General features: G+C 27.1%; 1 protein-coding gene across 1 annotated transcript; it reads left to right on the top strand.

The window, feature by feature from the left end:
* Positions 1-83,694: 83,694 nt before the first annotated feature.
* LOC129962848 (uncharacterized) lies at positions 83,695-140,836 on the top strand. Its single transcript, XM_056076847.1, has 6 exons — positions 83,695-83,781; positions 84,459-84,644; positions 84,753-85,013; positions 85,310-85,532; positions 139,272-139,408; positions 140,729-140,836. The coding sequence occupies exons 1-6, from the start codon at positions 83,695-83,697 to the stop codon at positions 140,834-140,836; spliced, it is 1,002 nt and encodes a 333-aa protein (XP_055932822.1).
* The last annotated feature ends 3,343 nt before the right edge of the window (positions 140,837-144,179 follow it).

Genomic DNA, 144,179 nt, shown 5'->3' with positions numbered 1-144,179 from the left:
TTATAGAAAGCTTCTGTAAATAGAATAATAAATGCAACTGCATTATTTGATGCATGGGATAAATTGGTCGAAGGTGTACTAATATTCGAAAATCTGAATGCGATAAAAAATAATTTTTAAGATGAATAGAAGCACGCAAATCTCAATGATTTTAAAAAAAGATTAATAATTATAAAAATATATTTGATTTATATTGCATTAATGAAAATTGTAATCAGTACATTATTAAAATTGTAATTAAATGGAAAGTTTCATTATTAAATGCTCTTAAATCTCATACATCTCATTAATATATGTTTAATTGATCCTTGAAATATATTATATTAATTATTTCACATCTCCTCCTTTTCTAATAGTTAATAAAATTCCTTTTTCTTTTCATTTCTATTTTGCAAATATGCGAATATTAGAGAGGATTTCAATTCCCATTCTGTCTGAAAGGATGCGTACTTAATGTGTCCCGAATTGTTTCCATTCTAGCATGTTATAAAATATACATAAACCCGAAACTACTACCCCCCCCCTTTTTAATATGTCTATGAATTCCGGTAGACACTCTCAAATGTAATTACAACTGCTCTTTGAAATTTGAATGAAAAGAACGAGTTCAGGATGGTATTTTCTCTAAATGCCATTAAGAATTTTGCATGATAATGAATTGGTTAATAAGTCTGTTTATACACTAATGCAGGTTTAACACTTTTGCTTTATTTCAAATGAATATTTATGGAGTTGTGAAAGAGTTGAATGTTAATTAAATTCAACAGAAATTTCTAAATTTGCTGGAACAAAATCTGGTTGAAATTTCAAATTCTAATCGTACATTCTATTGAATCTTATTCTCATATATATATATATATATATGATATTAAAATATTAATTTTTTGAAATACTTTCATTAATATTAATAAGGATTTATATAGTAATAAGTTTATACAAAATTTCATGTTCATATATTCAACACATAAATTTGTCTTTTTTTATTGGTTTGTTTTGTCAGAGATATTTTTTGTTAATGTTTCTCATCTGGTTTTAAATTCGATTAAAATATATTATGAAAATAAGTTTTACCTTTTATGATAATATGTACGATACAATGTGCATCAGTTTTATACATGTAATAGTTAGCGAACATTAAAAATTATATATGAAAACTTAATAGCTTCTAAGTTGTGCTTTATTACGTGAAAACAAAAGAAACTTGTGGTTTAAAATATCTCTTATGAGCGTGATGCGTTAAGCAAAAGCCAAGCAAAAAATGGTGGCCCATAACTACGATAACAATTATAAACTTCAGATCTAAAATTTTTATCGTTTAATGATAACTTTAAAACATGATTACATGATGAAACAACAGTTTTAAAAACTGATTTAAAATTGAAAACGCTATCGTAAATGCAAAGATGCAAATATGCAAACTAATAGTATCTTTTTATATAATTATCTTTATTATATAAATATATTAATTCTTAAATGAATTTTTCAAAGATTTATTGAATGAAACGGTAACTTCTATGTGCAATTTAGAAAATGTTTTCGTTATTTCGATTTTAAACTTTTTTTCTGAATTTTATTAATTTAATTTTTTCCAATTTTATTTATTTATTCACTATACATATTCTGCATAGAGATGAGTTATCAATGAAATCCTATTCTTTTAATCTGAAAATTTCTTGGAATTCCTTTTGTTTTACTTTATAACTTGCTAAGGCTTAGTTTGTTTCCTTTTTATAAAATGTAAATATATCATAAAAATATTTTTTCAGCCAAATTTTATGAAATTTAATTAGCTATTCTTTACTAACAAGAAAGTGTATCTCATTTCGTATAACTGAAAGCATTCTAAAGCCTTCTCAAATGGGAATCTTATTTCTTATTAACACTGTATATTTTAAATCCTATTGATCACTTTTTGCGATGGTTGGATGTCGTTCTTGTTTTTCTCAAAATTTGCCCTACAGTAGTTTATCTACAACAAAATTCTCAGTCACTTCTAAATATTATAAATATTTTTATTATCTTTCTTTATATCATTGGTTTTACTTAATGTTTTTAAAAGAAAACCGAAGAATGCCATTAAGAGTTTAAATAAAAATAATCGATATATCTTCAAGTGCCATCTTTTATAAAGATTCATATGCATTAGATTGCAATTCTTTTAACTGTTGAAAGTTTTTTTAAGAGAAAAATTACAAGCAAAATAAAGAAATAATAATTACGAATCATTTTAACATGCATTTACATTACTTATATGGACACATTTTTATTGTATTCTGAAAAAATGTTCTTTTTCCATAAAAAAAAAAAAATAGTTTTTTCTTCAACATAGATGGAAAATTAAGAAAAAATCTATCACCTTTCCTTTTTAGTAAAATTAATGCGTAAGTATTTCAAGTAATAAAAAATGCATGGAGATGATAATTTGTCTAATTATTGCAATATCAACACTTGCAATTTTAACCTAATTTTGCAATGTTTAATAAATTCAAAAAATCCATTGTGTGAAATATCCAAGATGCCATAGGATCTAAAACTTATATTTCTTAAACATTTAAAATTTTATTTATAAATATGATATTCCAATAATTCCATAAATGTATAGAATTAAATCAGAAAAGACCATCAGGTTAAACAAGAATTAAATCAGGTTTGCCAATCGGAAAGTTCCTAAAATGAGAATATTCCCATTCCAAAGGAACTGAGAGTAAAAGAACTTTTTTCACTGTTAGAACATTGTTTATCAGTCTGATATTATTCGTGAACAAAGTTACGCTGTTTCTGAAAATATGTGTGAAAAAGAAGATGTAGATATGTAGGACACCAAAAAAATCTCAGAAGTAAAAATAATAGAACAGAATGGATGAGAAGCAGATAGTGTTGTAATCAAGAAAATGACGGGATGTTGTTTTATTTTTTCCTTCTTTTTGCCGGATAAGTGATTTTATATAAGCAAAAATCAGAAGAGAAATATAAAAAAAAGAAATAAAGGAAAGCTTTCTCTATAAGAGTTTAGAGTATTAGAACTAAACAAAATAAAATAATTTAAGCATCTTGTAAATATTTAACTTACTGAAACATTCCCAGAATTGGATTTCATTTAGGCGCCTTCTAAAAGAGACTAAAAATTTAGAATTCTGTTAAAAAAGACTTAAGTTGTATTTGTTGCCCTTATTATTTTCTCTGTCGAATAATGAATCTATAAGAATCTCCGTGACTGTTTTTCATATCATTTTTCAGTTTCTCAATTGTACTCTTAAGAATATATTTGATAGAATAATCTTAAAGATATTAAAAATTATGTGTCAAAGTGTCCAAATAAATCGTGAATTAAAAATTTTATTTGAGAATTGAAATTTGATCCATCCTTAACTAAAGCATTTATATGTATTTCAATCAATGTGTGATCTCGAGATTGCGAAAAATGCTTAGAATCACTGGATATTTTATCTGAAATCTTTTCTCAGATTTGACAGGAATAGTAAACGCTCTGGGAAACCGATATTTGGTAATGACAATATGACGTGAGTTGCACCAAGGCTAGTCTCTATTCAAGTTGACACCAAATTTATAAAATTTTCACGTCTACGCAGTAATATGCGTATTCAGAACGACCCTGTAACTTGTATATAAATATTATATTCAGCGATGATTTAGATTGCAAAATGGTTCGCTATATACGATGATTTATGAGGCGCATTTACATTCGCATATATAAAATATAATATAGACCATGAAGCGAAAGTAGAAATCAATATAATAAAAACCCAGAAAGATTTTTAATGAATTGATTTTTTTAAATTAATTTGACTTTAGTATATTTGTAGCATTACGTTGAACAGCTGCAAAGACTTCTATATTTTTGTGGAGGATTGAATGATAAGGAATGGAATATTCTTGTTTATTCGAGCTGTTGGGCCTGAAAGTATTATTATGAGGTTAGACATAATAATATTCCTCTATAACTGTATAATGCTTATTATAACTATATGACTGTATGATTCATTATTATGTAACTGTATACTGCATTTTTATGTAACTGTATACTGCATTTTTATGTAACTGTATACTGCATTTTTATGTAACTGCATAATGCATTATTATGTAACTGTATAACTATATAATGTATTTTTATGTCACTGTATAACTGTATAATGTATTTTTATGTAACTGTATAATGTATTTTCATGTAACTGTATAATGCATTATTATAATTGTATAATGCATTATTATAATTGTATAATGCATTATTATGCAACTGTATAACTTTATAATGCCTTATTATGTAACTGTATAACTTTATAATACATTATTATGTGACTGTAAAACTTTATTATACATTCTTATAACTGTATAATGTGTTAGGCATAAAAATATACCATAATATAGTTCTGTATAATGCATTCTCTCAAGGGGAGGATTCTAACTTTTCTCACTTTAACCCTTTCTAGAGAAATAGGAAGTATACTTCCCACCATATTTATCCGTCTTTGATTGAAATTAGATAAGGTGCCACAAATTTTAAGAAATTTCTCTATAAAACAGAAATTAGATGCTTCAGTTCTTTATCTCGCACAAAATGGTGTGTTTTAATTTGTTATTTAGATATCAACGAACCAAATTAATTAATTAATCAAATTCAATTTGCCTAATAAACTAAACAAATCTCTTTTCTTAAGCAAAACTCAACCCTAAAAATATTTTAATATATCATGATTAGAAAAAAAGGTATTTTAAAGAGTAATTTAAAATATACGCGTATGGAATATATATTTTTGGATGGCGAACATGGATGATTTCACCACCCACCGTATCGGTTCCAAGACACATACACCTGTGGTAGTATCCGTTCCAGACATCCATTTTAGATACACCCACGAAACGGATATCCCCCATGGTAGTATCCGTTCCAAAACACGACTGTGATATTTGTAAAATGCTTGTGTTAACTTCATCAGTATCATCAACGAAAACTTTTAAGTTGAAAGTATGATTAATAGATATCACATTTATACATAAGTGTAAAATTAAAACTAAAATTAATCACTTTTGAAATTTGCATGTCAAATTTTTTATTGTTATAATAAAAATCAAAATTGTATGTTAATAATTTAATCACATTTAGTTGTGCAGCTGAAAGTCTCTAATAACGTTTATTTACAATAAAATTTTAGAATTCCTTCTGTATTTAAATAAGCAGCAACTATTTTTAGATACGAGAATATAAACAACATAAAATCTTCTTTTGCTCTATTAGTATGGAAATAAGAAATCTGTTCTCTAAATTTGAATATTCAACAAGGTTATCTTTAAGGTATCCGACTACGTTAAAAACACTGGTTTTTGACTACATTGGCGAAATCTTCTTTTATTATTATTTCTTGTAGCTCAGGCTTTCCTCTTTCCAAAATAGTATTTATCTATCATCCAGGATAATTTTAAACAATTTTTTAGCTAAAATGTTTCTTTAATTTCAATTTTCTCAAAATTTAATTTTTATAAAAATTATCCACCGTTAACATGATATCTCAAAAACTAATAGAGTTATTTACATAAAAATTTCAGCGTGTGTTTTAAATACTGTGGGCAATGAAATGAACCAAAAGTTTTATTCTTGGTGAAATACTTTTTCATTTATAGGTGTTTTTAGAAAAATCAAGTTGTAAATTTATGGAAAAAATGTATATATACGTACATTTTTACCCATAATTTCTTTGCATCTCAAAATGTTTCTTAGATTTTGGTTCATTTCATTCATTATTATATTCTATAACTTGTGTACAAAGAAAAATAGGATTGCTGCATTACAATTTTGTGTAGAGTGTTAACCGTTTAGGTTAAATTTCATTAAAATTTACTACACATTTTCCTATTTCTCAAAATATATTATATTCCCAAATTATTTTTTTGTATATATATAGTGTTTATAATTGACAATACATATAAAAACCATAAATAGTTTTTAAAAAATCCAATTTTTCAAAAATATTGTTTCGAACGTAGTCGACTACCTTAATTTTTGTTTAAATAGTATAATCTCATGTGGTGATAATATTCATTTCAAAAGTCAAAATATTTACATATATAAATTTAATTAGCATTTTTAGATAAATAAATATTATTCAACTTATAAGTAGAACGTTTATACATCTTGCTTTTAATTTAAATGTTTCTCAAAATTCCAATGCCTGAAATATATTCAGAATTTTTAACGAAACGCATTGTTTATATACATCCCTCCGATAATACAACGGCTCATTATTCTAACCATTGATAAATATTATTTCTTCAAATATTAGGGGAGTAGAATCCATCGTAATAATTAATTTAAAAACAGATAAATTGCTTTTGTAAAATGCCACAGTTTAAATTATACTAACGCAAAATTAAAACAGTTTATTTTATGAATATAATATTTATGATCCTTAGAGATAGTAAAACAATAGTTAATAGGTATTTAATTCCTTACATTTATTTAAAATCTATCATTATTATTAATTTACATATTATAATTAAAATCTATTATTATTATTATTTTACTATTATTAAATTGCTTAAATTTATTTAAAATCTAAAATTAATATTAAAAAAAAATTAAACCATTTATTTAAAATCATTAGCATTTTTACACTTTTCATTTTTAAAATATAGTTTTAAAACTAGATGCAACGCTATTATTTCCAAATCCTTTCGGGCATTCAGTTATTGAAATATATTTATAAAGCAATTAGAGGAGATGGAAATAAATTGTTTTTTAAATATATTTTTAAATTCCTAAAAAAATTACATGCATTTATATATATATTTATCATGAATGCGGGACATTTTAAGGATGAAATTTTCATTATTCTAGGATTTTTATTTAACGATGTACATACATATAAGACTAATATAATAGACCATACATAATAGACTAAGAATATATATATATATATATATACGATTTTTAAATTTTGAAGAAATTGTATAATAAGTTTTCAAACAGTATCTTTAATCTATAGAAATTCTTCAACGCACTTGACCTTCTGAAAGTTTATTTTGCGCCCCTGATTATGTGCGAAATCATAACTTCATATTTCATTTCTAACTTCTTATTTTTACTAGTCGCCTTTGGAAACCACTTGGTTCACTATTGTTATTGGTTATGTTTAATTTCAGTTAAATTGTTTATATATAACTCTATGTTTATGATTCCATTAGTTTTCAGAAATTAATGCCAGGCAATTTTAATATACTTACATATGTTATCTACATAATTCTTTCTAATATAAACTTGTGCTTTGAGATCATTGCATTATTGAAAACATAAATGCCCAATTCATCTATCTTCTGAAGTTATCTTTTTTCTATTCGTTTTATAAACTATTCCTTCTTTAAAACTCTTAACAATAGGGAAATTATGATCCAAAAAAGAATCCAATTTTAATATACTTACATATGCTACCTTCATTATGTACATAATTCTTTCTAATATAAACGTGTGCTTTGAGATCATTGCATTATTGAAAACATAAATGCCCAATTCATCTATCTTCTGAAGTTATCTTTTTTCTATTAGTTTTATAAACTACTCCTTCTTTAAAACTCTTAACAATAGGGAAATTATGATCCAAAAAAGAATACAATTTTAATATACTTACATATGCTACCTTCATTATGTACATAATTCTTTCTAATATAAACTTGTGCTTTGAGATCATTGCATTATTGAAAACATAAATGCTCAATTCATCTATCTTCTGAAGTTATCTTTTTTCTATTCGTTTTATAAACTATTCCTTCTTTAAAACTCTTAACAATAGGGAAATTATGATCCAAAAAAGAATCCAATTTTAATATACTTACATATGCTACCTTCATTATGTACATAATTCTTTCTAATATAAACGTGTGCTTTGAGATCATTGCATTATTGAAAACATAAATGCCCAATTCATCTATCTTCTGAAGTTATCTTTTTTCTATTCGTTTTATAAACTACTCCTTCTTTAAAACTCTTAACAATAGGGAAATTATGATCCAAAAAAGAATACAATTTTAATATACTTACATATGCTACCTTCATTATGTACATAATTCTTTCTAATATAAACTTGTGCTTTGAGATCATTGCATTATTGAAAACATAAATGCCCAATTCATCTATCTTCTGAAGTTATCTTTTTTCTATTCGTTTTATAAACTATTCCTTCTTTAAAACTCTTAACAATAGGGAAATTATGATCCAAAAAAGAATCCAATTTTAATATACTTACATATGCTACCTTCATTATGTACATAATTCTTTCTAATATAAACTTGTGCTTTGAGATCATTGCATTTTTGAAAACATAAATGCCCAATTCATCTATCTTCTGAAGTTATCTTTTTTCTATTCGTTTTATAAACTACTCCTTCTTTAAAACTCTTAACAATAGGGAAATTATGATCCAAAAAAGAATACAATTTTAATATACTTACATATGCTACCTTCATTATGTACATAATTCTTTCTAATATAAACTTGTGCTTTGAGATCATTGCATTATTGAAAACATAAATGCCCAATTCATCTATCTTCTGAAGTTATCTTTTTTCTATTCGTTTTATAAACTATTCCTTCTTTAAAACTCTTAACAATAGGGAAATTATGATCCAAAAAAGAATCCAATTTTAATATACTTACATATGCTACCTTCATTATGTACATAATTCTTTCTAATATAAACGTGTGCTTTGAGATCATTGCATTATTGAAAACATAAATGCCCAATTCATCTATCTTCTGAAGTTATCTTTTTTCTATTCGTTTTATAAACTACTCCTTCTTTAAAACTCTTAACAATAGGGAAATTATGATCCAAAAAAGAATCCAATTTTAATATACTTACATATGCTACCTTCATTATGTACATAATTCTTTCTAATATAAACTTGTGCTTTGAGATCATTGCATTATTGAAAACATAAATGCCCAATTCATCTATCTTCTGAAGTTATCTTTTTTCTATTCGTTTTATAAACTATTCCTTCTTTAAAACTCTTAACAATAGGGAAATTATGATCCAAAAAAGAATCCAATTTTAATATACTTACATATGCTACCTTCATCATGTACATAATTCTTTCTAATATAAACTTGTGCTTTGAGATCATTGCATTATTGAAAACATAAATGCCCAATTCATCTATCTTCTGATGTTATCTTTTTTCTATTAATTTTATAAAGTACTCATTCTTTAAAACTCTTAACAATAGGGAAATTATGATCCAAAAAAGAAAGTCAGGGCGATTTTGATTTCACAAATTTTTCTTTATAGGCGTACTAAAATTTGCAAATATTTCTATTATTTTGTGCTCAAGTTTAAGCCAAATTCCAAAGCAGAACCCCGCAAAAAACTAACATTCATTTTCAGAATGCTTTAAGGCACAATTTACGAAACATGCCCTTAAAACGACTTCCTTAATATTTTTAGTAGTTCAAACTCAAATTGGTGGTGTCTCTTATAAGTTTAATTAATCTTCCATGAAAATAAAAGTCCGTAGTGTTGCTAGATCGAACTTTTTTATTTATCGTTACTTTATTTATTTACTTCAAAGCATGTGTATTTAACTGAATAACTGCATATATATATATATATTTATTTTATCTCTGTTGCAATATTTTTCATATCCAAATTATAAGTTCCATTTTTATTATTATTTGCAATAATGTAATCTCTTCTGATTTATATAATCAATAACTATATAATATTTTTTGAATCTTGGCTTCATTAATAAAGAAGCAATTTAGAAGCAAAATATTCCTACATTTTTATTTATGTATCAGAACTCAAATGGAAAGCTTACAAAGTGAAATAGCAATGAAGAAATTAATTAAAGAATAAACTGAAACCAATATTATCTTCATGATACTTTTCTAGAATTTCAGAATTTTTTTTTTCTTCTATAAAATATTTTTCTTTCTCTGAATGAAAACGCCTTTCTCTGAGACTAAAGAAAATTCATTTTAATTCGAGTTGTATGGAGTTTCTCAAGTAAATCGCTTCAGGGATAAAATAAAGAATTATATATTAATTGTATGGTTCTATTTCACAATCAAAACATCGTTTGTTTCAAAGCATTAATAAATAATGAAATATAAAAAACAAATCTATAAGATTATTCATTCACATGAAGAAAATTCGGCTATAATTTACAAATAGAGTATTAAGCTTAAACACATAATTCTTAAAATACTTGTTATTATGTTTTTGTCAATAGAAAGGTATTAGTGAATAACGTTATTTTCCAAAGGGAAGAAAGTAAAAACATATATTTCCTTTTAAGACTATTGTTTATCAAGTTATTACATTCAATTGCTAGGATTATGCTAATGCTGAAAATATATGTAGGAAAAGAAGAAAGGAATAACTCGCATATAAAAAATAACTTCAGCAGAAAATAAATAAATAAAGGTGGTACTGAGTGGATGAAAACCAGAAAGTGTTGTTTAATCAAGGAGCTATAAGAATGCCCTGATGATCTGAATTTTTTCCTTTCTTTTTATAGGATAGGGATTTCATGAAAATAGAAATAGGTTTGAAAGGCAACGAAAGGAAACTTTATTAAGAGTTTGAAGATTATTAATATAGCATTTTAATAATATTGAAGTAGTTTTTTAGGAGTTTTCCATTTGCGATGGAAATGCTGCATCATTATTTTTTACAATTTATAATTACTCAATTAGTTTTTATTAATTTAGGATTTCCAATAACATATAAGTTTACGAATATCAAAAATTGATAATTCCATGTAAAATATTCAATAATATAAAGATTAAAATAATTGTTAAATGCACATTTTACTAGCTAAAAATCTCTAAGCAATTTTGATGCAACATTTTTATTTTTTTATTTATTACTTTTTTATGATTGAATTTAATTCACCCTCGTTTGAAAATTTTGAATAAAACTAGTTATTATAATTTTTATCAAGTCAAATTTTTAAATGTTTAATTTCATTCGGAAAAGAAATGGAAATAAATATTTAGAGCGTATGGTCTAAAAAGATAAGTTATTAAAAATATAAGTTATAAAAAAGTCTCTTGTTTCTGATATCTACCAGGAATCTAAAACATCCAAAATAACTTCTTTATCAAAGTATATTCTTTTGTCAAAATTATCCGATTTCTTTTCGTAACAAATTAAATTTTGTGTTCTCGTCATTTAATTATTCACTCGAGTTATTTTGATATTTATGAAGAAAGAAATACGATTGGTTATTTTTTTCATTGGTTAACTGATAATTGTCACTGAGAATCCGTATGGAAAAAAAATGATTTACTAATTCTGATGATTTTTCTGAGAACAGATACTCTTTTACCTGAAATAAATACTCTCAGTTATTTTAAAATAATTCAATATATTTGTGAAAAAATTCAACTAAAACAATAATTGTTCTAAGAAATGCGTCAATTTCTAATTATTCGCAGAAAATGTTTTTAATAATAAATACTGTTATTATTTATACATATCTATCGAAAAATTGTTTTTCATGAAATTTTAACCCTGAAAATGGGAAAATATATTTTTCTAAAAAGAATTCTTTTCAAGAAAAGACTTCGAATCTTTTCACAAATTGAATGATTAAAAAAATCTTTGTTTTTCTTATACGGCGAAAAATTAAAAATTCATATGTAAAAAACAGTTTATAATTAATTGAAATAGGTATAAAAGTAATAAATGTAATTGCTATAATGTAGAAAGGAATTTCCTAATTGGCATATTAAAAATAATATGAATCGATCCATTATGCTACAGCAATAATATAGTAATCTACTTCCTTTATATCAAAGATTTGCCATATCCAGTTTAAAATTTAATTCTGAATTTTAATCTAATATTGAAATTAATTGAACTACAAAAATCAAAATTAGTCCGCTGAAAAATTAATCTCAATAAATTGAAAAAAAATTCATTTCCAACAAGTGTTCCTCTACGCAGTGACAGTATGTTTAATTAACATTTTCTGGAATTCTTGGAATTGAAACATTTTCCTAATATTCTCTCTCACAGAATCTGATTTTTTTTGCCTTGTTTTCATTAGTACACAGTAGGATTTTTATCAGATAACGCCATCACAACGCTTTATTTTGTATCTCGCTGCTATTTCTCACGGCTCAAAATTAAGACAATAAATTTATTTTAGGTGCGAGAACGGGTAGAAATATCTTTTATAGGTCGATAATTCAGTCAACAACATCGCAAATCCGATCGCCATTTTCTATTTTCTAAAATAATATCCACTTTAGATAAATTTATTTTCGTTAGAAATTATTATCTGTATTCTCATTGAATTTATAAATATAAGCATTTTCAAAATATTTACATTCTTTTTCAGTGACTAATATGGACTTCATTGAATGAAAGTAAATAAGATGATCTTATAAACTCATTTACATCAAGGCTGAAGCAGTCGATTTCTTTGTTTCCCTATTTCCTTTTCACCAAATAAAAAAATATTGTCACAAAATTTATTTATTTAATTAATATTAATAAAAATTAATAAAATTAAAATATTATTTTCATTAATATCAGCAAATATTAATTTTTTATCTTATGAAACTTCTCTTACTTTCCATTTTATTTATGCGATGAAAGGAAAAGCAAGATATTACTATAAGAATGATTACAAGAATACTTTCTCATATTTATGATCCGATTTTATGAAATTTAGGAGCATTTTATTTTACTGCTTTTGCTGATTGTGCTGTTGTTAGATTTGCGATGAATTTGTGAAATTGAAAGTAAATGCTCTGTCTACATATTTCTAAATAGATTAAAATTTGTAAAATCTGGATTTATAAATGCTAAAAAAATATTTCTTTAACACTTCATAGGCTTGAATTTATTCTTACGCTTTTGAATTTCTATATTTTCTTAAAAAAAATACTTTTATTAGATCAAATTTGCCATCAAATGAAATAAGGAATTAAGAATCTAATCTGTAATAAGAAAGCATTCTAATCCAGAGTGGAATATTAATATTTGGTATTCTCTAAGAAACCGAAAAGTGCTTTGAAAACTCTATTGTAATCGAAATGGAACCATTAAATGACTTTAATATAAATTCTATGATATTAAAATTATAAAATTTATATAGTTATTTTTTTAAAAATAGTTATAGAATATTTAATATTATATTTATTAGTTATTTCTTAAAAAAATAAAATTCACAATTATGCAAACCCTTTATATTAATGTAGAAAATTTTTTATAGTTGCATTGTTCAAGGGATTGAATATTAAGTATATTATTATGTGTGTGAACGTATGAATATGTGAGTGTGCAATTCAGTTGTGAATTGGACTGGGAAATCACTTACATAAAATGCAACAAATTATGTTTGTTCACACGTATTTGTAATAATAAATTAGTTTACTGCTATAAAGTATTTCAGTATATATCTTTCAGAGATGTTAGATTAAATTAAATGAAATTAAGCAAAAAACGATTTTTAAACCTATGTCTATTTTTTAATCATTAGTAAAATTATTCTTAGTATCCATCTGCGTTTAAGCCCTCTATTGTCTTTGTTAGAGTAGTTTTCTAAAATTATTTTAAATACTAGGGACTTTAATCATAATTATCTTTATATTTATTTTGGGTAGAGACTTTATCAGGAAAAAGATGGAATTTTATTCGTTCTTTTATTAAAAAAAACCAATCCATTTGTTAATAGTTGAAGTATCTAAACGTAAGCCCTTTATGCTATTTAAATATGAGTTTCTGCAGAAATTTAGTTAAATTATTTTTCTATCTATAAATTAATTTGTCTTATTGCATCATTCCATCATTTGACATTCGGATTCTTTTCTAATTTCATGTCGTCAACGCCTTCTCGCTCGGTATCTAAAGCGTTCTACTCTCACCTGGCCTCAACTCAAACCATATTTTCAGCATATTTAAGATATTTTTTTTTAATTTAACTGAAACTTAAATGGATATAATACGACATAATGTTAATACAAAACAAATTATAATGTATTCGTCTCGTTTTATAAACAATGTAACTTCTAGGTGATTCGTGAGGAAGTCGATTATTTCATATTTGCTCTTTAAATTCTTTTCGTTCAATATATTTATATGCTTGCCTTGTCATGTTGCTTATACGGCTAAAAACCTATGTACTTTGTATATCATATATTAGGAATGATACATAAAAACCTTTATCAAAGTTTAGAATTGAATTATGATATCAATGTTCACGAAATCGGCATTTAGTTCATTTTGTTTATGTTTATTATAAAAATAATATTACATTTATATACACTAAGTTTATCAATACAGATCAAATATATGACTACTGATTATCAGTATTCAGAGGTCACTAGGAAATAAATCAAAAAATTTTTAAGAGAAAAAATTAAATAAGGGAATATGAGAATAAAAGCAATAATGTTCGAACTTGAATAAGATTATTAAAAAAATTGCCATTTTTTTTCAGTGTTCATAACAGCATAAAAATTATCAAATATTCAGCAATTTTTTTGAATTTATGCGTTATTATGATTCCATATTGAGTTTTCTATGCTTTATAAAATATTGCCATGCTGTGTGATACGGATAAAAGTAAAATTATGGCAAACTTATTCATTTTTTAAAACTGCAATTATTTTGTTTCATACCATTATTCAGCATTGATTACCATTTCTTCAATGCTAGCTTTTGTATTCATTGGTTAGTTTTGATTTTTTAAATTTATCTTTTACTAAAAATTTGTAAAAAAGAGTATTAATTTAAAAGAATAAAATTTTTTTTTTAATTTTAAAAATGATGGAACAGTATTACATCAAAAAGTAAAAAAATAAAAATAGTCCAAAAAAGTAAAAAAAAAAAGGGAAAAGAAACAAAACAATCTTATTATAAATGTTACATTTTGAAAAGCATTTTTCAAAAAAACCTTACAACCACTAACGAACGTCGGATAATGCTTTCCACTTTTCTCTGCTAGTATTCGAAAGTAATGACATCATTAATTTCCAAACAAGGGAAATATTTCGATTAATATAATAAGAATTTTTCTACATTTGATTACATTATTTATTACGAATATTTATCGCAAGAAAACTGTTCAAAATACTGATTAGTTTCTACGAAATATTAAAAAAAATTATCAAATAAATGTTTGAAGTCTTTTTTTCCCTTGTCCATTTCTATAAATTTTAATTAAAATACAATGAGTCGAGAACTGATGAAATTATTTTTGGCATTGCTGTTTTTATATACTTATTCAAAATTAAAATGTATATCTGTGTTCATACTAACATATTTGTTTTGGAAGCATTTCTTTCATTAATTAAATTCCTAAAATAATTATGACAGAAGTATAATTACTCATTCATTTTATTTTTAATACGCTCTTTCCTATAAAATTGAAATAAAAATTATTATTAATAAAAATTTTTGAAATCATCAAATAATCACATCAAGTTATAGTTTTGTAAATTACAAATTACGCTAATTATTTCAAAATAAAAGAAATATAATGCACCATAATACAGCTTGTGTAACTCTAAAAATAGAATATTCGCATAGATTATTTTAATAGAAAATAATGTACAAATAAAAGTTTATTAGAGATTCAAGCATTTAAAATATTGTTTTTAAACTTTTTGGAATAAAAATATATAAAATTAAAAAAAACTGAAAGAGAACTTTTTAAATCAAAATTGGAAATTAATTCTGTAATTACATTATGTAGCCATTAATTTCCTTAATATAATTTCCTATATAAAATGTGATAATAGGCATTATTATCAGCTCACTTTTTTCTTGTAATTTGTATACATTTTTTTCAATTTATTACTAGCCTAAATCCAACCTAGTTTTGAATCAATGTATCTCATGCAAAAAAAAAGAGTTCTTGATCACTTGAAAGAAAAAAATTATTTAAAATATTTTGCGAAGTTTAAATACCAAGAGCAAAATAATTAAAACCTTTTATCTGGTTCTAATTGAGTTTCCTTTGAGAAATTCATTCGAAAATTCTCAAATAGAATACTATTAATTAATAGATACTTTTAAAAAGAACTTAGAAGTTTTGAATAAAGGACTTAAAATATTTATTCTTATTGTTTAGCTAAAAAATCATTGTTCTTACGGTATAAATGTAAACTTAAAAACAAATCAAATGAAATAAATAATTTAATGAAACCAAAAATAAATAAAAACAAAAAAAAAAGCAAAAATGAAATGAATATAAATGCAAATAAAATAAAAATAAAAATAAAGAAAATAATTGACTTTTTTTTCTAAATAGATGACTAATTGTTGTTTTTTTTAAAAATTTGCTCCATTTCAACTGAAATTTATAATGCCATCATAATAGAAAAATTTCATTTAATTAACACACATTGAATTAATTTCATGAAAAATAAATAAAATTTTGAGAAGACTATTCATATTTTTAATAACGAATTGTTATTGTTTTGCAAAAATGAAAAATGATCCCTAGGTTTTAGAGCGAGAAGGGAAACAAATGTAGTTAGAAATGAATAAAGTTCACCAATTAATCTTAACGTTTTGTTTTTATTCAAAATAATTTTTTTAAATACGGTCAAAGTTTTTGTTAACATAGTATAACAGAAAAATTTTGGTAATGTTGTGATAATACATGCTATTAAATACCGAACTATTTTTGTTCGAAGTTGTTAGAAAAATATCCCCATGATGTATAAGATGACAATGGAAATATGTATTTTCATATGGAACTGCTATCATTAGAGAAAATTAACTTAATGTAGAAAGTTGAATAACTAATGCACTATCATCCACCAAACATACCAACTTTAAAACGTAGAATGTATTAAAATGTTTAATAATTTGTCACCTGAGAGATTTTAATAAAAATTAAAACATCGTTCCAAAAATTATGACATACATCTCTACCTGATTATGTAAATAAACTGAGTTTAAGCCAGAAGCTTGATAATTTTAAAAGCTTGTATGAACGTTAAAAATTGAAATTATTAATCTCTACAACTGCTGGAAAATGATTTTTTAAAAGATATCGCAACACAAAGTAATTTTGCCTCTAGAATTCGAGATGCATTGAAAATAGAATTTATATTATTATAAATATAATTAAATGGCAGAAGAGCAAATAAAACTGCACTAATAAAATAATTGCAATTTCAATTATACAGTCTTCATGATATGGTTTCCACTGTGCAAATAACGAAAATAAATATATCACTAATATTCGGTAGTTGACAGCACAATCACCTTGATATTTTTTTCTAAAATTCTTACCTATAAAAATAGTAATTGATCATTTCTTCTTTCTGTTTATCAGATTTATATTTATTTAAATCCAGCATCCTTCTATAAGTTGGAAGAAAGAATAGCTATGCCTTATGCTGGAAATTTAAATCTAATTTCGGAAAGTTTCCTAACTATAAAATATTTATATGAGTAGGACATAAAACAGTCAATAAAATTAAACTAAATGTTTATCTTTTAAAATATATGGATAAATTTGTACAATCTAAAACCAATGGTAAATCGAGTATAAGCCTGTTAAGAAAATTTAAATAGGTAACTGACTGAGATTAGTTATTAACTTATTATATCTTTCTTATATTCCTTTCTTTTAAATTATTTTATATCTGCAACAATTCAGGGAAAAATGCAAAAGAATTTTGTATAAATATTTTTTAATTGTTTTCAAGCAAATGTTTCTCTTTCTTTTTACTTACTTTAAAAAAAAATCTTTAATTATTCTTTCTTACTACATCACTTAGCTGATTAATTCTAATTTTTAACTGTGTAGTTTTTCATTTTTTTAGAATTCCATAAAAGCATAGAAAACTGAATTATTATTCATTGAAGGGTTTTAGATTGACCTTTCAAATTATTATTTATAAATTTTAAAAATATTTCTTTCATTTTTATAGATTTTTTATCTATTGCATTAGAAAACAACCAGAAATTATTATTCAAAATTTCATCGATTTTCTATTAAAAACATGTTCACCTCCAAATTAATTCAAACTTTGCTCCATTCATTTTTACAAATTTATTCACTTTACTCTTAAGTTTCATTACAATTCCATCGCGGAAACTACAGTTCCCAGACAGATATACAAATATTTAACATGGATATTTAATTCACAAACCGAAGTAAGAAAATAGATTTAGAGTATTAAGCATTTGCTTTCCATTCAAACCGCTAATAAAATATTCATAATACATAAACCACTAAACAGTCCTCTAAACACTTTTATGGATTCTAGGAGACAGCCTCACGTGTAATTGCGGTTACTCTTTGAATGTTTAATGACAAGAATTCGTCTGGGATGACGCTCTCTCTGAGTGCTTCCGAGAATTTTGAATTGCAATGAATGGGGTGAAGTGCTTTTTTGGACCTCGGTGCATCTTTAATGTCCTTGCTCTTTTGAAACGAAAAAGTTATAGCCATGTGAAAGAAGTGAAAGGTAATAAAATTTAAAAGGAAATTCAAAACCGATTTAAGCTTGATTTTTTTTTTCAGTTGGTAATTTTATTTTTAGAGACTAACATCCATTTGAATTATTATAAAAAACATTTATTTGCACTTTCTTTGCAGCATAGAAGACTCACTTTTTTGTTGTTTAATATATAAAATTACACTTATTTAATTTGGGCTCAAAAGCTAATTCCAAATATTTGGAATTATACATATGTTGGTATTTTCAAAACTCTTAAAATAAAATAAATATTTATTAGAAAAACATCAGAGAAAAACTGCAGCTACACAATGCACTACACTATTACATAAATGGTAGTCACATACAGAAAACTTCTCTTGATATACTTGCAATTGAAACAAAAAACATCATTTTTTTAATATTAAATTTCACTGAGTTATGAAGTTTTTATTTTAAGCCATTAAGCAGTAAGCTAGAGTAAACATCACGTTTTGATTTCTAAATATTCTTGAAAATTGCTATTTGTTATACATGATTAACAAAATAGAAATACTTTCTAGAGATTAAAGTTCATAAAGTTTTGTCTGCAGTACATTTATCAGGCAAAAATATATAAAATATATCTTTTTATCATTTTAAATTTACGCGCATGCCTCTAATGGTTCAGAAAGCAACAATTTCTCCATGATTTGGGAGGACAGTAGGTATTGAATTATTTTGCCAATGTAAAGAAAAATGTCAATAAAAGTCCCCATTTTCTCACTTTCAAAATGTTAGGGATTATTGAAGTTTTCAATTATATCTTCAACAACACTTATCATATATTTATTTTTTCTTTAGATATACTTCTAGAAAAACAAATTAGAACACATTTTCTAAATTCTCTTTGGAAGTGATTTTTAACTAAGAAACTATTTTTAATTATTCAGGAATTCTATGTATAGATGTAAGAAATATTTCATTTTGTTACTATTTTGTATTTGAGATGAAACAATGGAAAAATTGTTACCAAGGCAACAAAAGAATGATGAGAACTAATTGGTAAACAAATTTTAATAAATTCAGTATCTTTGAAACCACCGTCATCTGTTGTAGATATCAACTAGATTTCGTCGTTCTCAAAAATTATTTTTCAGAGAAAAATCATGTTTTAAAGATTAAAAAAAAGCTAATAGAGATTTCTTTTTCATAAGAGCCATGGTGGATGAAAAAACACGACTTTAGGACCGTGTGTTTGGGGGGGGGGGGTCCAGGTTCGGAATTCCCTTCAAATGTCCCTCGTGCACCTGGACTTTGTTACATGCTATATCTTTCAACATGGATCAATTGCTCTCCTTCTGGTATTTAATGGAATCTGGAGATCCCGGTTCCAACCCAGATGTCATCCTCATCATGTGACCTCTGCTCAAAATTGTGATGCTCATCTGAAAATAAACTTTTAGTTTTACAAAAATGAAACGGTTTTTGCTAAAATATTTTTTTATAATACTTACGACGACCGTGGTCTGTATTATAATATAAAATACCTTAGACTTTCAGTTCAATATTCTGTCTCAATGTGTAAATTAATTTGGAAATTAACTCAATCATTTACTTGCTAATTTTGTTTACTGTTAATATTTATTTGTAAATCTAAAATGAGTGAGATTTTTTATGTAAAATATATAAAATATGTCTATTTATATAAAATAGGAATTCAAATTTTGGTAGAGGAGATTCTTAATACTTTGTAGGCCATAATTTAAAATTATTTAAATGTGTTTTTCATGCACTTGCACATTAATATTTTTTTGTTATAGAGAATCTTGTTCGAAAAATGTAGCTGCTGAGAATTTAAAAGTTAAATATGCCAATATTTCGCAAATACAAATTCAGAACATTGAATTCTACAGCTGAAGCACCTTAATATTAAATTTCGTTTTATTTTTTTCTAAATAATTCACCTGGAAATTTGTTCTTCTTTCTCTTTCATATGTTTATTTTAATATTTAGTTTTGCAAGGGTTTTCTTTTTCTAGTTAACATATTTATAAGCTTACTACACTCTTATCCTTTGATGAAGAACATTCAATATTTAAAGTGTATATGCACTTTCATGTATTACTTTTTTTTATCTTCAAGAAAAAAATTATGTTTATTATGGAACAAAGTCATTTGTACCCTCTTAACCAGTGTTTATATGCCTTTGACGTTTAAGTAATTCAATCTTACTATTCTTTATAAACATTTATTTCGTTTTATTAAGACTTTTTTTTTTTTGAAATTTGAATTTTTTTTTTATTTTACATTTTGTGTTATTCTAGAAAACATAATGAACCAGTGTGTGAAATTTTTGTATTTGTATATATTTATGTGTATCTTGACGTCTTGTCGCAATAATGCATTTAATCAGAGGGCAAAAAAAGGTGGGGGGGGACAAACATTTTATTTATGATGTTTTTTTCTTGGAAATTACCTGTTAATTAATTTTTTTTCCTTTTTATCCGTTTTTTTACATGACTATTGTTTTCAAATTAAATTATTAATCTAAAATTAAATTAAATTATTTTTTGAAAAATAATAATAATGTTTTTTAATGATTTAATATTTTGAAATGAGGTATTTGGGGGTGCATTGTGAAAGTAAAGTCTCGTAAGTAAGTACTTGGGTAACATAACGCTTTGAAGGAATTTGCTGTTTAATATTTTTCGAATTTTAACTTCAAGAATATTTAATAACTATATATGAATAATATCTTTAAATTAAATGCTTCTTAAAATTCCCCCTAAAAAAACTTTACTTCATTTTATAAATTATACCTTAATCAGCTATCCAAATTATTATTAAATGCAGCGTAGCAGCATAATTTTTTCTGATTAAAATTTGATAACAATTTTTTTAATTCATAAAAGAACTCAAGGTTTTGATATTTAAAAGGTTTGATGTCATGAAATCATTACATTTCGTCATTATCTTCGATTCAGAAGCTATCAATGTTGAATTCCGCTTACGTAATATAAAAAATGCACTTTAGATTAAGCAAAATTTACTTCAAATTTGGGCCGTAAATATTTAAAAAAAAACAAAGGAAGGTAAAAAAAATTACAAGACATGACTCCATAAACATATTTTAAAAATTGTATCAATATTTATAAAAAAAGTAGCATTGCATAGCATTCAAGTAAATATATCATTTCATTTAAAACCTACCATCAGTTTGGTTGGGGCAGATCCACCATTAATGAGTATCATTACATTTCAAAGGGCCCAAGAATAGTCCTTTTCTTGTAAGGCATTTGTTTATCAGCCAACTATTATCCATACACAGGATTAAGATAAGGTTGGAGGAAAAAATGAGTGGAAAGAACAGAAGAAGGAAGTATGTAGGACGACAAGAAAAAGTGCCGAAGCGAAAAAATGTCATTGAATGGATGAGAAGCAGATAGCGTTGTGTAATCAAGAAGCTGTAAGCATTGTAGTGATGGTCGGCATTTCTTTCTTTTTTTTTGTCGGATAAGTGATTTCACTGAGGCTGAGGGAAGAAATGTGTCGAAAAGCAATGAACAGCAAAGTCTTATATAAGTTTCTCGAGTAGTAGTACCATGAAAGTATAATTTAGTACCATGCAAAAATTTCTTTTAAGTGTGTTTCATTAGACTTTTATTCAATGAAACACATTATTTTTATACGATTTTATTTGAAATTATAATATATACTTTTATTGATTTTTAATGAAACCACAAGTTGGTGGATGGCGTAAATGTTCAACTGATATTAATTTCCTGCAGAAAAATGTTACCTAACTCCCTTTGCTTATAATTTCTTATTAAATTATCCATCTAAGTTGAAAATACTTTTAACGAAAATCACAAATTTCAATGATTTATTTCAAATCCAACGCCTTTAAATTTTGAAACCTAATTTTTTTTTTATTTCTAAAAAATTAGAAATGAATTTAAATATATTTTATATTACTTAAAGGCTGAAATTGGAACTGTAATCGATACTATAAATAAGCATTTTTAATATTTTTCCTTTATATTTTTTTAAATAATTGAATTTTTCTATTTTGTATTTGCTATTATAGATAGAGTTATTTTTTCATATTTTCAGCTAGATTTTTTTAAATTTCTGATAGCATTTTTACAAATTTGGATAATTCTTACTTTTTAAAAAAATCTTAATTTATTTAAAAGTATTTGTGAATCGATAAAAATTTATGTAATTCAATTAACATGCATTTTCTAATTAACATGCATTATGTAATTCATTTAACATGTGAAATGAAAGAGGGAATATTAAAAACTTAGGTTGCCAGCAACATAGATAATTACAATAAAAACTCATTAAGGTTTATGAGTATTTATGAGTAGTAAGGAAATAATGACGGACATATTTAAAATATTAAAATTTAAAAAATTAGGGTGAAGAAAAGGAGGGAATAGTTTACACAATTAGGAAATCTTGAAGAAGCAAGAATTGTTAACAAGAATTTTTATTTACTGCTGAACTTTTACATCAGCAATAATTTAGAACACACACACTAAAGGTTATGGCAATCCGGCGAATTGATCGATATTGTTTGAAAGATTATGAATTTAGTGCAAAAGTTATAATATTTCTCAAATACTTTAAAACTATTTAAATATATTTTTTCTACAATCATATTGAATTTTTGATTAAATCTCATCAAAAAGGAAAAATAATTCTTTAAATACCATTATTTTAAAAGAATACATGCGATTGTAGTCAAATACATTAAAACAATCTAAAGTATAAACGCTTTTATAAGCTTTTTCCATCCATGCCTTTAGATTGTATGTTGCAAGGATTATTTGCTGGTTTGGTAAAAATGATAGTATAATCGATAAACTATTATCTTTTGAAAAAAAGTACCAAACTTTACCAAACCAATATTACCAAACTTTTGTTGATATTGATAATTTGCAATTCAAATCTTTATATTAAAAAAAAAAACTTAAAGTAGAAAATTCTTTTTCCAATAAAAATAGCGATTTTGTAAACTTAATTTCTTCTGTGTTTTAAAATAAATCGGAACATATATTTTGAATTACTTCTCCATATTTTGAGAAATTATAAGATTTACTAATATAAATAATTTTTTATGCAATGATTTTTCCGAATGCATTTATTATGGCTTGCCGCTAAAAAAAAAAATGTTAACGGCATTGCAACCATATGGATGATTCTATAAAAGCAAAAAAGTGCTCAAATTCTCTTTCACTCGAAACTTCAGAAGATCCCAACTTAATTCGAGGACACTTGAGTTCAAAATCCCATACAATTCATTGCAACACAAGTAAAAGCCAGGCTACTAGCAAAAAAATGTTTGGAGATATGCTACATAGGGAGATTAGCCACTTCGTCATCCATATCCCTAACAAGCTCAGTCATTTGATTATATGTCAGATTTGGTTCCGTAGACTTTGTTATAATTTTTAAAAATCCATTGTTGTAATTCTGTTTTTATTTTTAGCGCTTATCGCACTCATTATTATCATTTCTTAAAGAATAACAAAAAATTCGAAGTTGTTAATTTAATGCCCAAATTATAAACATTTGTAAAAAAAATCATGTTTAATTAGAGTGTTCTATTTGTATCTAAATGTCATTTCTACAAGCTACAACAAAGTTTGATCGTTATCAAAAATAATCCTGTAATCGTCGACGGCGATCAACGATAATATAGTTTTACTAATTCAATGTAGTATATTATTCTGAAATCTATGTCGGATAAAGAAAATGATTTAGACATATTTAACATTTAACGTTGTTAACAATGACAAACGATTTTCTTTTCCTTTAACCTGTAAGAATTGTATTTTAAGAATTTCAGCGAACAAGAATTATGCCAGGAAGTTAAAGCCACTTTCATTTGAATTCCAATACATTATCTTAACATTTACATATCTTATCCTCATTTTTATGCTTTTAAAATCGTTAATACATCTGAAAAATATCAAAATATTTCAATACTATAGTTTGTCTAAAATAGGCGTTTTTAAAAATTTTGCCTCTATCCTTTCAAATGTTAATTAAAACCGGTTTTGTAAATAATGGCTGTGGGGTATATATTTTCATATAATTTTAGGCTAAAATAAACAAATTCAGCATGAGAAATTTTATGGGTAACCTATTTGAATTGAGTGTCTCTAAAACAACATAAGCTACTTTAAAAATATGAATATTCATATTTCGTTGAAATGGTAAGAAGATTCTTTGTTTACATTTATTTCCATTCAGTTTATTTATTGAAAAGCCTCCATATTTATCTATTTTTATTTTATAAGTTATTATTCAAAGTCTACAGAAAATACCATTCTTTCAAAGCATTCATCCTTTGGTAAACATTATTTCAAATCTATTAACCGTACATATTTTGGTAAAGTCAAATACTAGAAGTGCAGTTAGAAAACAAACAATGGAATGGGGTTTCAGTATAATCAAATATATTTTTAAAGCTCTGAAACCTAACAATACAGACCAACATTTCTGTAATCCTATTTTGTATATTATTGGTGCCGAAATCAATTTATATAAAAAAAAGGAATAAAAAATTTATGGCTATATTTTTTAAAATATGAATTTAGTTAAAAAATTTCTATGAATAGAAAAATCGTTCATTCATTTTAGTTTAAAAACTACTTTTAATATCTGTAATATTTTGAAAGAATCAGAAATCAAAACTTCATTTTATCTTTTTTCTACATCTAATTTGAATCATGGGTTACTAAAGGGTTTTATTAATAAATTACAAGAAAAATATATATAACTTTTTTTATTCAATATGTCAAAGCCTATTCTTAGAACCTTTTGACATCAAAATATTTTAAGTTGTTTGACGTATATCCAAAGTTTCAGACTTTTTAAATTCATATTTAATATGTTTCGCGTATTTACAAAAGATGAGCAAACTATAATTCAATATTAGAAAGAAGCGATTCAAACGATTAAAAAATGATTATGAGATCTTGAAACTCAACACAGAAGGAAAATTTTTAGAAGTAATTCTCGAAGGGCAAGTTCATCAGTCAGTCGGTCTTGGCTACAAAACCTCGGAAGCAAAAACAAGGAATGATGAAACTTGACGTATGCTTTTATAACCAGAAAAACAATTCTTCATCTAATATTGGGCAAAATGATCAACAAGTTGATTATCTGTTGGTTTGTCTATCCAATTGTATATGAACGCAAATCTTCAAAACAAAACATGCTAGATAAAATTTGTTAACAAAAAATTTAGGATTTCTTCAAATTTCGGAATAATTCAAATAATGGGGAAAGGACTGAGTTACAAACTTGATGCTTTTCACTGTACAATCATTCTGTACAGAAAACACATCATTTTGTAGAAATAGAATAGTGCACCAATTATCTTAAGTTCAGTTATCCGTACCTCCATTTTTCTGAATCGTTTTGAAAAAACATTAAAGGAGCAGGAAAGTAAATTAGTATAGTTATAGATAGAGAACTGACAAACCTATTTAATGCCACCGCGAAGAAGGAAACGCGAGAAAATAACATGAAACTATCGATTTTGGCAGATATGAAAAGCAATGATGTTTGAATACATTGTGTAAGTAGGTAACTTGTAAGCAATATTGCAGTTATATGTTATGCGTAGGCTCATTTATTTTCTGAATAATCATTTTTTTAGTCAGTCATCCTTTTTTGTGAATTAATTAATGTAAATTAATTCAATTAATTGGAATTATATTGTATATAAGAATGTGCGAGGCATGGTAGTACCACTATTTTCTAATTTGATATTGTAAAATTTTTCACCATATTTGTCTTCAAATAAATTTTCAAAGTAGAAATGATCCTGCATATTTTTCAATTTCATACCATGATTTTAAAATAATTGATTCGAATCCGAGAAACACAGCTCCAATCCTGGTACTACGGTTAGCCGGAAGGCACGCGGAAAAATCTGAATAACCAGACCGCCTCAATAGCATCACTGGCAGAAAATGTGGTTGAATTCTAAAGATAATCACCGGCCACGGTACAACCCTTCCCTAAGGAAGTACGCCCCGTCATTGATGGGATGATTCAGATATACTGTACCGACCAATACATCTCGCTTTTTTTGTACCCTGCAGGATGATCAACTTTTTACCACCTAATTATGCTTCGAATGCGAATATTTAAGATCGAATACAGCAAAAACTTGCATTAGATTATATGAGCTTTAATAAATGCTTATTTTGTGTTCCCTTTAACGAATTTTCATTGTGAAAGGATTTCCCAAGATTTCGTTCCATATAAATGAATTCAATGATTATAATCCTCTTTCAGACCTCTAATCTAAGAATAAGAACTTTGTCGTTTATAATTTATTTTCTTTTACTGTGAAGTTTAAAATATATTGATTTTACCCTCCTATGATTGTCATAATTCATTACAAATTACATATAATTCCTTGACTTTGTTGGATCATATGAGCAATATAATCCTGAGAATCCTAAAGTTCATCAAGTACTCTAATACTCACAATTATATTAGGGGCGATATAAATTAGATATTTATCAACAATAGTATGCTGAAAAATATATTATTACTTTCTTACTATTTAAATGAAATATCTATCTCTATTTTTTAAATAATTTTTGTTACGCTGTAAAAAGGATTAAAAGAACTGAAAAATTAATCCTTAATCATTAGAACTAATATTTATAATAAACATTAAGTGCAATTTTCTTTAAGCCTTACGTGTCATTTAGCCTATACAAAAATCATAAAATTAAATAATCATAACACAGTTTTCGAAAGATGGGAACATAAATATATAAACAAAGCATTATCATAAATTAATCGCAAATGAACAATAAATGTTCTTATTATTAATCTGTGAATTTCATATATAGTTTCAGATAGTTTTGGAATAAAACCGCTAATGAGGTGGATTTTTTTCTCACTGTTTTGTATTTTCTTCACCATTTCCGAGAATAATGATATCATTAATTTCGTAAATGTTGGCCTTATCACCAAGTAGCAGAGAAGTAATTTGATTAGGAGTAAAAACATTATTCATATTTTCTATTAGAATAATTAATAGAAACATGTATCTTAGTTGCTGAAAATAATTTTACTCGATTTAAAAAAAAAACTATAAAAGATTAAAGAAAAAAATTCAAATCAAGTTTGACATGTTATTTCATGTTTACACGTCACCTAAGATTAACGAAGATTATAGAATGCTGTTTATATATTAATAATAAAAATATCTATGATTAATAAATACAAAATGTTGATATGTTTTAATAAAGGTAATTGTATAAGAAATTTTTCTTGATTTTTATAAACATTTATTTGTCTTTTTAATGAAGGTTTAAATATAAGTTATTTATAAATTGTATATTGAATTATTGTTATGACACTATAACTCTACTTGTACAAAATAATTTTAAATATCACAACTATTTACAAAGCTGGGTATGAATTTTGCATGTTGCTTTTATTATTAAAGATCATCTATTCTATTCAAATGTATAGAAAGAATGATATAATATTAACCAATTGATTAATAAGAAATTGTTAACATTTCCAGTAGCACGTATTAACCATGAAAGATGTCATTAATATGTTCCTTTTCTAGGCAAATATAAAAATGATTTTGAAGCATCTTACATTAAAATCTAAATGAATTTGACTTGAAAATGAATTTTATTTAAAATCATTAAATTAATTAAATCGAAACTTCAAAATCGAGAATGAAAGAACTGTCATAATATTCATTGTCATATTAAACCGGTAACAATCATAACATTATTCATATATGTATATTCGTTAAGAAAAGCAATTAGTTCCTAAGATTACTTTATTGTACGGATCTGTTTCCAAATACAAAATGGAAATTTCAAGAAAATTTAATCAAGATTAAATAACTGAATAAAAGATATAAACGTTATAAAATTTAACATAATTATGTTATGCACCTAATTTTTCGTGTTTCTCATGTAAAGATTAAAGGACTACATTATAATTTTTAAATATAGTCCTTTTTAAAAATATTTTAGTAACCGAGAATATATTTTCAATGTAGCCAACAGTTTCAATAAGATTGGCTGCATATTCTACAAAAAGTAGTAATGACTTGGATAACTTGATTTTCTATCTGTCTCACATGCCCAGTTTGTCTTTTTGAAAGAATGCTTAATATTTTCAAAACCGCAACACTGTGAAGATATACTTAAAGCATTAATGGAGTTTCTTTTTAGAATTACCAATGCGTATGTTTATACAATTTACTAATTGGAGTTTGTTTCCATCTATTTGGTTTGAATTGTGTTATCATAGCAACATATTGCAATCCCTTTTCACGAAGAAAGACGGTAAATTCAATTGATCTAACAGGACTCTATGTTCATAAAGAAATTTTCTTAAACAAAGACAACCATAAAAATAATATTTATAAACTGATAGATTAATGAATGGCTCAATATTGAAAAATTTATTTTCCTTAATTTCATTATAATTTATTTTCCTTTATCCCAATATACTGTTGCAATATTATTTGACATTGAAAGTAATCAGACAGATGTCCCAATTTATTTGTTCACGACAAGACATACAATTAACGGCAGCAAGATAGTGCAATTAAAACTTTATATAGAACATAGAGAAAAGAGTTTACAAACAGAAAAAAGGGTGAGAGTTTTTTTAAAAGTTTTCAAAGGCTAGAAAATTTATTTTAATTTTTTCATCTGTAAAAATATTATTAATAATAAGCTGCATTTGGAATTTTTAGTTACAAATATCTTTTTGTGACAACCATTAACCTAAAACAACAGATTTATCTTGAAGAAAATGGCTAACTAAAAGATTTTATAGTCAGCACATAAAGCGCAAATGATGAACAGCCTGGTCACTATTAAGTGATAAAATAAATTCTATAAATCAAAGAGAACAGATTTTACTGAAGGAACAATTATGAGTTTCTCTTCATTATAGTTTTCAAAGACAAGCATATCCATAAAACAATTATTCAGAATTGACTGACCAGTAGAAATCTAATTATGAATATCATTTTATCGCAGTCAGAACATGCGGTCATAGGCTCACACAATGAACAGCAATTGAATTATGAGGAGATAGAGGAAAGAATTTATTGATAAGATAAGGATGGAGCATTTTACTGAAATTTTCACAACAGTACTGAAATTTCCACTAGTCGCCATTGACTGTTTTTTTTCTTGACAAGTGAATGTTAAAAATAAGTTAAACACTTTCATACTCACATGATATCCTGTACTATCTGAAGATGGAGTGAATATTTTGCTGAAAATGCAACCCATAAGTACCGGAATGCAATGCAAACTATGAACTCATAAAGTGTAGTAGATTATTTGGAGAAGCAGAGTTTATACTGCACCACCGTTCTTGAAAACAAAATAGTTTCTTTAATAGTCAAATATTTTGCTATCAAGATGCATTGAGTTCAAAATTATTTCTCTTCTTTTATAATAGTACTGTTTTCCGAATATTAATCAAACTGATCTTTGTAATATCAGTCTTCGCACATGATAACTAAATTATTTATAATTTATTTGAAAATGTAAAAGTAGATTTTTATGATAATAAATTAAGCTTAATGAAACCAAATTTTGATTTATGGATTTTGATACAATAGCGATCTTCTTCTTCCAAAAACTTCCAAATTGAGATACAATAGGGAAAATAATAATTTTATTATTAAGAACAAGTGTAAAATACTTTGAGTATTGAAAATTTTAAAAAAATAATTTTTTCATATAAATTAATTTTTATTTTGGAATATTTAATTTTTTGGTACTTAAATATGTCTTTTTTAATTAAATTTTAATATTCTTTTTGTAACTTTAAACCAGTAATACCAATAAGCTATCAACAGTTTTAAAAAATGTAATGTGGACAACTTAAAAAAAAATAATAACAAATTTCATTTTGTGGATTTCTGATCTGCAATTGCGAACTGCGTGAAGTTTGTTTTTAAAAATCGAATGGATACAATTCTTTGCAAAAGACTTACATATAATTCAGTGATTAATTTTGGAGAAAGACAACATTAAATACTTTTCTACAATAGTTTGTAACAATATTGTACAGTATTATAACGTCATTTCAAAAGCATGATTTGTAACTTAAGTTCTTTTTGGTATCTACCATAGAACAAATTTTTTGTATCACATTTTTTTTTGGCATTTCATTTTCTAAGTTGTAACAATTATTAAATTTACGTAGTAAATACAAATTTACATAACGTATTTTTCATATGGGGAATGTAATATCGAAATGTTACAAAACGTATGTTATATTGATAATTAGCATAAAATATTATACATATACATTTTAGTATAAAAACATATAAGTCCCAAACATATCTTTAATTGAGAAAAAAAAACTTATTCATTTATTCTTGAAAGAACTTGCATCAGTTACCTTAAACAAATTAAAAATTTTTTAATCGCATTCTATTTTTCAGTAATAATTATAGTTAGTGAATTTATTTTCTATTACCATAGTATTTTCAAGAATTTATTACATTTTCTTATATTTAATATATCCTTCTACTTATCTAAAAAGAAATTTGATGCCATTTAGGAAATGAAATTAGCAATGCTAATATGTTGTTTAAATTTAAAGCATTCTTAATATTTCTTTTACCGAAGAATTAAGTTACTTTTATCCCTTAAAAGCAAGTAATACTTAATATAGATTGCACCTGAATAGAGTTCTAAATAATAAATATTCATTAAACAATTAAAAGGTAATAGTTATTCAGTGTTCTTTTCCATTATCTATCTCATCATAATTCTTTTCTTTGAAGTCTTCTCTTATATTAAAGCTTTCTAAGAGTTATATTAGAAATTAAAAAATATATATAATGCTTTCTTATATTAGAGCTATATTACAACTTTCTAAATTCTTGATGTAGTCGTGGAAACAAAATTAATTTTAGTCGTTTTTTATGGGATCAACTCAAGATTTTTAGCTTAATAGGGATTGAAATGCCTGAACTTTGCTCTAAATGTAATAAGAAACAGGGAAATAACATATTAGAAATTATCTTATTATTATTAAGATATCCTTAGCTGCGTAAAAGAACAAATAATTAATTGGACATAAAATGAACATCACAAAGGTTTAATGTAAATGATTCACTGCAAAAAACTGTTCACTATTATTCATAAAAAAATATTTTGCCTAATCAGATAAAGACGTAGAATTTAAGGAAGGACTAACAGTATTTGATGATGTAAATAACATTAACTATTTAATTATTGTAATCTAATGGCGACATGGAAGGAAAAAAAAGACATTTTTTTTCCTCGTACGGTTTGTTTTTCAGTCAATAATAACACCATGTAAAGAACTAAGATAGGGCTGGAAAAATATGAGGGAAAAAAATAGGGGCATGTAAGACATCAAAGGAGAAAAGAAAAAAAAAAAAAATATTGTTCGGTGGATGAGAAACAGGTAGCCTTGAGTAATCAGGGAACTCTCAGTACTCTAGTAATTTCTTATTTTTTTCTCATTTTAGGATAATCATGCCAATAAAAATCGGAGAAAATATGTGTTTTCCTTTCTAATATAACTATTATGATGTGATGATAGTTTAAGCAATATTTTATAAGATTCGTTTTCGTAGCTTTTAAAGCACTAATTCTTTGTCTTACAAATAATTTAAGTATTTAATAGAATTTTATAAAAGCATTAAGTATTAATACAAAAACAAACCTAACTTAGTATTAATTTACTGAATGATACTAAGTGAACTATTTTTTCAAAAAACTAAGTATTATTTAGTAACCATGAATAGAATAGTAAGTAAAACTAAGTATAACCAAGTCTAAAACTAAGAATGTAAATAAGTATTTGGTAAAAACTAAGTAATATATTAAACTTAGTATTTATAAGTATATTTGTGATTATTATAAATTGTTCAATGAATTAATATTTTTGAAGAATTAAATAGCATATTTTATTTCATTCAGAGCAACCTTTGAACCACTTTCGTGGGAATTCTTTTCACATGCTTGTTTGGCTCTTTTAAATTAAGCGGACTATATTTCGTATAAAATTCCTTTAACCGAATGCCAAGTTTATTTTTGTTATTTATTAAAACTGATGTTCCTGATTGGAAATATCTGATTATCATGCCAGAATCGCTGTAGTAAACCTGACAGTCCAGTCATTCTTACTCAGATCCCCCATAAAAATTGGGTCAGATAAAATAGATTTCTTAGTAAAACTGAAACCAACAGCATTTTTATTTCATTGTTTATTTTTCCTGCTTAGAGGAAAGGCTATTTTCTTTAATTACTTGTAAAAAATTGTGGAAAAATTATGGACAATATTGTTTTTTTTTTAAATAATGTGATATAGGGCCTGATAATATAAATTATAAATGTGGTATGCAATTGTTAAATATCGTTATAGAAAGATCTCATTATTTTTTTAAAAATTAAATTTTTTATCCTTCTTTCGCGAGTATAATTCGTCATTCTAAATTGTTTTCAAAATTGTGAATCAGTCACGAATTTTGTATCATTTTCACATTTTTGTTAGATAATTATCTAGTTAAATTTAAAAATTATAACAAACCTATAAGTATGCTTTCTAGCTAATTAAGCATTAATTATTTGAATTCACATGTGTATAATTACACATTTATTACTTTCTGGAGGGCATAGAATTAAACAACTAACATTTTACAATGTTTAAAGTCAAAAGAAATTTTAACAATCGATTAGTTTTTACTGTATTCGTTTAAAGTAATCGCATTTTTATATTTAAAATTACTGCAAAAATATTTAAATTTGGATTTAAGCATTTAGACGAATTCCTGAAACCTGAAGCAAACAAAAGAAGGACACGTGTGCATAATTTTTTTTAGAACATTGCAAACGAATCTCTATTTGGAATCGAACATTCCAATGCTCAACATTGAGTCCTCCTGTGATTTATAATAATTTATTTGGTTGAAAGTATGTCCATTTTCTTCTGAGATTTCTGCAGATTTATCTTATAATATTGAATAATTATTCTGTATTTGTGTATATATGAGCAACTCTGAAAGCGTTGTGTCTATATAAATGCAATTGAAAATTCCGCATTTCTATGGTTTGTACATAACCATTGTTACCATTGTACAGCATTGTTATGAAAACCTCGTATTAAATTTGAATAGAAAATATTGAAATCGTACTAACAATTAACTGAATCTGTCCATTGAATTTCCTCTCCTAAAACAATATTTATAATTTATATTGAAATTATTTTCCATCTCAATGTTATGAATAATCGTTCCAGATGATGAACGAGTATTCGTTATTATAAGGTATTAAATTTCTTTAAAGAAACTCTTCGACATTCAGTTGTGTATATATATATATATATATATATATATATATATATATATATATATATATATATGAGCCGTTTATTTTGAAAATGGGGCAAGTCAATTTTTTGTTATTGCGAGATATTTATAGGTTTGCGTTTTAAAAACTTTTAAAATATTGGTAAGTTAATTAATATTAATAGATATATTTTTTTGTATTTTGTGGTACCAGATAATGTGGGTTTTTAATCCAATAGTGTTTACAGTGCTGACTAAAAAAAAAGAGTTCAATTATAACTAAATGAACTTGCCTCACTTTAAAATTAAAGAAAATATTGCAATCATTCATTTAATTGGGAAATAATATTTCAATTTCATCAGCCTTTTTTTAAGAATAAAAACAAAATACTATTCAAATTTTTATAAATATTTATTCATTTGATAAAAAGGAAAACAAAACCAAGAATATTCTAGTAGAAAATATACCATAACAACAAACAGTTCAGTTTTATTAAGAATATCAATGAAATTATACATTTCAGTTTATACGTAGGTATAATCAATTTGAATTTTATTCAAGATTTAACATTTAAAAAAAATCATGATGAACGAGAGGTATATATGGTAATAAATCCATCATATCCTTGTATTTTTTCAGATGTAATAAATCTCTTTTTTTTTCTTACGTAAAAGATAATTTTATATTTCTGAAATTACTTGGAATTATTTATTTTCCTCGTTGTGTTGACAAATCGATAATTTTAAATTCAAAATCGTTCTATCGAAGTTTTGTTGAACATTTTGTATGCTGCATCCCTTGTAAATCTGATTCAGCATATAGTTAATCAATTCACGGTTTCTCCATCGGTATTTTTCTTTCTTTTTAAAACCACTTTTTCCAGAGGTTGGGTTGAAAATAAATTTCCACGTTTAATTTCATGTACTAAAAATTTATTATGTTTTCGACAATTTTGTATTACTTTATAGTAATCCCGGGGAAAATGAGAGAAACTGGTTTCTGGATTGAATAGTTAATGGATAGTTCCACTCCAAATTCACGATTGTTCGGTAGAAATGAATGTCCTGACAATAAAAATTTGTGATCAATGATATTTATTTCGTTGTTACTGGACTGAATAATCGGTGATGGCAGTAAACACTATAATCGACACACAAAATTAAGATATACGTTTTATTATTTATGAAATAATGTACAACCACCGATTTTTAATATCAAAAATAGATAAATAGAAACACCCTAGATTTCAGATATGATGTCAAACGGCCACATTTCCTTCACCATAGAGCAACTGGAGCTAAATTTTGCAGTAATATTTTAGGTGAAATATAATTTCAATCTAAGATGGACTTGCACCACTTTCAAACTAAACAGATTTTCAATACTGTTAAGAGCTAAAACTGCCATCTCCAAAATACTAGAATCTAAATATTTTTTACTATAAATTTTTTACTCATAAAAAGATTATAAAAATGTTATCTATAACTGCCATTATCTCCATTTTTTTCAGAAATGGACTTGCCCCACTTTCAAAATAAACGGCTCATATATATATATATATATATATATATATATATATATATATATATATATATATATATATATATATATATATATATAATTCTAATAAATAGTTAGTAGTTTTATATTACTTAACATGGCACAAATTTAAGGGAAAGTCATCTAATTTCAATCTCGTTTTGTCATATAATTAGGTATTTGTAACATCAAATCCCTGTATATAAGTATATATAATCCCTTCCTTAGTGTACAGTAAGGAAGGGAGTATTGCAGATCTATATAATAGATAATGGTATACCACAGTCTTGGCATTTTGACAAGAAACTGGGGCTTCTATAAAATGAAAGAATTATGGCAATATCATTAGAGCATTAGACTCATCAAGCATTAGAACTCGAGATGCGCACATTCATCAAGAAAACTCCTTTTAGAAATTCTAGATAAATGCGAGTGCTAAAACGTGACAGACTAGTTTTCTCTTTTTGGAATGCTGATAACGGAGCGAGCTGTTTGGTTTTTGCCGCAGAGCTATTACACTTTCGGGGTTGGTTAATAACAATGTAAAATGTTTTTACTTTTTCTTATACGAAATATTAAAAGAGTATTGTAATCATCAAAAAAAAAAAAAATCAAACTCGGGATTTTGATGAATCTCCAACGAGAAACACATTTTTGGCATTATGTTTGTCTCTCTGTGAACATGATAACTCAAAAGTGGTTTGAGCTAAACAGCTGAAATTGGGTGCATGGAATTACCTCCAAATTTGTAGATTTTTATTAAATTTTGAGCAAAATCTCTTCGCAAAAAATATGCCTGGCTGTTATAGTAAAATTAACTTGAAAACTATAAAACGTAAAAATCTAGGTAAATAAAATTTTGTTGCACAGGTTTAATAGCTAAAATATTGATGTTTGTCAAATTTTAAACTACATCCGTCAAAGATTGATAGTCTGTCTGTCTATATTTTCGCATATATGTAAACGCAGTGGTTTAAATCAATGAAATTCGGTGTATTATCTTGACGTTTCAGTGTATCGACGTATGACTGTAAAACTGGAATTGTTTTCCAAATTTTGGGGCCAATCGATTGTGAGACAGGAGTCCAAAATACATATTTTCGCGATAAATTCTGCAAAAAACTTTAGATTCAAGTCAAAGATCTATATGTCACCACTCTCGTTCACCAATTCTATGGAAGGTATTCGCGGCTTTACTCAAGGTCCGCAATCTTATAAGGAGGATGGAAATAAAACCAAAATCGGAGAGTATCCGTGAGAAAGTTTGGAGGAGTTTACTGTCCCTTATGATTGTTTCTGTCAGTGTTGTCTTATTGAACGGTTTAGCTGTGTTCCTCTACCTGTGTTTCGTGTTTACTTTACCTTTATACGCGAAAAAAAAACTCTCTAACCGTTACCCAGCTTGTTTGACTTCTTGCACAGTACATCTACGGGTCGATCTGGTAAGAGGAAAACGTACACTTACAGTAAAGAATACTTTCAATGAAAGAATAAAAATGTTCATAATTTTTGTGAAATGTAATTGTTCATGATAAATCTATTTCAAGGCAATTACATATTTTTGTAATTTATATATTCATTTAAGATATAACCAAGTTACGTAACTGTAATTTAGTTAAGGAAAGGAGTTAAAGGAATGGAAGAAAGTTTATTTTCCACTTTCCCTTTCAGGGTAATTTTATATCAATTAGTCTGCTGGTATATTAAATATGTGTATATTTCACCTGTCAAAAAACATACCTTCGAAGACACAAAGGAAATAAAGAATCTATAAGTATTTGAAATTGTAGAGTCTAAGCAAGAGTAAAATATTTGTATAGAATAAATCTGTATGAAGAAACTTCTTTATAATTTTTAAACATTATACTTGCTCCTTTACCTAAAACACTATAATTTTACTTACGTATCCAGAAAATAAATATATTTTTCCGTTTTTACCATGGAATATCAGCGTTCGTTAATTCATTCATATGAGGGTGTTTTTTTTTTAGTTATTGGCAAATGAGGAAAGGCATTTTCAGATCTCTTACTCGTGCAACACTTGCTTGGTGAGAATTTAAAAATTTTAAAACAATCGAGCAACCCGCCGCGTGCGAGAAGCATTCGATAATTCTATTTCTCAGAGTAAGAAACACCAACATTTGTGAAATTCAGAGAAGGCGTTGTGAAATTTACGGACACAATGCAATGAGTTATTCCATGGTTAGAAGAAGTGTGAGGCACGTGAAGTATTTTGGCATCGACACGATGTTTTGCTGGTGGATTTCATTGCACGCGCACAAAAAGCGAGATGAAAACAGCTTTATAGAAATATTGGTGACAGCTGGCGAAATACAAATTAAGCATTGTAGCATATTTGCGAACGAAATTTTACTCGTTCACGACCACATACTGCACATGACACGCAACTACTGTTCGTAAACGAGTGGTGGGTTTACCCTCAGCCAGTTATAAGATTTCAGAAAGTCATGCATGAGCAAAAAGAAGATTGCGCATGCACTGAAAGAGAGCACAATAGCAAGTTCTTGTCTCGATGGGGCAAGTACTTGCTATTGTGCAGTTTTGGCACATGTTTGGTCTTATTGGATGGATTGCAACTGGTAACGAAGTTGAGATTTGAAGTTTTTGACGTCATAACCAGATCTCTCACCAAGTGGCTCTCATCTTTTCAACACCTAAAGTCCTTCCTTTCTTTCTGGCCCTCAGTACCTAGACGATGGCGAGTTCAGATCAGTTGTTATCCAATGATCGCATTTGCAGGTCGCATCCAAATACTCGTGCCCCGCTACGATAAATGCTCGAAAAATGGTGGTAATTATATCAAAAAATGGTCATTATTGTACATTATTCAATAAAAATTAGCTATAAATAACTGTTTCCTTTTTTGTGTTTCTAAATGGAATATAAATTCCGAATTATCGTAGTAAAATGTCGTTAGCGAACGATAATATGAAGCCACATTTAATTTTGGAAATCAATTGCATAATGCAACATTTCCTCATTATTATATTTAATGAAGAATAATATGTGTTTTTCTACAAATATTTGAAACACGAAATTATTTAGTGTTGAAAGAGGCTTTAAAAATTTTATAGAAATAATGGACCCATAATTAGAAATTCCGATTAGTTTACAATTAAATCAGACATTTCAGTGTATTATGCACTGAAATTTTCAATATTACTTGCATTAACAATTAATTATGGTATGATAAACAGAGTTTTCATCATATAAATTTAAAATATATTATTAAGTACAACACATATTATCATTTGTGAAGAAAAACATTCGTGTATGATCAAATTATTTAAAGCAATATCCCTTTTGATTTCTTTGTGTTTATAAATTTTAATATTTTTATTCATTCCAATTGGTGGTTTTTGCTTAATTTTGTGCTATATTTCTGTCATAAATAATAACAAAATGCATTATAAATTTGTGTTAGCTGAAATTAATTTATATTAATCAGAAGTTCACACAAATCCTGAAAATCTTAAAATTGTGTTTTATGATTTTCTAATTTTTATTATAAAATATGGATAGTATTTTGCGATAAAAAGTAACTCGAGAAATTAAATTTGCCATCATTCGTGCAATAAAGTGTTGGCAACCCTATTAAAACAACCAGTTGACAGCTGATGGTTTGGATTAGTAAAAACGGAGCGATACACGATAGAATTACTTGTTTTCATTATTGAACAATATTTAAAAATAATGAAAGTTCACAGTTAGAAAAGTTGAGAATTGGCCCCCTAGATCGTGTGATTTAACATCATTGGATTTCTTTTTATGGAATATTTGAAGTCCATGGTCTATGCCAACCCACTCATAAGCACGCGTGCATTGAAGGAGGAAATTCAGTAAAGCTGCATCAGTGAAGTTTAGCCACATTTATGCAAAATGGTCATGGACAATTTCGACAAAAGAGTGCGTATGTACCAGAAAAGCCGTGATGGTCATTTACCCTATTGCATTATTTTATGCATAACCCTATCCCGTTTATTTTAGAATTCAATAAAATTATAACAACTTAAAGAAAAAAGTGTGTGCTTTTATTTAATTCAAATTTTGCGTTAATCTATCGTGTAACGCTCCATTTTTATTAACCCTAAACTGTTATTTGTTAAATTTTTTTAACAAAATTGCCAACACTTTACTGCACAAATGGTGGCAAATTCAAATATTGCATTCACTTTGGGACACTTTTTCCTCCCCAATTGGAACATCTGACATTACATTTCTATGACGTTTTAAGGATATAAGAAAAGCATATATCTTGTGTGAATTACTAAGACATATCGGAAAATTAAAGTATTTTTAAGTTTTATATTTCGTTTATGATCTTCGTTTGTTTTTATCTGTTCTAACAACTTTTTTACATTCAGTAAAATTATAATTAAAGGTCATTCTATTTTCAGTATTAAAATTCAAAGAATATTTGAAACCAGCCGAGAAAAATTAAAGCCAAACATTATTTGAATATTCGTCAGTCTGCCCACACCATTTCAGGTTAATGATAAACATTTGTTCTTGACAGCGAAATATATTTTCATGCAAATTTTATTCATTGCAGATAATAATCTCTCTTTAAATTCAACGGATGAACTGTTGGAATTGTGTATATTCTCAAGAAAATTGGTTTTCCTTAAAAGTATACACATGCTACATATTTATGATTTGAGAAGTTTGTGAAACGATCCAATCAACTATTCAGTTCTTATATTTAAACTCATCTTTCTTCTCTTATTTTTATTTTATGAGTTATTACGGAGACCTTGATGTATTACATTATTTAAAAACCTATTAAAGCATTCGTATATTACTGAATATTTTTCAGTAAATACTTTCATGAAAGGCTTCAGAGAAATGAAACCATATTGCAGAAAATAACAGTGGAGTGAAATTTCAGTCAAGAGTTTTATTTTTTAATTATTTTGCATTTCATATAACTGCATTTCTATAAAGTGATTACATACATTTAAGTGTCATTTATTACGAAATTATTTTGGTGCATTTCTGATTGCGAAATTTATCCGTGTAAATATTTAAGAGCAAATACATAATTTCGATATTTTAATATATATATTTTTTTTATTTTACATTGTATTATGGTTAATTTTTCCAAAAAGTCTTTGGCGTTTTAAATATTATATTCAAGTCACCTAATTCTTCATGAGCTTGGGAAATGAATTAAAATTATTGAAGAAACTGAAAATTCAAAATGATGGAAACCTTCAATGAATTAGCAAAATTTTAGATCTTAATTCTCTAAAGTTTCTTTGGAAAATCCAATATTCAGTATTTTATTTATCGTTTTCGACTTGATATTTTTGTATACCCCTTAAATCATTCATTAATAACCGTTTTATAAAAGTACTTAAATGATAAATTTTACAGTATAAATGAATCATACGGGAACGTTTGTCTATAAAAAAAATCAATAGCATTTTTTTTAACTCGTATCACTCAATAAACTGAGTATTCTACAATGCATTTAAATTATGAACTTTATGGAATAAGTTAAGGACTTTCAGACGTTTGGCCTCTTAAAATTGAATCATCTTCTTTTCGATCAAAAGTCATTACAATTTTCTTTTACTTTTTAAATCCTTTCCATTTTTTTGTTTGAGTTATAGCTTTTAGTTTTTCTAATGAATTTCTTACAAAGATTATAATTGTGATAGCATTTCAAATCTTCCCAAATATTTGAAGAACCTTGTAGTAAGCAAATGCAATTTGAAAATTTCTAGCTTTACGAATTAATCGACTGTTCAGGACAGTCTGTAAAGCATACATATTACTTTAGAAAACTTTTAGGAGAGAGTCATTGCAATTAAATACACTCAATTTAATATTGGCATTTTAACTGTAAATATGGTTTCCTTTGTACATTAAATGTATTATGATTCGCAATTTAATATTTATACTGTAGTTAGTTGTTATTGTTTGATAGTAAAACTTTGAAGCTTCGTTTGGATTTTTATCTTTTTTCCAAATTACTGTTGCTTTATTACTTCAAAATATGTTTTTTTTTTTTACTTTGAATAAATTAATAATTTGCTTTATGCTTGCTTCTGTGTATGCCCTATGAGCATATTCTAGAATTTTTTTCCTATCTTTTCATTCTTGCTGCTCTTTATATAATATAGTTCTGCTATGTAAACGATTTTCATTACATTTTATTTTGACTTTCAAAATTTACGAAATATTTTTTTAAAACATTTCACAGATTTAAAGAAAGCGTATATCTGGTGCGAAAACGTATTTCCTTCTATGATGCAGAGTATATATGATCTTTGGCTTAGATCTTTTGATAAGAATTTGATCAAAGGGATGAATTTGAGAACACAAGTGAATTCTATTGACTTGAAAGGCATGTTTATCAAATGTAATTTTATTAGGTAAAATAGATTTTCTATAATTTAGACCTAAATAGCTTATCATTAACTGTAGCTTTCCTATTTTTCCTATCCTAAAAAGATAAATTTAATAGTAAATATGAGAACATTAACAAAAAAAAATCCACAAAAATAGAAATAAGTAATGTAATTATAATTAATTTCAAGTTTCCCTTTTCAGTTTCAAGAATTTTTGTAAAATATTTAGTTATTAAACAGAGATAATATTTTATACTTGGCAACAATTTATGCTTCCTTAAAACATTAAAAAATAATGTCATTATTTTTTACAAAATTAGAAATAATTATTAAGTTTAAATTACAAAAAATGAACAAAATGGAAATGACGAATAAGGCTTCAAGACTTCATCAACGGTCACTCTCAGGTAGGGATTCAAATCAAGGACTTTTCTGTGAGGGGTTTGACTTTCATCCAAGTGATGACCTTTCGTGATCTGAAAATCCCAAGAAATCGAGTTTTTGTTTTGAAGACAAGAATTAATATCAATAAAGCAGTGACATTAAAATTAAACAATTAGACAGTTTTTGACTCATCAGTTATTTACTTTATAAATTAATTTCATAAGTATTGTTATAATTTTCTGGCTAGTAGTTTGTTAATTTCTTTTCCATTTTTTTATATATATTTTAACAAAAGTGAAGAAGTGTAATAACAGTAATATGCGTATTCCTATGTAATATGTGCAGTAAATATGTGTAATGAATATGAAATAAAGTCATTACACATATTTACTGAGAATAAAAATCATATAAAAATGCAATAATTAAATCCAATCTAATATGGAAGAAAAAAATTACATCTTTCTACCGTATTGTAAGATATTTATATTAGAATAAAATTTGAATAAAATTTATGAATTATTATTAAGAATTCATATGTGTGCAACTAACAATTTAAATAAATAACTAATACACTAATAGTAAAAAATGCATATGTATTTTAATAAAGATTTCACTATGTCGTTCAACATAAAATGATTTTTTGTAAAAGACGAAAAATTTTAATTTAAAATATTACCCATAATAATTTTTTTTTTACAGTCAGAATATAAAAAACATGATACTAAAAGAAAATTTTTTAAAAAAATCCGGATTTCCCAAGATTTTTTTAAACAATTGGAATATTTCTCCAAGATATTGTCATAAATAATTAAAATGGATTAATAAAAATCTATTATGTAAGTAAGTATGTATACTTACTTAGATCAAAGCAGAATAATGCAATTACTCTAACTTACATATATTGTGCTTTCAATCCAATTCCCTGAGCAGAGATTTCAATTTCACTGTATAGTTTACGAATGATTAATTGCGCAAACCTAGATAACTGAAAGTAATTAAAGATTTGTAGCCGTTGCAATATTGCTTACATCGACACTATGCTTAGCTGATTGAAGATTATCTATGCTTCTGGAGTTGCTAAATATTCAGTGTTTTCAGGAAATGTTTTGCTAACACCGGCATGCCTCTCTAAGTTATATTATTGAAATTAGAGATTACAATTAATCTTTTCTCAGTGTTTGAAACTAATTCGAGGAAAACAATTTACATTTCTTAATGAATTCGTTATATATATTTAAAGCATCAACAATGTATTTAATTTTAATTTAACTTTTAAATGGTAAGTTAAAAAAAAAACTATGTTGCTGGACTTACATATTTGTTCTGGGTGCCAATGATTATGCACTTTTCCTCAATCAGACATTATAACGAATTTGGTGAAAGCTGCAGAAATACAGCTAAATGTTTTGATTACAGAAACTTGTAAGATTAAAGGTTACAAATGAGCAGTTGGTTGTAATAATTCTGAGGAGTTCAATAAATGACTTCAATCAAAAAGAAAAAAATGACTCAAATTACTTTAAATTGGGATAGTTTCAGGTAAAAGAGCCATTTGGTAGTGCTATAAGAGTATGCAAGCTTTCCGTTACTGGAAGCGAAAGATATTTGAGCAACTAAAGTTAAGATAGGATGATTCCTAATTAGATTTGAGAAGTGTCTAGACTGCTTCTAGAGCATAATCTTCAATTATATCAATTTCTGAAACGTTATGTTTGACATTGCCTCTCACGCATCGTGGCATATTAATCATATTTTGTTCTAATTTTTTTCTGCAGAATGTAAATTTTTCTTTTGTTCAAATTATGTTTTGTTCTTATTATGCATTATAAGAATTGAATTTCTAAGAAATTTTAAATATGAATTCAGAACTAAATAAACAGTGCAAGAAGAACGTAACTAATAACAGTGCGAGGACACTAATTTCAGAGGAACGTAATGAAGAATTATTTTACTTCGCAAAATAATAAAGAATAGAATCAAAATTTCAAGTCAAGACTAAAGAAAAAAAATTTCAAAGTGTTCTAAATTAACAATAAAATAATTAGTAGCATTGGTCATTTTTCCATATTTATGTTGATTAAAAATAGAGAATTACGGTAAAAAATGTTTGTGACAAAACATTTTCAAAGCACAAAATGTAATATTTAAAAAAATTAAGCGAAACTAAAGGATTAATATTCTTCAAATTGAATGAAATTTATTCACCATGTGATTCAAGATTTGAAGGTATCCGAACATGTTAAAAAATCCAGTTTCGTCTACAATTCACAATTTTTTACGATTATTTTTGATTGCTCATTTATTTTGCTTTCTAATAAATATTTACTTTTGTCATTTTGTCTCTACGCTAGTGAAAATCTGATATATTTACTATTTTATCAGAAACTGAAAACCCGCAAATGGATATTTAAATAACTGGATGTTGACATTTTACTGAGCAAGATGAGTGTAAGCTGAGGAAGATGAATATATATATATATAGCATTTTTCTCAAAATTAGATTTTGAGCATAATACATTTTTTAAAATAATTTTTTTGGGAAATGTCATTAAAAAATGCATATTATGTTAATATCTGTAATTGTTAACTTTTATATGAAAAAGGATAAAGAATCTGATACTTGTAAAAACTCTAAAAATAATTGCTCAATTTGCTATATCAACATTTACTTATTAATGAAATTTTAAGATTCTAGAGCATTCAATAGACTAAAGCTTAATTTTAAGATAGGCTTTATTTGAATTATAGTAAAATTTCGACCACTAACATTGTTAATTTTTTTCAACATTTTCTTTAAAAAAAGATAACAACATAAATTTAACATTTTTGTAAATGCTTAATAATTTAGACCCACCCATTCTACGGTATAATTGATCCGTAATACAAAATTTCTTTCATATTCCATTTTTTTAAAGTGCTTCAAACATGTTCGGATACCTTAAGATTTAAAAAAAAAAATTAATGAATCTAATTGCTGAAAGAATGTGATGCGTAGTTTTTTTTTTTCATTTAGTATTATGTTATTTGATCCCATTAGATATCCAAGATACAGGATTTTGCTTTGCAACATAAAAAAATGTATATATTTATATATAACACTAATCCTGGATAATAAGCAATACGATCGCCCTGATTCTTTGTATTTTCTGTAGTTTCCCTAACTATCAGGCTGCCCATTCATCATTCATCTTTCTTCCTTTCAGATAGCACCAATAAAAACATATTTTGCCTGAACATCAGCATTGATAAATGAGATAGATTTTCGGTAAACCTGAAAAAAAGACGAATATATAATACAAAAGTGCCATATTGTCTTGAGCAAAATGTACTACATTTTATTACAGTATACAAATATAATACATTTTAGCATAAAGCTACGTATTGCTCGACAATGCTTCAAGATTTGGAATAAAAAATTTAAGAGTCAATAAAAATTATCAGTATTTAAAAAGAAAATTGATTCTTCTTAAAATTGTCAGAACATCATAAACGGTTTCCCTCTTTTAACCCTTTCTAGGGCCGTGGGAAGTATGCTTCCCACCAAATTTATCAATATTTGTATGAAATTATGTAGGTTGGCATAAGTTCTGACATGGAACTTATATATGGAAAATATGGAAACTTAGATGCTTTAGTTCTTTATCTTAGACAAAATGACTTGTCTTGATTTGTTACTTAATTATTAATTAACCAAATTAATTAATTAATCAAATTAAATTTATCTAATAAGCTAAATGAATCCCTTTTCTTATTATAATTTCAAGCCTAAAAATATTTTAACATAATATGACTAGATAAAAATGGCCCTTTAAAGGGTTAAACTGACTGGGCATTATGGAACTGAATAGAAATTGAAAACAATTAATTTAAAATAATGCATACAAGTATTTTACTCTACTATTTTTCTTATATTAACACATTATACGTCGATTTCTGATCCAAATATTTAAAAAAAAATTTTGGACGTTTTATCTTTTAATGAATTAGTCGAAATTTATCAATTACAATGAGGAGAATAAAATTTGCACGAATAGTTTTTATGCTTTTCTCTATTGAGAAAATTGATCACTTTAAGTAAACTTTTCAGGGTGCTAAAATAAGTGATAAAAGCTTTTATTTCCAATATATATATATACTTTCAATCACAAAATTTCATTAAATAAGGTGAACAATGGTAAGATATCATTTTGTTGTAAGTGAAAGATGATAACAAAAAGTTTAAATATATACAATCTCTCATTGAATAAAACTGTCAATATATTAAATCCCCCCCTTACATTCTTCAATACAGGCACAAAATCTGCAGGTATATGCTTATTTTTTAAATTTAGGAGGATTTATCCCAAATTTTGTTGGCAGTATTTATTTCAGAAATGAAAATTTATTTAAGCAGAAAACTATCATATGTAAATATTTTTCTAGTAGTGCATCATCCAATCATCAGGTACTTGAAAGAAATGTCTTACTCAATCATAATATTGTTTACTTTAATTTAACTACATTTATAATTCTTAACGAGTAAAGAAAGAAAGCAAAACTGAAAATGTAAGATATATCTTAAAATTAGGGGAATGCCGAGCAAGAAAATAAAACTCTTTGATCGCAGTTACATGATTTTCTACAAGAATCTTTATTTCCGGGAGAGGAATTGGGAGATAAAGCTTATACATGTGACATAAAAAATGATAGATTTGGCTTATTATTCAAGTTACCCTCATGCTAATATGCGGGATTCAGTTTAGAACTCAGCAAACAAAATTCCTAAATCGACAAAGTAGAGAATATTTCAACGTAATAATTGGCACTCAGATCCGTGGAGTCTTTGGATTGTTACAAAAATTGCATGAATCGTAGTTACGATGTGGCCACATGAAGGTATGATATCTTTCCAGAAGATTCTTTGCTATGTCTCTCAAACTATAAAAAGGATGAACTTCAGTTGTATTGAGCTCAAGCGAATAGTCAGACGTAGTCTCTCATTGGAATGTGGATTTATCTGATTAGTCTGCGTTTCTTTAAAAGCGATTAGCTTCTTGTGTGCTGTGCTTGCTGTTAGTACCTTCTTATGACTGGCCAGCTGTACACACGTACCTTCTTGTGCATGCTTTAGCAGACTATGGTGATTTTTTGTAGAGTAATACTTTATCCATTATTGATTATTTTAGATTTGTCTAAGTACATGCAGAGGATGGATTAGTATTTTTCCGTAACAATATATATATATATATATATATATATATATATATATATATTTCATTTCAAATATGCAATTTATATCTTTCTTATTATAAAGCTGTGAAAATTGTTGTTCAATACTCCATCGAAATGATAATCTCTACTTCTCTACTCTATATCACATAATTTAAAAAAATAACTTTATATATTTTGAATTTTAAATAGTACAGTGAGAAAAAGAAACCATTCGTCACCAAAAGCTTGGCGTTCTAGGGATATGAAGGGTGGGATAATTTGGTCATAAGGTCCCTCTTACGACAAAATGTGATTTTCGTCTTTGAAATACAAAGGATTTTCATTTTCTATTCGCTTTCAGAAAAATTTCATTTTCATATAATAGTGACAATTTGCCAATATTTCCAATCAGGAATATTGATTCTAATCAAAACAATGACTTATAACAATTTCATTTTTCATTTGTATAATAAAATCTTATGCGTTATTAATGACGTAGGGCTTTGAAACTAATTCTGTGTATTTTTAAAACTTTGGATTCTTTTTTACAACTTTATAAAATTATTTGGTTACTATTCTTTTAAGTTATTTTATTTTATAAAGTTATTTTATATGCTAATTTAAAATGCAAAAATATTGCATGGATTTCTTTACATCGCTTTTATTTCCTTTATTTATTTTGTCTAACACATGGTATCTTTAAAAAATTTCTTACTAGCTTTCATTTTTAAATAATTATTTTTATGTCAGTAGGTAGGAAATTTATTTTTAATTTGATTTTTCTATTGAGAATTTTAGTCTATTATCAATCAATTTTCTTTAATTTTATTGATTTATATTAATAATTTTTAAAGTTCAGGTTGTTTAAGATAAGAATCGTAACACATTATTCAATTCTTCCCTTTATATAGAACTCAGCCATAAATCATATCACAATTCAAAGATAACAAAATTGATCATACAACAAATTCATTATATAATAATTTTTTCATTTGTCAATGATAGAATTTAATTGTATCGTTTCGCTTTCTTAAATATATAATAATAACAGATTTTTTTATACGAGTTTTTAATATAAGCATGCATTTTTTTTCCACATTAAATTTAAACTATTATTTTGTATTGCTCCGGAAAAAAAAATTATGTAAATTTTAATTTTATGTTAAGTCATTTGTCTATTGCTAAAACATTGAAAATTTAGCAATATTTGTTTTCTTAGTAAAATAAAATTTTAACGTAAATTCTTAATATTGATTGTTTTTCTGATGCTTAAGAAAAGTTAATTTTATTCAAAATACGTCTGCCCCTAAGGGAACACCTCGAAATGAGCATGAGATGCTTCCGGCGTGGTGGTTAGATCTCGCTTGGAGGGTATATAAAAAGGTGGGGGTGGCTGGCTTTCCCAATCGATTACGGAACGTATTTCCTTAGGGAAAGGTTGTACCGTGGCCGGTGATGACTCCTAGGACTTAACCATAGTTCCCGCCAATGTTGCTGTTGCAGCAGTCCGGGCAATCAGTACTTATTATCCGTGTGCCTTCGGGTCGGAGAGTCAGTGATATGCTTATTCAAAATACGTTTGTTCTAAAATTTTTATAATGCACAAATGTAAAATATCATATATACTTTAACATTATTTAATCAACTGATGGTAAAAAAAAATTAGAAATTATTTTTTAGAGGAAATATAAAAAAAAGTATAATTTAAAAATATAACCTTTTTATATTCATCCAAATAAAACTTTAATGTATTTTACTGCTTTTTATAGCTATAAAATATTAATTTAAATCTTTTATTGTATTCCGTGACAATAAAGATATTTAGATCATAAAGTATTATTTTTAAATATTTTAAAATTAGTATCGTTTAATTCTATTTTCTTATCTTACATTACAATTGTTGTGTATATGCGCAAATATGTAAATTGGCGTTTTTACCGTTTTACATGAGTTAAAATTATACATTGTTTCCATTTTTAGTTGGAAAAATCTTTAAAGATCAGAAAAACCCATTATATTTAAAGGAAAAAATCACAATAATAAAAAAAGTTGTTTGCCATGAAGCGCTTAAAAGGAATTAAGTATCGTTTAATTCTATTTTCTCTAACATTTACCGGCTGATGGTATCGTCAAAATGTGAAAACGCTTGGTAACTCAATTATCTTAAAGTGCTTTAAGTGCTCTAAGTTTTAGCCGCATCACAGGAACTAATAAAATGGCTTTGCGAACTATTAGCATTTGTGGTAAATACTTGTGTTTTTAAGTAACTAGAATAAGTTAAAGTAAAGGCATTAATACAACACAATTTTGTTAAGATTAAACATGTGTTTGCCGATGACTTGCAACAAAGTAGAAAGAAGGAAATAAAAATAGAAATTATGAAGAAAAAAAAAGTTGGAGAGAAAAGGCGTTTGGTTATTTTTAGTATCTTAAGAGAAATAAGAAGGTCAATTAAAAACTTGCTTTGTATTTGAAGTATCTTTTATTTTCTGGTTGTATTTCTTAATTCTGTAAAAATTTGAAATGTCGCCGAGTAAAAAACAGCCCAACTTTCCAAAATTTTTCCAATTTCGTAATGAAATGAATAAATTAAATATTTTTAACCAATAAAAATTGTTAGAATTTTTTTGAAAAAGTACACTACTAGTTATAGTATTTTGAAAAATTTAGATAAGTGATGCTGCGTGTTAAGCAATGAAATGCATGCTTTATATTGAAACATTATGTAAGAAAAATAAGCTAAAATAACTATTTACTACTGTGCAAATATGTAGAACTATGATATAATCCTATTATAATTTATATCACTGTACGCAAATTATCATTAAGCACTGGAGATTAAGGAATGGTGGGACAATATTAACAAATTATCATTAAGCACTGGAGATTAAGGAATGGTGGGACAATGTTAACAAATTATCATTAAGCACTGGAGATTAAGGAATGGTGGGACAATGTTAACAAATTATCATTAAGCACTAGAGATTAAGGAATGGTGGGACAATATTAACAAATTATCATTAAGCACTGGAGATTAAGGAATGGTGGGACAATATTAAGAAAAATATAGCTCACAAATAATTTTTCGCTGGTACAAAATAGTAATTTTCGGAATAAGATATTGAAGTATTTTCATTAATGTAAAATATAGATATTTGAAGGTAAAAATAAAAATTTTAGGTTAGTGAATATTAAATAAATTGACAAAAAGAACTTCCATTTATCCGTCCTGTGAGGAAGCAGTGGGATATGTTTTTGAAAATAAAAATCCTAAGTAAATTTTCAAAAATGCCGTGAAAATATGACAAAACTAATGTGACACTTACTTACCTAAAGTTTATTCTAAATAATAAAATATATTTTATGTTTTATTGTACTTTAAATTTCGAAATCAATTGAAAAATATATTTGTATCTAACAAGCGCCGTCAGCTATCTTTGATGATTGCAGCTTTGATATTATGCTTTGTTCGTCGATGATGGAATTATTGTGAGAAGATGAAATTTCCTTTTTCATTTATCTTCACAGATTGTATCTAAAGGAAATTCAAATCTTTCTCAGCTTTGTTCTTAGCTCTTCCAAAAAGTGAATAACGTATCTTCAGAGTAAAAATGTAACTAAAACAAAATAATTTAAATATATATTTGGTTCATATATACCCCTATTTATTCATTGTATATTTTACGCTTATTTATATTGATGACAATGCTTACAAAAAATGTGTTATGAAGAGCAATAAGTTATATCTAATCAGTGGATTTGTCAATATGGTACTTCATTTTTTTGTGATTTTAATTTTTATATTCTTTTCTGCAGTCTCTTCTTTTCATTCATTTTTTTTCTTTCTTACGAGTATCGAAATAATCTCTGTTATCCATTTTTTTCTTCCAATATTGTTGAAATGTAATTTAAGTAATACAATTGCTGAAGTAATATTTTATTCAAAAATAAATTAAGACAATTTATATTATCGATAGGAATATAAATACATTAATACCAATGATACTGATAGATAAAGCGTGAGTAAGAACAGGAAATGTTGCTAAGTTTTAAACTTTCAGTGATTCTATGGAGATTATAATAGTCTTATTTGTTACATAATACAATTTTGAAACAAAATATTCTTATAAATGTGAATTCATGCAATTTGTATGTGAAGAATTAGATAGTTTCTCAAAGATTTATCTTAATCCATTTATAAAAGGTATATTAGTAAGCATATCAAAGAACAAAATTAATTAATTTAGTAAGATAAATTAAAATTTTACATTAAAAATAAGTAGTTATTTATTTTTGGTATTACAAAATAGTCTTTTTTAAAAATATACAATCTTGTAGGTATTTTTGATTAAATATATTCAATGTTGCAAGGGTGGTGCAATAACTACACCATTCTGCGGAATAATCATAAATTAAAAACAAGGCTTCTTCTAAACAATATTACAGACATCCCATCCTTTCCTATCAATCTCTACTACCGATGAATATGAGAATAGAGGCTCTTGCTTGGTAATTAGTAAATGAAACACAAAAGTATTGAATGCAATTGTCTAGACGATTAATACAATGTGTCACTAGTCTCAAAAGACCTTGTTGATGGAAATATTTTGACTAACATTTCAACTAATTGGAAACAAATCTTTTGATTCTATTATTCAATTGAATCTTTTGTCCTTGTACTGGATTAACAAATATAGAAAATAGATACCCATTCCTACAGAACTCACCAGATTACAGTTTAGAGTAATGAGTGAGACAGCAGGGGAAATAACCGTCAATAAGCACACCCGAGATTCGTCGCCCTAGCCCCACGGGGCAGGAAGAGTACAGAGTTCTTCGAAGAAATGCACTAGCTGCCAGGACAATCAGAAGCACCACCAGATCCGCCGTCTTCTCTCTCATAGGAGTTTATTGAGTCACCAAATAGTTACAAGCATTAACTGAATAATGGTTGTAAATATTTACAATATGATGTTACACAATTGCTCCACCCATATCAGTAGCGAGAAAGTCTTCTCTTGTACTCGTGCTAAACTCACCAATGTGCGGGAAAAAATAGATGTCATAGCGTTAGGCAAATGGCTGTTCAGAATTGGGAGAATGCAACGTACTGGAGTGAGGCGTTGGAGATGGGAAGTATTATGCGGTTTACTAATTCCAATGATTATTATTTTTTTGTCAGGTTTAAATCTATTTATACATATTTTTTCTATAATTAATCCTTAGTTTTCAGCTGGATATAAAGAGAAGAATATGAAAAATAAAGATATAGATTGTACCAGATAAAACAAGTTTTTTTTTATTTAAATTTCACAATCGCTAATTCTTAAAGAGCACCCTAAATATGACAGTCATCTCATTTCCATCCCCTTCACTTTGAGCTTAAAAATTACATAGTAAATTAAATTGTTTTTTCTTTTCATCTTCCCAAATTTCCAGCTGATACAGCAAAATAGGCACCAATAGGTCCATACAGGAAAACAGACTTGTTATATTTTAATTTATTATTTAATTTTAATTTTTAATTTACTAAATTATATTAATCACCCCTTCTCTCTAACTAACCATTTGCAATCAAGTCAAGGGAACTCTTCTACCCTTACTTTTTTCCCCTTTGATTCGTGTTCCAATTTACGAAATCTCTATGTCCAGGTGCACTTGTTGTCAAACATCCATATTACCGAGTGAGCTGTCTTGAGGAGACTTTAATATTTTATATAGATATAAAAAGAGCAATTCAGAAAATAACATACCAATCCTTTTTCGATTGAAACTTTTGTCTTTGCAAAGATCTTGAATTCAACAAATATTTGGAAATTACATCGGTGTGCATGGATGATGGTAAAGGATGTTTCAGTATTTCTAGAGTTTCTGCAGATAATCATTTTTTTTTTTTTTTTTTTGCGATGGTTGTGTGTAGTCTGCCGCTGTCTTGTAACAGGATGAAACAAAAATAAACTTTCCGGGACATTTCTATTTGATTATGGTATTGAGCGTCGTTAACTTTTCACGATATACTATTACCCGTAGCTATGTATATCAAGAACTCGTCAAGAAGTAACACCTTGTGGTCGGAAAAAAGAACGAAAGACCTATTTTGCAGGTACTAGAGTGAAGGATTTGGAACATATTCGAAGGGTATAAATCCATTGAGGATACTTTCTTTATTTTCAACTCATTATGAAAGATTACTACTAACTCTATTTACAGTTTAAAACTGTTGGAAATGTGTCCTTTATACTACCATTGTAATATTTCAGCATCTTTTGACTTGTTATACTTTGTTTCAGAGTTGAGACGGAAAAATGGTGATATTTCATAAATTATACTTACAAAATGAGTTAAACAAGATAATAATATATATAATTTAATACTTTAAACATATCAGCAATCTTTTGTGTAATAGTTACATTTTGTAATAGCATGTAAATGAAATGTCATGCATTCCTACTTCTAAATTAAATGTTAGGATATTTTTCGGTTGTGAATATAATTATCCTTAAGAACAGCGCAGAATGAGCCATTTATGGTGTTTGTGAATATTGTTCATGATGTGTATATATTCAATACTATGCCTGATCAAGTAAATTAGCTTTAGTTCACTCTGGTTTTGTAGTTGGACTCAGATTTCAATACTATGCCTGTTGAAAAAGGCAGAGATGGGTATGCTTGTTGAAAAGGGTAGCGATTACTTCCCTTCCAACAGTGTAGATTAAAGTTGAAAGAGTATATTGAAGGAATTTCTGATTTTCTAGAAAGAAGTAGAAATATATTAATTTTACAATATTCAAAAGCTAAAGCTACACATGACATTTTATTCGGAAAAAAAATCATTACATTTATTATTTGCAGTTCAAGTTTCTTCAACTCTTACATTCATCTTTTATTCAAAAGGAAACTTCAAATTTAAACGGAAAACGCTTTGACTTAAATAATTTTAATAAATATAAATGTTATAAAAATTTGAATTTCTTAAAGCTTTATTATAGATATTAGACCGACGTGGGAAAAACATAATCTGTTTGGTATATATTATTAAATATAAAAACTTAAAAGCATTTTTGCTGCAACAGTAGGAATAGTCTCCGCGAAATTCCTTCTCATGCTCCCTGATAAAGGTCTTAACCCTCCCACACCTATGCCCGCAACCTCCGCTTGAAATTATAAACATTGGGCAAGACCGTGAGTGTTTTACATAGTAATGATGAAAATTAGTTTCGAAATATAAATTTTTGGCTTGAAGCTGACAATTTTACTGAATCTATTGTGCGAATGTATTTTTGGACCCTTCTTTGCCTCTTGATTGAAACTAAAAGTTAAAATGGAACTAATTGTAACCACAAAATCATGTATTTGATTTAATACGCTTATGAGTTAATATGTTTATATGAAGTACACACTAACAGATAGTTGATCAGTCCTTTGATAAATCTAGTACAACATTTGATGTGAAGCTACATTTCAGATACAAAATCTTTGTTTCAAATTTCATCTGTCTAGCTCTTAATGTAATTGAGTTCACCTATACACAAATAGCCAGACTCAAACTTTCTCTGAATAGATTTAATTCAAAATTTAATAGAAATATACAAAATTTTGTCTAAATCCATATAAATTTCATACATCTAGCTTAAATCGTTTTTAAGTTATCGTGTTCACCGAAAGACAGACAGATAGTCATCATATCATACACGTGTTTTTCGAACTCATAGAGATCTGAAACTTGAAGATCCATTAAGATCTCGAGTTCGATTTTTTTTATCAATAACAATATTTTCTCCTTGTTTCATATAAGAGAAAACATTAAAAACAGAAAATTCATAATTTGTTGATGAAATATCTTTTCCCAACTATTATATTGTTTTCTTTTTAATTTCAAGCACATATTTTTTATTTTAAGCACATATACAGGATGTAAAATTAATAAATCAAGATATAATATACCAGGTAAATTACAGAAAAGAAACTTAATAACTTAATTCTACAGCTGTTTTATTAACTCCTATACAGATAAAATAAGATTAGCAAATGTAACAGCTATTACTTGTACTTTGAAATGATAATATAAACATACAAGATAAAATAATACCTCATTGTTCAGAAAATAAACAAATAATGCCAAACATGCATTAAGTTGCAATATAAATTTTTCCAATAATTTATTTACATAGTAATAAATTGAAAAGAGAAGGATTTTAATTCTCTCTTCAATTTATTACAAAAGCATATCTTAATTAATCGTGTTATCATGTCAATAGGCAAATGTAAATATTTAAAAGGAACATACAATCGACATATTGAAAATAAAGTTGTATCAATTAATTTAAGCAAAATAATGCATACATATTTCAGATTTCTCCTAATAACTGAATTTTATAGAAATAAATCTTTTCTATTCTACTTCATTTCATTTCAAAAGTCAATCTCTAGCGTGGAGATTTTATTCTTAGCCAGCAGGGAGATAGGCTTATGAATTCGCCCTAGCATGTCTTAAAGTATTTTATCATTTTAGAGAGTCAGGAATGGTTCTACAAACGTTTGAATAGATATCATAAATCTCTACTTTATTCATTATTTTCACGAAAACTATGATTTATACTATGTGAGAAAGCTCAGTATTTCATTCTAAATTCTTGAAAAAAAATCACTAGCCCAATAATTATATCATTCGATCTGTATAATATCATAGACATTTTTTCCCATTAATTTAACAATGCAGTGCGGATGAATACATTTTTTAAACTTTAAAATACTTTAACATTCAAATAAGTGAATATCGGTTACGAAAAAAGAATGCTACTGTTTAAAATTTAATGTATCATGCATAAATTGAATAATATTTTTTTGTTTATTATAAAATAAATTCCTATTTTTATCACATATCAATGCACGAAGTAGAAATTATATTGTTATTGACCGAAAATTCAAACACCAGAATTTAACACATCTGTAGTATCAGACTTCCTGGTCTTCAAAAAATATTTTTTTGGAATTATGTCTGTCTGTCACTCACTCTCTTTGTGAACATGATAATTCAAAGATGCTTTGAACGACGTGGATGAAATTTGATAAGTGTTTAAACCAAATTTGTAGATTTCTATCAAATTTTGAACGAAATCCATTCAGAGCAAATCTGTCTATCCAATTTTCGCAATATAAATTAATATGATAATCAAAAAACAAAGAGAGCTGGATGGATAAAATTTCAAAGACGACATTGACATCTACGATATAGATATGTATCAAATTTGGTATCAAATCTGTCAAGGAATTGAACATTTATCGTTTGTTCCTTCATAAGCATGTAAACTCATTCGTTCGACAATGGAATGATTTAACTACATGAAATTTAGTATATGATTGTGTGATTACAGTTATTCTTCTGCGTCAAATTTTGGTTTCAAACAATTAGAAGAAAGGCATGCAAAGTACACATCCAGTTTCTGGTACTAATATATTAACAGCAACCCTGAGAATAACAGCCAAGAAACGTCGAAGACAGCAAGCTAATAGTGTCTTTCTTGATTATTGTTAGCCACTGGCATACAAATAATAATACACAACATTATTTACTAGAGAATGTGCGAGAAATTTTGTAGGAGAGTAATTCTCCTGGATTTTTTTTTAATTCTTGCTTGAAAACATTCATTTAATTTCATGAATATTCAACAGCAAGGTTTAGATAGTAGATATGTAGTAATATTAACTTTTTTTATCACCCGTTAATTCGTAAAAATTCGTAATCTTTTTTTTTTTTTTGAAATTCATTCTTTTATTTTTAGATAAAATTAGTAATTTTTTCAATAAAAATTAAAATTTTGTTAACTTTTATAAAAATTTCTAAGTTTTATAAAATCTACATAAAGACTTCTATAAATTTAAAATTGACATGGAAAAATAATGTATTTTCTTAGCACTAAATCTTTCATTGAGGATTTCTTTTACAAATATTGATATTCAACTTCCAATGATATTAAATCAAAATTCAGCATTTTATTTTCTGCTCCATAAGCTGAATAAATTTGGTCACGGATTCTCTGTTTTGTATAAAAGATATTGATATTTCAGATATCATTATTTTTTAAAAAATTTTCTTGGGTATTATCATGATGAATAAAGAAATAGGCTCCTTTTGAATGAATACTAAAAAATATTTAAAAAATGGTAAATAAAACTTGGTAAATGAAGAGCTTAGAATAAAACATTTCATATTTTTCATCTTTATATGATCTTTTCATCTTTATTTTTTCTTCCATGTTCATAAAAAGAAAATACTGTAATCTCTTTTTATATTCCACAATTCCGATACGTAAAAGTTTTGAAATTTTTATACTAATGTATTTTAATGACAACTCAATACTTTAATTCTTTCAATTTAGTTACATTAATTTTCCAATTTGAAGTTATAAAAGTGTTAATTTATGGTGCGCCACACAATTGTCAACAGCAATCAAATGACCTAGAAAGTTTATTTCTCCAAACTTTCGCACTACATCATCAAAAGTGTATTACTTAAGACTTTATTTGCCTGTCGATAGTTGTTTATAGCCAGTTATAGACAATCTGTTGGGTTCTGGGTCATGCAGGTATTTTTGGTAATGAGTTTGCAGATTCAACTGCTAAAACTACTGCGTCATTCCTTCCACACGACCTTCCGTATTGTGATGTGAAGAAATATATTGTTTTTTTATTTTAATACTACTTGGCAAGAAAAATGGAGTGAGGAAACTAATAACAAATTGCATAGCATCAAATCTTTTATCGGATTATGGTTTATACTTCCTATACAAGAGCTGGATGTGAAACTAATCCGTTCTCACACGCGTTTTATCCATAGGCATCTCCTCTTTGGTGAGAGGACACCCAAATGTACCACATGTCATACTGATTTTACAAGGGCCGCGGTGGCCTGGTGGTAAGGTCTCGGCTTCGGAACCGGAGGGTTTTAGGTTCGTGACCCGATTCCACCGAAGAACCGTCGTGTAAGGGGGTCTGTTGCACACAGAATAGGTCATGACCAAACTTCCTCCCACTGGTGTGGAGAGGGGGGAGTGCCAACTCAGGTGTCGTCCTTGTCATCTGACCGCGGTTCAAAATGATGAGGTCCGTCCCAAAATAACCCTAGTATTGCTTTAAAACGGAACGTTAATATAACTAAACCAAACCAAACCAAACTGATTTTACAATCAAACACATTCTAATGGAATGCTATGCTTTTAATTCCTATCGTGACCACATTTTCAATTCATCGTCCAAACCTCAAAGGACTTGTTGGATGAAAAACATCACCCAAATATTTTTAATTTTTTAAAGAAGTTTGGTTTAATTTGGTTTTTTTATTTGCATATGATACTAACGTTTTAATTTTGCTTGCTTACTTTTCGTTTTTCACTTGAAATCTTATGCCAGTTTTTGCTGTCACTTTATTATAGTATTTTGATTGAACAAGTGCTTTTAAGTTTTACGTTATCTTTCTTTTGTTGCTGTGTTCAGTTTCTTTTTCACCATATATATGGCGAAGTCTATCCAAGATTGGCTCTTGTGCCAAAAAAACCCAATCCAATCTAAAGCCAGTCGATAGATTAATTTAATTAAATTGTGATTCAAAGTACATGGCGTCATCTAGTAAGAATTTTGAGTATTAAAATTATAGTAAACATTGTACAAAAATGAAATTAATATAATTATTTTTTTTTAATTTTAAGAAGGATATAAAAACTGTTTTTGTGATATAACAGCTTTAGAAGATGTGGTCATACGTATATTTCTTTAATTAACTCCTATCGATTACCCATCTGACAATAGTGAAGCCTATTTTGCACCCAATTAAACTTTCCTTAACACTTATTTCTTGCTTTCTTTTACATATTCTTTCCTCTGAATGAATGAAATTTTGGTGATCTTTATAAAATCTTTGGTGAAAATATTTGAAGTAATGTATTTCAGTTTCATTAATTAACAAAACGTTGAATTAATTGCAGCTGTAAAAACGCTCGATGGAGTAATTTGAAACATTCGTGTAATGATTTGTTTACATTTGACTACAGCCATTCGACAGTATACGATGCAATTTCTATACCACGTACGTTTAACATTATATTTATATATGAAGAGAGAGTTATTTAAAGAGGATACACATTTTTTAAGGTAGTAATGTAATTAAAGTTGTAAATGTACAATTTTTTTCTTAAGAATATTCCTTTAAATTTTCAAATGTATAAGTTTCTGAATAACCATGCATGTCTTGTAGTGTATTGAAATTACTAACGTTAAGAGAAAAAATTTTTAAGTAATTATTGATAAATCAAAAATATATGACCTTTAAGTGTAATTGTTATAAAAATGAAAATTATGTGACGCTGAATTAATAAAAATTATCTTTCCGATTAAATATTAAATTGTCTATATGTTCTTGTTAATTCATAAAATTGTGGTTCAACAACCATAATTTTATGTATATAATAATTCAATGACGGAGTAAAAAATAACATATTTATTTAACGGAAACATTAAGAAAAAAAATGATAAATGATACTGCTTAATATATTGCATTAATTAAAACTAAGTGAATACAATTTCAAATTAACGTACGCATATTGTTAGAAATTTATAATTTTAAATGTTCCAATATTCTTCATTAAATTAGTCACATATTTTTTCAAACTTAAAATCTATATTTTAAAAATCTCTTATTCTTTAAGAAATTAATCATAGAAAGCAATTTAAAATGGCAGGATACAATGCTTTTTTTAACATCGTTGAAATTACAAAAGCACCGAAAAACTTAATAATGTTTTAAAATATCGCTCAAATCTGAATACGCAAACTTCATCCAAATAGAAGATTTATTATAAGTATTTATCTTACAACACGTGTAAACAACATTTTTAATAACACTTAAGTAAAAAAATCATCTTTCATTGATTAAATAAACGTCACAAAAAAAAAGAGAAAAGAAAAAGGCAACAAAAGCATCGTCGCTTAATTGAGTCGACTGGAATAGCACAGGCGAAATAGCAAAAAAAGAAGCCCTTCCTATGATGCACCTTAAGGAATACTCGATTGAAATTGCTCCTTCGAAAAGACAAATTGCTGAAAGTGAGGATAAAAAAATAATACGTACACTAGGCAACTAAATAACTATATATATCCTTTAAGTAGTAAATAAATTGCTTTTTGTCTTGTATAACAAAGATTGAGGGGACACGCGGACTGTGGAGAGGTCATATATTTCATTGTTTCTGCGCGCCCCCGGAACGCTTAGGAATTGCTCTGTTCCGAAAAGAAAAAAAAGAAAAAAAAAGAAAGGAACGATAAGTTGAGCTGAGTTGCGTATAGCAGGAGGTCTTTTCCGTTCCAAATCTTTCTTCATGTTCTTTCGCTAATGACAATCATTTTCAACTAAAACTGATTCTTCAGAATTGTTTCTACTCTGATTTATGTCCTTCGAAATCTTTTTCATTTTATTTTTTCAGTACCTTCCGATTGCCGACTGAGTTAAAACGTTGAGTTTCTTGAGACAAGTTTTTGTTGAATTTTTATTTTACTCAAGTGAGTTTTATAGTTTGATATAGGTCTACGCTAGATTGCCTACACCTTCAAAGGGAGCATTTGAAACTGTTATAAATGATATCAGAAGTGTGAGTTATTTGTTAAGGTTGTATAGGTATGAGGAGATTTTTTGAAGTACTGCTAAATTTATTATTTGTGAGTCTCAAGCGATGGTTTCTACTGCAATGTAAGTAAAATATATTCGAGAAATAATAAAAATGAGTTCATATATTGTCCAGGTATTATATGAGATATGCATGATAAATCATTTTAAAATAGAATGTTTGTTTTAAATGAATGTTTCCTTCATATCGCAATTGTTCAATTGGGACCAACTATTATTTTTTTTACTATCATTTTAGGGTTCAACTGTCATTTTATGGTTTTTTGGATTTTATTAGCTTAGTCAGTTTTAGTTATCTGAGGTTTTATTTTCAAGCATTGCACGGACTGTACAACGGGAGAATTTTGAACCAAGGCCGTGTAATTCGGATTTTACTTTTATATGAATAATTAGCATTATATCAACTATATCAAATATCACACAAACGTGCCTTAGAATTTATGATGTAATCTCATTTCACTTACTAGCAGTTCAATCAAATTGATTATTAATATATGTGTAAATAGTCATCAGTTCCATAAAATTATATAATGAATATGTGAAAATAGGCAATTAATGAATCTTCAACAGAAATGAAATAAAATACATATGAAGGAGGAGCTGTTTTAATGAATTCCAGAATTAAAAATTATCTATAAGAAAGTATAATAAAATATGCAAAAAAAAAAGAATGCAGAAAACAAACACTCCTTAAGAAAAGAGGTTATGGGATACTGAGAGTAATGGAGTCAGTATCTAACATTCTAAATTTGATTTGAATTAAAGATTTGGATTTTTGTTGAATGAAACCCTTTTGTATCGACGGCGAGATCTTTTTTGGAACCAGTGGTTGTATCTGAATCCCTATGTAAAATAGTACCAAAATGGTAAAATGGTGAGCTTTGTTAAGATTATCGGAATTAAATCACTTTGAAATATGTCGGAATCAAATCACTTTAAAATAAACTCCTTATAATGTAATAATTTATTTTTGAAGAACGAAATCGAAATTTTAGAGATAAGATATGCATTTTAATTCTTATTTGATATTCATTTTTTGTTTGAAGAACTTGTCAAGTCAATTTAATTTCCAATGAGTTTAAATAAATACTTCCTCTATTCGCAATAAAGTAAAACAAAGTTAATAGGAACAGGAGGTATAGAGGTACAACCTTTTTTATATTTTACGTATTAATAAGTGGAATTTCTAAACCACGTATTAGTAAAATTGAGTATTTGGGTATTTGAAAATAAACAACTGAATGAAATTAGTTGATATGAAGTATTTTTCTTAAATGAAATACATTTTGCTGTTCACCATTGTAAATACTAAGCAATTGAAGCTACTGCCGTGAGTATATTTTCGTAATCCTGAAAAGTAAATTAATTTAAATATTACTCTATATACACTCAAAACCAAAACATTATGACCACTCCTATATTTTGTAATGAACTCGCCTGGATGACGTGGAAGGCACGTGATCAGGTGGAAGTGGTATTTAACTACTGCTGGAGAGTCTGAAGAATCATTCTTTCACTTACTTATGTGTGTGATGGGAAAGGCTGCGGATCTAAGCGACTTTGATAAAGGGCAGATTGTAATGGCTCGAAGGCTTGGAACAAGTATTTCCGAAACTGCACGACTCGTGGATTGTGCGCGATCTACAGTTGTTAGTACTTTTGCAAAGTGGATGAATGACGGTGAAAGCAGCATTTGACGACATGGTGTTGAACGTCCACACGCTATCAAAGAAAAAGGTCGTTGGAGACTGTCTCGCATGGTAAAGCAAAACCGGAGCCAGACAGTGGCTCAGCTGACAGCCCAATACAATACAGGGCCAAGTAGAATAGTATCGGAGCACACTGTTCAGCTGACACTGTTGGATATGGGGCTACGCAGCAAACGTCCCACTCGTGTGCCTTTGCTGACCAAGCGTCATCGCCAACTGCGCCTGCGCTGGGCCCAGGAACATCGCGGCTGGTCCATGGATCAGTGGGAGAGAGTTGCCTGGTCAGATGAATCACGGTTTGTCATGCATCACGCCGATGGTCGTGTCAGGATACGCTGTCTTCCAGGCGAACAGTTGCTCCCTGAATGTACAGTAGGTCATACACAGGCCGGTGGTGGCGATATTATGCTTTGGGGGACATTCTCTTGGGCGTCTCTGGGACCCGTGGTTGTGGTAGAGCATACCATGAATGCTACAGGGTATCTGAACATCATTGCGGACCACTTGCACCCTTACATGGCCTCTGTTTTTCCAGCTGGAAATGGAATGTTCCAACAGGACAACGCCCCGTGTCACAAGGCTAAAATTGTGTTGGAGTGGTTCCAGGAACATGATGCTGAATTCCAGTTAATGTCCTAGCCGCCAAACTCACCGGATCCCAATCTGATAGAACACCTTTGGGATGACATGGGACGGCAGCTCAGAGTTCAAAGACCACCAATTCGCAATATCTCGGATTTGCGTGACCGTTGCTTAAACATTTGGTACAATCTGTCGCCGGCCATCTACCAAGGACTTGTGGCATCCATGCCAAGGCGGGTTGAAGCTGTGTTGCGCGCCAAAGGTGGGCCAACTCGTTATTGACAGGTGGTCATAATATTTTGGCTCTTGAGTGTAGATTTAATGTCTATCAAATTTTAGTTTTTTAATGTTACATAAAAATAAATTTTATCTGGATAAATTGCAATCAATATCATAATAAATGTAATACCATCTTTTTATACTTTTAAATCAAGTAATAACAAAAAAAAAATTGTATTTGATTTTACGTCAACTTATTAAAGAATTTACAAATAACCTCATTTCACTTGTTAGCAGTTCTGTCAAATTGATTATTGATATGTGTGGAAACAGTTATTAGTTCTGTCAAATTGATTATTGATATGTGTGGAAACAGTTATTAGTTCCATCAAATTATTTAATTAAATATGTGTAAATAGTCATTAAATGATTCTTCAACAGAAATGAAATAAAATATGGATGTTGCCGCTGTATGAAATATAAAATGTATATGGCAGATAAACTGCTTTCATAAATTCAATAATCGAAAATTGTATATAAGGAGATGTAATAAAAGATCTGAAAAAGAAAGTAGAATCAATACTTCTTAAGAAAATAGGCTACTGGATTAGATAGAAAAGTAGTTGGATACTATTTCTATTAAAGAAATGGAATTAGTATCTAACATTCTAAATTTCCATTCTTTATTAATTTTCAATAATATTTAACAAACATTAAAAAAACATAATAAGTGACACTTAAATAATTTAGTAATTGTTTTTTTGGTACAGCACCTTTAAAATGAATGATTTAAACATGGATTTTTTTAAAAAATAAATTATTAAAAGATTTAATTTCGCTAATTTTAGAGAATAGGTTTGCTTTTGAACACTTTAAAGAAACAATTTAGATTGTATTAAAGTAGAGGTTCTTTAAAATGATTGTAATTGTAAAAACCATTTATTAAGAAAATTTACAAAATAAGGACAAATTTAAAATATAATAAATATTATGCATTTATATACCATTTATTTATTATCTAACTATTTTAAATAAGAGAGTTATACGAATTGTTTTACATATTTACTAATTATCCCTTATTTGCGTAAGAGAACCGACTTAATATTGCCGGAAAAAACCATCTTCGAAAGGTAAATTACTCATTTTTTGCTAATTATGTAGGCCACTTGAGTCTATTCCACTCCGAAGATTTCTGCATTATCTCTTCCGGTCTTTATTTTTTCTTATTTCATTTTTTTTCAACGAGTATTTTCCCAATTAGTGCTCCTCGCTCTATAAGATAGTTAAACTTAAAGAACATTTGAGGTAACCGGATTCGTCAAGACAGTAAAGAACTTTTTTTTTCTTGCCCACTTTTCTTTTTCTCCTTTGTAAGAAGCTGTTTAATAAGAAAGAAAATTTTCCTAAATGTTTTAGTTCTTAAGAAGGAATATTTTCCTCATTAAATGTTACTTTGACAGCGATTAAAAAACAATTAAGAAGATTACATTTTGCTTGGACAAGTACCTTTCAGAGATTAAATTAATTTCTTATTCAATACATTGAATACAAATGCTTGAATCGAAGTGGAGATTTGCTCATTAAAATTGCTCACTTTTTTAAGCTGATAAAAATTACTTTAAACTAATAATAGAATTGCAATTAAATTAATACTTTCATTGCATAATTTTCTTCATTAAAACTTCTGATTGAACAATGACCTTGAAAAAATTATTTTTTTGTATTAAATGTAAAGGCCAATTCATGGAAATAAGATTGATATATGAACATTTAAATAACCTTTTGGACTGTTTAAAATAATCATAAACTTTCAAAAATATTTAATAATAAAATAGAATGCAATTTAATCTTTTATGCATAGAATGCTTCGAATTTAACTGTCTAATATTACTCCTTTGCTTAACGTCTTTTGTTCTAATCCAATAGTTTTTTTTTAATTTTAATAATTTATGTTATTATAATAATATGTTTAATAATAATCTTGGTTATTAGTTTAATAATTGTTATGGTTGTTCATAAATGTAAGTATAAATGTCCTATTTCTATATTACATTTTTAAAACTTTTTGCACTTAATTACAATTATTTTGTACAAGTTATTATATTTTTCCATCATTCTTATAATTTTTTTATATTTTTTCTCATATTCTTACATATATTTTTTTAAATTTTTTTTCTGCATATTAACAGATATCTGCATGTTTTTTATTTTCTAAAATGTTTCATACGCAATTTCTAAATAAAATTTTTTATAACATTATTTATTTTATAGTTGAAGTTTATATTATCAAGTCGCTGCAGAATTGCTTGTAAAATTCTTGTACTTATCTTTTATCTTTTTTTTTCCAATTTTTCCAATTTTTTTTTCGATTCTTTATTAATATATGTCTTATTTTGCTGTCGAAATTCTTTAATGCACATAAGAAGTTATAGAATAAAGTTCAATAAGTTTCATTTTGCATGATTCTGGCAGACAAAAAGCAGCACAAATTCAGTTAAGAAAAGTTTTAGTTGTAAAATATTATTTGATAGTAATAATGCTAAATTATACAATAACAAGTGAATGCAACAACTAAGTTGTTTTCATGATTTGGATTGAGAAAGAAGTTTTCAGAACGTTAAAAGAGCTTCATTTATTTTGTTATTCACAAGTTTAAATTATGACTATAAAATAAATATTTTAAAAATTTAATAAAAATATTTTTATATGTTGATATACAGCCGTTTTGAAATAATTTAATTGTACATTAATGAAATACAAATTTTTGCTGAACGATTCTGTAATTTTCACTACAATTCATTTTTAAATCCCTAGATAATTTTATTCGTAATAACATTCTCTTTCTTTCTGCTATTATATGATTTATTGATATTTTATTTATATATATATATTTTTTATCTTTGGATATTGTCATGAGTTAATTTTAGTATGTTAATTTAGATTTCTACATACAAATTTCATGAGCAGATTTGTTTGAGATGTTGCTTTTTTCATAAAATCCCAACTAAATTTTATCTACAAAATTTTAGCTGGCAAAATCAGAATTATTGACAGTATATTAGATTTCTTGTCCTGAGATGTATTAGAGTGTATAATTTAAAATTAAATTATTTATATATTTTAAAGTTTTTTTTAAATATATATACTGAAATTTCCACACAAAGTCATCAAAATTCAAAATATGAATATCATAAATCAACGGTAATTAATTCGGAAAAGTTTCCATCTGAATGTATTTATAAAATATAAATGTGGTCATTTTTGGGCATAATGATTGTGTTTATTTAAATGTTTAAGCATTCACTTCTGAATAGTTTTTGAATATTTTCCAGAACGCTATTATATCTTAAGCATTATTTTTGTATTTGTTGCTAAAAGAATTTATCGAAGTTGGGTTTTATGTCTATATGCAAATCAAATTTAAAAATAAATTTTAATGCAGCAAAAGATAAAAAAAACAATATAAAAATGCTACTTTTTTAACATTTTATTTATGTCACGGGAAATTATTTTATAAACTAATATTATGTTAAAGCTTAATGTAACTTACTAAATACTAAAATATGATTTAATATTTATGAGTTTAAAGATATATTGTAATATTGTGGATCGTAAATTACATAAATATTTAATTGTGGTTATTTAATTTATATAGAACATATTAATTAAATATTTAATGGTGCCAGATTATTAAAGTATTTGCACCAAGTACAATTCTATAACTTTATTGAAAACCACCATATAAAGAAAGTTTCTGACCACCACAAAGAAAGAAATCTGAAGCTATTAAGTACCTAATAACTATCCCTTTTGATTTTCATGATCTCACACTCAACATCTACGAAGAAGACCATTTCATACCATACACCAGAAAATCTATTCATCACTGATTTGTATTCGATAATCGTGGTGTCACCATCATTAATGCTCATCAGATAGTCACAACATCACCATTATTAATTCGCATCCCATAGTCACAATGCTATCATTATTCGCCCAAGCTAGTTACACTATGATTAATGTTAGTTCGATAGCTACATGCATGAATTTGTGTACAACAATAAATAAATTGAATGAACAGATAATGAGTGATTCATATAGTAAGACAGCCAGCAAATATATATCAATAATGGTTGTCTTTTTGTCTTATGAAGGTTTCATGTTCCCTTCAAAAGAATATTGTTACTGTGATCACTGAAAGTTATAATAAACAATTATTATGCACACAAGTAAAACTTTAAGCTTTCGTCTGCATTGCAATCATTGCATCTTCCTACTTTTGTTTACAGAGATTAAGGTCATTTGTAATTGGTGCGATTTTTTTAATAATCATGCATGTCTCAAGTAGTAAATATAGTTACATAATTATACATATTGCAAATATGACCTGATAGAACAGAAAAAGATTCATTTGCCCCTATAAAATGTTCAATTCTCAAGTAATATAAGATTCAAAATAATATCGGTATCTTCTTAGCATAATTAAATATCTTATCTTGTCTCAATCTAGATTACATTAACCACAATGCGAAGTGTCTCTTCCCGCGTGGTTCAAATGAAGATCACTGAGCTCATAATACTTGGAATTTAACTGTAATCGTTTTTAGATTTATTTTCAATTTCTTTTTTACATTTGTGCTATGCTTGGTTTTTGCATTGGATGTGTGCGTTGATGCTATGTTTGCTTAAAAGTTGAAGTTTTTTTTAGTAAAACTTTCGCATTTACATTTTTAATGGTGTTTTCAACATCTATAAATCTGCTTTTGAAAATGTATGGTAAAAACGATATCTGAATTATATATGTTTTCTGACTTCCGTAATTCAGTCGCAGTAGACGGACAGTATATGAAGTAAAAGCCGTTGCAGTCAGTTTCATCATGGTTTGCATATCCATCGAGGAAGTGTAAAAAATGGATGATGCTTCATTACAGCTTTTATTTTCACCTTCGTAAACAGTTATGTTTAATTTCGCAAGACTGAGTTCATTCAGAAAGAACTTTCCGAACTACTCTCAAGTGATAAAAACTTGGGCAATGACTTTGATGATGTATTAATAGAAGTTGGATCAATTTTCGTCAAAAATTAATATAAGTGATCAGAAAGAAGATGGACAAGACGCAAAGTAAAGTCAAAATTTCGTGTAAAAAGATGCGAAAGTTATAATTTACAAATTAGAATAAGCGACGTTTAGTTATGAACTTAAAGATTTTCTTAATTATGTTTACATATCTATCAAATATTTCCTCTTCTATTCACTATGATGAATTAATTTAAGAAACTATATTTGAAGCAAGAAAAAGTAGTGTATATTATTTCAGATTGCACTTTAGTGCCTGTTCCTAATTGCGTCCAAAATATTGTTTGTAGTCAGTTTCTAGAAAAATATTTCCTTTTCAAGAAATATAGCATATAAGACTTCAGAATTAGTTTATATCTTCATTTTATATGCATAATCATTCTATATTCAATAGCTGGGGAAAAGAGGAAAATGATTTTTTACGACAGAAATGGCTGAATATCATAGTGCACACAAAGAAAATATTTAAGATATAAGTAAGGAACTAATGACAATAGAATATTCTCTCAACTATTTAACTCGCGCATTTCAATTGAAATTGCTTGAAAAAATAGACGTTTCTTTTCCTTCATCAACTTTAATGCTATGATTTGGGAGCATAGCTTTTATCTGAATTTCGGAAATGGAGAACTAGTTATTTATTACTAAAATGATTCTGGAAGTATTTAAATTGGTGATCTTCAAACTGAACTGTTATTGTTATCTTATCACCTTCAGTTCTAAATCCTGTGGACGTACGAATACTAGCTCCTTGGATCTTCATTATGAGACCTTAAAGCTATCGATCAAGGAACACATATTTGATAAAAATTAGTCACGTGGATCATTAAAGTAAGTTACTCCTTCTAAATACAAAGCTATTGTTTTTTGCAAAAATGTCAAAACTAATATCATCAGTATCATATTTTGCTTTTTTCTCGGTATCAATTTTCTGGCTTTCTTCAAAAATTAGTATTAAGAGGCTTTATATCTTTGTTAGAAATCATGATTCTTATAGTAATATATTTGTACATATAGTAATACATACAGTAAAATAGGCAACATATATGTGATTACTTTAAAAGCTATTTAAAAATGTCAATTTTTAATTTGATATAAAAGTATTAACATTATTAAAAACCCTGCATCCATTACATAAAAATTAATATAATTTTATACTTTTACGTAATATTCCATTTAAAAATATATCTAATTTTGCTTCATTAAAAGCCTGTTATTAAATGCCCGCTATTAAAATTATTAGAGATAAGTGAAAATCCTGACTTGTTCTTAAAAGAAAATTAAAAATCGAAAATTGAGGTTTCTTCGCAAACTTTCTGTTCTTTTGATAAAGCGTAATAACTCTTTTTTGCATGAAATTTGTGCAGAGACAAGAAAAAGGATCTTCTAAAAATTCTGATACTATAAAATACATGTATAATATTTTTTTTCTCTTTGTTTGTCTAAAACAAAGCTTATTTTCAAATTATCCAAGATCTCATCAGTGTGCATCAGTGACTGTAATCAATATTAGTTAGCATTTATCCTAATTTTTGGGACTGATCCTATACTTTTGGAACATAATAATAACGAAGTTAAGTGTTGTATAATAGATCTTAATTATATTTTAACAAAAAAATTTAGAATGGAAAATTAAAAATTTATTATTGAGTACCTATTTTAAACTTCTCAAACATCTGTAGTAAATGTAAACACATAAGAGAATCCAGGCTAAATAATTTTTTAGCTTTATTCTCCGTCCCTTTCCTCCACATTTTATATTTATATAATTTGTAGAAACAAACTTGCATCATCAAAATATCTTCTGCGATAAAGAATGAAAGACGTCAAATTTATTTCGCCTTTCCTGTTTAGCATTGTTTGATAGTTGAAATTAACCAGTGATTTTTAATATATAAATACCTTTTTCTACTGAAGGTTTAAAAATTGCCTTAATATTTTTATTTTATATATAAAAAAGTTTTTGCTATCAAGGTCAGGAACACTGAATAAATGTAATGTGCTGCAAAAGTTTGTAAAAGCAATAATAAAGAGTTTAAAAAATTTAAATTGCAAAGTAATTTTTGATTTTTAAAAGATTATGAGAAGACATTTCAAACTTTTAAAAGATGATGCTAAAATATTGGGTGAAGTTACGTTTTAATTTCTAAAAACATTTGTTTTCTGCAATTATTTTCACATGATTGCTCATATCTTATATGACTATTTCATACCTAAAAATACATGCTACTCTGTTAAAACTATTTTTTACCAGACTGCAATTGTAGTTATTGATTATGACTCCATAAGATTCTATGTTATTCTGGAATTTATTTCATTTCCTCTATCTTTTATTCCTTTCTTTTTCCTAAGTTCATTTCTTTTCTATTCTTATACCTGTGGGGTTAATTAATAAGACTAAGAGGTTTCTGAGGAAATCTTACTTCAAATTACTTACATATCACTCCGTCTTCTTAGAATGTACGCTCATTGGAAACATCGTTGTTCCTTACCACAAAAAGTCATATTTGTTTCCTCCAAATGTAAAGAAAAATATCAAATTGACTCGATTACTAGGGAAATAATACATTGCTTGCCTTTTAAACAGTTCTTAAACTAATAATTTCGATTATTTTTTAAAACTGAAAAACAATAAGATATGATTTATTCAGGGAAAAATAAAAATGTATATATAAAATATTGAGAATAATTAATGCCTGTCAATAAAAGAAGGATAATTACGTGTTAAATAAAGTTTATTAAGCTTTCTTTCGCATGGATATTCTGTCTAAACAAAAAAAAATTACCTTTTAGTTTTGTTTTTAATGCATAATGCTTTACTTAATGTAAATTTAAAATTTAGCTTACGAATTTTCAATAAACTTTCAACTGTGCGCAATTATGTTAACAACTATATTTTAGAGTCTACTGGATATTTATAACCTAAAGCATTTTTTTATAAAAGATGAAACAAATGCCATTCATTTTAAGTGTTATTATTTTCCTCATTATATGTATATAATATATGGGTTTCCATTGAAAGGAAGAATTCTAATTTATTATCTAATAGAATTTTTAAAAATTGCTTATGTATATTTTTATAATTAAATGCCAAGCGCCTTACAAAAGTTAATTTTTCAAGGTTAGATTTTTATATTCCCATGTTGTCTCCTTCTTATTATATTTTGTTGATGAAACTCTTCACAAGAAGCTCATTTAGTAATAATTTTTAAATGCCTAGTTCTAGATATATTAAATTTCATTTTCTACACTTGATGGATGTTATAGTCTGGGCATTTGATAAATTTCAAAATATTCCACACCCTTTCTTGTTGGTGACGAATAATGTATCCTTGAGTTATTAAGCAAATTAAACTGTACTTTTACTGTCATGTCTAACAGTAAAGTGGTCTTTATATCTACAAAAATAAAGCAAAAAATTTATTAGAAGGAATAATGAGCGTGTTAACTTAATGCTATTCTAATTTTTGCATAAAACTGCTGCCAATGCATAAGATAGCACTCCCCCCTCCAGCAATTGTGTTACAAATTCAGCATAAGAACAGATAAAGATATCTTAGCAAATTAAATATTCTTAATTAAAACTTTAAACATGAACTAGGATAAGTGATTATTTTAAGAATTTCGAAGATGGGAATAGAATATTGCAATTATATATTAAAAATCTCGTTGATGCAATTATTTAATATTGCTACCCAGTTATCTTCGATATGATGTGTTGACATGATTTCGATATATATATATATTGGTCAATATTGTGTGTATTCTGTGATTTCTTTCTACAAGCGAAACCGTTTCAAATTCTTCTTTAAGTTGAACGAAGCAGAATTGTCATATTTGAAGTATTATATTTTTGCTTTAGTTTTTATATTACAATGAATTACCGTATATAATATGTAATTAAGGGGCATAATAATTATCTGTTACTTACACGGTCTTTTGACTTTTAGTGAAATGATTTCATGGGTAATTTTATAATGATACATTTTTCAAAAGTATTTAAACATTTTCAAAATAAATCATAACTTGAATATAATGATACTATGCAACTTTATGCTGTATGTATATATGCTATGTATACAACTTTGTGTGTGTGTGTGTGTGTGTGCGTGTGCGTGTGTGTGTGTGTGTGTAACCAATACAGCCAAAAGTCTCAAACGATTTTGACAGTAAATGGTTTAAATCAAAAAGTGAAATTTATATAATGAAAGTTACTAAATTCTTTAACATAAAAGGGCTGTATAGTTTCTTCGAGTAAACAAAGACACAGAATTTCTTTATTCAGCTCTACAAGGAGAAAATGAAAAAAATTATTACAGAATTCCACCTTCATTAACATAAATACATGATATTAAATATATTTTAAAGAAATTTATTTGTTCGGAATAAATAGTTTTAGAAATGATAATGCCAAAATTGTCACGAACTAGTTGATTACATCCTGACTTCTTAAAGGTACTTGAAATAACTCATTTATCAAAAGGAATTTTACGCTATGGTTGACGTTTTCTTTTAAACATTTTTTAAATGCAATAATTGCAAATTGAAATATTTATAAAGAAAAAAGACCTGTTAGTAGAAAAGTAAAGTTAAGATCAATGTACTGTCGCCAAAGCTAAATAATTCGGGTAGTTTCTCACCAAACGTAATCGTGACAGTTTTTAAAGTATCCCTAAAATACGTTTGTTACCATATCTCGTATCCATCTAAGAATAATTGGAAACTTTTTGGATGATTGATACTATTTTGACGTACTTGGCGGCAAACCGCATATTAATCTTAATTTTTATGGGAAATTCTACTCGATAATATCGGTATATAATTCAAATCTTTTGCACTGAAATATGAATGCAACAGAAAACAAATTGATTTCCAGTTCATGAAATTCGAGGTGAGTTCATTCAGGGAGTAAAAATACTCTCCAGCTTCTTAGTTGCATCGGACTCGGTGCTTTGCTTAGCTTATTAATGGAACTGCAAAATATTATTAGAAATATTCTGAAAATGGTTCGCCCTGTCACTAGAGAGAGAATCCAATCAGAGATAAGAAGATATAAGAGAAATCAAGAAATAGGCTTGAAACAAAACGAAACAACGCTCAAATAGAGCAAAAAAAATATTGTTGCTAGATATATAATCGTTATGTCTTAACAAAGGAAATTAATGGTCATATCCCTCAAAATAATAATCTTACCAAAATAGTCTTTGTATTATCTTAAATCTTAAAATACATATCTAATTATATCAATTTTATTCTGTAAAAATGTTTCTTAAATTTAATAATATTTTCTATACACTATTTGGAACAAAGATCTTAAATGCTATTATGAAACTCAAAATCATCCGTTAAAATAATCAATATCAGTGTTGTGTCTTATAATAAACTACATAATTGGCCTTTCACTTTTATTTTTTTAATATATACAGTTTTTAATTTATAATAAACAGATTCAATTGAATTCATCACTTCCTGTTGTACAAAATAACATGGTGATTTTTTTTAAAAAAAAAAGAACCATTTTATACATAATCATTTAATAGCCAAAAAATTCAATTATCTGGATGAATAAATTGATCGCGAAAGGCGTCTATTAATCCATTAACATATTAAGACAGCTGCATTAACCGTGAAATATAACACTATTGGTATAAAAAGCAAAAATTTAACTTTGTCGCTTGAAATGCAGTATCATAATTCTTTATTTTTCACCTCAGATATTTCTAATAGTTGAAATATGTGAATGTAGTGTATCAACTGCAAAAATCTTCCAAGTGTTTTCCAACACACAGAAATTTTTAAAGCTGAAAATTTGTTGAAGTGGTTGTTGATATACAAAAATTTGAATATTGTACGTGGAACAAACACGGTGCTCTAATTAAGGAATTAATAACAAAAAAGCTAAAAAATGTATACATGCAAATTATATATTTGTTATATTTATTAAAACTTTATTATTTGCAACTTTTTCTAGCCATGGAAATGATCATAGGAAATCCTAAATATTCACATTTTATTTCGATCAAATTCATCATTTCATTACTTTATAATTACGCTTTAATTTTAGAGATACTTAAAAGAATTTTAAATGACATTATCAAGAGTTTCTCCATTTAAGCATATTTATTAATTTTTTCGATTTAAAATGTATCTACTCACTTATATCGAATATGACTTTAGGAACGTTCTATAAGAAAACAAACTCAAAATATTCTTAGGTTGAATATATTAGGCTTTGTTTTCGGAAAAATAATTTAAATGTTCAAAAGTAGTGTTTACTCGAATGCCATTTTAGAAACACTTTTATATAAAAATCGTTCTTTAATTAATAAAAAAATAACTAATGAATTTTTCTTTGTAGTTCCTAAGAATTATGAAAAATGGCTACACTAAATATAAACTGAGAAATAAATACTGTGTGATATATTGTACGATGATATTTTTAGTTAACAAACGGTATTTTTTATTATTCCTATTACTTGATTACTAATAATTTAAAATTAGGATTTTTTAATTATTAAAGAAAAACAAAGGTTATTATACCATATTTACTTGAAGGCACTAAATTGTCTCACAGGCAGATATACATCGCCCGATGACAATTAAAATATACTGTTTTTATTATTATTCTGTAAATAATAAATGCAATTTGTAAAAGCAATTTTATCAATACATTATTTTATTCTAATATGTTCATTATTCACTTTGTGATCCCTAAAGGAATAAAATGGAAATCTTGTCTCAAAAACAACTATTTCCTTCTTACAGAGAAAAATTTTATTGACATCGTAAAAAAAATCAAAATCGAGCTCCGAATAAAGAATTAAAACAAATCTCATAAAAAAAAATGTATCAAGCTCGAATGCGAAGCAAAACAAGGGGAAAAAAAAAAGAAGAAAAAGAAAGATCGAAAAACGCATCACTTCCATCCCCGTGTCCAGTTCCATTTCTATATTTCATATATCTATAAGAAAGCGCGAATTCAATACATCAGCTGGAATTTAAGAAGGAATTTAATACCGGAGAGCAAGACGGCCGGCCAAAATACAGTTGAAATATACGACCATCCATCACATATCTTCCCCAAGTTAAGAAGGAGAAAGATTCCAAATGCGGCCTCGAATCGAAAACTTTCTTTCGCTGAAAGAGGTCATTTTTGTTTCTGCCTTTCTCCCCTGGAGATGTTGCTGGAAATCAATGCCATTTGCAATAGACCATTCCACTTACACTTTTGCCGAGTTAAGTCATTTAGAGGCATGCTTGTCTCCATTGAGAGTTGATCAATTTCGGATTTTATATTGAGTAACATCGTTTCGACCATCGCTTTAATACGACTTGGCTTAACGACATAAACTGGGACCTGAAACGTTTTGATCACGTTTGGTGGTGTATCATATATTTATTCCTTTGTTTCCCTCGTATTTTGCTTTATTTATGATAGGGGATCAGAGAAATGTAGAATTTTATATGGACTGCATGCTTGAGGAGAGTGTTTTTATGTACAAAGTAATACAAGAAAAAGACAAAATGCCATTATTTTTATTTGATTATCCTTTTTTGCTTAAATATGTTTTTTGTTATTATCTAAATGTAAAGTTTTATAGATATATTTCAATTTTGAAGTGCTCTCTTTTATTTCTTATAAAATTGAAATCATATTGGATTCTCTTTGATAGACGCATTAAATATGACAATGCAAAAAAATGGTATAAAAGTTAGATTGCAGTATTTTGGATTATTGGAAAATACTAGATTCACAAAATAAAGTATTTTAGTAATGCAAGAATATAGCTGTAAAATATTCTAAATGTAATGAGAAAAAAGTTAATTAGAAATTTTAATACTTTTTTACATAATTGCAGAAATTTTATGCAATATACAATATGTAAAATATCTTTTATAGTTTAAGAAAAAAAATCAGTTCATATATATTTATTTTACAGCTTTAATCCGATTATCAGTTATTTATTAAAAATATTTAGAGGTGTTATTAATGTTTTTGTTTTGTTCTTCACAATACAATTTCATACATCAGTCTGAAATTGTATTTTAGTTTCGATCATTCATTTAAGAACTAAGTAATACTTCTTATAAAAGTTATATTACGGAATGCTTGGAAAGTGAGGTAATAATAACAGTCATTATGTAAAGTTACTGCAACAGTAAGATTATCTTAAATATTTTCTCATTCACTCAAAGAAAATAATTATGTAGATTAGTATTGAAAAACCTAGTATGGCGTTGTTGCAAAATCATGATATTTTAAAATTAACTTCAAATAGTTTAGGTTCATTTAGTTAAATTGGTTTAGTTAGAAAAATATAGAATTCTAAATAAAAAATGTAATTATCATTTGAAATATATTTTTAAAAATCTGTAATAGCTTTATTGCAACGTTAGAGTCATCGCTGACAAAGAAATATTTACAGATTTTCTTATTTATTGCCAGATGAATAATCTTCGACATGGTGAAAAATTTAGCAACATTGGCGACAAAAATTAAAGATCTAAAAAATTCGAAAAGCGGGATTTCTATTAATAGAAGAGTTTATTTTATAAAATCTTATACTCTAATATACTATTATAAAAATGTGAAGTGCTTACAAATATGTGTTTTGAACTTTCTTGCTTCATTCGGAGAATAATTGCATTTTTCTGTTTGTGTTGTGAGTTGCTGCATGTTCTTGCGTTAGTCTCATTATTTTTTTCTGCATGTGTTTCATATTTTCCAGCTCAATTTTCAATCATATTCCATTATTTAACACATTATATTTCATTACCCAAAAGATGTTAAAATCCTAAAGTTGATTCAATATTTGAAATCAATTTTTTTTTTTACAGAATATGACCATTTTACAACGTCAGTATTCAAAATATTGAAATATAATATTAAAATATAAATAATTAAATTAAATATAAAATTTTGAAGTAAAATATTAAAATTTATAACCTTTTGATCAATGAAATTAAAATTTTCTTTAAGTTACTATTTCCAATACCAGCTATATACAAAATTATCCTGTTTCTGAGTTATCCTGTAAACAATAACCTTTTACTTGGATTTATTATTAATTACACTCTTTTTTGTAAGTTAAATTTCTTATCAATAGGGTAGTATTTAAATGAAGCTCTTACCTTGACTTATTCGCATGTTACTCAATATAAGCTTTGTGTTCATAATATAGTAAGATTAATTAAATATATGTTTTGTCGTTTCGTCCCACAAAAATGGGATTTAAATTTTCAGAAATTCATAAGCAATAAAAACATCTACTTTATAACTTTTTTACTTCATAGCAATAAAGCCATCTGCTTTATTTGTTTCATTGATTATATACTTGAATTTATTTAACTAATAGATTGCGTTTTGGAGTTATCTCATTTAAAAATTATCCAACAGACACATCAAATAGATAGTATCCAAATTATCCAGTAGACAAATGAATAAGAGAATACATCCAAATTATCCAGTAGACAAATATCCAATAGGATATATCCAATAGAATATATCCAATAGACAAATGTCCAATACATTATATCCAAATTATCCAATAGAATATGTCCAATAAATTATATACAAATTATCATGTAAACAAGTATCGAATAGATTATATCCACAATATCCAATATATAATCAATCTTTCATCCGATTTCAACCAAAAATGAAATATATGCGTAATATTTGTTAAAAATGAATATAAAAATGTTCACGTACGTATACCTATTTCTTTTTTATGTCGTCTTCACATGTAGAGATTTGAGGATTCTTTTAGAAAATTCCATAGCCTGCTGTGGGATTTTTAAAAAAGCCGGATTTTATTTGACATTTGTCTAAAATTTTCATCCCTATAAATACATTCGCAATAAGAAATTCATACAAAATTTCATTATTTTAATCTACAGGGTGGTTATAATTAAAGTTCCACTTTGAAATGGTCATAAAAGGAATACTACTGGACCGAATGTTATCAAACTTGGTAATAGTTTAAAGAAGATCATGGGAATTTCTTTTCTGCCCCCAAAAAATAAAGTTCAAAAATTCAATACCAGGATAGAAACGTCATTGTTTGCAATATTGTTAAGCAAAATAGGACCTGAAGGAAGGCATCGGGTTTTAAACGTGTTTAATCGTTTCTTAAATGTGTTACAACGCATGTTCAATGTGGCGTCCATTATTTTCTGAAACTAAGTTAAATCGCATTACTGCATTCTCAGCAGTAGTCTTAGCATATTAGGAAGAATGTTACGCACATGTCGTTTATCGCATCTATCTGTTCCGCCAAACTGTTCAGATTATCGCCGTTAACAGTGCTTTTTGAGATACCACACATTCAAAATGATTTGAAACACATTTCAGAAATGATTTAACACCTTTTAAACCAATATCTTCATATCCTATTTTGCTTAAAAATATTGATACAATGCCATTTCACCTCTGGTGGTGAGTTCCTGAACTTCTGGGGGGGGGGGGTCAGAAAGGAAATTTCCATGACATCCTTTCAATTAATACCAAGTTTGATAATATTAGGTCCAGTAGTTTTCCTTTTATGGCTATTTCAAAGTGGAACTTTATTTATAACTACCCTCTATTTCATTTTCATTTATCATATTTGCTGATAGGAAGACGAAATCAATTCAAGAAAAGAATCTTTTTAATGACTCTTTTCTGTTTAAAACAAGGATATTTACTAAATTCCAGTTAACATTATTATGTATCGGAAAAAGTCCTATCACCAAATCCGATTTTTATAAATAGGATTTTTTTTTCGCATCTTTCTTAAGCAAGAAAATGAGACATATTAATATTAGTAGTAATCCACCAAGCAATGCATTATCAGTTATTTTTAAAAACTTATTTTTCTCATCAAAGTAATTTCAGTCCTAATCCTCGAACGGTATAATTTTCAGCTTTTCACCCTATCATTCAAAAGGAAATAAAAAAAAGGAGAAAAGAGAGCTCCGAAAATAAAGCACCATGTCTTGCATGTATCAAGATATAGATATCTGGTGTTGTTGGATGACTTAATTAAATTCCTGAAGTTCATCGATCCTGGAAATAAAGATTTTGTTGTCAGACTCTACTTAATGAGTTCAGAGCTTGTAGCTTGAGGTTATTAACTTGTAAACAGCTCTTGGTCGTTAATCTCGCAAATTAGTTGCAGCGGAGAGTTTTTTCTTGCATAATTACTTTGATTCGCTAATGTATCTCCGCTGGATAAATGACTCGTGAGGAAGAAAAGAAGTCAAATTACAGAGATATTGTCTCTCTGCAATTGGGATGAGAGTTTGCCATACTTTTAAGGAATAAAAGGTAGAAAAAATTGACTTTTGTTGTTTAAGATCTTACCTGGAATTTTTCTGTGAGCAGATGCTATAAAAAGTATTATTTATAGATTTTTGTAACCTTATTTGTAATTTCAAAAAAGTCATATCTTAATAATATATTCCAAATAAGAGGTAAACATATTTAGATCTTAAGGATGCTTTATATATGCAGGGTGGTTATAATTAAACTTCCCCCATAAACAGCATCCGACAACGCAAACGAGTTAACGGATTGCAACGAAATTTTGTATATAGACTATACACGAGATGAGCTCAGGGAATTTCGAAAAATAGTCAACATACCAAATTCCGTTGCAATCCGTTAACTCCTTTGCGTTGTAGGATACTGTTTATAAGAAAGTTGAATTATAACCATCCTGCATATTGTTTTTTTTTTATCTTCGGATTCGAATAATCTGATATTGTTTTTCTCAGATCGAAACATTTTTTTAAAAACAAAACACTAGGAAAAAGTGACCCTTTACACTACTTCGAATTTCAATTACTTGATATAAATTTTATAGATAATTTTATCGATAAATTTTATAGATAAAATTTTATTATTCTAATAACAGATTCGTAATAATTAGAAACTTTACTTTTTGGATAGAATTTCAAAGAAAGAAGAAAAATCTTAGGAACTTAATATTATTTCATATTTTCAATTAGGAACTCAGATTTCTTAGGATTCATTCGTATATTGTAAATATACAAAATATATATATGTTTTTTTTGGATTAAAAAAATTTCGAAACTCATTTTCTTGTGAATATACAAATAGTTTTTTTTTTTTTTTTTTTTTTTGAAATCAGAAAACTTCTACACTAATTTCATTGTAAATAGGCCTTTTTTTTAAATAAAAACATTTCGAAGCTCCTCACAGTAAGAATATTCATTTTTTTTTAAATCAGAAAATTTCAAAACTAATTTCCTAGTGAATGTCAATTGTTTTTTTTTAATCAGAAAATCTCGAAACTTATTTCCTTGTGAATATACAAAAAATAAATAAATAAATAAAAACATTGTTTCTCGAATTAAAAAAAATATATCGAAATTCATTTCAATGGAATTCAGTATGTTCAAACCATCAGTGTATTCAGAATATTATCACCTTAGCCCCTGTTTTTCATTAAATGTAATTCACCCTGACGTCAGGAGAAGCCTTTAACCAATGACGGTTTGAAATTCTGATTCAATGATTTTTTATTTGTATATTTACTATTCACCCAATAAAACGAGCACAATGCATATTTTTGAATTCAATGAAAGCTCTTTATTTCAAGACTATAATCATCTTGTAAAAATTAAAAAATTGTTTTAAGCTACCCATTACAAACTTTACTATAATCCTTTTGTAATGAGTTTGAAATAATCTTGTATGTTAGATTCATCAAACAGTTATTATTGGTCTTCCGTATCAAGAATTTTTTCTTTGTATATGTAAAAAAATGCTTCATGAATAAGCATATTAATTCATTAACATAAATTATTAACCTAATTATCAGAAAAAAACGAGAATATTGCAAATATTGGAGTCATAAAATTATGTTACAAGATGAATCATCTTTTTCGTTAATGGAATTTATAATTTTTAATTTTTAGTAAATGTTTAGTAATAGAGGTAATACATGATAATAATTTTATAAATGGGATAGTTAATCCACACAGATTCCAATTTTTAATTAAACATAGTTATAAAATATAATTATATTAAAATATCATTAAATATTTTTAAAAATTTTTGTAGCTTTTATTGTTGATACTTTTGTTTACACCACTGAATCTCAACGATAAAAAAAAAAAATCTTGCTGCGTAATCATATAATGAATATAGATCTGCGGGCATTCTTTTATAGTAATTTACTTTAAAATTTCATCTTATACATTTTATAATTACTTTTTTTATCATCAACAGTTCTTTATTTGCTAATATATTTTCGAATTCTGTGTTCATGAAAGATTTTTTCGCATCGTAAAAGCAATCAACTTGTTTCTAGAATTGCACTTTTCAGCAGTCCTTGTCCCATTAAATTACGAGAATATTGCTACTGCACTAATTCAGGAGGAATAAATTCAGATTTGAGATGAAAATCATGTCTTCAAGAATATTTTCCCGTCTATGACAAATTGCAAAAACGGTAAATGCTTTGCTCCATAATTCCTCGAAAAATTGAGAACTGTCACGCGAATATATAAAGTGATTGAAATGAAAATGATGTTATTCAGATACTCATAGCTCGGTCTCTATTGAACAGATCAGACTGAACATTCATATATTTCTTACTTAAACTATAAGGTCAAGATTTCCATTAGAAAAAAATAATTTAAAATTTTGTGAATAGTTCGTGGTGTAACGAAATAAAAATAAATATAACAGTTCAAAAATAAAAGAAAATGGAAAATTTTATTTATTTTCCACCTTTATGCTCTATGTGCATATTATTTGTTTCAGTTTCCTGAGACGACCATTTTTCTATGATTCTATCCCACTAAGGGGTGAGACGCGGAAGGATGAACGCATTTTTGGAATTCTACATCATTCTTTTACCCTGATTTCTGCTCTATTAAATACGTTTTCTTTTATTTTTTGCATGTGTATGTCAGTGTCGTGTCGTTCCTGATTGTATTATTTTAATTCAGTCCACGAGTAATTCGAAATTACTTTATTTTAAATATAAATATCTTCTTTTCTTTTTCCTCTGACCCTTATTTTGACGAATTATACCCATCCTAACGCATGCGCAAAAGTGCGGAAGGTTTTTAGAATCCTTTCACAAACAATACCTTGTAAGTTTACAACATACTGAATGCATACAACGAGTCATTAATGATAGTATGGATCATTTCAATGGGAATAACCAGGTATTTCGAAACGATGTTGGCTTATAAGTCCTTATTCTTCTTGTTTGTCCAATGCTTTATTTGTTACATGTCCTTAATAAGCGCGAATTTCGAGAAAATGTGACAGCTAGCAGGTCTTGAGCAGTGTTTTGCCAAATGTCAGTGTTTCAAAAGCAAGGGAGCAGTTGTCCAATTATAGTTCATAATAAAGGCGAAAGAAAATAGGTTTGCCAGTCTGGAGGTTGCCAGCTTAGGCGCATTATCGCAACTTGGCGAAGAAGGGGGTTAAACTCAGGTTCACCCGTGATTTTTAATTACGTTTCCTAGTTCTTTACACATCTTGCACTTACATTAACACTGTGGTTGCTAATCAGCATCTCTCTCTTAGGCCCAAATCCTCAATCCTCCAGCAATCTACCGTATCTACACTATGGAGTGTACACCTAATGAATTCGTTCAGTGATTTTTCGAAGAAGTACGGGCCAAAAGTGAAACTCGAAGGGAATTCACACCATGTTGCTAAGTGCGGGGAATATATCGGTTGTTGTTGCATGGCCTCTGAATTCAATTTGTTGAACTATATTTGCAGCAGTTCTGCGTGTAGATAGCATCTTCTAAATGAAGATGAGCATACTCTATTTATTTCATATGCGATCTCTAGTATTGAACAATTTGCCCTTACCTAAGAAACGTAAGGTAAAATCAAAATATTCAGAGTAATCTTGAAGTTCAATTGTTGAACGAAATGCTTTATGTAAGCGTACAACTTCGATTTTTTTTCGTAAATTAATACACAAGGTTGTCCACGGAATGTCCCCCTTCAGGGGCTCACCTACTATAGGTGAGTACGGGTGTCCCAATCCCGAGGTACCCAGGGATCTTTACTCCCTTCATACTTACTCTCCTCTACGACTTCTGCTATTTGCTTGATCCTTCCATCCCTCGACATCAAGCGAGGGAGCTCTCCATGAGAAGCTGTCGCTGCTCTGTTTGCTTCTTGCTTCTCATGGACAGCCAAAAACCCTACTTGTTGACCGTGCGTGGCAACCCATTAGACGAGTGGTGCACTGTTGATCCCCAGTGTATCAATTCGGTCGGTAGCTAATCACCAGAGTGGTTAGTCTGCTAAGGATCAAGCGAAGGGATCACCTTCTGGGGCTCTGCGTTAAGGGTGGTAGAGGTTCCTGGAAGTGGCCCTTATCGTATAGATTCCGATTAGCATCAAGGTAAGCGCCGAGGCTGGGGATGCCTAGAGCCGGTGGTTGCCTTCCCTTGTTGGGCTCCGTGGTGGGCGGTGCCATCGAAACCCGAATATGAATTGTACTTTGCATGGGTCTTTTCGAAACGTCTTTGTCCGGATATTCGATTACTGAAAATACTCCATTTATCATTTTACACACTGACAAAACCTTCCATAAAGTCTCGCCTTTTCTTATTCAGAAACTTATTGCCTCAACCATTGGAGAAGTCAACGATACTAAAAAACTTAAATCTGGAGATTTATTGATTGAAGCAGTCACAAAATCACAAATATCTGTTCTTAAAAATTTGAAGTATTTAGGAGAATTTCCTGTGGAAACATATGCTCATAAATCATTAAACTATTGCCGTGGTGTTATTTCCGAACTTGACCTCGAATTTGTTTCGGAGTCTGAACTTGTAAGTGAGCTAAAACGCCAAAAAGTTTGTGAAGCCCGCCGAATAAAAATAAAACGTAACGGTCAACTAATTCCAACGAAGCATATAATCTTAACTTTTTGTACTTCTCAGCTTCCGAAAACTATTCTTGCTGGTTATGCACGATACAAGGTTCGCCCTTATATTCCTACTCCTTTACGATGTTTTAACTGTCAGAGGTTCGGCCATTCGAAAAACGCTTGTCGAGGTAAACAGACTTGTTCCCGCTGTGCATCCTTCGGACATTCGAGTACAGAATGCAATGCAGATCCCAAATGTGTTAACTGTGATAATCTACACACCTCAGATTCCAAGGATTGCAATAAGTTGAAAATGGAAAAGAAAATTCAAGAATTCAAAGTAACTGAAAATTTATTATATTCTGAGGCAAGGAAACTTGTGTATCCCCAACCTTCTAATACATCAGCTTCATTACCCTACTCACGAGTAGTCAAAAATACTATTTCTGGTTGTACTCAGACAGATGAAAAATTAACTCGAGTTGTTTGTCCTCCACTTACAAAGTTACAACCTTTTACAACTAATAAATCACAGCCAGATACTAATCCATGTACTCCCGTTATTGCTCAAAACCTTCCTTCACAAACTTCAAAGAATCTTAAGAAAAAAGAAAAATCAAAATATGAAGTGAGAACTGAAAAAACGGAAAGTAAAATGTCTCCAGTTTGCAAAGAAACAACCTTTCGAAACTTGCATTTGATCCATCATTTGGTGGAACTGATGTTCCTCAGCCAACTGGTGAAACTACTAATGTCCCATACAGTGAAATACCACAGGACTTGAATAAATTTAAAACTGTTACATATAAGAAAAAATATAAAAAAGATCACAATTCTGAAAATATATCGAATTCTAAATTCTGGAAGACTTCACCTCGACAAGTTTCCCAATCTATGTCAGTATCTAATTTTATTTCTTCGCAGACCATAAATTCGAAATCAGCTGATAAAATGGATGAAACCAGCTCTGAGCTTGAAACCATATCCACAGATAAGTCCAATCAAAATACTGACACCGAAATAGAATCGGATAATACTATTCAATACAACCCTCACGAAACAATTGATGAAACCCCACCTGCTCCGGAACCTTCTACCGATTTCACCTCAGTTGAGAAAACTGTTTTTACACAAGTTCCCCAAAAATGTACGGTTCAATGGGTTGATCTTAAAAAATTTTACAATAAATCTCCAAATACACATATTCATAACAAATACATAAAAAAACATCGAATAAAAAGATTACAATGAATTTTTTACTTGATTTTGTAATATATTGTATCTGTTTTAACGTTATGAGATTTACATTTGGACGTTTTAAATTACATTGATATTTTAATCTTTTATCATTTTTGGAAAATTTTCCCTTCTGGGATATAATTTGCATTTTTAAGAATACTGATAATATTCATTATTTATCTTTCATTTTGTCACGAATTTGTAATTTTAAATTGTATGCCTGAATTGTACTTGACATATTTTTTGATACCATATGCCTAGAGAAGTATAGTGTTTATTTACCATAAGCTTGGCGCAGCATAGCCAAACATGGCTCTTGCGCCAGAAAAATCCAATCAACCAACCAACCAACCAACCACGGAATGTCCAGTAATCGTGCTACTGAGTGGTCACTTATAGCAGTATTTGAAGAAATTGCAAATGCTTCAACTGTTGCAATTGCAACTTCCTCTACAATTACTGCCTCCATTGCATGTCGTTTATTTCCGGTGTAACATCTAGAGAATCGGTTTCTTCAAACTAATGAATCATGCCTTTAACTCCATTTACGGGCATGAGTGTTTTTCCTTAAATTTTTAGGCACGGATTGCTTCTAAAACATTGCCCACTAAATTAAATTGCTTCTAAAACATTGCCCATTTAATATATTTATATGATTAATGCTTACTCTTTCTTCTTCATCAGCATGCTCACTGTGGGGGAACGATATTTTTAAACCATAAGTACAATCATTATAACGATATTAGATGAACGAGTAATTCGTATCATTTTAAGCTATGCAACGTCATGAATTGAGGAAATTACAAATTATTTTTTCCGACGCAAACCATGGCCCCATTGTCTATTTAATAAATAGATGAAATTCCGTCCTTATACTTTCAGTAGAAACGGAGCCACGAGTCTTTAAATACTGTCGGGACCACAGTAGCCTTGTGGTAAGTTCTCGGCTTCGGAACCAGAGGTTTTCAGATTCGAGACCCGATTCCACCGAAACCCCACCGTGTAATTGGGTCCAGTAGGCGTTACATACGTCGGGGCCAAATACCCTCCTACTGGTGGTGTGTGGTGTGGTAATTTGGAGAGGGATATGCCAGCTCAGGTGTTAACCTCGTCATCTGTCCGTGGTTCAAAATTACGAGGTCCATCCCAAAATAATCCTGGTGTTGCTTTAAAATGGGACGTTATTATAACTAAACTCTAATTGCTTTCAGATTAACTATATAATATAATGTGCTAACTTTTAAGATAAAAATTATCACCACTTCTGTCCATTACTGTTAAATTAATTTAGAATTATTATAATTAGAAAATTTGATTTGCTATGTTTTTGTATGGCTTGAGAAAACTATATTAATTACAAACATTTTTTTTTTAATTTAACAATATTAAATGCTTAATGAACTGTTTAAACATTTTCCACATTTAAAATCCATTGATGGCATTAAAAAAAATCACAAACAACTTCTTTTAAATAAAAATAAATAAAAAGATAACTATTCTATAATATGTCAAAAATTATTCTTGTTATAAAAGCAATTTCAAGTATAACAGGCAATGAATTCAAAGTTTTAATAGCAATGTACGGCATGAAAGCTTTCTAATAACTCAAAGCAGCGTCTTAAAAAATAAGGAATAAATATTTTTAAATAGATTAGGGGCTTTTATTTCGATATTTTAATCATAAATATAATCCAGCAAGAAGATTCAGTAATATGAAAATGGGTTTTAGATATTTTAGTTATTTAAACTTTATGTAATTAATTTTAAATTTATTTTTCTTTTTAAAATCACCTTTTTGAAACTTCCAAAATAAATATCTGATATCGATTGGAATAGGAACTTTTTACAACATACTACATCTCCTCGTTTAAATATATTCATCAAAGTTTATTTTAAAAGTATATACTTTTTATTTCCTTTATATTCTTCCTTTCTTATCTGTTCAACAGTAAGTAAAAGTCATAGCTTCCGCATAAATCAGATACTTCTAAGAATTTGTCTTAATCTTTTGCAAGTTATGCGACGATGAAGCAAAGCGATTCGAAACGTGAGAAAGAGAAAGCAAGCCGAATTATCTGAGGAAGAAGGTACAAAGCACTGAATCGCGTGATAGGGGAGGAAAAAAAGCCGGAATTTTCTGAACAAAACTCTCCAGGGAATTCGGAAGTTTCTGTGTGTGAGTTTCTTATTTAAAGAATGATTAATTATCTCACGTAAAATCTCAGGTCAAACTTTTGATTCATTGTTTATTATTACGTGACAATTATTTAAATGTATTTAATTTTTTTCTGGAACATTGAAGTATTAGTAATTGTCTGAAGCGTCAATGTCGCTTTTGTATGAAATATAGTTGCTCTCTCGTATTTTTCAAATCATATTATTAGTAAATGTATTTAATGTAAATATTTTATTATATTCTAGACTGGCATATTCTATTTCAGAAGTTAGATTCATTTGCTTTAAGTAGATGACTTCGTTGCAAATTCATTTTCCTCAGAAATATCTAATACATTTTATCCACTATTCATAATGTCTGATCAAGATTCTTCGATTATGTTCGCTTGAATTTTGTTTCTTTTATTCGTTAGGAAGTAAGTTGCGTGGATTCTTTTATATTTGTCTTGATTTATACATCTTTAAATACAATTTTCTCAGTTTCTAACTTTTGGTAAAGTCTTCTTGCAACTGACTTCATTAATTAAAATACAATATATTTTTTGTACAAATTTGATATAGTAATTTCTCAATTTATTCTATTGTTCCTGAATATTTAAATAAGTAATACGATCATTTAAAAAGATTCCACAATTGTTTTAATATTTCATAATGTGAAACAACTGAAAAATTTCTTTTAACTACCAGACAAAATTCAGTGTTTAAAAGTTGAATAGAAATGCACCTTATTTTTTTTTGTTCCAGGTTTACAAGTTTTAAAAACATATAAACTATACATATTCAAATAAAGAAATTATATATATTGTGTACCAAATATTAAACTATTTGATAAAATTCTAGAATCGGTGAATTTCACTTTAAACCTCTCCATCACATTTTAACTGCACAACTTTCTTCTAATTATTAAAACACTTTTGAATTGAACTTATATAATTTTCAATTATGTTTTTCTTCATTTTATTTTATTCAAAAATCCTAAAGCATAAACATTTTAAAATAGTTTTGTTTAATTTTCAACAGAAATGTAGTCACATATCTTAACCCAAAGACAATTGTATAAATTTGATTGAGAAATGGAAAAATATTTTCACCTGTGCATTATTTATGAATATGTTTCTTCAAATATTATAAAGCAAGAAATATTCAAATTTTCTTTGAATATTTAAAGATGTAAATATAAATTGAAAATATACAGATGTAAATGTAAATTGAAAATATACAGATGTAAATGTAAATTGAAAATATACAGATGTAAATTTTTAACTCTTCTCAAAAAATACTTCTATAATTTTAGTAGAAACGGAGGAAAATATTGTTTTAGAAAATCATGTGGTCTCTAAAATGTTCGTCCTTTTAATTAAAATATATCCAAGCATTGAATAAAACTATAAATAAATTTACATATTTTATTGTTATTTAAATGGTGTTATTTCGCAAATAAAATATTGCATCATTAATAATTAAAATAACGGATTTTTGAAACATGCATAAAATGAAAATTTATCTTTTTAATATAGCAGCTTTAACGGATTTTTGAAACATGCATAAAATGAAAATTTATCTTTTTAATATAGCAGCTTGGCTTTTACACGTTGCTTCTTTAATATTTTAAAGGGTTGTATTATCTCAGTGACAGTAAATGCATATTTTTCGCATGGATTTAAGGAAAAGTTATTAGATAAAATTAAGTTTACTTTATTAATATTTAAATGGCAAATTAAAACATTTCATTATGATTATAAAATTAGATATAATATCAAAATTTTTCATTTAAAAATTTAGTAATAAATAATAGAATCTGTTCCACGTTAAACTTACTTCATGCAAATCCTTACTGCATGCAAATAATATTTAATGGCCAATTAATCTGTTAAAGTCATATCATATATGATCAGAGTATTTATTACTATTTTTAATTGTTTTTAAAGTTATTTGGGGATAGTAACTTGAATCAGAAGTATTAAAATAGGTTATAATTTATATCTAAAAGTAAATGAATGTAATTAAAATTTCATTTTCTAAGACCTTATATAGAATTTAGTTTGTATGAAAACGTAATATTATTATTTTAACCTTACTAGAAATTCAAAATATGTATGCCGTAAGAACTTGAACTATAAATCTTGCTTGTATTGATACAACAAGAATTTGAACTATCCAAATTAGTTTTTTTGATACAACAACGTTATCCCAACTAGTAAATTAACGTAATTTCGACATCATAAACTCCAGAGAAAAAAAAATATTCTTGAAGTATTTGAATTCAGCAGAAGCGTTTATTTAATGCATTTATTTTTTATTTGTTAAAAATTTGAAAAGTAAATTCAAAAATAGATTATTCAAAAGCTGATAATTCTTTAAATTTTCTATTAACACATTTAAAGTTACATTATATTAAATGTATGTATAGTAACAAAGAAGTTTGATCTAATATCTAAATCAGTCGAAATTACTAAACTTTAAATTATTTAAAATTCTGGATGAAATTTCTGAGATTTTACATTTTTCTAAACCTCTTAAATAAAATACAAATAATTGCAACTTATATGCATAATCCTTACCATATTTGAATAATGAAACTTGTAATACTGTAGTCCTAAGATGAACAATCTTGAAGAAACATGACGTGTTTATTAGAATGCTGATTAAAAATGGAATATTTTTCATCTTTTTTGAAAGATTAGTTTAGTACAAGTTATTGTACTAAACTAACTGAAACTAACTAAAAAAACTACTACTAAACTAACTGTACTAAACTAATTGAAGTTATTAAATTCTTCAAAGATTGACAACAAATAACATTATGTTAAACACTATTCAACAGAATGTAAATATTAAGAAATAGGAGATAAATCAGATTTTTCACACACATTTTGCTTTTTAACAATCTTTTGTAGTTCAATGGAGAATTCGAAAGCTTTTGGAGCAATCAAATGTCTCCTTTGATCACTTGACTACCATGCGACGTCTGAATTGACTTCAGTTTGACTTCTTCTATAATTGAGATTCAAATAGAATTTCGATAGAGCTACAACGTATTTTGTATTGCAATAATATTAACTACACGATATTTTGCTTTAGTACTATCTAATTAACTATCAAGTTAAAAGGCATTTCTTATTTTGGGAAAAATTTATGGAGATAATTTAGCTAGAAATTCGTGGAGATATAGAAATTCTACGTGATAATCTAGTTTAATTTAATTGTATTATTATATCAATTATTGATTTAATTTTATTACTTACAAGTTAAAAAAAATCAAGCATTTTGATTCATGGAAAAATAAGAACGAGATCTATCGGGTTAATGTATAATTTGGAGTTATGCTAATTAAAAAAAAGCATACAATAAAATGCAAAGTTATTTTTATTTGTCCCAACTAAAATGAATGCTTTAATTAAATTTACAATCCATATTTTATGTTAGAAAATATTAGAAACTAAATCTTTTCAAATTTTTTGTTAAATATACACTTAATGTAATAAAAGAAATTTTTGGAAACACGATAAACAAAAATACTGTTTCGTTCAATCTGTTACCTGTGGTGAGCATATCCAATGATCAATACCACAAATCATGCAATCTTTAATGAAACACGCATTAACATAATTCGATCATGATCACCGCAATGTTTCATTAAGGGTTGGAAATATTCTTGAAGTAATTTCCTCAAAGACTTTTGCAATGGCATTTTCCATGAAGATAACAGCAGGAGTGGCATATTATCCATTTATTCGAGTCCAGTGACTGGAATTCTAAGTAGAGAGGAGCCTAAGGATCTTTGAATCAATCTCTACCTTTACGGGAAATGGCAGTCATTCTCGAGACTCTTTGTTGTTAATATTAATAATTATATTTGTTGTGTCCTCTGAGGAACATTTATTATTTTGTTCAGTGGGTGAGGAAAGATTGTTCAAAATCAGATGCAACTTTTCTTGGATTCAAAAATGATGTCTTAGAAATAATGTTCAGATTGGAATAGTTTTCTTTAAATTTTTATTACATTCAAAAATATGTAGTTCATTGGTATTTATTCAAAAATATGGAATTAGTAGCTTTTTCCCTAATCTCATTGCCAATGATTGAGGCCTTAAACAGAACATACTATTCGTTCAATTCTTGTTTTTGATAGATTTTATACAAGTTTTAGATTGATCATGATGTGAGTTTTATCATGAGTTTCGATACATGCTTGGAATATTTGAAATGTGCCAAAACTTAATTAAATGATTTGAGATTCCCTTGCAAATAATACTATCATAATTGTTTGTATTGATATTCATTTTTTTCTCTATTTTCCTTTTAAACTATATTGAATTAAACTTTAAACGGAAAGTATTCAAGAATATGATCATATTTGGAAAGTGTTTCTCTTTTCAGCACTTTAGAGGGGGGAAAAAGGCACATCAGTTTTTATTTACACATAACAAAACGTTTTAAAACAACTTTTACAGTTTCTCAAACAACAAAAACTGAGAATTGGGTCCTTCTCTTCTTGAGAGATGATATTCATAAATAAATAATACCAATATTCAAGGAGAAATCCTTTTTTTAAATACTAGCATAATTTATCCCTAAATGCGGTTTACTTATTTTTTTTAAGTTCATGTTTGATTACAGAATAATAGTTAAATTCTATCTTTCGCCCTGATAGTTCTTTGACGGAAGATCAAAAGATGATTTGATAAAGAATTCAGAAATTAACTAAATTTTTTTTTTCGATTTCCAATTTTATCTGTTTGTATGATTAAGAATTATTAGGAGTCTGTAAATTATCTAATATATTTAGTAACAGTTTTCTTACTATTTCTCTACTTTACTTGTTGAAACTCTCGTAAACCAGTCAACTTTCAAAACGTAAATTCCAACCGTATACTTTTAAAAAAGTAATTATAAAAATAGAATTATAATTACATTTTATATTTACCTTAAAATTATCATTTGTTTGTTACAAGCGCAGAATGAAAATTTGCTACTTTAATTCCCGCAATAACAATGCTTCTGTTCACTTTAACTAACTCAAATTATATCTCGTACATTTTCTTCATAAATCAATCTGTAATTTAAATCAAGATAATTTGTAATTTTAAAAAAAAAATTCGAAAACAAAGTATAAGAGGGAATAAAGATTCAGTATATAATATTATTAACCGTAAAATATTTATTGTGGTAATAAAAATAAATCAACAGATAAATAGGATATTCATTTCCAATTATATTAAAATTTTCGATCTTCGGTATTAGGTGTATTTACAAGTCTTTATACTACTTTTTTAGAATGCATAGCAACATTACTCCAAATGCAAATATTATTACACATCTCTTTGATAGCAAAAGAAAAATGAACAAAGATTTATATATTAATTTTAAAATTAAGATAACTTTTGTCCATAGTTTCTAATAAAATAATAAAGAAACGATAGATTGAAACTTGCTCACCGGTAGCCTACGACATGCTTAGATTACGAAGAATAGCATGATGTATTTAAATAAAAAGAATTAAATCAGAATTAAAATTTTCAAATAGAAATCCTTTTTGTCTAGAAGACTAATTAGTTTCAATTCTGATCTTCGAATAGTTTAAAAAATTTAGACATTTTATTCAACCTAAATATCATTTTAATTCCACTCTGATCTGCATATAAAAACTAATAAAAATAAGATTAAAAATAAGATAAAATTTAAAAAGTACGCAAGTTATCTAATTATTTTCAAGAAATATATTCTTAGAATATAAGTTAGCTGCATTATTTATTTTACTTCCCTGACAACATGGTTAACGTCAGATTTCCAATGAAATAAATTATTTCATAAATAAAAACTTTTATACCTAAATACAATGCATTTTATTCATATGTAATGTAAAGGAAAACGGATTATTTCCATTATCTCAACTACAGAATAAGGAAAATAACAAATTTCTGAAATTACTTTCCAGTTATCTAAAAAATAATATATGGAATGGTAATATCTTTACTATAGAATCATACTAATAAAAGACAGTAAGGCCAAATAACCAAATAAAGAAAAAAAAATATTGATATTCGCATTCAGCATTTTAGGTAAAAATCCTTCCGACATAGGTGAATAAAATGATTTTTGAAAACGGCCCTTCATCCGGTAAAACACCAATCATCCTACGAACAAAACATAAGCATTAGTCCGGTTCGCTAGTGGAATTTCGAATTCTATGTGTGTCGCCATTCTCATTCTGCTGACGATCGTAAACGCTTTTCTGCGTTTGTTTGGAATTTCTCTCGACCAAAAATGTTCAGAGATACAAAGATGTTATGAATTATTTTAGAGCCTATAGAGTCCATCCTCTTATGAAATTTGATGATTTCTATTTATTTACTTCTTTCTTTTTCTATTTATTTTTCTATTTATTTTGGAATCAAACTGAGATTTCCCCAGTTTGAATGAATTTGCTATTCGGAAATTATGATGAGTCATTTTCATATTATAGCTGACATTCAGCTGCCAAAATATTGTTTGCTTTTTTTTTTTTTTTTTTGTATATTCACTTGCCTCGTGTAAATTCAAGAACCTCAAATTAAATAATTCCGTTATTAGGAAAGTAATGCTTATACAGTAAGGTATAACAAATATCTTAATATATATAAATTACGTGTCACGTTGTTTGTCCGCGATGGACTCCTAAACAACTTAACCGATTTTAATGAAATTTGCACACCGTGTGCAGTTTCATTAAAATCGGCATCTAACTTAAAAGATAGGATAGCCCTTTTTTTGAATTTGTAATTAGAATTTTAATTATTAATTAAAAACTAACTTTCCCGCCAAAAAAAATCTTTCTTTTCCCCACCGCCAAATGAGTACGGCTTCAGTTTTTTCCCCCAACAGTCATGAGGCTTAAGATTTTTCGGCTGATTATTTGAAACGATTCTATTTATTTTCTTAATGTTTGATACATTTAAAATTAAACATTGTTAATGAATCGATCTTTCAGATACATTCTTAAGTACTTTTGAATTAAAATAAAACAGAATAAAGAAAATTAAAAATTTCTAATCTGCATAGCGTTACCCCAACTGGTGTAGAAAAACTCACGCATTTACGTTACCGTAACTGGCGTTGAAAATTCACGCATGCGCATTGTGTTCCGATTGTTGACAATATTATCAACGGATGATTCTTGATTTAAATTATTTGTAGGTTAGTTGCATGCTTTTGTAATTAAATTGTATTTATGTTAGTTATATATTTTTTGTATATGCTTATAGTTTTAAGTACATCGTTTTTTAAGCAGTTTTTTTAAACCTGTTTTCAACCGATTATTTTAAACGATTCTTTTTATTTTCTTAGTGTTTGATGCATTTAAAATTAAACATTGTTAATACATCGTTCTGGTCATGATGAATCTGAGAATATTTTGTTGACAAATTCTTGAAATATTACATAAATTAGGAAAGATATTCTTTAGTGCCCATAAAGTTTAAACGCTCAGTGACTGTTTTCAGTAATCATATTACAAAAAAATACTTTGTTTCAGTAAAAAATATTATTATATTCATTGCCGATTAATCCTTTTCACTTTAATTTATAGTATAAATTTTACGGGAACTAACAGAAAATGAGAGAGATACATATTACGTTATGGCTGAAGGCGTTTATAATATTATGAGTGAATTATATGACTATCAAAATTTGAAGTTTTAAAATATGTTGATGAAAAAGCTATTAAAGTAGGATTTGCATAAAATATTTAATTATTAAAATTTTAATGAACATTAAGATTGGCAAACCGGCTGGTCGCCAAAGGCGGCTAGTATAATATAAATAAATACTAGCTGGTACCAAGCGTGTTGCTGCCACAGAAGAAATAATTTGGGAAATATCGTTTGAAATTCGAAATAGCTAACTTGTTTAATTAGGAATGCTAGAAAAAATATTTTTCTTGTCTGCAATGAATAAATTCATTGAAATTTCATGATATATAAAGGAGAAATAAATAATATTTATTCTATTTTTTTTATTATTTTAGATATAATAATTATACTATGCCTGAAAACATCGAGCAAGTGCAAGCAATAGATTGACAATGTTTTATCGTAATCGGATGAACAGTACGGCAGCTCATAAAATACGAACAAACAAACATTCATTTTTATATATTAGATATGATAGCTGTATTATATATATATATATATATATATATATATATATATATATATATATATATATATATATATATAATAATCGTCGCGCAAGTTCTATATATTCGCAATAAGTTGACCAAATTTCATCGCAATCCGTTGGAAGGTACGGCAGTGCATAAGATATGAACAAACAAAAATTAAATTTTATATATTAGGTAATAAAAATTATATTACTTCCATGCAATAAAGTATCGTATTTATGATTATCAGTGTTTGTTTTTGGCTTAGAGATGAAAAATATTAAATAGGATCTCAGATTTTAAGAGTTTTCATGCTAGTCTTGGAGTTTCATTAATAAAATATTATGTCCCGTTTTAAAACTAAAAGTAAAAACAAAAAATATTGTAAACATCTTCTATTTTTAATTTTTATATCTAATAAAGTATATTTTCAGTAGAGAAAAGTAACTTTTTATGTATATAAAACTTAATTATTATGCAAAATAAATATGTAATATTTTTTTTAAGTAAATTATAAAAATGTGAAACTTTTAATTATAATAATAATTTACATTTCTTACATCACTATTTTTAATAAACTGCCTATTTTCTACATTCTGAGTTTAAAATTCCATTATTTTTCTGGTTTTATAGAAAAGAATTAATATTGAATTTTTATCTTGGACAATGGCTTATTAATTTTTCATTTCATTATATTTAATACCAAAAATATAACATAATTAGTAACTGGTGTCAAATTTATATATAAATGCAACCGTTATTTTCCTGAAATATTTGCTGAGAAAGATAAGATGTTTAATAGGTACGTATGGGAAATTTGTAATTTTATAGATATAGTAACCTTTGTAATTGTAAACCCATTGAATGCAATTAGAGTTCTTTATATTATTCGTTAAAAAGAACATGTTACAATTCAAAATAAAATAAAACATAAATATTATGTTAATTTAATCTTCTATAATCATTATTATATTTCAAATTTATAGTATTTCGATTACTATTGGTTTTTTTTTATTCTGTATGTACTATAAATATTTAAACGTGCAATTCTGAATTCTTAAATCTACGCTCTTTTGTATAACTTAAGTTTCAAAAATTCATTCATCAGTTTGACATTTAGGAAAAAAAATATAAAGAAGCTATAGGACTTATTAATCTTAATAGAGATAATTATTTTTATATATGCAATAGATAATCGAATTATATGTTATATTATATAAAACCTTCTATTCCATTAGAGATAATTTCTGTAAAATGACTATATTATTTGCAAAATCTTGGAGAAACAATTAATCTTGGAGCAGAGATCAAATCTTGGAGAATCAAATATATTTATCTTTAAATCCCCTAGCCCCAAACGACAGATCATTTCTTCGATTGGTTTCTTGCTTTCGTCCGATAGATGTACATTCTTACCTTGTTGTTCGGTCCTCTCCTGAAACATTTTAACCCCTTGCCATACCATTGAGCTCAATGAATTCTTGTAAGTTGTTAGTTCTTGCTCAATGAATTCTTGTCACTTCAATGAATCCTGTAAAGGACGAGTTCTCTAAACTTGATAGTGTGACGCGCAGTAACTCTGGAAAAATTATCTGAAATATAGACATATGCTCTTCAGAGATTACAGATCTTGGGACATCAAAACTAATTTATCTATATAAGAAAGTGACAATCATGTTATTCATCAAGTGTGACGTCAGCAGAAGGAATTTAGCATGCGATATTTGAGAAATGACTTATCATAAATATAGAAACAACGTAATTAACGATTTCTTCAATTAGATTGTTTATTGCATCGTTATGCCAAAAGTTACCAATGCATGAATGATGGGTCCGTGTATGATTAAATGTCATATAAAACTACGAAGGCATGACCTAACTCAAACAATATGTATGGCCAAATTTTGCCCTTACATTTGGTCCTCATTGGTTACCACTAGTATGATATTTATATTATTTTCATTGTCCAAAATCATTACCATTACTATTCGTTTCAATATCCTGAGACGACCACTTTTAAACGATTCCATCTCAATAAGGGGTGAGAAGCCGAAGGATGAGCGCATTTCCGGTATTATTCGTCATATTTTTTTTTATCTTGATTCCAGACCTATTAGATACATTTTCGTTCAATTTATTTTCCTTGCTTATGTGAGTATCGTATAGCTTATGACCTTATTATTTTATTTTCATTTATCCAATTTTATTGTTAAATGTCTCCTCCTTTCATCTTTCCTCTCACCCCTATTTTGACGAATTAAACCCATCCAAACGCATGCGTAAAAGCATGGAAGGTTTTAGAATCCGTTGTCAAACTCTAGTCGATGTGAGTCAAAGGTTTACAAATGAATCGTAGGAAATATCAAAACTTTTCAACTGTTTTGCACTCTTTCATTATTTTTTGAGGTTTACCTCTAAATAATTGAAATGACCAAAATATACATTTCTGGTAAAAATGATTCTCGTTTTTCTTGGGACGCGATTCCATAAGAGTGGTTTCTATTAATATTTCTCTCTTCTTCCCTTTTTATCTTTTACCACGCCAGACGGTGTCTAGAAATTGTCTCAGAAGCAAATTCATGTTTCAGAGGGGGGCTTCTCTTGGCGCGCATATGAATAACTATGCAGAACATTTCTTATTGACAAACATTAAATCTTTTGAACACTTTTTACTGCTTTTTGAATAACAAAATTGGGGAATCGATTGTTTTCTCGTTTACTCAAAATCGATTTGTATGCACGAAGTACAATGGAACTTTCTGAATGAGGCTACTCCGCCTGAAAATTATAGTTGTATGTAAGTGAGGAAAGAATCAAAAATATGATGAAATGAAGGTGTTCTAACAGAGATGGATTTTTTTTCTATATTTACTTATAAAATAATAGTTATTATTGGTAATTGTATATTTTTTGATTAACATTAAATCAGAAAAGAAAATGAGAATTATTTACTTGCTAAAATTTTCAGTACTTTAAATAAATTCCTCATACTATGAGTGTTTATAATTTATAAAAATTATCTGAGTATGTACTTTCATACTCAAATATTTTTGATAATATACTTTTCTGATTTTTTTTTGCTCGATTTCATTAACGAATCATTTATTTCATGAATTTAAGAAAATATAAATTACCATCACATAAATATAATTAACTCACATCAATATTTTTAAGAACTTGCATTATTTAGAAATAAGTACTTCTTGATAAGATATTATTTTCCGATTTATTAGATACTGACCGCTAAACGACAATTTACTTTTTTTTTTGACAAAATTGAACCCATAGCTAAGTAGAAGGGCCAACTTTTTGAATGAACCAATAACTTTAATGATTTATACGTTATCTCAGCATACATGCCGATAGTTTAAAGTAAAAGTAATCGTAAGAAATTTTGCTAAAATAAATGATAATTTTATTTATCACGTATCATTGATGACTATGAAATTTATTATTGCGATTTTTTTTATTTTGATTTTTAAAGGAATAAAACACTTCATATTAAATACAGTAATCATTCCTTTTAATAAAAAGAAATTATAATAAAATAGCTACAGGTATTGTTACTCAAATCGCTTGTTGAGAGTGTTTTTAATTTAATAGAATACGCTGAATGATTGATAACGGTGATTTATTCCATTAATATTATAGAAAATATTTATTTATCAGTTTCGATATCAATATCTCTTTTTCTTAGCCAATAAGTAATGATTGTTGAATAAGATATCTTTGATTATTTTTTCTGGTTTTTGCATTATGTTCCGTTTACATTAAAACACATCGCTTGTTATTGGAATGCAAGGTTCAGTGTTCGAAAATTTCACACATATTATTAAAGCACTAAACAGAGAAAGTAAGTAAATTTCCAAAAAAATAGATATAAGACCTTAATATTTTTAACTATTGGTAATTCACAAAATAACATTTTATTTTTTGCAATTATAATGTGATATGTATATTTGTTTATTATATTGTGATAATATAGTGTTGCATCTTCTGAATTCAGTGAAATTGAAGAAAAGAGAATTGCAAGGCAAAAGGAAGCCTTTTTGCGAATAAAAATCATGTGTACTTTTTTAAAAACTGAGTTTTACAAATTTGCATATCTTCTTATCTCTATATAAATTTTTCTTTTAATTTTATACATTCTTCTGCAAAACGCTATGATAAAGATAAGCACATTTTCCATTTAAAGTTTTTATTACATATATGAAACAATTGCATAGTGTTATAAACGTTCTTTCGAAGAAGCGATGATAAAATCTTTTACGAGCCCGCTTGGAATATTTTCTTGAGTAAATATTTAGATATTTTCTAAAACTTAAACCTTCTGTGTATTTTGAGTTAAATTCATTTTTTTGTTGATTTTTGTAAAATCCGTTGGGAAAAATTATATAGTTTGAATTATGAACAAAAAAATGTTAAATTATTTCTTTTCAAAAGAATCAATAAAATGCTAACAAAAACCAATAATGAATTTTTCTGTTTCTAATAAATATTTATTTAATTTTTTTAAAAACTCAGTGTTCTTCAGCTAAAAAGATAAATATAAAAATAATAATACGATAAATTTCAACAAAATAATTTTGTTCAAATAGACTCTTTGCCTTAACTTGAGATTATAATTTTATGAAAATTCTTTGAAATTTAAACTTGTTGTTCATTTTAAATCAAAATACATATCAATATTTATTTTTTATAAGAATTTTGCCATGGAAATATAAAGATTCGGTGAATGGAGTTTTTTATTCCGCATTAAAGTGGAATCAATAATAAAATTTCAAAAATTCTACAAATGACTTATTACTTTTAATAATTTTATCAGACTTAGATTATTTCTCATCTAAATAAAAATTAATTCTACATTGATCTGAACAATTTTAGCATGGTTAATGAAATCAAGCGACTTTAATCTTCCACATAATTATATTTATAAAGTAAACTAAAATATATTATTTATCAGAATATTATTAATAATATATTATAAAATAATAATAATAAATTTATTAATATTTTAATATATTTATAAATTAATGGGAAGAGACATTTCTTTCTAGCATGAGAACAACTTAACTCTCAAACAGATTTTAAAGAGTGTTTTTTAAAGAGAGATATTTTAAAGAGTGTTTTTTTAAAGAGAGATATTTTAAAGAATGTTTTTTAAAGAGAGATATTTTAAAGAATGTTTTTTAAAGAGAGATATTTTAAATAGTAAAAAAAATTATAGAAATATCCCTAATAAGTTTTGACTCTTCTCTTTCTCCGGAAAATAAATTTTTGATTTTTTAACGCTATGACCATCAAAGATTTAGTTTTTACATATATCTCGATGTAATAACTTCCTCCATATTGAAGCCATCTGAATCTTCTAGATCTGAAATCTGATAGCTAATAATCTATTTTAAACTTGGCGAGATCAAACCATATTAATTTCAAGATATATGTAATTCATATAACATCAAAAGAAACACACTTCAACATTACACACTTCAAAAGAAATGGTTCGCGAGCCGTTGGCTAGAAATTTGCAGCAATTATTTCTACTTCTAACCAGAGCCAAACCATTGGAACGACAACACAAACTAATCATTAATCATTCCTTATCAGTTGCCAAAGAGAGAGAAAGAAAATAAGGATGGAATCTTTGGAAACTCCTCGTTTGCAGATTTAGTTTCACAGATTTGAAAGTTCAAACGAATTAAACACGAACAAATCCACATTTGAAATACGTATCCTCTTTTGTTTGATGGTTGAAAAAAAATCCGTGTTAACATTTACGAATCGGAACTCGTGAGGTGTTAGTGAAACATTAAGATCGCAAGCATTAGAGAGTAGTAAGAAGATTTGAAAAGATTACTTAGATATTCATTGTTTGTTCTCTTTAGGCGTAACTACATATTTAATTTACTCATCTTCTAACTTTACTTGATACCACAACAAATAAATAAAGGTATCTTTAAGATTTCAAACTATCTTCTTATTAAACCTCTAAGACCACAACTTAAATTCAAAGACTATCAAAGAGGTAGTTACATTTTTACCTAGAAATTAGTTTTTTTTTTTTTTTTTCATTCTTGCTGAGTCTCAGAAGCTTTAAAATGAATGTATACGATATATTTGATCTATTTGCTTTCTTGAAATGCATTTTTTACTTTATTATACACATTCTTAAATACTTATCGTTCTTAAATTTATATATCCCTTGTACGTAGTGCCCTTAATTTTCAGCATACATTTTACAAAAGAATGCAAGTGGTGAAATTCATGTGATAGATAATAGTAACATAAAAACCGACCAGCTAGAGAAAGCCACAATGCAGATTAGGCAGGGCTACACCAACATTAAACTTCCGAAGAAATTCATAAAAAAAGCTTAAGAACAGTCATAATTGAAAAAAATAAAGTAAATGGAAATGGAAATGGTAATGTGAAATAAATCATTTAACATTAACGCAAAGTCAGTTATCAATCAGTGAATTAGGTAAGGGAAGACGACGTCTTTCAACAGAATATGATTTTTTCTTCTTACTTCAAAAGATTAGCTTGAAGAAAACAACTTCCGCTAATTTGGAGTACTAAAATTATACTTCACTACGCCACAGTTTCTTGGCATCTAAGAAAGTACGCATTTAATCTAATACAAAAGTGGTTTCGAAGAATTCAATCCAGCAACCTTTCGCAGGAAAAAAATTAGCATAATAGTTAATTTTATTATTCCAAATACAGTAATTTTTCAATATTCCTTTGCTATATAAAAAGAACATTGGTGATATTTTCAATTCAATGGAATAGAATAGAATAGACTAAGCAAAAAGTATCCATGAACCGTGACTCTGATTTGAATACTAATGACATGCCAGATATTTTTTATCCACTTGACATTAAAATCATGATTAAAAATCAAACTGCTTTCCAAAATTAGGTTATTTTAAATTTGAGTTGTTTAAATTTTTGCTATAGTTTTCTTTTCTCTCTTATTATAAATATTATCTTATTATAAATATATCTCTTATTTTCGGTTTTTGCATTCTTTTTGACATTTTTTTTTCTTACTTATAACTTTTTTTTATTTCAATATTTAAAGAAGTATCCACACCGGGAAAGAACATCGGTAAATTTTTAATGTAAATTCTTTAAAGATTCTCCTGGTTGTCTTTGTTATTAGTATTCGTTTCTCTATTAATATAGGTTCCTTTTGTATTTCCTAAAACATTTAATAAGGAATAATGTAAAACATTATTGTGTGATATTTAATAAATACGACGTTATCTTATCAGTCGCACCGTTCAGCAGCCATAATAGTTATATGAGATCGAGTTTTATTGGTTAAATTTGCTGCAACGCGCAATTTAGCTCATCAAAAATGCCATTAAAATAATAAAAAAAATGAATGGGAATGCTTAACTTTGATGAAAATATATTTCCAAATATGAAACATTTGTAATTATTACATACTTACTTATAACTTTTGGTGAATCAAATTCTGTTTTCAAACAAGCTAAATTTTAAAGATACCCATTTCAATAATTTATACATTAAAGAATGAATTAAATTAATTTCATATTTTCTTTTAATCCCAGAAACCAATTATGAGGTAACATGAGGTTATGTCATTCATCACTTAAAACATTTAACTGAAAATTTAGGAATATGATAATTAGTGATATGCATTCCTTTGATTTTGTAAATTCTTTTTTAAAATATAATCATTCACATTATAATGGTCTTATCTTAAGTTTAGTTTCTTTCTTTTAATCCTTTCTAGGGCCATGGGAAGTAAGCTTCCAACCAAATACATCAATCGTTATATGAAGTTATATAGATTGGCATAAGTTTAATTAACCAAATTAATAAAATTAAAATTATCTAATACGCTAAATGAATATCTTTTCGTAAGTTAATTTAAATCCTAAAAATATTTTAATTTACCATGAATAGAAAATAAATGAAATTTCAAAGGATTAAGAAGCTGTATTATTCCGTAAAAAGTCTTGCTAAAATAAATATCCTAAAAAATGAACAAGAAATCCCGAGAAGACGTTTAAAAGTACAATTTCTAGGAAATTCTAACAGAAATTCTTTGAAATGAGATATTTCCTCTTAAATCAGAAATGTGTCGCAATAATTTTTTTTACGAAATCGAAATTTCTCATTTCCTTGTAACTTCTTTTGAAAAAGAAATTATAATTTTCTGCTTAAACAGATTTAAATCTGATATTTCTGTGAATTTCTTTTAATCTCCAGAATTTAATGCAAAAATAAAACGATTTAGACTCATATTAATGAAAAAGGAAGATCAAATGTTTGAAGGCGACCCAAAGTATTAAATCGCATGGCTTAAGGAAAAGTACTAAAGTGCAAATTTTTTTTGGGATATTTTAGAAATCCTTCTAAAAATCATGCGATTTAATACCACGAAAATGAAAATAAGAATATTATAAATTAATTTTTTATTTCCCTGTCTTAAATATTTTGATATTTTATCATTGTTTGAACATCCCTGATTTATATACCGATATTTTTTTCATGAAAGCCTTTTATCACAAATTTGATCGCTTTTTATTACTACGGAAAATAATTAAGAGCATATTTTTTACTGCCTAATGTGCCTGAGTCAGAATATTAAACTTTCGGAATTTATAATATTTGCTTCGTTGCATGGACTGATCTTGAACATTTAATTCAGAAGTGAATTTCCTTATGAACAGAAAATATATTTCACAACTCTGTGTTATGTATAAAAGACATCGCCTTCTTAATACTTTTCTTTAATACTAGTCTTGAAGTTATAGAAATATATTTATTTCAAATTGATTAATTAATTTCAAAACATACCTTCAACATACCTGATTAGCAAGACTCAGTCAATTACGCCAAACATATGGTTAGAATATCTGAAATTATAAATATCTGAATATCCAGTAGTGATCCAACATAACTTTTAAAGTATCTGGATTTCTTTTGTTGTGGAACGGGAATTCGGAGGAATATTGAGAAGATTTTCTTAAAACGATGGCACGCTCTTCATTTAACACCTTCTAGGGCGGTGGGAAGTATGCTTCCCACCAAATTTATCAATCTTTTTATGAAATTATGTAGGTTGGCATAAGTTCTGACAAATTTTTTTAGTAAGTCAAAAACTTAGATTAGCTTCAGTTTTTTATCTGAGATAAGTTGGTGTGTCTTGATTTGTTAACCAAATTAATTAATCAAATTAAATTTATCTAATAAGTTAAATGGTTCCCTTTTCTTATTCTAATTTCAAGCCTAAAAATATTTTAACATAATATGACTAGAAAAAAAAATGGCCCTTTAAAGGGTTAACAGGATGATAGGTGTATAAGAAAATGAGACGGAAAGTCAGAGATTGGCCATTTTGTGATTGGGGGAAACCGCCTCAAAGAAGTGAATTCGGTGAATCGGTCGGTGTTTTGGATTGTTTATGTTCAAGAAGCAGTCCTTTCGACACTGTTTCGTTCAGTGGTGGCGATGTCGACTGCTGTATCCAAGAAGAACTCTCCCAATCTATTAAATATGCACTAAAGTCCAATAGTGTATGAAACTGAGAGAAAATGCCAAAATTAAACTTGTGAAATTTTCAAGTATTTCCTAATTATTTCTAAATTTACTGTAAAAGCGTAGGATGTATTTATTTCTAAATTTTATTCGATTTAAAATCATAATTTTAGATTAATAAAGCGTTTATAATTTTTATTGAAACATTAAATGAATGTTCTTTTCAATGAATTTATAAATTCCTGATAGAAAATGGTTCACGAATAAAGTATATACTTATAACAATATGTATGTGCATTGAAAATCAAATTAACTTTAATAAATTTATAAGTACCTTATTGTATGCGTTTTTGAGTATCGTTGTCTATTTTTATGAAATATATTAATGATATAATTTTTAATTGGAATGTTGATCTTATATTACCATTACTTAGAATATCATGATTTGTCTGTGATTGGAAGCAATAAAAACAGGAAAATATCGAATATCGAAAAAATAAGCAATTTTATATGGCAAAAATTTTAGTATTAAGGAGGAAAAATATAGTGTATATCCACAAAACTTATCTACAAACATACAATATCTAAGAAACATAACTCATTCCAAAATATTTCTGCATGTTAATGATATTGTTCATGAAAGAAAGAACAACAATATTGAGTTCAAATATCTAAAAATAATTTATGGATGCTCCAAAGCGACAATCTATACAGCTGAAGTTTGCAATCAATCTTTCAGAATATGATATTGAATAACTTCAAATACTTATAATTTATTAGTAATTTGGTACATTGCAATTTAATGGTAGATAAATACATAATGATTTATATGATAGATAAAATAAATACTTTATCATTTTATTCTTACATTTATAAAATTTATACTTATACGTTAGATTGCTAGTTATTACCAAGCAAAACCTAACTTTTAGCCTAATTTTTCCTAATTGCATCAATTACTGGCCCTACGTACAAAGAGATCTTATACCTAAGGCTATTTGTAGAGTTTCTCTAAAAGCCTTCCTTTAAGCAGAATTGATAAGTTTAAGTATTTATACTGATTAAAGTATGTAGTAATTAGTATAACAATGTATACATATCAGCTTCACAATTTTAAACAGTCTAATAACATAATATTTGTACATTGAAAAAAAAAGTGGCCCTAGGTACACAAGTCTCCCCTAATATATTTTTTGAAAATTTTTTACTTATAATGTTTACCCAAAAAATAAACTAATGATAAAAATTGACATAAAAGTAGTAAGTTAAATATTAAAAGATACTAAATTAAAAAAAAAAACATACGTAAAAAAATATCGCTTTTTATGCATATTTAAAGAGTGATTCCATTCTACTTTTTTTTTCCATTATGAAATTCGGGCTTCACATATTACAAAGTTACAAATAAGGCTAACTTTATTTCTTTTGTATTTCAGATATTAAAGGTTTTGATCGAAAAAGTTATACGAATATGAAACAACTTTTTCATAAAGAATGCACAGTTTAAAATATGAATATACTATTTTTTATTCAAGGTACTTTTTTTTTCGTATATACCATCTACTAAGTGATACCGCACTCTGTAAATGTACCTATTCTTTCGAAATGTCTTTATATAATTTACATCAATTTATTTAACTTCAGTTTAGAGCTTCGCTTTTAAAATAAACTCCTGAAACATTTCGAAATCAGAATTGCTCACAACTTATTTCTCCTTGAACAAACATATTTATTTAAGCTTATTCTAAATGTGAATTTTTCTTATATTTTCCATACCCATTCTTTTCAACTACAAGTAAGCAGAACTTATGGTTCTCCGCTTACACAGATATAAATCAGACACTTCTAAGAATTTGTCTTAATCTGCTACAAGTTATGCGATAGCGATATAAAAACTTTCCGAAATATATGAAGTGGAAAGCAAGCCGGAATCTCTGAGGGAGACACGAAGTACTGAATCGCTTGATAAAGGAAAAAAAAATGTTGAATTTTTTTCCTAATGAAACTCTCCAGAGAATTTCAAAGTTTCTGTGGATATCGTAGAGTCTAACACTATCAAATTAAGGGAAACGTTTAACATTATAAAAATAGTGTTTAATTTTATTTTTGTTTCAAATTTATGCCTTAAAAGAAAAAGAATCAGCCTTAAGTATTACCAGAATGATTACTTATTTTGTTGAAATTCTTTCATCAAACTGATGGTTTATTGCTTAATTCTGTGACCGTATTTCGAATGTATTTATTTCTATTAAATACTTTTTTTTGGTTTAGCGAAATAAGAATAAATAATTTTCTTTTATCATGGAACCAAGTCATTTTTTGCAGACAAACGTTTCTAATTTTATTTTTCTTCTACCTATTGCTAGAATTGATACTTTTAATCCTTATTGTATTAAATGTTTCGTCCATGTTTACTAGGAGAATTTTGCTGTTCTACGAGTGTTTTAATTAAATCTTTATACTTATCGTATCGCTGTTGATTATTTAAATCGCACATTTTGATTTGAGAATGTATCATAATACTGATTCAGTTATTATTTTATAGAGTAATTGGATGCTTATGGATTCCATGTAATTTTTCTATTTTATGAAATCATTAATAAACAACTAAATTACTTTCGATAAGTATACAATTATAATAACCTGGTGCCTCAAATGATACGTATGTAAAGACAATCTTGCATATTATATCTTAAATTGCTAAATGAAAAAAAAAAAAACAATTTGCAAGATTAAGGCGGTTAAAAAAACTTTTGAAAGGTAAAGTTCATAAAACATCACGGAAATACAATTTCCTTCTAATTCTTATCATTGTTGTTACTTTTAATGAAACACATTGTCAGCATAATTTGATGACAATCATTCATATGTTTTATTTTACGTTTAATATATTTGCTCATTTATTTTAATAACTTTTGCAATGTTATTTTCCATGGAAATATGGTCAGAAGTAACATATTATTTATTTATTTATATAATATGATTGGAATTTTAAGTAGAGAGAAGCTCAAGAATCTTTGAAACAATATTTGCCTTCAAGGAAAATGATAGTCGTTTTATTGATACAATTTCTATTTTAAGAATAGTAATTACATTTGTTGTATCTTCTAAGAAACTTCCATTATTAAGAATAATTTGGTAAGGAAAGATATCGTTCAAAGCTATAAATTATTTTTGAAAGATTCAGGGATAATTTCATAGAAATACTATTTCAAGGAGATTAGTTTTCTGTATTCTTTTGGTATTTAATTATTTTATTGGATTTTCTTAAATTTTATATAAATAAAAAAAATTCCTACGTGTTGTTTTTTCTAATATTTGAATTTTCAATAATTTATTTATTGGACAAAAATATATACATTAGGTTCTAGTTTTGAAACAGATATTTTTTTTTAATAATTGTTATTAGTTCCCACGAAAAGATGATTGTCAATCAATGGAAATCAGCGACATTGAATTGAAGAACTATTGTAATAAAGCTCTAATAATAATAAACATTACTTTTCAATAATGCATGTCTAAAAGTGTTTTACTTAACTTACGATTTAATGTATGTTGTATTAAATTACTATGTTCTTTAATTTACTGGAAATAAATCACTTATATTATAGATAGTAAAATAATAAAACATTTCAAAGCATTTAACATTTAAAAACAAACTTATCCTCTTTTATGGGTTTTAAATTTCTGATCGAAATAAAAACATACCATGTAGAAATTCGAGTATGGAGAAATTCACTCTAAAAAGCAAATAAGAACTGAAATAATAATAACTGAAGAACTATAGTAGATTAATTTTAGCAAGTACTTATCCCCGTAATAAGATATTTCGAACACTTTTTATAATAAAATATTATGAATAAAATATATTCTATCACGTACAGTTTCATCGCAAATTGCAATAAAATTTGTTTGAGAATTTAGTATGTGTATTTTAGTATTTTTGAGAAAAATATTACTTATGTGAGTTCAATGAATATATCAATTGACTTAAAATAATAAATTGGTGGATTAAACTACTAAACAAAAGAAGAAAAAAATATTTGAATCTAGAATATTCGTCTGGATATTGTTCGTCAGATTACAAATGGGCAATTTGCGATGGCATTAAAATGATTTCTAAGTTATTTGGTCAGCAGAAACTGTACGCTAAATTTTCTTCTTTTCTTTGTGAATTAGACAATTGAAACAGAAAACAGCAATATCTAGTCATGAAAGCATTAGATATTAGAGTCAAATACATTCAAAGCTGATTCTGGTTGATTCAAGAAAAGTGTTACTTCCACCACTTCACATAAGTTGGGTCTTATGAAATAATTTGTCAGAGAGTAGTCAAAAGAAAATGGATGCTTCAAATATCTTTGTGACCAGTTCTTAAGTTTATTAGAAGCAAAATTAAGGGAAGATGTGTTTATAGAACAAGACATGAGGAAAATGACAGGAAATGAATTTTGTGACTAAAAGGGAAACAAATGAATGAAAAGACAGGACATGTTTTCAACTATTTATTTTCGCTTTCTTAAAAATTTCTAGAAAAAAAAAACTACTAATCTGCTGGAGAAGAGATAAAAATTTCAAAATTTTAAGCTGCAGCTGAATTTATACCTTGGCTGTTATTCTGAAGTTTTAAGTACAATCAGTGAGGGATATGCTGAAAGATTTCTCCAAGATATGGATGAAACAGATAAGCTGTATCAAGGAGAATGAAATGTCAGCTTGATAGATAGCCGGTTACTACTAGCGACTAAAAAGAAACAATCCCTATAAAATCGACTAGAGGAAAGCCGGGAAAAAAACTTTTGAAGTAAAGAAAAAATGTTTATATGAGAGCTTATAACATTCAACACATAATTATCGATTACTAAAAATAGGATAAAATGTAATTTGTATGAATTTATGAAATTATAAAGTTAAATGAAATTTCAATATATAGCGATTCAATTGTTTTCTTCCAAATCAGTCACTTTGTAAAAAGATTTTTACGTGATAGAAATAAATTCATTTCCTTTTTATAATCAGGACAATATAAAATAAAGATCAGTTATCAATATTAACATAATTTTAAAAAATAAGTTACGTAATAGAAATATATATTTCATTTTTAGTATCAGGACTAAATATAACATAAAACTCAGTTATTAATATAATTTTCAAAAAGCACTTTTGCTGGTCTGTACTATTAAATCAAAGCATAAATTTTGATTACATAATATTTTATTCGAAACTACAATATAAAGAAGGGGGATGAAGGCACAGTTTGTTTTAATTTAGTTATTTATTGATTATCAGTTTTAAGTCCCCTTAAAAATTCCCCTTAAAGTCCTTTTAAAAATTAATCCCCTAAAAAAATGACTTTTATACTGTTTTATATTACATATGTAAATTTTTCTATTTCATATCACTGGTATACATAAAATAAATAATATTAGTAATAAAAGTCTTAAATCTAATGCTAAAAAAAGACTTTTCACGCTTGTTAAAACTTCAAATAAGGACTTCTAAAAAGTTAAAAATAAGGACTACTCATGATTCTTATATAAACCGTATTCTATGGGAAATCAATTCCCAAAGACTCAAAGTAAAGAATCCGGAGGAAGAGAAGAAGAGGCTGTCTTCCTTTTCTTCAACGGAACTTCCAAAAAAATCTACTTTTAAGGAGATAACCAAAAATCATGAACAGTCGAAGTCTTTCAACAATTGTATTAAATGCATTTAAAATACTTTAACACTTCAGAATTTAAAGAGTGTTTTTGGATCTTAAAATTCTTTGCAATGATCCGTTTCAAGATATGACACTAAAATCATCTCTTAATTAAAATTCCGTCTGGCCTTAAAGTGAAAATTAAGATAGAATCAATTCATAAATTTTCTTATATTTATGAAATTTCGATTCAAGAAAAGTGTATGTATTTGTTTCCCCTGAGAAAACTTTATACTAGAATGATTATTTCCTGCAATGCTTATTCATGATGTAAAATTATGTTTCAATTATTTTACTGAGGTTATTTTCACATGTGAAAAGGTTTAAGATATATATTATTTATATTTAAAATAGAAACAAATTCATTACATATATATATATATATATATATATATATATATATATGTGTGTGTTTACATTTATACAATATTACCAAAAGTCCATAGCGTGTTATTTTCAGACATTATTGCACGATATATTATTCATTGTTTATCAAAGAATTTTGAAAATTTTTAACGATAGAAACATTTTAAATATAAATACTTAACAATTGGTTTTAAAGTGATATTTGACAAAAGAAAACTGGAGTTTCACATGTCATAATTTCTAATGCTTGACTTTTATTTTGATGGGCACAAAGATCATTAAATTTCTTTTTTCATAAACTAATAATATGCAGATTGTTAACAAAATATGAAATAGCGGTAATTAATATAAATGTATCAACATAAATTATTATATTGAAGAAATATAAAACTCTTCTTTCCTTAATGTAAATATAATTTTCCTCAAATTATATACTTGTGGTATAAAAATATCTTCTTTCGGCTCAAAATGTGTTGCAGCTGTAAGCATATATATATATATATATATATATATAATATATTTAAATAGTTACATAAATTGTTTCCAGTAAATTACTAATTCATCCAAAAAAATATTTTTTTATTGATAATGATTACAGTTAATTATATTTCTTTCTTTTTTTCCATCATTTTACTATGTATTTCTCACTTCCTTAATTAATGTACATTACTTAATGAGAGAAACCTGAAATTTATATCGTGGAAATAAAAAAAAGTTAAACTATCTTTTGTAATTTTCGAATGTTATCAATTTGATCTATTAATGTCTAAATAACAGAAAACAATATTTTTACAAAAACTAAAAGCTACATACATATTATTTTCTACTACGATATTTCACATGCTTAGCTCACAAAAAGACAATAAAACCCTCAAATATATTTTTAATGTCAAATTTATTTATGTTAACTATTCAATCAATGTCTACCATACCCCCCCCCTCTCCAAAAAAAGCTATGTTAACTTCAGAAGAGGCTTTCTTCCTTTTCTTCAACGGAACTTCCAAAAAAACTACTTTTAAGGATATACCAAAAATCATGAACAGTCGAAGTCTTTCAACAATTGTATTAAATGCATTTAAAATACCTTAACACTTCAGAGAAACCTGAAATTTATATCGTGGAAATAAAAAAAAGTTAAACTATCTTTTGTAATTTTCGAATGTTATCAATTTGATCAATTAATGTCTAAATAACAGAAAACAATATTTTTACAAAAACTAAAAGCTACATACATATTATTTTCTACTATGATATTTCACATGCTTAGCTCATAAACTAAGACAATAAAACCCTCAAATATATTTTTAATGCCAAATTTATTTATGTTAACTATTCAATCAATGTCTATCATACCCCCCCCCCCCTCTCCAAAAAAAGCTATGTTAATTTCAGTAGTAGAGAGTTTGTTTCACAGTTTCCTTTAGGGAATTTTATGTATATTTCAAGACATCACATTTTCAGAAAATAGAATAGATAAAGTTCTAACACATCTCATATACAGACATGAATTCATTTGAAACTCCTAAAAGCTTTATATTTAATGGAATATTTCTGATTCTGTGGACTGTAACAACACTAAAAATAACACATATTTTTTCAACTTCTGCAGTGTGGCAAAGGTTTTGTTCTTTAGTCGATCATAGCAAAGGACAAGAACCTTCTTTAGTGAAAAGTATAAAAAAAAAAATTGTAATTTGCCGTATGATGCCGATACTGCGATAATATAATACTTTCAATTACACTAATAATGACGAATCATTTTGTTATTAAAAATAAAATCAATAAAAAGTTTAATTATTTATATGCTAATATATAATATAATCAAATTTTAATGAAATACTCGTATGACCTTGTTATATCTGAACTTTTAATTAATGTTTTAAAAGCGATAAAATTAAAAAAAATATATATTGCATTACTTTGTCACTCACGCAATTTCCGCTTTTTCTAGGACCGCGGTGGCCTGGTGGTAAGGTCTCGGCTTCGGATCCGGAGGGTTTCAGGTTCGTGACCCGATTTCACCGAAGAACGGTCGTGTAAGGGGGTCTGTTGCACGTTAAATTCGTCATGACCAAACGTCCTCTCGCTGGCTGGTGTGGTGTGGAGAGGGGGGTGCCAGCTCAGATGTCTTCCTCGTCATCTGACCGCGGTTCAAAATTACGAGGTCCGTCCCAAAATAACCCTAATGTTGCTTCAAACGTGACGTTAATATAACCAAACCAAACCAATCCGCTTTTTCTATTTGTATAAACGGAATTAATAATTTCACAGATATCAATGCTTAAGGAAACCATATAATTCAGATGTTAAGAAAATATTCTATGCATTTATGAAAAGTCGAAAATATAAAAACAAAATAAACCGTTATAAAGAAATATTCATGTATCTTATATGAATTATGTCTAATAAGAAATTACAATTATATTTGATTTATTAAATCGTCTCAAAAAGCTTTCGGCTTGTAAACAGTTTCCAACTTTCTACAGTCTTTTACTAGCAAGCCTTTTCTACTAATTGTAACACACATAAAAGACCCAAACATGAGGAATATGTTCCTTTTCACACATTAAATAATTTAATTCCATGTGTGAATTAATCATCACCAAATAACACATTGACATGCATTAAAGACATACCTGATAAGATCTGCCGTTGATGCAATTCAATAGATTTCGGAGCGAAATATTTTTAAAAACAAAACACCGATGGTATAAATAATCATAATCGACAACAATTGCATAAGGTCTGTTATATCACCTCAAAACTTTTAGCATTATAGAATGTTTCCGACTTTCTACAACCATTTATCATCATGAGTTTCTACAAAATTTGGCACTCATAAAAGACCAAAACAAGAGGTAAATAATTCCCTTTACTCGAATAATTTAATTCCATATGTGAATTAATCATCATCAAATAATTCCTTGACGTAAATTAAAGAGAGACATAATGATATCTACCTTTGATCTAATTCAATAGAGTAGAGAGTAAACTATTTTTAAAAACAAAACCAGAGGGCATAAATAATCAGAACCAACAACAATTGTATCAGATCTATTAAAATATCTCAAAACCTGTCGCGTTTTAAAATATCTGACTTTCTACAGCTATTTATCACCATCCTTTTCAACAAAATGTGGCACCCATAAAAGAACAAATCATGAAGAAAATATACCTTTTTCCCACATTGAATAATTTAATTTCATGTGTGAATTAAACATCATCAAATAATTCCTTGACACACATTAAAGAGAGTCCTGATGAGATGTGTCCTTAATCCAATTCAAAAGAGTTGGAAGCCACTATTTTTTAAAAACCAAATAGTCAGAACCGACAACAATTGTATCAGATCTATTAAAACACATCAAAACTTTGAGCATGATAAAGCGTTTCCGACTTTCTACAGCCATTTATCAGCACGCTTTTTTTTTACAAAAATGTGACAGTCATAAGAGATCAAAACATGGAACAAAATATTATCCTTCCATCCCACTTTATCCAAGTGGCAGAATATTTTCCCTTTCGGCTTTTTGGTCGTATGAGACAGATTTCTATTTCTGGTTTGCTGTTATCCTGTCTTTTCCAAGTACCTTTTTTTAAGCAAGTATCGTAGAAAACGTCCACAATTTGCTGTCTACTTGAGTGTCCTTCCATTATATCGGGGTCATGCGCACGGAACGTTTGGAAATGACCTGCACGTGCGACACTGGATAAAACGATTTCGGTTTTTCCTGTGACGTGATCCCATAAGAATGGTTTCTATTATTAATATTTTTCTCTTTTCTTTCTTTTATCGTTAGGCACTTAAGAAAATGCTTGGAAATTGCATGAAAGTGGGATTTGAGTTCGGGAACATATGAATAATGGTTGAGGTTGTTTCTTATTGATAAGCATTAAGATGCTTATCGACAATTATGAGGCAGTGGAAATTAGTTTTTGAATATCAAACTCATTGTATGGATTGTCTTTTCCCTTTAGATAAAATCAATTTTCAAACTTGAAGAATTACAAAATTCTTATTTTGAAATTACTCTTATTAAAGAATTATGGAAATATTCCATACACTTGCATATTTATATACAGATATTCTCCAAACTTGACTCATGGCAGGTAAAACATGCCACAAATACATACATAATACAATATGAATAATAGAATAATAGTATTTGAACTGATTAACATTTTTATTTCATTATATATCAATATTGTTATATCTTTTATATTTTCTTACAAAACCAATGCTATTACAGAATTTTGACTGCTTCTTTTATTTATCGTTGAAGTTGTTTTGATTTTAAAATGTTCAATATTTAAAAGAATATGGAGGTTTGGATGCTCATAATCAACTTAAACTCTTTGAATTTGAAATGCAGTAATAAAAGTTTCCTCATTGATAGCGAGATTTTCAAATAGTAATTTATTTAGGAAAGATAAACTATGAAAGTGTATTTATTTAACATAAAAATATATATGAGTATATTCAAAGAACTTACTGCCTTCGGTCTTATCCATTCAGTTTTGTTAACGTTTTGTTGCTTGTTTGAGTACTTGTTTTTTTGAAACACGGTTTCCATTTTCCAGCAATGAATTTCTTTTGACTATTTATAATTTTTTAAGTATTGTACATTTTATCTATAATTTCTGTTTTATCTCATCAGATAAATAAATCTTTAAAATTTAAGTAATCAAAATAATTTTTGCAATTTCTGATACGGTATCCCTTATTTATAAGTAATCACTGCTGACTTTAATCGATATTATCAGATACTTCACTATTGTTTTCAAAGCTAATAAATTTTATTTGAAGTACGGTTAATTATAAATCCCTTAATACAATGTAATAAGAAGTTACAAATAGATATTTCGTTTAATGTCGATTTCAGGTGGTAATCAAAACATAGATTACCTATGCAGAATACATTATTATTCTTTTTATAATGTGGTACTACAACAATCATTCCATAGCAAAGCTATTTAGATTTTAAATCATTGAACATCATAGAATTAAAATTTAAAAAAAAACAAAACAGAATTCTATTATATCCGCAGAAATGTTTAGTAATTTTACTATCTGGCTCTTGAAATGCATTGTAACAACATAGTATATTTGCGAGAATTAATTAAAGGCTTTTCATTTTCCGCATGTTTTGGATTGTCTATTCGGAAAAATGCTGTCTATTTCTGCTTTCAAGCCACGTAATCAGAAGACATAGCTATTTAATCTAAAGGTAATTTACTTATCAATGTAAGAGATAACAATTCACATTTAATGTAGAAACTTCCTTTGCTATAAATTGTTTTATCTACATTTCTTTTTACCAATAAATTGAAAGCTTACAACGATTAATAAGATATATGATATTGTGATTACAATTAAAAATTTATGAGAAATTTTGGTTACAATTGTTCTGAAATAAGATATCGAAAATACATTTTCGATATCTTATTAAACAGACGCTAACGATTAATCGCCAAAGATCGCACATTGAAATCACGCCAAAGATCGGTATTTCTTAACCATTGTTCGCCCATGCCATAAAATTAATAGACAATTATACCAGTTAGATGCTACAAAAAACAAATTCTCTAGCATTAAAAAAAAAAATGAGCACTCGTGACATTTGCGACCTGGAGCAAGATTTTATGCAGGTAAGGAAGATAACGCTTTTATTAGAGAGTTTGCAAGAAAATTTTGAGAAGAGCGCTCACTCTAGTTTGATATCGTGGCTGCGCTTCGTTGCCTGAGATTCACTAATTCTGAGATAAAATTTAATTCAATATAATCACAATTTTCTGTAAATTCCCATCATGATTTCCGATTATATATAACCATTGTCTCCTTTTCACTTTAAGAAACTATTTATTCGAAATTTGATTATTTAAATTCTTGCCTCATTCACTTCATCCTTTCACGTTGTGAAGACACTGCTAACACTAATTATGTTCTAATAATAAAAAGAGACTTGTCAGTTTACTTTTGGTATCCTAGAATTTTATGTAGTCTAAATATACTATGTAGTCTAAAGCGATATACCTTTTTGGAAAACTTTTTACATTTGATGATTTATTTTTATTTTTGATATCCATTTTATGTTAAATTAAACCAAGAACTTTTTAAAAAACGTTTTCGTGTTGTTTTAGGAAACAATAATGATTTTATAATTACTTATGAAAAATTTTGATAGTTTTTAAAATGTGTGAAAATTTATTGCTGTTTCAATTTTTATTCTTCTATTTCAATGGGTAATTTTTCTCTAATCAAGTTTTTTGTTTAAATTATACAGTATTCATTTTTATAATAATTTACCTAAAAACATCTTTTGACGTGAAGTTAAATTTTATTGAGAATACATTTTAAACATGCACGAGACATTTGAAATTCTTTAATTATATTGCCGATTTTGATAACTGATTAAATGAAATAAATTAAACCATTTCTAATGAAGACAGTATCTTTATTGAAATTTCTGAATTCAAAATATGCTTTATATATAGAATATTCTGTAGGTGTTGTAAAAACACGTTTCAGTGTAAAACATGAACTTCCTAAAAGACAGCATTAATATCTTATATTTATTTTCTTATAAATTTTAAGCACTTCTACATATGATAGTTCCTATATTGCGTAATTTTTTTTGAATTAAAGAGATTATGTTCGTAATTAAAAAAAAAAAAAAAAACGTTTGTTTTTCGGAAGAAGTGTTAAGGATATGGCTCTTGGAAAAGATTTAATTATTAAAGTTTTCCTTCATTTTTAATTCATTTATCTTTAAGTTGTCTATGCAATTTAAGCTTTTGTTATTCTCAATTATTGCTTTTTAAAGATCTTTAAAAATAATAGTTCATAAAAATTTTCATGCATATTTCAAGAAATCTTTCATGAACAAAAATTCATATTTTTACTGAAATTTAAACTCTCTAAGCATTTTGAAAATAATCAGGTTTTTTAACTATAATTATTTGTGAAAATTTTAAGGAAAATTTTAAAAAGCATTATTAACCGAAATAGCTAAATAATCTTTTATTTAAAAACAACGATACCATTAGAAAAAATATTTGATAAATAATTATCTTATTTATATTATGAATTTCGATCATATATTTAAAGAAACAAATAATTTTTATTCACCTTAATGAGAAAATTAATTATGAAACATTATCCAAAAATAACAATAAAATAATTTTAATCAAATAAATTTATTTTATTTAGTAATTATAGTATTAAAAGTTAATTAAAGTTTTTATTTTAATTTTAAATGTGGAAACATTTTACTGCTTTTTCTAAAATATTTCTTAAAAACTGTAATGATTGCAATAAGAAGTAGTAGAATGGTTAAATTAAATTAATTATAATTAATTTAAGAGACAATACAAAAAATATTAAAGTTTGCATACAATTCACATTTTATAATAAATGTTCTTTGGATTTTTTTAAGGGAAACTTTGTTCATCATTTTTAGGTGTTTCATTTAAGAATGAAAATTTGTTATAAAATTAATTCGAAATATTTTCATATCATAATCATTCGAATTTATTATTTTATAGAATTTTTCTTTATTGATTTTAATTCTCATTAGAGTAACCCGTAATATTTTATATGGAATAATTTCACTGGTCAAATTTTTATTATACATTATAAGACCAGATAAATTTAAATAAATTCAACTGTTCAATAAACCATTTTAAGGCATTTTGCTTTTATGGAGGACATCCAATATTTTTCTAGAATTTCGGGAACCATTATCATGGTTGTTACTATCATAAATATCTTGGTTAAAAAATTATGGTATACCATAAGAATTTTCTAGAGAAAAATATTTTATAACCAAACAATGATGTTTTTACGTTTTTCAAGAGATCAAATCATACTGAATGAACTCACTTCAAAATCTATAAAATTCTTACTATGGGACATACGAAGAAATTATTTTCTTTGTGAACGCAGCACAAATCATCGGAATAACACGAAAACAAAGCAAGCCATCAATCTTCAAATGTCAGTTAACAAAGGAATGGCAAGGAAAAGCCTTTGGGGACTTTTGGCTTGCACATATGGCTATGCAGCTTCATTGGTGAATCATAGGGCACATCCAATGAAACTCAAACTGAAGTCTGAAGTATGAATTACACTGTGTTTCTCAAAAAAAGTATATATTCTCATCTGTGAATACTCACCAATGTTTTGGAAAAAGTAGGCTTGTAAATGTGTACAGGCCATTGTGGATGCAGATTTAAGACTTATTCCTGTTTTTTTGTGCGTGTGATTTCTAGATGTATCTATATATTTATTATATATATCTACATCTGCAATTGTGTACAACTTATGTAAAATGTTTGTAGAAATACTTCAGATTCACAACTATTGTTTTAGATTGAGTTTCAAAATTCACTAATTTACAGCCTTTGAGCTTTTGCCAGTTAAATTGCCCCTTTGGTTTCTCCTACCTGAAAATTCCGAAATATGGAGATGAATGAGAAGTCTCCGGTATGGGAATTGTTTCTCTCTTTCTTATGAGTACATTAAGGATGATTAGTTGATTTATCACTAGATCCATGACAGACCATATCCCTTACTTAGGAGTTGTACAGTGGAGGGTGACAACCTTTAGGACTCGACATGAACTTCCACCTCTCTGATATAGTCGTGAAAATCATTCATTTTCCCTGGATACTGAAGCATTACGAAGGAAGGGATATCTCCAATATGTTATTACCATTTGGTTCTTTGATTCCTAATCATTTCTAGAACCAAAATGAGAAGTTCCCAGATAAATAAATGTGCCACACTTTTCCTGGATGTATAGTAATGAATTTTTGGATGTATACATCGATGACTGGAAGTACTTCCTGTTATAATATATGAATAGAGGTCAATAACTGTACTATAGGATCCACCCTTTGGTTCTAGGTTTAGGTTGCCATAATTATCCGCCTATTATAGTTCTAATAGACAGCCAGAAAAGAGAAAACAATATAGCGACTACCATTTCGTTGCATTAATACTCTATTTCGAAGTAACAAATGTCCGTTCCTTTCATTTTTCAAAAATTAAACTAAAGATATCAGAGTAGAATATTTATTGAATTACATTTTGACAAATTCATAAATAATTTTTAAAAAAAGAAAACATTCATCCTATTATACTTTTGAAGTAACAAGTGTCTGTTCCTTTCATTTTTCAAAAAATAAATTAAAGCTTTCAGAATAGATTATTTAGTGAATTTTCCTACAAATTCATAAATAATTTTAAATATAAAACATTCATCCTATTATAATATTTTATATTTTATTTATATCATTTTATATTTTATACTTTAATTCATTTTATTCCGTGCACCAGATTTTTTATTAAAATATGCTATAAAATTATATAATAATGTAAATATCGTCCTTAAAAATGATACGAAATCTTAAAAAAAAAAGATTTTTATAAAATCCCGAAAAGATAAAGATTCATTGAAGTGTGGACTTTCGCCAATAATTTGTTTCTGTAATCATAAATATATCTAAATAAACTTTTCCAAAGTGCAAGTTTCCTTAAGCATTTTCTTATCAATTCTTTTTAAACATTTCTCTTCTTAGAGAAATATAAATCGAGTACTTCCATGAATTTATCTAAATTTCTTAAAGTTCAAGCGATAGCGAAAAGAAATGCATCGAAGAGTAAAAATCGAGCATAAATTCGAAATCTCCGAGGGAAGCACAAAGTACGGAATCATGTGATTCAAGATAAAAAGAGAATTTTTCCGAATGAGAACTTTCTTGGGAATTCTTAAAGTTCCTTTGGAACTCATGAAGGAACCATATCATTCATAGAAACGATAAAAGTAGTGTAAACAGTTTATTTTTTATTAGAAATTTTGACCTTACTTCGTAATTTGATTTTGACTTTTTTGAAAACTAGATATTTATTTTTCACATAGGATTCCAATCAAAAATTAATTATGCTTATTAAGGTGGTATTTATTAAAACTTTTATTCCTTGTTTTTCCGAAAAATTAGATGATAATTATTTAATTGAATCTTTCAGTAATATAGGCTAATTTGTTTTTTTTTTTTTTTTGTTATATCCTAATATATTTGTATGCGTAGAATTTGAAGCTTAATTCGTTGAAAAAGATGATAAAAATATTTCAATTCAATATTTAATCTTATATTATGTCTACATTATTTGATATGTATTTAGAAGGTCTTTCTATGGCGAAAAACTAAGAAATGTTATTAGGAAAAAAGAAAGCATTTGTAAGAAGATGTTAGTGTTTTTTCAGAAGAATAAGCACTTTTTTATGAAATCACCCTGAATTCAGAAATGAAAAAATTAATTTTCTTATGTTTATTGAGTTTAAACCTCTCTCTACTATTCTCGCTGTGAAAGTTCTATACTAATGGACTGATTTAATGGAAAGTAATACTACTGGTTTCTTTCTTTTAAGCGAGGAATTCAGGATGTAAAGCGATGACATCTTTATTCATAAATTGCTTTACATCCTACATCCCTTCCAACATCATTCTAATAATATAAAATATTCAAACTTCATCAAGATTCTTAAATTTTCACAGTATCGAGGACATTGTCATGTTTACATTATCATTTCAAAATGGCAGAATAACATTTATTATATTAAAATAAAAATTTATCAACTTGTCTAGGTCTCCCTACATCATAACGTAAGTGTAAATTATATTACAATTTTTTTATTTTTTATGAAAAAGAAACAAGAGGGGTTAAATAAAAGTAAGTAACATAGGAAGATGACAGAAATCTGATTACCTCATGTGAATTTCAATTCAAATTTTAAAATTTTAAAGCATATTCCATACATTAGACTTTGATTTATGTAATTTGAATTGGAAAAAAAACACAATTTTTATCAATATGAATACGATTTTAGGAATAAAATTCGATTGGGAATTCGGAATTGAGCTTTAAATGTTATTAATTGGAGATGATTATATTTTGAAAAAAAAATGTCTCAAACATAAACTACAACATTCATTTTTCTCCAGATACAGAATAAAAAGAAATACTTTCAACAATCTCAATTTCTTAAAAATATTAAGAGAATAAATATAATATGAATATTCTCGTATATATCTTTCACAACAAAAATTTGAACCTTTAAATCATATAGTAGTTTATAATTTTCACTTTATGAAAATAACCATGGAAATGATAACGGTTGTAAAAAATAGTTTTTAGAATTAGAAATTATAAGAATTCTATTTTGTTTTACAAATGCTCAGAAAAATCGAACTGGTTCTAAGCAAAAGACTGATTATGTTCTTATAAGGTCACAAACAAAAACGTACTTTAATTATTAATTAAAGACACATTAGTACAATGAAAGAAAAATCACGAAACGTGGTTCATTACAAACTGCTAATGTTCTTTCACTAATTTTCACAAAGACATTTCCATTCGCACTTTCCATTAGCATATCTTCAAGAATTACATATTATCCATTTATTCGAATGTTATGACTGAAATCCTAACTAGAAACGTGCTTAAGTGTCTTTGAATCAATCTTCAAATCCGAGGAAAATAGTCTCTGCTTTTAGATGCAATTTCGAGTCAAAATTAATAATTATATTTGTTTCTAACATCAGAGAAGTTTAAATATTAGGATCATTAAGTAAGAGAAGCGATCGTTCAAAACTGAATTGATATTTCCCAATTCGTATTTTCAAATGCACGAAAATAACATATAATTTAAGAAAAGTAACATGATTTTATAAATGTAACATATTTACCAAACACATAATTTTGGCTTTAGTCCTTCATATTTTTTTTAAAGATAATAGAAAACTATTAAATAAAAGATGAATAAGAAAAGTTTAAAATTATTACATTTTACTGGATTTTGATGCTAAATATGAAGTCGGAAAGTTTTAATAATATGGATAACAAAATCAGAAAACATATAAGGTTTTAATCAAATATTCGATAACTTTGATCTTGGTAAACCATCTGGTTCAAAGACAATATTATTCCTGCTTGATTTAGATAAAATATATTATGAATAATTTAATTTGCATGTTTTCTTTTAGAAAGTACGCAAGAAATTATATAAACATTAAAGGTATATTATTTTAATAGCTTTACAATTTCCTGCATTAAATATAAAGGTTTTATATTTAAGAAGAATTTTCCTTTTAACAGCATTTTCAGTCCCATGACATAAAAGTGCCATTAAAAGATCCATTGTCGGATAGGCAATTCAAAAATGCACATTATTTTGCATTATAATTTCGTTTTATGGTGCCTTATATAAACTATATAAATATTAAGCGAAATAATTATTCTTGAACTTACAATAACAGAAGATAATCAGGAGAATAAATATTTGATGAAACTAGTTTGAATTTCATTTTTGAAACTTATGATTTTTAAAATAATAAAAGAATTTTTTTTAATAGTGGTAAAACTCAAGATAAAGTTATTAGGAATATTATTCAGTATAAGATATTAATGTCATTAAAAGAATAGTTTCTTTCACTTTAAAATGGCATATAAAATTGGGTGTGGTCAGAAGCATTTGGAAAGACGTCGGATAAAAGTGGCAAAATATTGTGAAATTTGTAATTAATTATTCATTTACATTTTCCAAGTATGTTTGCAATAAATTTTGTCAATCAATATCCATTTTGTGGAGCGAGTTCCAAAGGAGACACTTAATTTTTTTCGTTATTAATAGAAATATTTTTTAAATATATATTTGAAATTCAGGAATAGTTATTATAGTCTTTTAGAAAAGGCTATTCTTAGAATGTTAAGTAATATTAAAATTATCTTTGATATGAATAATAAACAGAGTGAAAATAATGAACTATTTATAAGTTAATTTCAAGTTTTTAATGAACTAGTTTCAAAATGATTACAGTTTTTACAATAATACGATTTTTCGTATAAATTAAAATCCATAGTTACTTAGTTTCCAAATAAATAGAATATTTCATTCTTTCATTCAATTATTTTGTGAATCTTTGACGTGCATTAATTTAGTTAAAATAAGATTATTTTGACTTGCCTAAATAAGGACTGTTATTTCAAGAAAGGCAACTGTTTGAATTAGGAATTTTTCCATTGTTTATATAAAAATTCGCTTATGATATCTACTTTTTAATTCACGCTGTTATTTAGAAAGCACATCAAACTTGTCTTTTATGCATAGGTATTATTTCTGTGTTATTCTCTGTCATATGTCTGTCCTCCCACAGAATTGTATCTCTAATGCTGAATCACACATTTAAAAAAAAACTTGTTCTATGAGTTTAATCAATTTAAACGATTTAATACGAGAATTAAAGTATGTATATGTAACCATCTTTAAGAAACACAATTTTAAAAAATAAGAAAGTCTTTTTTATTGATATTTTTTTGTTAATGACATATGAAATTAATTAAATTCCACCATTTTAAGATTTGAAAATGGTAAGTTAATTATAGCTATTCCTTCAGAAACAATACACCAGTTTTGTAATCACTTGATGAAGAAAGAATTCAGAACTGTTTTGCAAGAAAAAAAAAAATGACTAACCTACACTTGACACACATCGTTTGCAAGAATAAAATCTCCCATCCTCTTATTTATGAAGAATGATACGAATTTGCTTATATTATTCACAGTGTTGAATAATGTTAATAGAGAAAACCTGCAAAACAGAAGAGAGTAAAAACATTATGTAATTTTTTGAATAGATTGTTTTTTTTCACTGAAGCCACAAATGATGTCTATAAAATACCCCGAGTCCATTGAAACAGCAATCTCCATTTAAACAAAGCTTATGCATTAGTTTCACTCGCTTCTGGAATTTAAATTTCTTTTCTGGCCTCGATTCTTATTCCAGAGGCGAGCGAAAACGCTTTTTTGGAATTTTATTTATTTATTTGGAATTCTGTCTCTGAAAACTTTTAACAGGACAATGTAATTTTAAATATTCTTCAATCACCTTGATGCAGACTTGGCTACTCTCTAATCTGTTCAGAATATTTTCTAAAGAGGTTTTAGATGTAACTGCTCGTTTAAGCTATTTAAGCGTTACTATTTGCTGAATTAATACTATTTTAATTCAGAAAATAGTAACTGAATAGTTATTATTTTAATTTTTAAGAACTATTTAGCATCTTGAAGTTAGCATCCAAAGTATTATTTCGCCATTTTATAATTATAAATCTGTACTGGTGATAATATTTGCTTTTCAACAGATAACATCGATTCTTATACAGGTAGAAATATCTTCGAACATATTGTAATTAAATGCTTAAAATCAGTCATAGATTGCTATATAACAAATGCTATGCGCATGGTTTAGCTCAAGTGGTGACATATTAGAGGTAGTGTTTACTGAGTTTGGAAATGATAAAAAATGTATGAAAGAGCGTGTGTGAAAGTAACCTGATAAATTTAAGGAATATATCTATTAAACCCATTATATAAACAATATAATGTGTTTCATAGATATATTCTATGAAACACGTCATATTGCAACCTTTGACTCTGGCTTTTCAATGTTGCTATAGAGATTGATATAAACAGGTAAAAATATTTCGCAATTTTTTGGCAGTGGCTGCTACAGCAAACTCTACAACAATATCATTTACCATAACGGCGGTATCTTTTTAAATTGCTTAAAGATTCAGCTTCCTCAAATAAAAGAATTGAAGTATAAGAGATGACTGTTGACCGTTTAGTTTGAATTAAGAAATTTTACTCATTAAATCTATTATCTAGTAGATTCCTTTTTACTTGCCAGTGGGGGAGCATATATAAGGAATATATTAAGGGGAAGGTGGACTGTATGAGGCACTATTGCGAATTATTCATTTAGAGTATGAAATTTTCAATGCATATATATTAAACTATATATGTATCAAATTTCTTTAAAACGACTTTTAGAAAAGAAATATATTATTTTTTTTAAAGTTAAAATATATATATTAGATTAATACGTAAATAATAATAAAAATATATATTAAATACAAGCTATGTATGATATGGTAATTCCAAATAAGTACTAATTTTTTAGAATTTTTTTTTTTTTATGTACACTTACTGAATTTTCCTAAAAATTACATTTCATATTAATTAAAAGTAACTTTTAACTGTCTTAAAACCCTCGAAATATAAAATGCATACCCAATTTTCTTTTGATGTTCCTCCATATCTGTATTATCACTTTTATTTTATTTTCTCAAAAATGAAGACACTTGAGACATTTCAAAAACATTTAAATCTAACTACAATATCATTTTGAGAAAATTCATTGAAATGTATTTTCCCCCTCAGGTCTTTCAACTACTCATTTATAGAAGAATATATTTTATGATACAATTATAATTGAAATTGAACATAAATTGTTATGATTAAATAATAAAAATAAAAAGTCCTTTTTGGCCAATTTTTTTTTCAAAGCCCATTGTCTCCTTAAAGAACAATTTATTTTATATATTTTTACAGTAGAGAGGCATAACTTTAGCTATTGTTGCAATTCCTTCCGAAGAACTATTAGTCAACAAGCGTGAATAGAACTCAAACGAATCTTCAATTCACGTTTCAGAGATGAGCTTGATTTTTGATTTAAGTTTTAAACTTTAAGTTTTTTTGTTAATGTTATTGTTTTAAAAAGTAAATATTTTATAAACAACACAGCTGCAATCAACAAGTAAGTTATTCATTCGATAAACAATAAACAAAAGCAAATTAGATTGAAACATCCACGACAGCTGTCAATCGTTGTTATGAAAGAAAACGTTGATCGAAGAGCGCTTGCATGTTTAAAAAGGGAGTTAAAATTATTGATGAGAATTGGAACTTGGTTTTCGAAGAAGTGATCAATCTGTCATCAGGTGAAAAAGATGCAAACCGTTCAAAAAACAACAACTCTAGAATCACCAGGCTTACCTGTGAGATTTGCCAAAAATGTATATTTGGAACATTCTAAACATATTTTTTTGGATTCCTTTTATGCATTCAAGTGAATATGAAACTGTATTCTTGTTTTTATAGCAATTTCAATTATTTTCTTTTATTTCCATAATATTTCTAGAGTTTTTTATTACTAGTGCGAATATTTCGATTGAAAAATTGGCGATTTCCTTTTTTTCAAGAATCCTGCTAATTATTTAGTCGTTTTATATTGTTTTTTCTATGATAACATTAATTCTATCCATTTAAAATAAAATGTGTTGAATAAATTACATTTATTAAACTTTTCCAATTATAATCTAATTATAATAATGAATCCTATGATTTTTTTTATCTTTTATAATGGCTTATCTGGGAATTACGCGCGACCTTCTATGTTGGTTTAAATAAAACTCTTTCGTGGAAAGGTTAATCTGTTACCATTTGATTTCCAACCATACATTGTGTAGCTGTCTGTACTAATCAAAGGAAGTTCAATTATTCTTCAAAGTGCATTTTATTTAAATAAATTAATATGCCGTAAATAAATAATAAAAATAAGGAAGAGGTCACAGTACGTTTTTAAAATTTGATTTGCCATTGAAATGTCGTCAGTTGATCATAGACGATCTATCTGGCAATTGAAGAGTGATATGTTTACTTCTTATAGGAAATAAAACAAGATTAAAATGAGGCCATTTTGAAATCTACGGGTTTCGTATTAATAGGAGCGTGAGATCCGAATGGTTCATGAACTGTTCTGAAATCGTTCGGATAATTTTTATCTGTGAATCTAAAGAAAAAAAACGAGAACGAGAAGAATACAATTTAGCACAAAAATCATCTCGTATAACTTGTCAATATAGGAGGCGAAAATAACAAGAGGAAGAGTTTGGAATCTTTGGAAGAGTTTGCTTTTGAGATTTGACTTTCGATTCTTTGAAGTTCCATGAGAGACGGAGAAATCAAACACAAACCAGTTCATACTACGTCAAATACCTTTGTGTTATTAAACTACAGATGTACACAGATGATGAAAGATGTTGATAGTGTAAAAACACTATCCACATCTGCAAATCGTTTGTCGCAAACAATTTGATGAACATTCGGCTCACAAATGAACCGAATGACCTTTATGGATAGGGATTTGAAATATATTCCAATGCTTTGAACCGATCTTTGCGCTCCTCATGTGATCTATGTACATTCAGTTTATTCATACACATGCTTTACAAGAAGATTTGAATCGCAACAAGCAAGAAAATGAAAGCTTGAAGGTTTCTAAGAATCATTTTAGTGACGTTGGGAAGACACATCTAGGGTTCAAAGAATACCAATATATATTTATCATTTTCTTTTATTCGAGAAATCATTTTTCCTATTTCTTCCAACATTTCAATAACAAAGATTAATTATTTTACTTCCACTGATATAGCGATATTCTTCTTGCAGTGAATTGTTTGCTATAAAAAACTGGATGCCTACTCAAGCACCCAAAGAACCATATTTCTTCTAACCTGCTAATTTTAAATAAACATGCTTTATTAGAAGTAAGAAACTATCAGAAAACGATAAGTTTGCTTCTGGAATTCCCAAATCATTCCTGATTAGTCATAATTCTAAACTAAATGAACAGTGTTTATTTTAATTACTATTATTTTTTCAATTGAAATATTTATTTTAAATTAATGAGAATTTTCTAAAATGTTTTATAATAAAAATATGAATTTGTATGTCCGTAAAATTCAGAAAATATAAATATTTACCTTACAGAATGTAAATACAAATAAAACATACAAATTCTATGGGTGCCACTATCATGCCTTATTCTTGAAATACAATATCATGCATTTAAGTGAAATAAATTATTTAAAAATGCATTACAAAATTCGATAAAAGTTTGCTTGGAAGAAAAACCAACAAAATTATCTGATAATAAAAGTTGAAAGAAAAATATGATTATTATATATATATATATATATATATATATATATATATATATATATATATATATATATATATATATATATATATATATATATATATATATATATATATATATATATATATAATATAAGGGAAAGAAAAATAGTGCCGATTGCTAAAACAAGAAATATATACAAAATATATTTTTTGGTCTTTTTTATAGAGTTATTTGGTCTTCATCTTTAGTCTACTGAATGCTGAGATATAAAGTTCAAGTTTCAAATAAAAACACAAAATATATTGTTCTATTTAATGTTATTTCATATATTTGTCAGATAGTTTCCAAATTTTCGCAGATTTCCTTTTTGTTTAAAACATTTTTTTTTTAAATGAAATTAAGAATATACACTTAGATAGCATAGATTTTTATTCCAATCTTTTCCTTTTCTTTTTGTCAACTATACAAACAATTAGCAATCTAAAAGCTTATGTCTTTAGACATTTTATATTTAATGGAATTCTTATTAAATTATCTCATTTATACTGGAGTCGGACTTTTCAAGCATCTAAAATTCTTCTAAATCCGAGCTTTCCCCAAATTTAATCCTAGTATAAAGAGTAAAATTCTAAGTTCTTTCTTACAATGATTTATATATATATATATATATATATATATATATATATATATATATATATATATTATAAAAATTCTTTTTTCAAATACCACTAAGTAGAAATTATGGTTTTGTGTTAACATAGATATAAATTATATTTCTAAGAATTTGTCTTAATCCCGAAAGTAATACTATGGCGATTCAAAAAGTGTTGAATCTTGTGATATAGAAAACAAGTCTAAAATTCTGAGGGTGAGACACAAAGCACTGAATCGCGTGATAAAAGAACAGAGCTGAATTTTTCTGAACAAAACTCTCCAGAGAATTTCAGACTTTCTCTTGAAGTCATGCAGCCTAGCACATGACATTTATACGAACGATAAGCTTGATATATATTTTCGGTATTTCTTCATTAGAAATTTCTGCCTTCAGTTGAAAGACAAGCTTCACTTATTTAAATAATATTTGTTTATTTTACGCAGTTTTTCTTCAGACTGTCGATTCATTACATATTTGCGTTATTTTTTAGAATTATTTGTCTCCATTTTTTGGCAATTTGTTTTGGTAATATTTTGGAAGCATACAGTGAAATAAATTTATATATATAATATAGTTTTATTCTTCCATCTAACAGCTGCTACAAAAAATTATTATTAATATTATTAAACTTTTTTCGTTGATCAAGAAATTCATAGTTGTGTTCAGATTTTTTATAAAGTCGCATTTGTTTCTTTTCATTAATTCAAATGCTACTGAATTTCATGTGGTTCTTGCGCTGAAAAGCAACACCCATGAATAAATTAATTACTGTCTATACATTAGAAAAAGATAATAATCTAAGTTACTTATGTTTTACATTACAAAAGATATGAAGCTAATGACTTAATTGTGTTATTTTATTTTTATGAAATTAAATAAGTAAATATGGGCCATTTTGAAAAATTATTTTTACTTATAGTGAAACTTCACAACTGATATGTTTATATTAAAACTTATATTTCTAATAAACAGAATTTTAAAAGAGGAAAAGTTCTTCAATATTTTCAACAAATATGTATTAAAGTAATAACAGATGCATTTTAATTATAATATTAAAGTAATAAAAGACATATTTAAATTATGATATTAAAGTAATAAAAGATATATTTTAATTATGATATTAAAGTAATAAAAAACATATTTTAATTATGATATTAAAATAATAGGACATATTTTTATTATGATATTAAAGTAATAAAAGACATAATTTATTTATGATATTAAAGTAATAAAAGATATATTTTAATTATGATATTAAAGTAATAAAAGACATATTTTAATTATGATATTAAAATAATAAGACATATTTTAATTATGATATTAAAGTAATAAAAGACATATTTTAATTATGATATTAAAGTAATAAAAGACATATTTTAATTATGATATTAAAGTAATAAAAGACATATTTTAATTATGATATTAAAGTAATAAAAAACATATTTTAATTATGATATTAAAGTAATAAGACATATTTTTGTATTAATGTTTTCATTCCTAATAAATAAAATATTAAAAGAAAATTTCAATATCTTCAACAAATATGTATTAAGGTAATTACAAGATACCTTTTTATGCATGATAAGAGATATTACAAAACTTTTACTCCTAATTTTATGCAAGCTGTTTAACAAAACTTCTACTTTCAATAAATATAAAAGGTAACAAAATAAATTCTCATGTAGATTTTCATGAAACAAATTATAGCATGAATCAGTCACGATTTCCCCAAGTGTTTCATGAAACATTGGAAATCTTCAAGTAATTTCCTCAGACATTTGCAACTGCACTTTTCATGAAGATAGCAGCAGGAGTTGCATATTTTTCATTTATTCTAGTGTTCGGTCTTGAATTCTAAGTAGAGAACAGTCTAAGGATCTTTGAATCAATCTTTACCTTCCCCGGAAATGGCAGTCGTTTTCGAGATACAATGTCGATGCTAATATTAGTAATAATGTTTGCTCGTTTCTCTAAGGAGTTCCCATTATTACGATCAGCAGGTGAGGAAATAGTTAGTTCAAAATCAAATGAGATTTTTGTCAGATTCGGGAATAGTTTCATTAAAATATTATTCGGAGGAAATAATTTTAAATTTTCGACGTTTTTTTCTTAAAATAAATTATTGATTGGGATTTTTATTAAATTATGAAATAATCAATGGATTGCATTCTGTAGCATCTTAATTGGCAATATTTCATATATTGAATATAATTATGAACATTTTATTCCTCTTTTCCTTATATTTATTTTACTTTACTGGTGAATTTTATGGTAAATTAATTTATGATTGTTTCAAATATTATTCTATCTTTCATTAAAATATTATTAGGAGGAATTAGTTTAAATTTTCGACATTTTTCTTTCTTAGAATAAATATGTTATTGTTTGTAATTTTTATTTAATTATAAAATCTATGTACTACATGTTGTAACCTATTAACTGGCAAAATTTCATTTATTAAACATGATTATGAGCATTTAATTCCTTTTTTTCAATAGTTTTATTCTATTTTAATTGTGAATTTTATCATCGATTACCTCATGATTGTTTTCAGCATCATTTAACCTTTGTAAATTCTATAAATCATAAATTTGTATTATAAAGTGGTTCTAAAACAGGGGATCATAAAATATTTTTTATACAATACTTTTCTTCTAAGATAATATATCAAGATGTAGTTTAGTTACTTTATTCTGAAAAAAAAAATGAAAGAATTTATTTATATGCTGTATTACGCCGTATCGTCAAAATTAAACGATTGAAATGTGTACTTCTCGACATGATAATTAATAACTTTTAAGAAAATTTGACTATAGAATACAAAATAATTATTAATATTTCTTGCATGAAAATACACAATATATACATTAAATCAATAGTTAAGTGAAAAGAAAAATGTAAGACTTTATTAGTGTATATATATGCTGTAGAAATAAAATCAAGTATATATATATATATATATATATATATATATATATATATATATATATATATTTAATCTTTTACACAGTTTAAAATAATATTTATTCTTTTTAATATTTCATATTTATATATTACTTATCAGAAATACCGCAAATCACAAAAGTTTTGTTACTTAATGAAAAAAAATATTGTTAAAGTAATAGGAAAGAATAGAATACTACACCATTCCCCTGTGCTTTGAATCAGAATGGCTGATTATTTAGCCAGTTAAGCAGATAAGAAACACCTTTTTTTATTACTCATTTAAAAAAACAATACTTATATGGCAAAATCATTTCAATCATTCTTACAAGATGCCAAGACAAAGTAAAGGTATATTCTGTGACATAACTCCTATTACTCTGAAACTGTAGACATAATTATTACTCTGAAACTGTAGACATAATTATTAATGTAACCAAATTTGTGATATTAGAAAAAAATACTTAAATTATGTAAGTCTTAATCATCTTAATCTAAAAATTTTAAATGAAAAGTTCCACCTTTAATTGGTTTTATACTAACACTTATATTCTTTACGTTTAATTTTCGCAGGAACTCATATTTAACGATCAATTAAGGAATTACTTAAGGATAACTTAAGGAATTTGATAATCATTTTGATATTTTTTTTCCAAAAATGATTTAATAAATGTATTAATCTAGTAAAAAAATGTAATAAATTTTTAATATTTTAAATCTCAAAAATGTTTCAAATTGTTATGTATAAAAATCTAAATTAAATAATTCCTTATAATAACTAGGTCAAACATCGATCAGCAGATCAATATTGCTTTCTAAAAATTCCACACTAGTTTTTATAAAGCATAAAAAAACATAATTTCAAAGCATTATTAAGATTCTTTAAATAAGTGTATTTATTAAAATTCGATTTAAGAACAAAAAAAAATATATATATATATAAGAAAAGTCATTGTTTTTTTTTTTAAATATGTCTTACTTTTACTCTTAGTTCTAATAAAACCATAAAAAAGTTTAAAGATTTCGTCAGATTACTTTGAAAGTATTTCTGAGTTAACAAAAGACAGATGTTTAAATTATGAAGTCTAAGAAAAACCAGGTACTTTTTAATTATAGTAAAAAAAATGATATAAATAGAAACTTTCAAAATTAAATCTCCTGCATGAAAACGAATTTCTATTTGAAAATGACAGGGATTTGTTATTATATGATATATAATATTACTGCCTTGAAGATACCTAGGGATTTGTAGTTAGATACAAGGGGAAAAATTAATAAATTCCTTTCCTCTATATTTTCTATCGAATGTATTGTGAATTGAAGAATTATTTATATTATCTCAACTATAAACCAAATAAAATTCCAAAAAGAACGTTTCTATCGTATAACACTTATTACAATGCTAGTTAAATGAAAAACAACATGTGGAGTAGAAATATTTTTTGTTACTATCTGCGAATGTTAAAATAGTAAGTGAGAGAAGAAAGAGAAAAAGAAAATGTACAGAACCTCTCACGATCCTGGAAAAACTCCTTCTTGTAAAGATCACTAAAGAATTGCCTGGAAGTGTCAATGCATCCAGTAAAGCACAAATCATCCCTCGGACAAAACACACGCATCAATCTGGCTGCTTTTCGAACCTAAGATTCGCTTGTGAGGCACATTTCTCTTTCAATGACGACTGCAAATATTTTTCGATAATTGTACGAAATTTCTCTGAACAAAGAATTCAATAGCTGGAACGTTGTTAAAAATTATTTTAGAACTCATGGATCGCCCATGTTTCCTTTCAAATTCAAAGATTTCTTTTCTTCTATTGTTGAATGTATTTTAAATGGATTTTGCGCACTTCCAAATATGTTTTCATATTATTTGCTTTTGAATAACTCAATTATTCCTTTTTATGTATCCAATCAAGTAATAAGTATCTAATCATTAAATTTTAGTGGTTGAAAAGATTATATATATATATATATATATATATATATACACAAAAGTATTAGAATCAAGTTAAAAGGAAAAAACAAAAAATCAAATAAAAATTAAACCAAAAAAATTATAAAAATATAAAAAAATATAAAAAAAAAGAATCCGGCCTGAAGACTTTTTCAAGGGTCACCCTCAGGCAGGGATTCAAAGAAAGGGATTTTTTCTGTGAGGAAATACAGACATTGTCTAATAATGATTCCTCGTGACCCGAAAATCCCCTGAAATTATGCTCAAGAGATATACCATTTTAACAGAAACGAAAATGGTATATCTCTTGAGCATAATTTCAGGGGATTTTCGGGTCACGAGGAATCATTATTAGACAATGTCTGTATTTCCTCACAGAAAAAATCCCTTTCTTTGAATCCCTGCCTGAGGGTGACCCTTGAAAAAGTCTTCAGGCCGGATTCTTTTTTTTTATATTTTTTTATATTTTTATAATTTTTTTGGTTTAATTTTTATTTGATTTTTTGTTTTTTCCTTTTAACTTGATTCTAAAACTTTTGTATCAATTCATCTGTGTTTAGAAGTAGCTGCAATTGCGCTCTCTAAATACTATGAAGTTCTTTTTTGGTTTTAGTTTAAATAGGTTAGAAATTTTAGTTGCGATTTCGAAACTGTTTTGTTTCGTTTTCATTTTAGTTTCGTTTTCAAACTTTTTCTTTCTTAAGATTGGTTATATATATATATATATATAGGAAAGCAGGAAAATGCATTATCATTAATTTTCACACATTCATAAGAAAATGACTTTAAAAAGTCCGTAAACAAATATTTATAAATACATTTAATATAACTTGCAAAAACTAATTATGCTAAAATTTATGCTAAAACATTCATTATTGGTGTCTACCATTTCAATCATGATTTTACGCTATAAACCAAATCATGAAACCATGAAAGCCCAATTTCATATTCCTGAGCAATCATAATTTATGAATGATCTGTAAAATATTAATGATATTTTTATACTTGATAGCATCATATTCTATACTTATTTTCATTTCTTAATATCTTTAGGAATTGAGATTTCTAATGTATTTTCGTTTCCAAAAATATATAATTTTATGTATTATCTGACTATATTATAAAATAAATTTCTTAAGGACAATTGTTAAAATACACTATTTAGTGTACTAAAAAGGCAAGATTAAGTAAATTTTGTTTATTTATAATTATTACTTTTTGTTCTAGAATGCCTTATTATAAATTTTATGAAATCTGGAAATGAGTATTTTTTGTCAATTTTACAATCAAATCATAACACTCGTAAAAAAATAAATTTTAAAATTATTAAAAGATTATTTTTTTTCATTGGAATAACGAAATTGTACAGGATTTCAAGGCAAGTGCATAACATTTCGCCACCCCTAGCCCGCGGTGCCTATAACACTGTTTTATTTAAACATTTGGATAAGCACAAGCTATAAGGGGGGGGGGGAAGAAAAGACAAACCGTCCAAGGATCTCCGCACAGAATCCCATCGATGTCAAATCTTGCACGGCTGTATTTAATGTTTTGGTGAAGCAATAACTAAATGGAGAGGGCAAGAATACCTAAAATACAAATGGTGTCAATGGGGAATTTACACAGACATGTGATCAATCATTAAATAGGGAAAAAAAGGGGAGGATTAATAAATAACATTGCAAACATCTATATGACATATATAAATATATAAACGAACATTGTAGAACCAGAAATCTGTAGCGTCCGTCTGCGTCCTTGGATTTGATTTCCTTCATGAGAATGTGGTCTGTTGGTTTTGTAGGGTATTGCACTTATGAGAGAATAATTTCGGCTGATTTTGACGAGTGACATTTTGATTTTAGCTATTGTGTGGTCTTGAAGAGGTCTTGGAATTTATGGATAGGATTTATCATAGCGGAAAACTTGCCACGTGAAAAGGTATTCGATGCAACTCTCCTGTACCATTCTTCCTCGAGACTTTTGCCTGGCTTTCTCATGTGCCATGAGAGTGTCAGCAGGCAGTTGGCGGCATAGTGAATAGAGGATCCTACCCCCCTCCTCCCAGCTACAGCAAGGAGAGTTGGCAAGATGGAATATGTGTAGGTATGTCCGGAATGGGCCGTGTCTTTCAAGGCTAGCACATCAAAATGTAAATATAAATTCCATTACGTAATTCCATTGATATAAAAATGATGGAAAATATGATTAGCTCTTAATTCTCAATGATTTAAAATCAAAATATGCTTAGGTGCCTTAAATTTATTTCATATCTAAGTTCATATTCAAATAAAGTAAGTATTTTGTTACGACGAAATTTTTTGAAATCGCTGATATCTGAATTGTTCTTTGGAAGTAATTACCTTAAGAGTAATACTTTGAAAATAATATCACTAACATACATGGCAAGATATTTCTCATATACAGAAAATCAGTGAACAAAATATATTCAGAAATAAAAAAGATAGACGTTGAATTCACAAAATTTGAAAAGTCATGTATATAGAATTCAAAAATGAAATTTCAATTTTGATATAATAGATTATAATTAAAATTAGAAAAAAAAGAATATCAAGCAAAAAAAGAAATTTGTGAAAATTAGTTTTTATAATTACAAGAATTCTATTCTTTTCACATACTAAGAAAAATCAAATTTGCTCTGAAATAAATAGTGTTTATTCTCTCCTTATAAGTTCCCGTACAAAACATATATTGATTTTTAATTAACACACATTAACATAGCATAATCATAATCATGTCATATGTTTGATTTGAAACAGAATATCTTCTTGCAGTAATTCCCTCAAAGATTAACGTCACTATCCATAAAGATAACTGCAGGAATTACTTATTATCTATTTGTTCGAATGCTGTAACTGGAATCCTAAGCAGAGACGTGCCTAAGTGCCTTCGAATCAATATTGACCTTCCAGTGAAATAGTCCTTGCTTTAAAGTAAAATTTCGTTATAAGCAGTGGCAATTACATTTGCTTTTAACATCCGAGGCGCCTAATTTTTATAATTAATAAATAACTAAAGATATTAAAAATTTTAAATTTGCTAATTTAAATTAATTTTCGCCCAATTATAAAATATTTTCAGAAAAACGTGTATCTATTGATTCTGAACATTAAGGAGTCATAATAAAAATATAAATTTTAAAATTATGAATTATTCTTAAATTATAAATTATAAAATATTTCAGTCTTTTATGATTTTTAAAATTTTAAAAAATGATTATTACTACCCATAAGCATTTTTTTATGAATTTGGTGTTTACTTTTATTATTATTTAATATATTATATTATTTAAACAAAAAAAAAATGTCTTCATTGATTTCTTTGCTAGAATGGAATTTTTAAAAAATCATAAGTTTTAAATTTGTAATAAAATAGGTATAATATAGAACATTTAATTCCTCACTTGTGAAAGGTATAAATATTAAGTAAGTACATGACATTTTTTGATTTAAAAAAAATAATGACATTCATTACAATTGTTTAAAAGAAAATATAATTTCCTTCAGCTTCAGAAACGACATCTAAATATTTAGGAATCTTTTGATTCATAAGGTCAGGTGGTTAACCTAATTACAATTTCAAAGCAAGCAAGAATAGTATTGCTTTTTAAAAAAAAGTTATTTTAGATAAATATTGAGGTAAATATTATTAGCATAAAACGATAATTTTCTTAAAGAAATTTGTTTATTTCCTTTCTCCTAAATGGGAAAAGATTTAATTACAAGAAGAATTCCGACCTTTTGTCTAAGCATTTATCAAATAAAAACTATAACGCAAAATTAAACAAAGAATCAATTAAGTATTATTAGAATTAAACGCTCCTGAATTTAAATATATTTTTGATTTATAATCAAACTAACGAAAACAAATACAAATCTCACATATTCAGAGAAGGAATTAATTTGAAATATGTATATGAAATTCGGGCATGGATAGTATAGTTTTTAAACAAGACCTATTCCCAAATAATCACTTAATATTCTCAAATAATCAACCCTATACTTAACTAATATACACTTCTCATTAGTGTTATTAGCAATTAACAAAAAATAAATTAATTAAATTCGATTTGTATTTTTAAAACTTCATGTTAGACATTAAATGCAGTAAATTTGTAATTTTATTTCTTTTGAGTTATGCATATAATGAGTTTACACATTTATAATTAATATTCTCATTTAACATTATTGTCATATACAAAGCACGTAATATAAAATATTTCATGAATCAATTATTTATATTTTAAATCAAACAGAATAAAGAAATTTCAATATTAACGATACAGCTTCTTCATGTTATTTCTTATTTCAATTAGATTTGATTTATGCCTTATCCCTTTCGCAGCGAACAGCGCCTTTAGACTCTCGGTTATAGATGCTCACTCTGAGAGAACAGCACCTGTAGGTGCTGAGGCGGAGTTACTCTTTCTGAACGAACAACGTCTTTTGGCGCCGTTCATTTGTGACATATTCTACCCTGAAGTAGGTTTCTAAAATGTCTTCATAGGTAATTGTTTATTGCATTCTAATGTGCTTTGGTGTCGATTCACCTGTTCTGGATTTCTTTTCATGGGGTTAATTATCATTTGTTTTATTTCTAATTTTTTGTTAATTGAAATAAACAGATAATTAAATAAAAAAACAAATAAACCAAGGCAATGATAAATTACAACCATAAATTTGTAGAGATACCACAATTTGGTATCAGTAAATGCCCGAAAATGTCCATTATGTCGTTTGTTTTTAACGTTCTAGCAGCATACGCTTCTTGTGCAGAGATTGTTTTTGCATAATCAAATACAATTATCTGCGAATCTTGCTCGATCAGGGACAAATGAACGACGAATGTGAATTGCGATGGTATGGAATTGTCAACGGATTCTGACCTGAATGAAATGTTAGGAGAAATTGGATACTAATGTAAAATTCAAAAAAGTTACAATAAGAGATGCTTACTGCCAAGTAAATCGGAATCTGATTCTGAAAATATTGAGGAATTACTAGACATCGATCCGCGGCAATTTCTTTGGAGCGCACAAAATCTAGCTCCAAAAGTTTTTGATTTTGATGAGCAGGACACTGGCTGCCTAGATGGAAATTCATATCTGAGCACTCCGCCGTGAAAAGATAAAAAAAAATGCCGTCCAAATCTAACATCCAATTTTGTTCTAAACAAAAAAATCACCAGCATGAAAACAACAATATAAACACATATCATATTATTTTGAAGAGACAGGTTTTTCTTAACAGATGCATGAAGATAAGTGAAATAAAATATTTAATTCTTAGACATGGTACAATGCCAAGACCACAGCTAAAATAAAATTTTCCCCTATAATCATTTATTCAAGCTCATAATTTATCACTCGAACTTATGCAATAGATACATAATAAAAATTTAGTGCGGAATAGACTCATACTCACCTCTGTCCGGAAAATCGATGTTCAAGTTGCATTAAGAAATCAAAAAAAAATAATTATTAAAAAGTTTTTAAGATTAAATTTTAAAACAATAATAAATATGTATTTTTATGTCTACCATTCAGACTCACATATATTTGATAATATTATTGTTTTTTGCTGCCGAAACAAAGAATATTTTTATTTTCTAAAGTAAGGATATCATCAGTTTTATTGAAGATTTGTGTCACTGAAATTATAAGCCATTTGAGAAGAGATCAATGAAAATAATTACTTGCTGAACACCTTGCATACAAAAAAAAACATTAAAATAACTTGCCAAGAAAAACACCTCCCTCATACTTCCTTATATACTCTAATCTGCTTGAAATCTATTCCCAGGCTCGCATAAAAGAAAACTGGTTTTTGAAAAGATCACGAGACAGCATAAATCGCCGGAATGCTCGACAATTGAATCAAATCCATACAAAAGGATTTAAATCTTTGTGATTTAAAGGATATTTCCGACTCTCCATACCCTTTCGCAACACATTTCCATTTCAAAATGTGACACCCAAAATCAACCAAAGCTTGGGAAAATATTCCTCGCAAAACCCACTACTTCCTTTGGGTTAGGAAATTTCTCTAGTTGGCGTATACTATGAATCGTGACTGATATCTTTTATTGATTTGGCGCTGGCCATTCTTTAGTTGTTTTTTTTAACTTTTAATAAATGAAATCCAAAATGTTTTCTCTTTTTTCTCATGTATCTTGCTTGCTCTACATTTGAAATGTTAGAAACATGATTAAGCATTATGTGTGTGTGTGGTATGGAACCACATATAATATTAATATTTGGTTTATATTTTGTTTTTATTGTTATCTATATCAAAAAGTGATATCAAAGGATCATATAGTTATCTAGATAAGATTTATTGTTTTCTTCCCTACATCGAAAGAAATTTGTATATTCGAAAAATTTAACAATTACTTAGAGAGAAAAAAAATATCCTTTTCTCCGAAATTTTTCATGTTTTCAAATATAAAAGTGTTATATGATTTGCATAAATTCATTAATAATAATTTGTATAAATAACAAAAATGTGGTTTCTTATGGCACTTGTCATAAACAAAGCAACTGATAAAAAAAAAGATTTTAAGCGTCTCTTGTTTCAGTAGCGCCATCTAGGACCAAAAACACGACTTAGCTACTCATGAGTCAGAACCGTATTTACGGGCCGACTTCATTCACAGATAGTAATTTAGATCCGAATCAGAGAACGATCACCTTTCAACCAGTACCACCAGTGGTGCTGCCTCTACTTGGAGGACTTTGGGAACATGACAGATTTATACGTGCACCAGCCACTTGATACACGGAAAGTCTTCGGCCGGCGGGGCTCGAACTCACTTCCCTAGGGATTCGAGTTCAACGCCCGATCAAACAGGCTATCCCAGCCTCATAATGAGGATGTAATGTGATATATGCATTTCTTGAAAAAATTCTTGTCTCTTACAAATCTTCTTACAAATAGGCATAACAATCATATATCTGTATATATTTTTGGCTTTATCATAAATACTGGAATAAATTTCTTCTATGTTCATTTTTTTTCATTTTTTCATTATTCTAATTGAAGAAAAACTCCAATAATTCATAAGAATTCAGAAAAGTGTCTTTTAAGGGTACCAAAGTTTCTAATGCAACGTAGAATTTCCCCATAGAATTCCGAGAATTTTTTTGAGAACAAAACCCTGTTCTTGTGCACACTTCAGACTAATCTTCATATTTAGGTTACCAAAATAGTTATTGATTGTTGGATCATTAATCTTATTAAATTTATAAGTATTCACTGAGTATACATTTCATATAGATTACTGTAATCCTTCTCTAAATAAACTTCCGAATTTTTGATTCGCTTAGATTCAAATATATTTTGTTCCACATTAGTTACATATATGCTAATTCATTCATTTGTAACATTTTAATATAAAGATATTTTTACTTGTCTAAATAAGTCAGTTAAAATTTGATACCAAATTTGCAGATTTCTATGAAATTTGGTCTAAAATCTGTTCATAGGAAGTTCTTCTGTCTGGCTGTTCGAATATAAACTAACTATAAAACGAAAAAAATTAGATAGATCAGATTCTTTACACAGATTTAACATCTATTTGTAGACACATGTCAATCTTTGAGCCAAGTCCAATAAAGGGTTGATTGTCTATCGATCTGTCTAATTGCATACAGAAATACTATATAAATGTGATAATTCAAAAACGCAATGACTTTAATATATCAAATTTGATATGGTGACAAGACGTGCATCTTCGTTCCAATCGGTTGTGAAAATATTTCTAAAGCACAAATTCGATTTTTGAATACTATCAACGAATGCCAGGGATTAATCGCCAAATAACTTGCCAAGGAAGATATTATAGACTCAGTAAAAATGCTAAATTCACGCCAAAAATATTTTGTAACTATTGTACGCCAATATTATGCACGTTGTTCCCTGGTATGACAAATTTACGCCAGAAAATTTTGGGAAGACCATACCCACTGATTTATTTAGGAAAAATTCGTTTGCTTCGTTTAAACTAGATGAAGAAAGCATTAAAGGACATTTTTACAAGAAAAAAATTAATACTCAACATTCGACAGAAATCTTCCATCTGAATAATTTCTCACTTTCTTTGATTTCTGAAGAATGATATCGATATAATATTATTTGCCTTATTACATACAATGCAAAACAATGAGCAAAAAGAAGAGCTGCAGGACAAATGAAAGCAAAAAGCGATCCTTTTATGACGTTCCTGAAAGGAATTCGTTTTACTAAGGCTTGCAATGAGATGTCTGCAAAAGATCCTGCATTCTCCGAAACACAGTCATCCTTCGAACAAAGCATATGCATTAGTCTGGCTCGCTTCTAGAATCTAAAGTTCTTCTCTGAGTTGCAATTCTTATTCCGTTGGTGAGCAAAAACGCTTTTTGACATTTTTTTTTTTTTTAATTTTTTCTGCCCAAACATTTTGGTTGTATAATGGTGTCATCAACATCTTGGATGGCTGACCATAATTCCTTTTTAATCGGTGCAGAAATTTTTCCAGAGAGTATTATAAATATTCATTTGTTACTTTTAAGTTACTATTTGCAAAATTAGTATATTACGCCACTTAATCAATTATTTAAATCATAGTTATCTTTTATCAATGCATGGATTTCTCTGTTTGCTGACGATTGTTATTGATTAAAATATTTATCTTTCAAATTATGATATGAATTCCAACATGACTTAAAATTCTTTAAAGGAAATGCAGTTAAATGTATGGCAACTGCCATTATATAATGTATAACTATAATTCATGCAGTGAGATATTAATTGAAATAATATTCGTCGTGTCCTGAAATGATAAAAAAATATTAATGGAAAATAGATAATGAAAGGAAACTAAGGGCTAAATTAAATCTTGGAATAACCAAGTGGTGCCATAAAATGAACAACCACAATACCATTTATTTAAAAGAAATGCATTGCAGTACTTTCAGTATTTTTGTAGCTGAATGTTGCACTATTTTACAGTGAATACTGAAGTTGACTCTTTCCTGATGGTAAAAAGTAAATAAAAATGACATTTTGATGCGAGCTCCTTAATGACCTCACCTGATCATCTAAGTTATAAAACTGGAACTGAAAGAATTGTTCAACCACGGTACTTCAATGCAGCGATTATCTTTATACCTCTCTACAGGGAAAAAATAATAAGAATTATCACAGAACATCGGTAATATAATTTCTAGAAGAGCAATCACTGCTGTTATGAAACTGAATAGAAAAGAATACAATT

Source organism: Argiope bruennichi, chromosome 3 (genome assembly GCF_947563725.1).
Source record: "Argiope bruennichi chromosome 3, qqArgBrue1.1, whole genome shotgun sequence".
Classification (NCBI taxonomy): domain Eukaryota; kingdom Metazoa; phylum Arthropoda; class Arachnida; order Araneae; family Araneidae; genus Argiope; species Argiope bruennichi.
The sequence above is the reverse complement of the archived record's forward strand: the minus strand, read 5'-3'. Positions and strand labels throughout refer to the sequence as shown.

Bases quoted from the DNA above. Each gene is read 5' to 3' on its own strand.
- LOC129962848 (XM_056076847.1), top strand. From the start codon at position 83,695: ATGGACAGCCAAAAACCCTACTTGTTGACCGTGCGTGGCAACCCATTA. The intron at 85,533-139,271 runs GTACGGTTCAAT...TCCCTTTCGCAG, and splicing joins TACACAAGTTCCCCAAAAAT to CGAACAGCGCCTTTAGACTC. The intron at 139,409-140,728 runs GTAGGTTTCTAA...ATCTATTCCCAG, and splicing joins GTGACATATTCTACCCTGAA to GCTCGCATAAAAGAAAACTG.